The sequence below is a fragment of the Mustelus asterias genome, chromosome 27, assembly GCF_964213995.1.
Source record: "Mustelus asterias chromosome 27, sMusAst1.hap1.1, whole genome shotgun sequence".
Lineage (NCBI taxonomy): Eukaryota > Metazoa > Chordata > Chondrichthyes > Carcharhiniformes > Triakidae > Mustelus > Mustelus asterias.
This window is the reverse complement of record NC_135827.1, coordinates 35083197-35227375: the sequence shown is the minus strand read 5'-3', so window position 1 is coordinate 35227375 and position 144179 is coordinate 35083197. Positions and strand designations below refer to the sequence as shown.

Genomic DNA, 144179 nt, shown 5'->3' with positions numbered 1-144179 from the left:
CGGTAGAAATTAGGGTTCTTTTATGAGTAAAATGGGTGCAAAACATATCAGTTGAGGAACGGGTTCCCTACCTGCACAAGTCATAGAAGAAATCATAGAAACCCTACAGTGCAGAAGGAGGCCATTCGGCCCATCGAGTCTGCACCGACCACAATTCCACCCAGGCCGTACCCCCACATATTTACCCGCTAATCCCTCTAACCTACACATCTCAGGGGCAATTTTAACCTGGCCAATCAACCTAACCTGCACATCTTTGGACTGTGGGAGGAAACCGGTGCACCCGGAGGAAACCCACGCAAACACAAGGAGAATGTGCAAACTCCACACAGACAGTGACCCGAGCCGGGAATCGAACCCAGGACCCTGGAGCTGTGAAGCAGCAGTGCTAACCACTGTGCTACCGTGCCGCCCTGTGGTCCGACTGAAACTCATGGGGTCCTTTTCTTTCAGGCATACAAGGCTGTCACCTAAAATAGTTGTTAGGGCCCTTAAATATGCAAGTTGGGCTTGTTGAATCAGGACAGGTTCTCGACCTGCATCTGCTCTGGATTCAGTAGCTATACAAAAAAAAAGCAATGTCATTTCTTAAAAGAATCCTCCACAGCAGTCACAGTCGTCACTCCACACTTGCAACCACCCCCTCCCCAACTCCCAGTTCATTCCCCCAAAGTCCAACTCAGCCCTCAGCCTGCTCAAATCCTTCCCTCTAATGTTGAGACTGACTTGAGGGCTCTAAGCAGCGAGGCAGGCTTGCTGAGCTCTCGTTGGAGGTGCACCCAGTTGCGGTGTCTCACAACTTACAAGACCCTGAGGTCAATTTTTAATCAATGCTCAGGTCTCTCAGTGAGGGCGACAGGAGCCTTAGGCCCAAAATAGGTCCAAAACCAAAATCTCCCTGTTACCTTGCCTTTTATCTTGAGCCTTTTTGTGGAGCATTGAAGTCCTCAAAATGGCTGCAATGTTTGCCTACATTTCAACAGTGATTACACAGTGATTGATTGTAAAGCGCCTTTAAGATACACTCCAATTGGTGACATATGGACTGGAATTTTCCCGCACCGCCTGGCACGGAAATCATAGTGGGCAGGACAGAAAATTTGGTGGACCATATAAAGGCCTGTTGAGCTTGGATGGGAATTTCTGATCTCAGGGTGTGCACAGCCGAAAAATTCTACCCTGATGCAGAGTTGCAGGCTCTATAACACTTAACTAGGATTGATAATATGGGATTTCAGAGTGCCACTTTGTTTGAGGGCTACACAGTAATGGGGCACAGGAGAAAAAACATGCAATGAAAAGCAACAAGTATAGCAGATGATGAACTGTTGCAGACTTTTGCTCCACTAGAGTAAACAGCATTAACCATATTACCATGAACTGCGTGGAAACTGTGTACCAAAAATAACACCTTGCTGTCAACATTTCCATTATTAGTAGGTAGGTCTTTGTCTGCATGTTCTGAAGTGCCAACACATGACAGTCTGAGAGTTGTACTATGGGACTATGTCCATGACCAAACAGGTAGTGAACATCCTCATATAAACTCCACTGCTTTGAAGTTGGAGACTTTGGACGGTTCCAAGTCTCTTTGCAGAATGGTTATCCAGGAAACGTTAGAGGGATTAAAACCAGTTCGAACTACACAGGGGCAATTCTCTGGCCTGTTCGCAAAGGTTATGGCCAGAGACTTTCGTGAGAATGCCATAATGGGATTTGAGACAGCAAGATGCAGGTTTGAGATTCTCCCTGTCTCTGGCCAACGACATAGTTAACATAGTGGTCAGCATGGTGGCATAGTGGTTAGCACTGCTGCCTCATAGCGCCAGGGACCCAGGTTCAATTCCGGCCTCGGGTCACTGTCTGAATGGAGTCTGCACATTGTCTGCATGGGTTTCCTCTGGGTGCTCTGGTTTCCTCCCACAGTCCAAAGAAGTGCGGGTTAGGTTGACTGGCCATGCTAAATTACCCCTTAGTGTTAGCAGAGTAAATAGATGGGGTTAAGGGGTTAGGGCCTGGGTGGAATTGTGGTTGGTGCAGACATGATGGGCCAAATGGCCTCCTTCTGCACTGTAGGGATTCTATACATTAATAATGATTTAAATTTTCAAAATCATTTTTAAGCTGAATCCTCCCGAACATTAAGTGCTCACCCACCCGTCAGCGAGCCATGAAGCCAGGGGGGAAATCACTGCTGGTCTCCAAAAAGGGGACCAGGCGTGATGACAATGCTGGGGAGCGCAAAGGCCATTGTAGCCCATGGGTTACCTGGGGTTACGTGGATCAGGCCTGGGTGGGCTTGTTGTCGGTCCAGGCTCGATCAGCTTCCTTCTGCACTGTAGGGATTCTATGATTGTATGAAATTGTGTCTCCGAGGGGGTCGGTGTTTCAAATCGGGCACTGGGAAGAATGTTTCATCCAGTCTCATTTCAGCTTGGATTAAAGCTTTCCTCATATTTGGATTTATTCCCTGGTGCACCAGAGCCCACTCTATAATGAGTATGGCAGTGTAGGAGCTAGGTTACAGAATTAATAATGCAGAAAACATAAGTTCAAATCCCACTTTGGCAGATTGAGAATTTGAGTTCAGTTTATTATAGAATCCTACAGTGCAGAAGGAGGCCATTTGGCCCATCGAGTCTGCACCAACTCCAATCCCACCCAAGCTCTATTCCCATAACTCCATGCATTTACCCTAGCCAGTCCCCCTGACATTAAGGGGCAATTTAGCATGGCCAATCCACCTAACCCACACATCTTTGGACTGTGGGAGGAAACCGGAGCACCCGGAGGAAACCCACGCAGACACCGGGAGAACGTGCAAACTCCACACAGACAGTGACCCGAGGCCGGAATTGAACTCGAGTCCCTGGCGCTGTGAGGCAGCAGTAATAACAACTGTGTCACTGTGCCACTTTCCTTAAAGAAAGGAAATAAAAAATTGGTAGCAGTAAAATAATGAAGCTCCATAAAATCCTGCTTTGACCAATTTTAGCACCGCACTTCTTGAATAACGTGAAGGTTTTAGAGAGGGTGCAGAAAAGATTTTGAATGTTAGAGGGATAAAAGACTTCAATTATGTGGATAATATGGAAAAGCTGGACAGTGTTCACCTTGGGGAAGAGGATTAAGAGGAGATTTGTTAGAGTTGTTTAAATTCATGAGGGATCTGGACAGAGTAGATAGAGAGAATTGTTCCCATTGGTGGAAGGGTTGAGAGCCAGAGGACACTGATTTAAAATGATTGGCAAAATAACCAAAAGCGAATGAGGAACAACTTTGCACTCAGTGAGTTGCTAGGATCTGGAATGCACTGCCTGAGATTATGGTAGAAATTCAATTGCGGTTTTTAATGGGTTTTGGATAAGCACCTAAACAGAAATTGATTGCTGGGAAACTTGGAAGGAATTGGGGTTTGTGACTGGCTAAACTGCTCTTTCACTAGGAGTCGACAGTCCAAATGTCTTCCTTTTGCCCTGTAATTATTCTAAAATTCGATAAAATATGACTGTGGTTTGTTCTAAAAACCTAACTAATATCCTTCAGCGAAGGAAGCCAATTGTTCTGACACATCCTGGAATATGTGTGACTCCAGTCCCACACCAATGTGATTGACTCTAAACTGCCCCTAAAGTGGTCCAGTGAGACACACAGGCGGCACAGCTCTGAGCAGACCTCCTCTATACTGGAGATTCCCTCTATACTGGAGATTCCCTCTATACTGGGGATTCCCCTTCCACTGGGGACTTCCCTCTACACTGGGGACTTCCCTCTACACTGGAGATTCCCTCTCCACTGGAGATTCCCCGTCCACTGAGGATTTCCCTCTTCTGCGGGGATTCCCCTCTCCACTGGGGACTTCCCTCTACACTGGGGACTTCCCTCTACACTGGAGATTCCCTCTCCGCTGGAGATTCCCCGTCCACTGAGGATTTCCCTCGCTGCTAGAAAACCCTCTTCCAGCGATGGCTTGAACATTTGCAACAATTGAGTTGGGATGGCTGCAGGGGTCAAGAGATCTCTCGAGGGGAGCAATACCATTGCAATGTGAAAAACCAGTTAAATGTCGTCATCTAAAATGATGAAGGAGCAGCGCTCCGAAAGCTCGTGATTCCAAATAAACCTGTTGGACTTTAACCTGGTGTTGTGAGACTTCTCACTGTGCCCACCCCAGTCCAACGCCGGCATCTCCACCTCATAAAATTGTTATGGCAACAAAGGCAAGAAAAATGGCATCTAATATTATCCTCTCATTACTTCTCAACTTGGACATGGGAGCACCATAGTGGCACAGTGGTTAGCACTGCTGCCTTACAACATCAGAGACCCAGGTTCAATTCCAGCCTTGGGTGATTGTGTGTGTTTCCTCCGGGTGCTCCGGTTTCCTCCCACAGTCCAAAGATGTGTAGATTAAATGGATTGTCCATGGTAAATGTGCGAGTTTACAATAGGAGGAGCGAGTGTCTGGATAAAATGTTCTTTCAAAGAGTCAGTGCAGACTCAATGTGCTGAATTTATAGATTCTATCCTATGGACACAACTGCCGAGAATTTGAAGCTGTAGGGCTCATGAAGTTGAAGTGTTAACTGACCTGGGTATATAAACACGTTTTAAGTATTTTAAACCTCAATGTCTTATTTGACCCTCAGCTGAGCTGTTGACTCCATAATGCCTCTGTCACTGAGAGTAGATAAAAGTTGCTTTTTGAAGATTATTTATTAGAACATAGAACATAGAACATAGAACATTACAGCGCAGAACAGGCCCTTCGGCCCACGATGTTGCACCGACCAAAAAAAAAAGGCTTGCATTCACACAGCAATGAAGTTACTGCACAATTCCCCTAGTTGCCACACTCTGGCGCCTGTTCAGGTACACTGAGGGAGAACTTAGCATGGCTAATTCACCTAACCTGCGCATCTTTGGATTGTGGGAGGAAACCAGAGCACCCGGAGAAAACCCACACAGACACGGGGGAGAACGTGCAAACTCCACACAGACAGTCACCCAAGCCGGGAATTGAACCCCGGTCCCTGGCATTTTGAGGCAACAGTGCTAACCACTGTGTCACCGTGCCGCCCCATATTTTCACTTCCTGAACATTTTCCCATCTCCACCCTGCCTCAACCAGTCTGCCGCTCAGACGCTCATCCTTGCTTTTGTTAACTCCAGACCCAATGAAGCCAATGTTCTCCTCACTGATCTCCTACCCCGTCCTCTATTTGAGCTTGTCCAAATAAAAGCATGTTTGGTCACTTGTCGTAATGTCTTCTATGTAGCTTGGTACCAGCTTTTGTCTGTCAGCGCTCCTGCGAAGCACCTCGGGACAATTCACGATATTACAGGCGCTGTAGAAATGTACATCGTTAATGTTCCAAATGGAATACTTGTACAAATGTTTAAGAACTCGTCATTTCAAAGATTATTCCTAACTACAACAAAATTACTACCTCTGAATGTCAACACAGAGCAGTTTGATGATGCTTTTCCTCCAAGAACAAGGTATAAATTCAGTTTGATCGTGTATTCTGCAAATAATTTACTTTCAGCAGAATTGTGTTCATAGGAAGGATTTGTCGTAACCTTCAGCGACAATTGCCTCCGAGACATTTTGGATCCATTAATTATTGGTGGGTGACATTAAGTAGGGTTGCAATTCGCCGGAGATTCAAGTAGATGGATTGAAAGAAGTCAACAGCTAAAGAGACAATTCTTTGATTCAGTCAAGGCTTTGAAAATACCCAACAATTTACTTTCATTCGAAGTTATCTTAACCTGAAGCATTTCTTCTCTACCAATTTACAGCAATTGTTTACTCAGGGTGGGATCGAATCATCCTCTGAGCCTTCTCGCATTCCTTAAATTTATTGCCTTCCGCTGATGATTAATCCAGAGGAGTGCACCAGTTAGAATTCTAGCTCTTTTAAATTGATTTCGGCTCCTTAAGTTGATTGGCAATGCAATATCAATGCTGGGCCTCTGGGGTGCTTTAATTGATAAACGTCGGTATGTGTGTGAGGGAGAGATAATTGAAAATAAATGACAAACAAACTGGGAGTGATGGGGAGAATTATTTACACGGTGAGTTGTTGTGATCTAGAATCCACTGCTTGCAGGTCACTGGATGCAGATTCAGTAGTTACTTTCAAAAATGAATTAGATACAGGGGTAAATTTTCCAGTCCCACCTGCCACGGCAATCGTAGTGGGCAGGACAGAAAATTTGGCAGACCATTTAAAGATCCGTTGACTTCGGGTGGGGATTTTCAGTCTTGGGGCGTGTGCAGATGAAAAATTCCCACCCATATTCTTGAAAGGTGGGAGGAAATGATGGTAAGACCATAAGACGTAGAAGCAGAATTAGGCTATTTGACCCATTGAGTCTGCTCCATTAACCAATCATGGCCGATGTGTTTCTCAACCCCATTCTCCCGCCTTTTCCTGTAACCTTTGATCCCTTTACCAATCAAGAACCTATCTATTTCAGTCTAGTGTTGGGCAAGTTAATGGGGCTAAAGGTAGACAAGTCTCCTGGTCCTGATGGAATGCATCCCAGGGTACTAAAAGAGATGGCGGGAGAAATAGCAAATGCACTAGTGGTAATTTATCAAAATTTGCTGGACTCTGGGGTGGTTCCCGCAGATTAGAAAACAGCAAATGTGACGCCACTGTTTAAAAAAGGAGGTAGACAAAAGGCGGGTAACTATAGGCCGGTTAGCTTAACTTTTGTAGTAGGGAAAATGCTTGAATCTATCATCAAGGAAGAAATAGCGAGATATCTGGATATAAATTGTCCCATTGGTAAGACACAGCATGGGTTCATGAAGGTCAGGTCATGTTTGACTGATTTGGTGGAATTCTTTGAGTGCATTACATGTGCAGTGGACAATGGGGAACTTGTGGATGTGGTGCATCTGGATTTCCAGAAGGCATTTGACAAGGTGCCGCACCAAAGACTTTATCATAAGATAAAGGTGCACAGTGTTACGGGTAATGTATTTGCATGGATAGAGGATTGGTTAACTAACAGGAAGCAAAGAGTGGGGGTAAATGGGTGTTTTTCTGGTTGGCGATCAGTGACTAGTGGTGTGCCTCAGGGATCAGTGTTGGGACCGCAATTGTTTACGATTTACATAGATGATTTGGAGTTGGGGACCAAGTGTAGTGTGTCAAAATTCGCAGATGACACTAAAATGGGTGGAAGAGCAAACTGTGCAGAGGACGCTGAAAGTCTGCAAAGGGATATAGATAATCTAAGTGAGTGGGCGAGGGTCTGGCAGATGGAGTACAATGTTGGTAAATGTGAGGTCATCCATTTTGGTAGGAATAACAGCAACATCGACTATTATTTAAATGGTAAAAAATTGCTGCATGCTGCTGTGCAGAGGGGCCTGGGTGTCCTTGTGCAGGAATCTCAAGGAGTTGGTTTGCAGGTGCAGCAGGTAATTAAGAAGGCAAATGGAATTTTGTCCTTCATTGCTAGAGGGATGGAATTTAAAAACAGCGAGATTATGTTGCAGCTGTATAAGGTTTTGGTGAGGCCACACCTGGAGTACTGTGTACAGTTTTGGTCTCCACACTTGAGAAGGGATATACTGGCACTGGAGGGGGTGCAGAGAAGATTCACTAGGTTGATTCCAGAATTGAGAGGGTTGGCTTATGAGGAGAGACTGAGTAGATTGGGGTTATACTCATTGGAATTCAGAAGAATGAGGGGAGATCTTATAGAAACATATAAGATTATGAAGGGAATAGATAAGATAGAAGCAGGGAAGTTGTTTCCACTGGCGGGTGAAATTAGAACGAGGGGGCATGGCCTCAAAATAAGGGGGAGCAGATTTAGGACTGAGTTGAGGAGGAACTTCTTCACACAAAGGATTGTGAATCTGTGGAAATTCCCTGCCCAGTGAAGCAGTTGAGGCATTGAATGTTTTTAAGGCAAGGATAGATAAATTTTTGAACAGTAAAGGAATTAAGGATTATGGTGAGCAGGCGGGTAAGTGGAGCTGAGTCCACAAAAAGATCAGCCATGATCTTATTGAATGGCGGAGCAGGTTCGAGGGGCCAGATGGCCTACTCCTGCTCCTAGTTCTTATGTTCTTATTAAATACACTCAATGACCTGGTCTCCACAGCCTTCTGTGGCAATGAATTGCATAGATTCACCACCCTCTGGCTGAAGAAATTCGTCCTCATCTCAATTCTAAAGGGTTTTCCCTTCATTCTGAGGCTGTGCCCTCAGATCCTAGTCTTTCCTACTAATGGAAACACCTCCCCCACGTCCACTCTATTCAGACCTTTCAGTATTTTGTAAGTTTCAATGAGATTCCCCCCCCCCCCCCCCCGCACCCCCCGCCCCCCCCCCTCATGGTGATGTAATGGTAATGTCCCTGGCCGAGGCTGATCCTCTGTGGATATGGGTCCAAATGCCAGCTGGTGGAATTTGAATCCATCAAATAAATCTTGAATGTAAAACTCGTCTTGGTAACAGTGACTATTTCAGGGAAAGAAATTTGTCATCCCTGCCCAATCTGGCTGGCATATGACTCCAGGCCCACAGCATTATGGGTCTTTGTGACATGTGTGACTGCTCCCCATCTACTTGAACCTCCTGTGAACTGTAGTCCTACTTAATGTCGCTCGCTAATAATTAATGGATCCAAAATGTCTCTGAGGCAATTGTCACTGAAGGTTATGGCAAATCCTTCCTGCCAACACAATCCTGTTAAAATGAAATTATTTGCAGCATTGCAGCATACTTGGGAAAAGTGAATTTATACCTCAGTCTTGAAGATATAAAAACGTCACTTAACTGGAAATGGTCTGGCAAGCCACTCAAGGGTGATTAAAGATGGGCAGTAAGTGTTGGCCTTGCCAGCAATGCTCACATCCCATGAGGAAATAAAGAACTTAAAACAGAAAAAATATGTGGCTATAGAAAAAATGTAAAGGAATTGGACATGAGGAAAAATCTTTCTATTCAATGAGTGGCTGGGATTCAAAATGCATTTCCTGATAGGGTGGCAGCACAGATTCAACAGTAGCCATCGAAAGGGAATTGGATGAATACATGGGGGGAGTGGTTTTTGAAGGAATCTCGGAAAGAGTAGGGGATTATATGGATCGTTTATCATAAGTGTGCAAATTCAGTGGGCGCGACCTTACCGGCCGTTCATGTCACGCTCACGCTACACGAGGTCGGAGCATTTGGCGACCAGCTAAATCTCCATTGACTGCAGTGGGCTGGGAAAATCCTTTCGGCATGAATGGTGGTAAGATTGCGGTCAATGGGCTGAATGGCCTCCTTAGTGCTGAGTGATTCTAAAAAGACACCAGGATGCTCATTTTCCCCCACTCCATAGAGTCATCAAACAAATTCTTGGAGCTGATGAAGGAGCATTAGGTGATTCTAATTACCTCCATGGCGGTCTCTCATTTGTAGGCAGATTATTGGCGTGTTTCAGCCATGATTCAGTGGAAGCACCCTTACCTTTCTGAGGCTTTTAATTTGCACTCCAGCTGCTCGAATATAAAATCTAGGCTGGTTCAGTACCGAGGAAGTGCTGCACTGTCACAGGACCGGCTTTCAGATGAAGTAAAATGAAGACCCATTTTTCCTCTCAGGTCAGTGTGGATGATCCCATGGCATGACTTCAAAGCAGAGCAGGGGATTTCTTCACTGTGTCCTGGCCAATAATTATCCTTCATCCAATATCATTAACACAAATTACCTTGCGTCTTTTTTTATTCGTTCACAGCATGTGGGCATCGCTGGCTAGGCCAGCATTTATTGCCCAAACCTAATTGCCCTTGAGAAGGTGGTGCTGATCTGCCTTCTTGAACTTCTGCACTGCCAGTTGTCTAGGTAAACCCACAGTGCTGTTAGGCAGGGCATTCCAGGATTTTGACCCCGCAACAGATGAAGGGACGGCGATATATTTCCAAGTCAAGATGGGTGTGTGGCTTAGAGGGCAACTTGTCGGTCATGGCGTTCCATGCATCTGCTTCCCTGCCCTTCTAGGTGGCAGAGGTCACAGATTAGAAGGTGCTGTCAAAGGGGTCTTGGAGAATTGCTGCAGTGTACTTTGTAGATGGTACTCACTGCTGTCGTGCATCGGGGTGGTGGGAACAAATGTTTAAGGTGGTGGATGAGGTGCCAATCAAGTGGTGTTGAGCTTCTTGAGTGTTGTTGGAGCTGCACTCATCCAGGCATGTGGGGAGTATTCCATCACAGTCCTGACTTGTGCCTTGTAGATGGTGGACAGGTTCTGGGAAGCCAGGAGGTGAGTTACTTGCTGCAGAATTTCCAACCTCTGACCTGCTCTTGGAGCCACAGTATTTATACAGCTGATTCAGTTTAAATGTTGGTCAATGGTAACCCCCAGGATGTTGATATTAGAAGATTCAGTGATAGTAATGTCATTTAATGTCAAAGAGAGATGGTTTAATTCTCTCTTGTTGGAGGCAGTCATTGACTGGCACGTGTGTGGAATGTTATTTTCCACATTTAGCCCAAGCCTGAATATTGTCACAGTCTTGCGACAGGGACACAGACTGCTATTATCGCATTATTGTTTGTGGAATATTGCTATGTGAAAATTGGCTATAACAGTTCTTGTTACAACAGTGACTACACTTCAAAAAGTACTTAATTGGCTGCCAAGGACATGGGTACTGATACCTTGAAAGGCACAACATAAATGCAAGTCTTTGTCGCACAGCGGCTCGGTGGCACAGTGGTTAGCACTTCTGCCTCACAGCACCAGGGACCCAGGTTTGATTCCCAGCTTGGGTCACTGTCTGTGCAGAGTCTGCACATTTTCTCTGTGTCTGTGTGGGTATCCTCCAGGTGCTCCTGTTTCCTCCCACAGTCCGAAAGACGTGCTGGCTAGGTGCATTGGCCATGTTAAATTCTCCCTCAGTTTACCCGAACAGGCGCCGGAGTGTGGCGACTAGGGGATTTTCACAGTAACTTCATTGCAGTGTTAATGTAAGCCTTACTTGTGACTAACAAATAAACTTTAACTTTCAACTTTTTAATTATTGAGTGGGTTCAGAGATGATGATTTCTAACTGGGCTCTGTTTATCTATGAATTACCACCAAAGACTCATGTTTGGTGATAAGCCAGTCATACGCATGTCGAGATGCAGATCAATGCAATTAGAGCGTTGCTGGAGACACAAGCCATTCATTTGATGCATTTATCTGTTGAGAACGCTCAGTGCAAGCCAAGTTTCTGCTTGAGTTATTATAGTATCATCATTTGTAAATCAAATTTACAATACCACTGTTCATCTATATGTTTATGCCCAGTGTGGAAATGAGCCTCAGAGTGGGAAGGGTCCAGTTGTGAAACGCAGGTAGATGTTAATCATAGAATCCCTACAGTGCAGATGGAGGCCATTCAGCCCATTGAGCCTGCACCAACAACAATCCCACCCAGACCCTATCCCCATAGCTCCATGTATTTACCCTAGCTAGTTCCCCTGACACTAAGGGACAATTTAGCATGGCCAATCAACCTAACCTGTACATTTTTGGACTGTGGGAGGAAACCAGAGCACCTGGAGGAAACCCATGCAGACACAAGGAGAACGTGCAAACTCTGCACAGACAGTGACCTGAGGCTGGAATTGACCCCAGGTCCCTGGTACCTGTGAGGCAGCAGTGCTAACCACTGTGCCACCGTGCCGCCATTAGTTAATGCTCACTGAGGCTAGGCTTAATGCTACTACACTTCTTCAACTCATGAAATCAGGCAGGATTCATTCTCCTATTCAAATCCTCTGAAATCAAGAAAGTACAAATGGGAGGATTGGGTTTGACTCACCTGCGCTATCCTCTTATGGTCAAAGAACAGCATGGTGGCACAGTGGTTAGCACTGCTGCTTCACAGCTCCAGGGACCTGGGTTCGATTCCCGGCTTGGGTCACTGTCTGTGTGGAGTTTGCACATTCTCCTCGTGTCTGCGTGGGTTTCCTCCGGTTTCCTCCCACAATCCAAAAATGTGCGGATTAGGTTGATTGGCCACGCTAAAAATTGCCCCTTAGTGTCCTGAGATGCGTAGGTTAGAGGGATTAGCAGGTAAATATGTAGGGATATGGGGGTAGGGCCTGGGTGGGATTATGGTCGGTGTAGACTCGATGGGCCGAATGGCCTCCTTCTGCACTGTAGGGTTTCTATGATTTCTGTGATTCTCACAGCACCTTGGACCCGGTTCAATTCCGACCTTGGGTCACTGTCTGTGTGGAGTCTGCACGTTCTGCATGGGTTTCCTCCAGGTGCTCCGGTTTCCTCCCACAGTCCAAAGATGTGCGGGTTAGGTTGATTGGCCATGCTAAATTGCCCCTCAGGGGGATTAGCGGGGCAAATACCCAAAGTTATGCGGATAAGGCCTGGTTGGGATTGGTGTCAGTGCAGGCTCGAGGGGCCAAATGGCCTCCTCCTACACTGTAGGGATTCTATGATTCTGAATTAAACTGAGCCCCCACCCGCTCTCTCAGGTGGAAACCATGCACTATGTTGAAGAAACTCAGAGGAATACTCCCCAGTGTCCTGGTCAACGCTCAAATCCCCCTCAACCAATATCACAAAAAAAACAGGTAGTTTGGTCTTTATTGCATTGCTGTGTGAGGGATTTCCTATATTACAACAGTGACTACACTTCAAATGTGTTTCACTGAGTCCTGAGCTCTTTATGACAGCCTGAGCTCCTGAAGGGTACTGCCTCAATGTGAGGTTTCCTCTTTTTGATCCTCGTTGTCCAGGCCACTGAAGAAAGATTGACTCTTTTGCTGAAGTTGCAGGCAGCACCAGCCTGTGTTCCTGCTGTGACTGTAACCCAGCATCAATCAACAGCTTCAGCCGAGATAAAGAGAAAACGGGGAGTGGAGGTTGCTATTTCACACTTGGACAAATCTTCAGGTGCTGCCCGGCTGACAGTTTGGTTAAAGTTTATTTTATTAGTCACAAGTAAGGCTTACTGCAATGAAGTTAGTGTGAAATTCCCCTAGTCGCCACACTCCGGCGCCTGTTCGGATCAATGCGCCTAACCAGCACGTCTTTCAGAATATGCGGGGAAACTGGAGCACCTGGAGGAAACCCACGCAGACATGGGGAGAACGTGCAAACTCCACACAAACAGTGACCCAAGCTGGGAATCGAACCCGGGTCCCCGGCACCGTGAAGCAGCAGTGCTAAACACTGTACCACCGTGCCGCCCCTGCATCTGATATTCTGATGCATCTGGTGCCTCTGACATTCTCGGCTCTGTTCAGGGTATGGGCTTTTCTACATAACTGACTGCCACACACTGCACAGTGATCTGTTTTCAATTGGAAAATCTTTGGCGTATCTGACACGGGTCTCTTGTGGGAATCCGTCAGCACCAATAATTCGAAAATGTCAGAAGCGTACAGTATTGAGCCTTGAGGCAATAGGAGAGCGTTCAAGCTCATTGTACGCTTTCACACACAAACCAAGTCATTTTCACCTCTCTGCATCTCAGTTGCTTATCAGTCAGGGGTCCACTGCAAGCAGATCGAATGAGAACATCAGGATACTTCAGATTACTAAAGCATCCAAAATTGTTTTTGCTGTTCGGATTGTGTGAACATTGCTTGGAAATGACATGTGTAAAGGCTGGAACAGTGCCTGATATGACCCAAGTAATCATCGAGCGAGAGAGACTTGAACTGCGCGTTAATTTCCGTGGGAATTTTACCCGCTTCTCGTTCTAGCAAGTGCTATGCAACAGGACAGAACTGAAATCCCACAGGATAAAGAAAACAAATTAATTTCCTCTGCAAGGGACCAAGTATGGCTTCCAAACTACTCCCAGATGGTCCCAAGCATCTTAATTATTTGTAGTATAATTAAATTGATGCCAGGGAATTTTTCTTGTTTATGTTTTGTTTTCTGGTTGAGAGACCCGAGGTGAAAGACCAGGGGTCATAGGACAAGGTTTAAAAGAGGAAGCAAGAAATGGGGAGTAACACATTGATAAGAAAATTATTGGCCATGCGAAATTGCTCCTTAGTGTCAGGGAGATTAGCTGGGGTAAATGCACGGGGTTACGGAGATGGAGTCTGGGTGGGATTGTGGTTGGTGCAGACTCGATGGGCTGAATGGCCTCCTTCTGTCCTGTAGGATTCTATGACTCTAACCCTGGGACCTGGGTTTGTATTAAGTTTATTTATTAGTGTCACAAGTAGGCTTGCATTAACACTGCAATGAAGTTACTGTGAAAATCTCTTAGTCACCACACTCAGGCGCCTGTTTGGGTACACTGAGGGAGAATTTAGCATGGCCAATGCACCTAACCAACATGTCTTTCTGACTGTGGGGGGAAACCGGAGCACCCGGAGGAAACCCACGCAAACAGGGGGAGAATGTGCAGACTCGGCACAGACAGTGACCCAAGCCGGGAATTGAACCCGGATCCCTGGTGCTGAAAGGCATCAGTGCTAACCACTGTGCCACTGTGCTGCCGGATTCAATTAAGAGCTGTCTATTAAATTACCCCACCAACTCCAATTTATACAGTTATCACACTCTCATGACTGCCCTTTAGGAGGAATTCATCAGAGGGTTGTGAATTCTTGGAATTTCCTACCCCAGAGAGCTGTGGATGCTCATTCATTGAATATTTTCAAGCCACTGATTGATAGATGTTTGGTTTTAAGGGGATACGGGGACAGTGTGCGAAGGTGTAGTTGAGATTGGCCATGGTCTTCCTGAATGGAATCGAACCTGGATCCCTGGCACTGTGAGACAGCAGTGCTAACCACTGTGCCACCGTGCCGCCCATAAATATGGTGAGAAAGGTGGGACCTGGGTTTGTATATAACTGAGAAAAGTGGGGTGACTGTCTTCTCTCCTCCATGACTGATTGTTCTTTAGAATCTATGTGCTGTCAGCCCAATTCCTATTCCAATAATTGCACTAAACTTCCACTATCTTGGCACTAGTTAGCACTAATCATACTGAGACAAACCTCTCCTATGGAGGCTGGAAGAAATTGATAATGCTGCTTTGGTGTGGGAGAGGGGATTTGGCCTGGTGGGCAGGCACGTTCCTGGCAGAGTGCCGAGGCTTCAGGCACAGGGGAGTACTTACTGCTGACATTGAGAGAGCTAGGGAAAGAGGCTGCATTACATCAGTGCCACAATATGCTTGAGTTTTAGAGTTTTGTGCCAGGCAGCGCAGGTACATGTGGACAAGGGTTAACTCAAGCCCACAGCCCAGAAGTCACATGGCTGCACGATGCAGAGTCTAACTGATCCAACTGCACTAAACACAGAGAGATTAACAGCACAGATCCTTACCTTGACTAAACACAGAAAGATTTACGGTACAGATCCCATCTATACTGAACTCAGATTTATAGTGCACACATCATCTATGCTGAGTGCAGAAACTAACAGAGAAGCCCTCGCCTATATTGAACACAGAGATTAATAGCATACAGCCCCCCCTCTAATGAGCACAGAGAGACTGATATACAGCAACCCACTCCGATAGAACAAATCCAATGCCATCCCTGTCTAATGGGTTATTGTTAGAGAAAACCACAGTAAAATGGTAACAGATATCTTATGCCCCACACCCACTCTGCAGCAGGTGATGACCACTTCATCTCAGTGTTATTCATTTTGGCCACACTCTATTTTTTCCCTGAATCATACACTCGGTAAAATCGATAGATTTTGTGGTGCTAATGCCAGCATCTGAAACGAAAAATTCTGAAAATTGAAAGTCACAGTTCACAGGCTTTAATCTAAACTGTTTGCTATGTGGAAATAGCTGTTCTGCTGATGTTGGTGCCATAGGTACTGGTTCCAAATCCTTTGCTTTTCTGCTTTGCAATGTTTTTCTTTACAAATGATTTCTATGAGTAATGAGTAGAGCTGAAACTTAAACGAAGAGCACCACCAGGATTGGAGCCTGCGGCTTAATTTGACTCAAAACGGGAAACCTCACCCGGCCCGGACACGGAAAGGATTGACAGATTGATAGCTTTTTCTCGATTCTGTGGGTGGTGGTGCACGGCCGTCTTTATTTGGTGGAGCGTTTTGTCTGGTTAATTCCGATAACGAACAAGACTTCTCCGTACTAAATAATTACGCGACCCCCGGGCGATCCGCATCCAACTTCTCAGAGGGACAAGTGGCGTACAGCCACACGAGATTGAGCAATAACAGGTCTGTGATGCCCTTAGATGTCCGGGGCTGCACGCACGCTACACTGAATGGATCAACACTTTATTTCACGGTGGGGTCTACAAGGCTGAGTTCACTTGAATTCAAAGACTGGCATCACTTGGAGGACCCGGACAGATGTGTTGTGTTTGACTTTGCAAAGTCTTTGTGTACGCTATATTGCCTTGGAGAACAAGCCAGCGGTTGGTGAATTCTGATGTCAATCGATACAACAAGATAGAATTCAGCCTGAATCTATTCACCTCGACAACAGAGTGTTGACTGAATGCCAGCTAAAGGCACATTACTGCAACTGTTCCCTGTTTTGGTATGTTTCTGCTCTGAGTCAATCAAGCTTCAAGTTTCTAGGTGTCCAGATCAGCAACAAACTATCCTGGTCCCTCCACGCCGACACTACAGTTAAAAAAGCCACCAATGTCTCTATTTTCTCAGGAGGCTAAGGAAATTCAGCATGCCTGCTATGACTCTCACCAATTTTTACAGATGCACCATAGAAAGCATCCTTTCCAGATGTATCACAGTTTGGTATGGGCTCCTGCTCTGCCCAAGACTGCAAGAAACTCCAACAGAGTTGTGAATGAAGCACAGTCCACCACGCAAAACAGCCTCCCACCCATTGACTCCATCTATACTTCCCGCTGCCTTGGGAAAGCAGCTAGCATAATCAAGGACGCCATGCACCCCGGACATACTCTCTTCCACCTTCTTCCATCGGGAAAAAGTTACAAAAGTCTGAGCTCACTTAGCAACTGACTCAAAAACAGCTTCTTCCCTGCTGCCATCAGACTTTGTATTGGACCGACCATATATTAAGCTGATCTTTCTCTACACCCTAGCTATGACTGTAACACTACATTCTGCACCCTTGCCATTCCTTCTCCCCTATGTACTCTATGAATGGTATGTTTTGTCTGTGTAGCGTGCTAGAAACAGTACTTTTCAGTGTATCCCAATACATGTGACAACAGTAAATTTAAAAAAATCAAATCCCAACATGTAAATCTTGCTTTGATTTGATTTGATTTATTATTGTCACACGTATTAGCATACAGTGAAAAATATTGTTTCTTGCGTTCTATACAGACAAAGCATACCATTCATAGAGAGGGAAATGAGAGAGTGCAGAATGTAGTGTTACAGTCATAGCTAGAGTGTAGAGAAAGATCAACTTAATGCGAGGTAGGTCCATTCAAAAGTCTGATGGCAGCAGGGAAGAAGCTGTTCTTGAATCAGTTGGTACATGACCTCAGACTTTTGTATCTTTTTCCCGATGGAAGAAGGTGGAAGAGAGTATGTCTGGGGTGCGTGGGGTCCTTAATTATGCTGGCTGCTTTGCCAAGGCAGCGGGAAATGTAGACAGAGTCAATGGATGGGAGGCTGGTTTGCATGATGGATTGGGCTACATTCACGAGCTTTTGTAGTTTCTTGTGATCTTGGGCAAAGCCGGAGCCATACCAAGCTGTGATACAACCAGAAAGAATGCTTCTTGACCTTCAATGAGAAAGGTTTACACCAAATCTACATGCACAAGGTCGAGAGTAAGCAGCTTGGAATTGGTGACATTATGAGGTGTGTTATGGAAGACCTGCCTTTTGCAAGCAAATTCCAAACGAACCAAGGCAGTTCTGTGAAGAATAAGGAACTGAGTCTCTTGAGGAATGACTGTCAGAGCTGAATGCATTGTGGCATTAATTTTCGAAGAGTAAATGATGTAAAGACAGCAGACAGCCACAATGGAAGATCTGAATGTCTTCAATTTCTATATTATCAAAGTTTTTGCAGACAGAAGATGAACAATGTGGCCACGTTTTGCAATAGCACATGATAGAAAAGCTATTCTTCGTAGAAAAGTTTCAGACTGAGTGAAAGACTGAACATGATCTTGAAGAAACACTTTCAATGAAGTACATAATCCTTGGTCTTATGTGACTACAGCTGGCAGAAAACCAGGAAGATGTGAACAAAGAGCTACTTTCAGAATTAAAGAAATATTACTGATGTAGTCAAGATCTTTAGAAAATTGCATATAATTACAGAGAATATGCAGTACGAAAGTAGGCCATTGAACTCAACCAGTCAATGTCGGCATTTATTCTCCACCCAAGCATCCACCCACCCTTCACCAAAGATCAACAAAGAACAAAGAACAGTACAGCACAGGAATAGACCCTTCGGCCCTTCAAACCTGCGCTGATCACATTTACCTATCTAAACCAACCGCTTATATCCCTCTATTCCCCGTTTGTTCATATGCCTGTCAAGATAAGTCTTAAATGTGGCTAATGCAACTGTCTCAACCACCTCACTTGGCAGTGCATTCCAGGTCCCCACCACACTCTGTATAAAAAACTTCCCCCGCACATCTCCACTGAACCTTTCCCCCCTTTTCTTGAACTTGTGCCCCCTTGTAATTGTCATTTCTGCCCTGGGAAAAAACTTCCAACCGTTCACCCTATCTATATCCCTCATAATTTTATAAACTTCTATCAGGTTACCCCTCAGCCTCTGTCTTTCCAGGAGAACAATCCCAGTTTATCTAACCTCCCCTCATAGCTAATACCCTCCACACCAGGCAACATCCTGGTAAACATCCCACACTATTAGCATAACCTTATATTCCTATCTCCCTCATGTGCTTATCACGTCTCCCATAAACACATCACCACAACAACTCCCTCTGATAGTGAGTTTCACATCCTCAACACTTTCTGGGTAAGGTAGCTTCTTCTGAATTCTGTATTTAATTTCTTTATGGTTGTTTTGTATTGGTTGTTCTGTCTTTCCCCACCAGCGGAAACACATTCTCTACATCTACCCTGTCAAAATCTTTCATAGTTTTGAAAACTGATATAAATTCACCCTTCAGCTCAAGAGAAAAGAATCCCTGTCGATTCATCCTTTCATGACAGATATATAATTTTGAACTTCTGATATAATTTTTGTAGATCTTTTTTGAACCCTCCCCAGTGACTCTACATTCTTTTTATAATATGGTGACCAGAACAGCACACTGTACTCTAAGTGTGGTTTAATATTAGTGTGGAAAATTCCGCTTTGAGTTATATGGAGAAACTCAAGTAGGAAACAACAGTAGGAAGGCTCCTAGTTTGGGCTGTACTTGTACATAGGTGTGACACAATGGTTAGTACTGCTGCCTCACAGCACCAGGGACCTGGGTTCAATTCCCAGCTTGAGTTACTGTCTATGTGGAGTCTGCACGTTCTCCCTGTGTCTGTATGGGTTCCCCCCAAGTGCTCCGGTTTCCTCCCACAATCTAAAAGATGTGCTGGTTAGGCGCATTGGCCATGCTAAAATTCTCTCTCAGTGTACCCGAACAGGCACCGGAGTGTGGCGACTTGGGGATTTTCACAATAACTTCATTGCAGTGTTAATGTCAGCCTACTTGTGACACTAATAAATAAACATCTAACTAAATTTCAATTGCAGGTTGTATAATTTCTTTATTTTTCAATTCTATTTCGCTACAAATATACCCCAGTGCTTGTAGTATAATGGTGTTCAGCACAGCAAGGGTTAATGTGGAACTGGAGAACAGTACCGCCCACAGCATGATGTAAAGAGACATATGGAAGTAGGCAAAAGACAGAGGGCGGGATTTTCCAGCCGCACTCAGCCCAAGACCTTTGCATGGTCCTGTCCCGTCCGCTACACCGCATGGGAGGGACCAGGACAGGTTGTTGGTGATCTGGACACCTAAAAACTTGAAGCTCTTGACCCTTTCTACTTCATCCCCATTGATGTAGACAGGGGCATGTTCTCCTTTACGCTTCCTGAAGTCGATGACAATCTCCTTCAACTTGTTGACGTTGAGGGAGAGATTATTGTTGCTGCACCAGTTCACCAGATTCTCTAGCTCATTCCTGTTCTCTGTCTCGTCATTGTTTGAGATCCGACCCACTATGATGGTGTCGTCAGCAATCTTGAAAATCGAATTGGAGAGGAATTTGGTCGTACAGTCGTAGGTGTATAAGGAGTATAGTAGGAGGCTGAGAACACAGCCTTGTGGGGCACCGGTGTTGAGGCTGATCGTGGAGGAGTAGGAAAAATAGAAATGCAGAGTATTTCTTAAATGGTGAGTGCTTGGGAAATGTTGAAATTCAAAGGGACTTGGGTGTCCTTGTTCATGTGTCACTGAAAGATAACACGCAGGCACAATAAGTGTGACGCTATTGTGCCTTTAAGGAATGTATATTAATCATGTTACTCTGCAGCTTTTTAAGAGGGCCTGGCCTTTTGTGTTTCTTGCTGTACTGTCTGTAGTGGTATCTTTCATGGTTGCTGTAACAGGATAATTTCAACAATGTTTATTTTTAATCCTGGACTAATGCAATGTCCTGGATTTACAACCCTTTTGAATTATCTGGTTTGCAACTGATTGACAGGTCAGGTGGTTCCTTTATTATAGGGAAATCCAAAGCTACTCCCAATTTGGCTAGTTAGGAACTGTTTGGGATCTAGACTGAGGGGAGCCCTAATGGAGAAGCGTGTGGGGGTCCCCTTATGTGTGGCAGGGTTAGGGGGAGGGGCCGGGAGAGAGGATGGGCAGAACCCCAATGCCTGTGTGGGGGTTGGTGTGGTGAACCATCGTTGGTTCACCACTGGGGTTTGTTACCATGTTACTGTTGGGCTAGGGTGTTATTACTGTGGGGGTTGTACTATGTTGTTGGGTTAGGGTGTTTACCTGTTATGAGAGTTATCGTGGCACATTCCAGTGGGGTCCCGCCTCCGGTGGCAGGGTATAAGACCCCCTGCTCCGGCAGGACCCCTTCAGTCTGAACTGGTGTATTCGTGTTAGTAGTTCCCTTGTTACTTTATTAAAGCCTTCAATACCGAAGCCTTGATTCCATGTGCTTATTGACGCGCATCAATTTAATAAAGTAAACAGAAAACTCACAACTGTGCAACAAGAAGAAAAAAAAACAGAGAGTATGGAACAGATCCTAAAACGGATCGTCTGACACTGGACCCACGTGCGGTCGGTGCAGCTAACACATTCGACCATTGGTGGAAGTGCTTTGAGGACTACCTGGCAGCCTCGGTAGCTATCACTACGGACAGTGATAGACTCCAGGTCCTCCACGCGAGGGTAAGCGACACGATTTACCTAGCCATTCGTGCAGCTCCCACTTACCAGGGTGCCGTCGAGCTCCTAAAGAATAGGTACATTATGCCACCCAACGAGATACATGCTCGTTACCTCCTCGCTACACGACGTCGGCAGTCGGGCGAAACCATAGAGGATTATGCCAATGAGCTCCTGCAGCTTGCCAGGGGTTGCGACTGTAAGGACGTCTCCGCCGAGCAGTATATGTACGACCTCGCCCGAGACGCGTTCGTAGCAGGGGTAGGGTCCTCGTACATCAGGCTTAAATTGCTAGAAAAGGGGAAACTCAACTTGACCCAGGCAATGGGGATGGCCGTGAGGTTGGAGGCGGCGTCGAAGAGCTTGGCGCTGTACCCCGAGGACCACGTGCAGTCAACGTGGTTGGAGCAAGCTCTGCTCCCTCCTCGCCCCGCGAACCCGCGCTCCCAGACCGATTCGACGACGGCGGCAGCTCCAGGTGGCCAGCGATGCTATTTTTGTGGAGGGGCCAAGCATCCACGGCAACAGTGTCCGGCAAGAACGGCAATCTGCAGCCAGTGCGGTAAAAAAGGCCACTACGGCAAAGTCTGCAGGTCCAAACCTAAAAACGACAGTGCAGCTTGTAACCCTCCAGAACGGAGACCATCTCTTTCGGCGTCGCAGTACCCACGAGGTCCGACTACGTGCGATCTCAGGACGGCGCCATCGTGGCAGACAGAGGAGGAGGAAGACCACCAGGAGTCGCTGCGCTTGGCGCCCTCGCCCACGTGCGATCCATGGGGGCGGCCATCATGGTCCACGACGACTAGGAGCGACCAGCAGGGGTCCTCAGCATCCACATCGGCAGCATGCAGCAGCGACCAGCAGGGGTCCTCAGCATCCACATCGGCAGCATGCAGTGACGCCCAGGGGCCAACGGTGGCGTCGATCTCTCTGGATCAGACCAGGCATTACAGACTGGAACATTCTATGATGGAGGTAAAGGTTAGTGGCAGAACTGTGAATTGTCTGTTTGACAGTGGGAGCACCGAAAGTTTCATACACCCTGAAACTGCTAAAAGGTGTGGACTCCGGGTTCTCCCTGCCAAACAGACAATTTCCATGGCATCACAGTCCCGGTCTGTACCGATCCAAGGACGATGTATGGTAACTCTTGAGGTACAGGGCACAGTTTACGAGCAATACAGGCTCCTTGTGCTACCTCACCTTTGCGCGCCAATTCTCCTCGGACTAAACTTTATGGTCCACATGAAGAGTGTGATCCTACAGTACGGTGGGCCACTCCCTTCACTGGCAGTAGGGAATCAGCCGCAGCCTCCAAATTGCCCAAAGCGCCCCGCGTGCAATTTATCCACCCTGAAGATCACGACACCATCCCTTTTTAAGAATCTGGTACCAGGCTGCAAGCCCATCGCTACTAAAAGTAGGCGTTACAGCGCTGAGGACCGGATCTTTATTAGATCTGAGGTTCAGCGGCTCCTCAAGGAAGGGATCATACAGGCCAGTGCTAGTCCGTGGAGAGCGCAGGTCGTGGTAGTCAAAAGCGGGAACAAACCTCGGATGGTCATCGACTATAGTCAGACCATTAATAGATACACGCAGCTGGATGCGTATCCTCTCCCGCGCATTTCTGATATGGTCAATCAGATTGCGCAGTACCGAGTGTTTTCTACCATAGACCTTAAGTCCGCCTACCATCAACTCCCCATCCGCCCAGAGGACCGACAATATACGGCTTTTGAGGCGGATGGTCGTCTATACCAATTCCTCAGGGTTCCATTTGGTGTCACCAATGGGGTCTCGGTCTTCCAGCGTGCTATGGACCGAATGGTGGACCAGAACGGGTTGCGGGCTACCTTCCCGTACCTGGATAACGTCACCATCTGCGGCCATGACCAGCAGGACCACGACACGAATCTCCAACACTTTCTGCGCACTGCATCTCGCCTGAATCTGACCTATAACAGGGAAAAGTGCGTATTCCGTACGGGTAGGTTAGCCATCCTCGGATACGTGGTGGAAAACGGGGTCATTGGCCCTGATCCAGACCGTATGCGCCCACTCACTGAACTTCCCTTGCCCGCTAGCACGAAGGCACTGAGGAGATGCCTCGGGTTCTTTTCATATTATGCACAGTGGGTCCCCAACTACGCGGACAAAGCTCGTCCGCTCATTAAGTCCACGACCTTCCCACTTATGCCGGAGGCCCAATTGGCCTTCAAGGTTTTGAAGAGCGACATCTCGAAAGCCACGATGCACGCGGTGGATGAATCCATCCCTTTCCAGGTGGAGAGTGATGCATCTGACTTCGCCCTAGCCGCCACACTAAACCAGGCAGGCAGGCCCGTCGCGTTCTTTTCCCGCACCCTTCAAGGCCCAGAAATTCGGCACTCAGCGGTGGAAAAGGAGGCTCAGGCCATTGTGGAGGCAGTCAGACACTGGCGCCATTACCTGGCAGGTAAGCGGTTCACCCTGATCACGGATCAACGATCCGTGGCGTTTATGTTCAGTAACACGCAGAGGGGCAAGATCAAGAACGATAAGATCTTGCGGTGGAGAATTGAGCTCTCCACCTATAATTACGATATTATGTATCGTCCAGGGAAGCTCAATGAGCCCTCGGATGCCCTCTCGCGCGGAACATGCGCCATCATGCAGGAGGACCGCTTGAAGGCTCTCCACAATGATCTGTGTCATCCTGGAGTCACCAGACTCTACCACTTCATCAAAGCCCGCAACCTGCCCTACTCGGTGGAGGATGTCAGGTCAGTAACTAGAAGCTGTCGGATTTGCGCAGAATGCAAACCACACTTTTATCGACCAGACCGGGCACAATTGGTCAAGGCCACTCGCCCTTTTGAGAGGCTGAGTGTGGATTTTAAGGGCCCCCTTCCCTCAACGGATCGGAATGTCTATTTTCTCAATATAATAGACGAGTATTCCCGGTTTCCGTTTGTTTTCCCCTGTGCGGACACGTCAACTGCCACCGTCATCAAGGTTTTCAGTGAACTTTTTACCCTGCTCGGGTCCCCCTGCTACATTCATAGCGACAGGGGCTCGTCGTTCATGAGCAACGTCTTGAGGCAATTCCTGCTCTCACTCGGGATTGCCTCTAGTAGAACCACGAGCTACAACCATAGGGGTAACGGACAGGTGGAAAGGGAGAATGCTACAGTCTGGAAGGCTGTCCTACTGGCACTGAAATCCAGGGGCCTTCCAGTCTCCCGTTGGCAGGAGGTCCTTCCAAATGCGCTCCATGCTATCCGCTCCCTCCTGTGTACGGCAACCAATGCTACTCCCCACGAGAGGATGTTCTCATTCCCTCGGAAGTCGTCCTCGGGGACCTCATTGCCAGCCTGGTTGACGTACCCAGGACCCGTCCTTCTGCGGCGCCATGTGAGGGCTCGCAAGTCCGACCCCTTGGTCGAACCAGTCCAACTCCTCCACGCCAACCCTCAGTATGCCTATGTGGCATATCCTGACGGGCGAGAGGACACTGTCTCCATTAGAGACCTGGCGCCCGCAGGGGACGTAGCAACCCCTGTCGCTCCTATTCCCCCAGTCACAAATCCACTACTCCTCATTACTTCCCCAGACGTGGCGCGGTCAGCACCGGGACCAGTGCATAACACTTTTACTCCCATGTACAGCTTGCCTGAGACTGGGAGATCGGCGCCACCATCATCATCACCACCACCACTACCACCAAACGTTCCAGGACCCCTGCACCATCGCCTCACCAGGGCCGGCCGGCCCGGGAGTCCTTGAGGGGACAGCCAGACGTTACTTTAAGAGCACCACCACAAGCACCTGCTCCGTTTTCGCAACCGGTGTTGAAGAGATCGGCACCTGCTCCGGTTTCGCAACCGGTGTTGAGGAGATCGCAGCGTCGGTGCGGTCCTCCAGACCGTCTGGACTTGTGAATCCTGTGACTTTTCTGTTATTGTCTGTTATATGACCTGTTTTTCGTCCACCCCGCCACCTTTTGTTCTTAAAGGAGGGGTGAATGTGGTGAACCATCGTTGGTTCACCACTGGGGTTTGTTACCATGTTACTGTTGGGCTCGGGTGTTATTACTGTGGGGGTTGTACTATGTTGTTGGGTTAGGGTGTTTACCTGTTATGAGAGTTATCGTGGCACATTCCAGTGGGGTCCCGCCTCCGGTGGCAGGGTATAAGACCCCCTGCTCCAGCAGGACCCCTTCAGTCTGAACTGGTGTATTCGTGTTAGTAGTTCCCTTGTTACTTTATTAAAGCCTTCAATACCGAAGCCTTGATTCCATGTGCTTATTGACGCGCATCAGTTGGGTGCAGAGGAGAGGGAGCCCCAATGCCTGCAAAAGAAGGGGTGGGGGGGTGGGGTGGAGATGTTGGCATTGTGGTGGAGGATAGATGCCCCGAAGTTGACATTGTAGTGGGGGCGGTGGGGAATGCCCCAATGTTTGGAGTGGGGGTGGGCCCTATTTCCTGTGGGGGTGCAGGGGGGGCAAGGGTTTTTATTTAACTCGGAGATCAGGGCGGCATTTAAAAACGGTGCCCCAATCTCATAAGTATTCCTTAAATATCAGCTATCTACCAGTCCTCTGGCATTACCATATTTTCTGATGAATTACTAAGTCTCTGTTAACTCCTCCATAGATTATTTTAGAATGTGCAGATGCAAATTGACTGGGCTAGATGTTTTATCCTCTTTGAGGTTTATTCATGTATTTAATATTGCTTCTCTTTTTTATTTTCAATGCAGTTGTATCATTTCTAATCTAATTTTCCGGTCTTAGTTGCGGGATGTGTGCACCACCAGCAAGACCAACATTTATTTCCCCCCCTGAGTTGCCCCTGCGAAAGTGATGATCCGCCTTTCTGATCCTCTGCCGTTCATGTGGCGACAATGCTCGCACAGTGCTGTTGGGGAGAGAGTTCCAGCAACAATGAAGGCATATATATAGAGTCATAGAGCTTTACAGCATGGAAACAGGCCCTTCGGCCCGACCAGTTTTTACTACTAAGCTATCCCCAATTGCCTGCATTTGGCCCATATCCCTCTTTACCCATCTTACCCATGTAACTGTCTAAATGATTTTCCAAAGGCAAAATTGTACCCGCCTCTATTACTACCTCTGGCAGCTTGTTCCAGACACTCACCACCCTATGAGTGAACAAATTGCCCCCTGGACCCTTTTGTATCTTTCCCCTCTCACCTTGAACCTATGCCTTCTGGTTTTAGACTCCCCTACATTTGGGAAAAGATGTTGACTATCTAGCTTATCTATGCCCCTCATTATTTTATAGACCTCTATAAAATCACCCCGAAGCCTCCTACGCTCCAGAGAAAAAAGTCCCAGTCTATCCAGCCCCTCCTTATAACTCAAACCATCAAGTCCCGGTAACGTCCTAGTAAATCTCTTCTGCACTCTTTCTAGCTTAATAATATCTGAGTCAGTGTGGTGTGTGAGTTGGAGGGGAACTTGCAGGTGGTGTTCCCATGCGCATAATTCCTATATCCTTCTAATTGATGGATGTCACATGCTTGGAAAGTGCTGCTCCTGAAACCTCCGAGTTGCTTCAATCCATCTTGTAGGTGTTACACACTGCAGTCACATTTGATCAGTGGTGGAGTAATTGAATGTTTAAAGTGTACTGGGTGCCAATAAAATGGACTGCTTTGTCCCGAATGGCGTTGAGCGTTTTGAGTGTTGTTGGAGCTGCAATCAGCCAAGCAAGTGGAGAGTATTCCATCACACTCTCGACTTGTGCCTTGCTAACGCTGAACAGGCTTTGAGAAGTAAGGCAGTGGGTTATTGGCCTCAGTATGCCTAGCTTCTATGCCTAGCTTCTATTATGCTCTTGAAGGCGTCATGGCCAGAATTCGCTGACCTCGCCCGTGGTTGGGATTATCCAGTCCCACTGCTGTGAGTGGAGTTTTGGCTGAGCGCCACATTCTCTGTTCTCACTGGCAGTGAGAGCAGGGAGAACAAGATCGGAGAATCCCGGCCCATATTTATGTGGCTGGTCCAGTTAAGTTTCTGGTCAATGGTGGTGAATCCTAGGATGTTGATGGTGGAGTATTTAGCAGTGGTAATACCACTAAACATCAACAAGAGGTGCTTTGACTCTCTTACTTCAGCTGGTCACAAGCTAGTACTTGTGTAATGCAAGTCTTACTTGTCACTTGTCAGCCTAAGCCTGAATGCCAGCCTGGTCTTGCTGTATGTGAGCATGGACTGTCTGATTATCTGAGAACTCACAGATTCCTAGAATGGTTACAGCACAGGAGACCATTCAGGCCATCACTGGCCCTCTGAAGGAGCAATTCTCCCAGTACTACTCCCCTGCCTTTTCCCGGAGTCCTGCAAAATATTCCTTTCCAGGTAATGATCCAATTCACTTTTGAATACCATGACTGAAACTGCCTCCACCATACTGTCCTTACGACTCACTCCGTAAAAAAAACCCTTTCCTCATGTTGCCTTTACATCTTTTGCAAATTACCTTAAATTGTGCCCTCTGGCTCTTGAACTTTCCACCAATGGGAACAGTTTCTCCATATCTATGAGGCGTGGACAGATTGGATAGTCAGAAGTTTTTTCCCACAGTGGAAGAGTCAATTACTGGGGGGGGCATAGGGTTAAGGTGCAAGCGGCAAGGTTTAAAGGAGATGTATGAGGCAAGTTTTTTACACAGAGGGTGGTGGGTGCCTGGAACCCGTTGCCGGGGGAGGTAGTGGAAGCAGATATGATAGTGACTTTTAAGGGGCGTCTTGACAAATACATGAATAGGATGGGAATAGTGGGATATGGTCCCCAGAAGGGAAGGGGGTTTTAGTTCAGAAGGGCAGCATGGTCGGTGCAGGCTTGGAGGGCCGAAGGGCCTGTCCCTGTGCTGTAATTTTCTTTGCTCTTTGTTCTTTGTTCTATCTACTCTGATTTTTGATTTGATTTGATTTATTATTGTCACATGTATTAACATACAGTGAAAAGTATTGTTTCTTGTGCGCTATACAGACAAAGCATACCGTTCATACAGAAGGAAGCGAAAGAGTGCAGAATGTAGTGTTACAGTCACAGCTAGGGTGTAGAGAAAGGTCAACTTAATGCAAGGTAAGTCCATTCAAACGTTTGACAGCAGCAGGGAAGAAGCTGTTCTTGAGTCGGTTGATACCTGACCTCAGACTTTTGTATCTTTTTCCCGAAGGAAGAAGGTGGAAGAGAGAATGTCCGGGGTGCGTGGGGTCCTTAATTATGCTGGCTGCTTTGCCAAGACAGCAGGAAGTTTAGACAGAGTCAATGGAAGGGAGGCTGGTTTGCGTGCTGGATTGCTGATTTGCCATTCAGACACTTTATGATTTTGAATACTTCTGTCAATCTCCCTTTAACCTCCTCTTCTCCAAGGAGAACAGTTCCAGCTTCTCCATTCGATCTGAATTCTCCATCTCCGGAATCAATCTGCACTCTCTCCAGTGTCCTCATGTCCTTCCTAATGCGTGGTACCCAGAACTCAACGCCAAACCAGTTGAGCTGAACCAGTGTTTTATACAGGTTTATCATAACATCCTTCAAGTTTGTACTCTATGCCCCTATTTACAAAGCCCAGGATCCAGTTTGATTTATTAACTGCTCTGTTGTGAATGGAAGTGAATCGGTCTTGTAGGCAATGGTACAGAACCACCTGCAGAAGTAGGGTAGATGGAACCAGGTGTCCAACCTGAGCAAGAGCTCCTTTGGTGTGGGGCCAGCAGATTGAACTATTCAGCCCAGCAAGGCAACATTACTTACAACATTACGTCAGAGTCCCATGTCACATGACTCCCACCTTGCCACTATCTTTGACAAAAAATGTATATGCATCATCTGGATTCCAAGGAGTCTTAGCCATTGGGAACTGAAAGGAAGGTTGAGGGGTCTTTTTCTCAGTGGATGATCCATCTGACCAGCCTGGATTTTTAAATGCAGATGGCCATTGTATAATTCCCTTTGAAATTGGGCTGTACATTCCACAGATGATTTGCTAGTGGATCCTCAGAGATAACGAGATGTGTGTTTTCCTGAAACTGCTAAGTAGCTTCTTTTGTTCAAGGGTCACGGTCAGCCATTTTGTTCAGTTTTATATATTTTAGAAATATGGATGTGCATATATATATATATATAATTTTATAAAATATATAGTGTGAGGACTTAGTCCCTCACAATTACAACAAACATTCAACCCTGTATCACTGACACACAGTGGCAGCAATATGTGCCATCTACCAGGTGCACTGCACAACTCACCAAGGCTCCTTCAACAGCACCTTCCAAACCTGTATCTTCTACTATCTAGAAGGACAAGGGCACCAGATGCATGGGAAACTGCAAATTATCCCCCCCCCTCCCCCCCACGCCCCTCAAAGTCATACATCATCCTGACATAGAACTGTTTTTTGTTTCTTCATTCATGGGACATCGGCGTCACTGGCTGGCCAGCATTTATTGCCCATCCCAAGTTGCCCCTGGAAGGCAGTAGAGAATCAACCACATTGTTGTGGCTCTGGAGTCACATGTAGGCCAGACCAGGTAAGGATGGCAGATTTCCTTCCCTAAAGGACATTGGTGAACCAGATGGGTTTTTCCGACGATCGGCAATGGTTTCACGGTCATCAGTAGATTCTTAATTCCAGATATTTTGTATTGAATTCGAATTACACCATCTGTTGTGGCGGGATTCGAATCTGGGTCCCCAGAACATTACATGAGTTTCTGGATTAATAGTCTAATGATAATATCACTAGGCCTTTGCTGTTCCTTCACTGTCACTGGGTCAAAATCCTAGAACTCCCTTCCTTACAGCACTGGAGGTGTACCCCAGCAGTTCAAAAATGTGGTTCGCCATCACTTCCTCAAAGGCAACTAGGGATGGCCTAGTTAGCGACACCCACAGCCCATGGTTGAATAAAAGAAAACTATTACGTCATAGAATAGAATAGAACAGAATCCCTACAGTGCAGAAGGAGGCCATTCGGCCATCGAGTCCACACCGACCATAATCCCACCCAGGCTCTATTCACGTAACCCCACATATTTCCTCTGCTAGCCCCCCTGACACTAGGGGCAATTTAGCATGGCCAATCAACCTAACCCTCACATCTTTGGACTGTGAGAGGAAACCGGAGCACCCGGAGCAAGCCCATGCAGACACATGGAGAACATGCAAACTCCACACAGACAGTGACCTAAGGCTGGAATTGAACCCAGGTCCCTGGTGCTGTGAGGCAGCAGCGCTAACTACTGTGCCACCGTGCCACCCATAAACAGAAACAGCATGGAGAGATGGCAGAGCAGGAAATGTTGCCGCAGTTTCCCCTCTCTGAAGGACATCAATGTAGCGGCAACTTGTTTGCTACTAACCTCACCCAAAATCCAGCTTTGGTGAGACTCAAACCCACAACCTTTGAATGGCTGACTTGCCATTATTTAGAAGTCCAACACAATATCCATTGCGCCACCGGACCGCGCAATCATCTATAGACTACCCTTGCTACTACCCTTAGTACGGTAGAGGACCAGAAGGACCTGGGGGTCTGGGTCTATAGGACTCTGAAATCAGCCCCGTAGGTGGAGGAGGTGGTTAAGAAGGCGTATGGTGTGCTGGCCTTTATCCAGCTGTATAAGACCCGCGTCAGACCCCACTTGGAGTACTGTGCTCAGTTCAGGTCGCCTCATTACAGGAAGGATGTGGAAAAGATTGAAAGGGTGCAGAGGAGATTTACAAGGATGTTGCCTGGATTGAGTGGCATGCCTTATGAGGATAGGCTGAGGGAGCTCGGTCTTTTCTCCTTGGAGAGACGTAGGATGAGAGGAGACCTAATAGAGGTATATAAGATGTTGAGAGGCATAGATCGGGTGGACTCTCAGAGGCTTTTTCCCAGGGTGGAAACGAGAGGACACAGGTTTAAGGTGCTGGGGGGTAGGTACAGGGGAAATGTTAGGGGGAAGTTTTTCACACAGAGGGTGGTGGGCGAGTGGAATCGGCTGCCGTCAGTGGTGGTGGAGGCAAACTCAATAGGGTCTTTTAAGAGACTCCTGGATGAGTACATGGGACTTAATAGGATGGAGGGTTATAGGTAGGCCTAAAAGGTAGGGATATGTTCGGCACAACTTGTGGGGCCGAAGGGCCTGTTTTGTGCTGTAGTTTTCTATGTTTCTATGTTTCTACTAGTGTGATGATGCTTTATTTTTAATCTCTTAACTCTTTCCATATGGATTCTATTTCTGTCTACATATGTGTGCATTACTTTTTTATTGCTGTTATGTTATGCTACCTCCCTTTTCCCACTCTATCATTACCCAAAATGTGAAACCCAGCAATGTTTAATTCATTCTGTAACAATATCTCAGTAACACAGATTCTTCCTGACATATTATTACCTCGAGTTTCTCTGCTTTATTACAGTCATTGTGTGCATTGCTGAACAGACATTAACTCATTCTCAATGGTATTTCTTCTCATTTAATTTTTAAGAATTCTGTTCTATATAATTCTATAAATAAGACAGACAGTGCTACCCCAAACTGCAACTTGGTTCAATCTTCATTTCCATTCCCTGGTTAACTGCGTGCTGTGCTTCAGAAACTTTGCTTCAACTTTGGCGTGTATCTCAACTCTCCAATTCCAATCCCCTCACCACCATCTCCGATGGTTGCTCTGCACATTTCCCCCCATTGTCTTGCTGCCTTCCCTTGTTCTTGCAATATGGGAAATACGCCTGACTTATATGCCTTGGGGCAGCACGATGGCACAGTGGTTAGCACTGCTGCCTCACGGCACCAGGGACCCGGGTTCGATTCCCGGCTTGGGTGACTGTCTGTGTGGAGTTTGCACATTCTCCCCATATCTGCGTGGGTTTCCTCCAGATGCTCCGGTTTTCTCCCACAGTCCGAAAGATGTGCTGGTTAGATGCATTAGCCATGCTAAATTCTCCCTCAGTATATCTGAACAGATGCGGAGTGTGGCAACCAGGGGATTTTCACAGTAACTTCATTGCAGTGTTAATGTCAGCCTACTTGTGAGAATAAGAAATAAACTTTAACGAACTCAGCTCATGTATTTCTCAAACCTTCCCAAATATCTCCGCCTCCCTGCCACTCTCCCCTCCTCTGAAACATTACTCAAAATCTGCCTTCTCGATCAAGCATTTAGTCACCTGTCTTAACATCTCCTCGTTTGGTTTGTGTCAATTTTGATCTGGACATTCTCCTGTGAAGTGCCTTGGAATGCTTTAACAACTTAAAGACACTGTATCGAAGTGAATAGAATACTGCACAAGAGCCTTGAACACAATTCAACACTTACAATCTTCATTCTTTAACTTTCAAAGTTTGGTATCAGTTCGACAGTGTCGGCACGGTGGCACAGTGGTTAGCACTGCTGCCTCACAGCGCCAGAAACGAGTGTTCGATTCCCGGCTTTGGCCACTGTCTGTGTGGAGTTTGCACATTCTCCTCGTGTCTGTGTGGGTTTCCTCCGGGTGCTCCGGTTTCCTCCCACAGTCCAAAGATGTGCGGGTTAGGTGGATTGGCCATGCTAAGTTGCCCCTTAGTGTCAGGGGGACTAGCTAGGGTAAATGCATGGGGTTATGGGGATGGGATTGTGGTGGGTGCAGACTCGATGGGCTGAATGGCCTCCTTCTGCACTGTAGAATTCTATGATTCTATGGATTCTATGACACTGTGCAAATCTCCCGGCCCGCGTGCTCTCATGCGCAACTCGCGCTTGTGCTGGCGAATCGCAGTGGAGGGGCCGTAGCAGGGTTAGCGCCAGCAGAAGCCCGCTTTGGGATTCTCCAAGCCCCTCTCGGTGAGGGCATGGACCAGATTGGCATATTCGAATGCTCATTTGAACATCCACTCTCGGTTTGAAGCTGAGTCATTCCGGCTGCTGGCAATTCCCTCAGCCACAGTGGGAACCCGATGCGAATCTCTGGTGGTCACAGATTGTGACGGCCACACTGGGGGAGGGTGCTCGGAGGCCACTGATGCCCCTGGGTGGTCCGGGGAATGGCTGGATAGTACCAAGATTGGCAGGATATCTGTGCCAAAAGTTGAGCCTGAAGGGGGGCATGGGGTTTGGTGCCTGGGTGGGGCTTGGAGCGGGATTTGTGGGGGGAGGGGGGGCGTTGGCAACCCCACACTTGTGAGGAGGTGGTGATACCAGGCAGTGGGAGAAGGGGTGGGAGAGTGTCTTAGCGAGCGGATATGAGGGAGGGGGGAGGGTGTCTGGTGTTGTCTGGAGATGGAGGCACCCTTTATAAAGGGCACCCCGATTGCTGAGGAGCCAGCCTGCCGGGGTCTTCAGGACCCCACTCCAATTTATGAGTGAGTTCAGTGACAATCTCCCCAGGCACTAAAACATTTCTAAAGCATCGAATCATAGAATCCCTACCGTGCAGAAGAAGGCTATTCGGTCCATCGAGTCTGCACCAACTCTCTGGCAGAGCATCCCATTCATGCCCTTTCCCATAACCCCACGTATTTACCCGCTAACCTACAAATCCCAGGACATTAAGGGGCATCTTTGCATGGCCAATCCACCTAATCCGCTCATCTTTGGACTGTGGGAGGAAACCGGAGCACCCGGAAGAAACTCACGCAGTCACAGGGAGAACGTGCAAACTCCACACAGTCAGTGACCCGAGCCCGGAATCGAACCCAGGTCCCTGATGCTGTGTGAGGTAGCAATGCTAATGTGGGAGAGTTGCAAACTGAATCGCACCCAACCACCCAGCGGGAATCTCACTGGATTTTATGCTACTGACCACACTTCAAAATCTTTTGGGAGAATTCCACACTGCTTCTCTTTTCCTGTTATCTTCTCTCCGACTCTTTTTTTGACCTTGATATCTTTCACTGTTGGCCTAACTTAAGTGATTCAGTTTGCAACTCTCCCACCTTAGCGCTGCTGCCCCCCACAGCACCAGGGACCCAGGTTCGATTCCGGGCTTGGGTGACTGTCTGTGTGGAGTTTGCATGTTCTCCCCATCTCTGCGTTGGTTTCTTCCAGGTCCTCTGGTTTCCTCCCAAATCCAAAGATAAAGTAAAGTTTATTTCTTAGTGTCACAAGTAAGGCTTACATTAACACTGCAATGAAGTTACTGTAAAATTCCCCTAGTCGCTACACTCCGGCCCCTGTTCAGGTCAATGCACCTAACCCGCACATCTTTCAGATTGTGGGAAGAAACCGGAGCACCCGGAGGAAACCCACACAGAAACAGGGAGAATGTGCAAAATCCACACAGACAGTGATCCAAGCCAAGAATCGAACCCAGTTCTCTGGTGCTGTGAGACAACAGTGCTAACCACTGTGCCCCCGTGCCGCCCTGAGCGGGTGAGGTGGATTGACCATGCTAATTTTCCCCTTAGTGTCCCAAGATTTGTAGGCTAGGGGGATTAGTGGGGTAAATACGTGGGGTTATAGGAAAGCACATGAGTGGGATGCTCTGCTCGAGAGTTGGTGCAGACTCGATGGGCCAAATAGCCTCACAGAATCACAGAATCAGAGATTACTATAGTGCAAAAGAGGCCCTTCAGCCCATCGATTCTGCATCAACACATGAAATGCCCTGACAAACCCACCCAATCCCACTTGCCAGCACTTGGCCCACAGCCTTGAATGTTATGGCGTGCCAAGTACTCAACCCAAGCGCCTCCTTCTGGGCTTCCCCAATTTTACTTCTTACAAGTCAGCACAGCAAGCTCTGCGTCTTATTTGGATGGTAAATAACGCATCTGCCATTGACAGTTCTTTCATTATGCATAGCAACCTCTTGAAAGACGATCAAAGCAATCAGAGAAAAAACAATGTAAGCATTAAAATGTAATAATGTATGCTGATTAGGCAACTAACTGAGTTTGTAAATGTGATTAATGAAGTTATTGTTTGCCTGTTTAATAAATGTTCAAGCTAATCATTGTTTTTTGTAACGGAATCAGATCTTTAGTTAGCTCCCAAAGCCTGTTTAATTGATAGCGTGTGGTTCATAGCATAGGTTTTCTTCATCAGAAATGCATTCAGAGGAGATAGAGATATTGCACCTGTGTTACTATGCATTCGCTCTCCACCCCTCCTTCCAATTAAGTTGAAGTTAAGATTATTTATCAGTGTCACAAGTAGGCTTACATTAAGACTGCAATGAAGTCACTGTGAAAATCCCCTGGTCGCCACACTCCGGTACCTGTTCGGGTACACTGAGGGAGAATTCAGCATGGCCAATGCACCCTAACCAGCATGTCTTTCAGACTGTGGGAGGAAACTGGAGAACCCGGAGGAAACCCACGCAGACACGGGGAGAACGTGCAGACTCCACGCAGACAGTGACCCAAGCCAGGAATCGAACCCGGGGTCCCCGGGCGAGGCGGCAGTGCTAACCACTGTGCCAATTAGCCGTAGAGGAGCACGGATGAGATACGTTTGACTCTGTATTCAGTGCTCAGCATTCCCTTGAGTTAAGAGGTGGTGTGAGACCTCCCAGAAGTAACCTTCAAATATATTGCTCTCAACATTAATCTCAACTAAATATCAGTATGACACTTACAGATGTTAGTTTTGTCTCTGCAGAAGGGAAAACGTATCATTTTGGGCTCTCGGAGTGAGATTGGCCAATTATGTACAATTGCAGTTGGTCTTGTTACCACTTGAAGTAAGAGTGAGATCTTTTAAACTCTTTGCAATCAAGTAGATGGAAGGCGGCGTGGAGAATATCAAAAGAGCAATTGCTAATGCTGTCCTCACACAATGAATTCCCAAGTACAGGTTTCTTGAATGTTTGGCCACATCAGTCCAGTCCTTACTGTGTTTGCTCTGGCCCTTCAACTCAACTTTTGGCTTGTGGAACAAGTGGGTTGGGGAAATGATTTGATTTTGATTTGATTTGATCTATTATTGTCACATGTATTGGGATACAGTGAAAAATAGTGTTTCTTGCGTGCTATACAGACAAGACATACTGTTCATAGAGTACATAGAGGAGACGGAAAGGAGAGGGTGCAGAATGTAGTGTTACAGTCATAGCTAGGGTGTAGAGAAAGATCAACTTAATGTGTGGCAATTCGACGATCTTCTCAGTAACTTTATTGCAGTGTTAATGTAAACCCACTTGATTTGATTTGATTTATTATTTTCACATGTATTAGTACACAGTGAAAAGTATTATTTCTTGCACGCTAGACAGACAAAGCATACTTTTCATAGAGAAGGAAAGGAGAGGGTGCAGAATGTAATGTTACAGTCATAAGAACATAAGGACATAAGAAATATGAGCAGGAGTAGGCCATCTAGCCCCTCGAGCCTGCCCCGCCATTCAATAAGATCATAGCTGATCTGAAGTGAATCAGTTCCACTTACCCGCCTACTCCCCATAACCCTTAATTCCCTTACCGATCAGAAATCCATCTATCCGTGACTTAAACATATTCAACGAGGTAGCCTCCACCACTTCAGTGGGCAGAGAATTCCAGAGATTCACCACCCTCAGAGAGAAGAAGTTCCTCCTCAACTCTGTCCTAAACTGACCCCCCTTTATTTTGAGGCTGTGCCCTCTAGTTCTGGTTTCCTTTCTAAGTGGAAAGAATCTCTCCAATTCTACCCTATCCAGCCCCTTCATTATCTTATATGCCTCTATAAGATCACCCCTCAGCCTTCTAAACTCCAACGAGTACAAACCTAATCTGCTCAATCTCTCCTCATAATCTACACCCCTCATCTCCAGTATCAACCTGGTGAACCTTCTCTGCACTCCCTCCAAAGCCAATATATCCTTTCGCAAGTAAGGGGACCAAAACTGCACACAGTATTCCAGCTGCAGCCTCACCAATGCCTTGTACAGATGCAGCAAGACTTCTCTGCTTTTATATTCTATCCCCCTTGCGATATAGGCCAACATCCCATTTGCCCTCTTGATCACCTGTTGTACTTGCAGACTGAGTTTTTGCGACTCATGCACAAGGACCCCCAGGTCCCTTTGCACAGTAGCATGTTGTAATTTTTTTCCATTTAAATAATAATCCAATTTGCTATTATTTCTTCCAAAGTGAATAACCTCGCATTTGCCAACGTTATACTCCATCTGCCAGATCCTCGCCCACTCACTCAGCCTATTCAAATCTCTCTGCAGACCTTCCGCTTCTTAGAAACTTAGAAACCCTACAGCACAGAAAGAGGCCATTCGGCCCATCGAGTCTGCACCGACCACAATCCCACCCAGGCCCTACCCCCATATCCCTACATATTTACCCACTAATCCCTCTAACCTACGCATCCCAGAACACTAAGGGCAATTTTAGCATAGCCAATCAACCTAACCCGCACATCTTTGGACTGTGGGAGGAAACCGGAGCACCCGGAGGAAACCCACGCAGACACGAGGAGAATGTGCAAACTCCACACAGACAGTGACCCAAGCCGGGAATCGAACCCAGGTCCCTGGAGCTGTAAAGCAGCAGTGCTAACCACTGTGCTACCGTGCCGCTTCCTCCAAGCAATTCACTTTCCCACTTATCTTCGTGTCGTCAGCAAACTTTGTTACCCTACACTCAGTCCCCTCCTCCAGATCATCTATGTAAATAGTAAACAGTTGAGGCCCCAGCACCGATCCCTGCGGCACACCACTAGTCACCATCTGCCAACCAGAAAAGCACCCATTTATTCCAACTCTCTGCTTCCTGTTGGATAGCCAATCCCCAATCCACGCTAACACCCTACCCCCAACTCCGTGTGCCCCAATCTTCTGCAGCAACCTTTTGTGAGGCACCTTATCGAATGCCTTTTGGAAATCCAAAAACACCACATCTACCGGTTCCCCTCCGTCAACCACACTAGTCACATCTTCATAAAAATCCAGTAAGTTCGTCAAACACGACTTTCCTCTCATGAATCCATAGCTGGGGTGTAGAGAAAGATCAACTTAATGTATGGTTGGTCTATTCAAAAGTCTGATGGCAGCAGGGAAGAAGCTGTTCTTGAATCTCAGAAACAATGCTCAGTTAGTGATGCTGCATTTTTCTTCAATTAATCATTTCATTTTTCCATTTATGCATCCAATTAATGTCACGGCAATCCCTTGCAGTCTGTAAAATGGCAAACCAGAAACGTTGTGTCTCCCTGCATAAAAATCTCTCCAAAACCTCTTTAACCTGTGATTATCCCTCTCTCCACTCGCATTGTCTGTACCTGTAAAAACTTGATTACCTGTAAAGACTCTCATTCCAACCATTAACTTGCAATTGAGTCTCTGGGCTCTATTTTACCATTTTGATTCTAGGTGCTGGGCAGACCTGAAACTGGGAGTGTTTCAGATCCGACTTTTAGACCTGTTCTCAGGCGCCCCCATACACACTCATACCCACTGATCCCAAACAGAGAGCCGTCGGACGCTCGGCCCTTACCCCCTCACTAACTGGAGCGCCCAAATCGGACTTTTGTTGAGCACATCTGTTTCGCGCCGATTCTGAGTGGGCGAACGCCGTGGTAGAGGGGGAGGTACCAGTAAGGTTGGGCGTGCAGTCCATTAACTCAATTTAAATGCATGCAAATGCATTTAGATGGCCGTCGCGCCCATTTTTGGGCCTTGGTAAAGGGGGAACCGGCATGGAGGCAGGCGCGGATCGCGCTATTTGCCTCACACCCGACCTTATCAAGCTTTTGTGCCCGAAAACGGGCGCAATTTGATGGTAAACTTGGGCCCTCTGTCTATATGTGCCGTGTTTGTGAACCCACCTCGCCTCTCACCTGATGAAAGAGCAGCGCTCCGAAGGCTCGTGATTCCAAGTAGACCTGTTGGACTTTAACCTGGTGTTGTGAGACTCCTTACTGTGCCCACCCCAGTCCAACACCAGCATCTCCACATCATCTCCAAATTATGTTTACGATTCATTTTTTTACACAGAGAGTGGTGGGTGTCTGGAACCCGTTGCCGGGGGAGGTAGTGGAAGCGGATACAGTAGTGATTTTTAAGGGGCGTCTTGACAAATACATGAATAGGATGGGAATAGAGGGATATGGTCCCCGGAAAGGGAGGGGGTCTTAGTGCAGTCAGGCACCGTGGTCAGTGCAGGCTTGGAGGGCCAAAGGGCCTGTTCCTGTGCTGCAATTTTCTTTGCTCTTTGTTCTTTGTATATAAACGCACTTGTGCAGAAATGGTGAGGAGGAAAAATGATCTTGCATGTTAGAATTTGAAACTTGAAAGTAACAGAGAAACATAGAAATTAGACGCAGGACTAGGCCATACAGCCCTTCGAGCCTTCTCCACCATTCATTATGATCATGGCTGATCATCCAACTCCTGCCTTCTCCCCATATCCCTTGATCTCTTTCGCCCCAAGAGCTATATCTAACTCCTTCTTCAAAACATACAGGGCCCGATTTTACCATTTTGATTCTAAGTGCTGGGTGGACATGAATCTGGGAGTGTTTCAGATCTGACTTTTAGACCTGTTCCCAGGCGCCTTCATACACACTCTGCCTGAAAAAATAGCAGCGATTCTGAATCGCGCTGCAGAAGCCCTGTGGGCGGGGCTTATCACACCCGAAATCCTGCCGCTCCGACCGGCGCCTTCAACTGCGCATGCGCAATAAAAAAAATTGAAAAACGTTCCTCTGCCACTTCACTCCCAGGCCGGATAATGCCTTCCCCCTGGCCCCCACAGACATTGCCCCACCCCCACAACATAACTGACCCCCTTGTCCCCCCACCCTCCACTACCCAGACCGATTGTGGCCCCCTGCTCCCTTCCCCCCCACCAATCGCATGCAGAGTAGCAGCGGGCTCCCCCTGCTGCCCGTATCCCCCCGGAAACCCCCCCCCCCACCAGAGAGCCATCTGACCCGCCTCCCTCCCCCCTCCACCGATCTGAGTCAGAGAGCCGCCCAAAGCTCTGAACTTACCTCCTCAGAAGCTGGAGCGCCTGAATTGGACCTTTGCGGACCATGTCTGTTTTGCACCGAATCTGTACGGGCGAATGGAGTGGTAAAGGGGGGAAATGCCGGTACGGTTGGGCATCCAGCCCATTAAATCAATTTAAATGCATCCAAAAGCATTTAAATTGATGTTGTGGCCGTTTCGGGTGCGGTGCCGACAATGGCCATTTTCAGTCATTGGTAAAGGGGGAACCGGTGTGGAGGTGGGCATGGATCGCGCTGCTCGCCTCACGCCCGACTTTACCAAGTTTTTGTGTCCAAAAATGGGTGCAACATGATCTAATTCTGAGCTCGGGTCACTGTCTGTGTGGAGTCTGCGCATTCTCCTTGTGTCTGCGTGGGTTTCCTCCGGGTGCTCCGGTTTCCTCCTACAGTCCAAAGATGTGGCTCGATGGTAAAATCAGGCCCACAGTGTTTTGGCCTCAACTGCATTTCTGTGGTAACGAATCCCACACATTCATCACTCTCTGGGTGAAGACATTTCTCCTCATTTCAATCCTAAGTGGTTTACCCCGTATCCTTAAACTATAACCCCTGGTTCCAGCTACTCCCACCATTGGGAACATCCTTCCTGCATCTACCCTATCTAGTCTTGTTTGAATGTTATAAATTTCTATGAGATCCCCCCCGCATTCTTTTGAACTCTAGAGACTCAATATCTCCTCATACATCAGTCCTGCCATCCCAATACTCAGTTGGGTAGACCTTTGCTGCACTCCCTCAATACCAAGAACATCCTTCCTCAGATAAGGACATCAAAACTGCACTCAATATTCCAAGTGTGGCCTCACTAAGGCCATGTAAGTAGAAATGGTGGAGAGCTTCACGTTTTTAGGTGTCCAGATCACTAGAATCATAGAAACCCTACAGCACAGAAAGAGGCCATTCGGCCCATTGAGACTGCACCGACCACAATCCCACCCAGGCCCTACCCCCATATCTCTACATATTTACCCACTAATCCCTCTAACCTACGCATCTCAGGACACTAAGGGCAATTTTACTTTGGCCAATCAACCTAACCCGCACATCTTTGGACTGTGGGAGGAAACCGGAGCACCCGGAGGGGACCCTCGCAGACACGAGGAGAACGTGCAAACTCCACACAGACAGTGACTCAAGCCAGGAATCAAACCCAGGTCCCTGGAGCTGTGAAGCAGCAGTGCTAACCACTGTGCTACCGTGCCACCCTCAACCATCAACCTGTCCTGGTCCCTCCATGCCAACGCTATAATTTTAAAAAACCACCAATGCCTCTACTTTCTGAGAAGATTAAGGAAATTTAGCATCAACTTTTACAGATGCACAATAGAAAGCATTCTTTCTGGTTGTATCACAGCTTCGTATGGCTCCTGCTCTGTCCAAGACTGCAAGGAACTACAAAGCGTCTTGAACAAAGCCCAGACCATCACTCAAACTAGCCTCCCATCCATTGACACTGTCTACACTTCTCGCTGCCTCGGAAAAGCAGACAGCATAATTTGATCTTTGGGCAGTACGGTGGCACAGCAGTTAGCGCTGCTGCCTCATAGCGCCGGGGACCTGGATCTAATTCTGGCCTCGGGTCACTGTCTGTGTGGAGTCTGCGCATTCACCTTGTGTCTGCGTGGGTTTCCTCCGGGTGCTCAGGTTTCCGCCTACAGTCCAAAGACGTGCAGCTTAGGATTGGCCGTGCTGAATTGTCCCTTCGTGTCAGGGGAATTAACGTGGTAAATAGGTGGGGTTACGGGGATAGGGCCTGGGTGGGATTGTTGTTGATGCAAGCTCGATGGGCATTCGGCCATCGAGCCTGCACTGTAGAGATTCTATGATTCGATCAATCTGTGTGTGTCAGAATGTGGCAGAGCCCATGGCTGTCTTTCCAGAGTACATAGTTAAATTTAAAATTGCGAGTGAATCTTGTTAAGTTATTATTCTGGTTCCTGGGGACTGTAGCACTTGTTCAGTAAGATCACAATGGCATTGTGTTCTGTCACAATTAATATTTCTCTCACAGCACTTAGGAGAGTATGCAGTTATTCTGTTCTTTCCCCCCACAGTAGCTATCCCTCATGCTGAGACACAATCGACGGAGCAAGCAATTCTTTGATAGTTTTCCGTTAGATATTAAATGTCAAGAAGTAATTGTGAGGAGGATCACCGCTGGGACTAGTGTTCTCCTTATCCAATGTTAATGCGTGCTGGCTTTTGACTAGGTAAAATTCAAGAGTGAGAATTCTAATCTCGTAGTAATGACAATCAATATCACTGCCTCCGTCACCACCGTGACTGAAACCAGTGCCCAGCTGACCATTTTGAAATGTTATCCTCCCTCACCTTTCTCACTTTCGCCAAACCATTCTGGAAGGAAATTTGGCACCCACAATCCAAAGATGTGTCGGTTTAGGTGGATTGGCTAAATTGCCCTTTAGTGTCCCAAGATGTTTAGGTTAGGTGGATTAGCCAAGGAAAATGGCCTCCTTCTGCACTGTCAAGATTCTATGGTTTTTTAAGATCTAAAGGTGCTCACTCAGGTTGCAAGATATGCAGTTCCCTCTTCAATTGCTCTCTATCTTTATAAGAAAGTACCTTACCTTTGCTTAGCAGCTTACCACATTAAGGCCTTTCATGCATCGGTGCAGACTCAAAGGGCCAAAGGGCCTCTTCTGCGCTTTAGCATTCCATGATTCTGTGATCAGCTAAATGAAGATCAGACACTGTAGCACTGTGACCACACAAGCGGGCGGCACGGTAGCACAGTGGTTAGCACTGCTGCTTCACAGCTCCAGCGACCTGGGTTCGATTCCCGGCTTGAGTCACTGTCTGTGTGGAGTTTGCACATTCTCCCCGTGTCTGCGTGGGTTTCCTCCGGGTGCTCCGGTTTCCTCCCACAATCCAAAGATGTGCGGGTTAGGTTAATTGGCCATGCTAAATTGCCCCTTAGTGTCCTGGTATGCGTAGGTTATAGGGATTAGCGGGTAAAATATATGGGGATAGGGCCTGGGTGGGGTTGTGGTCGGTGCAGACTCGATGGGCCGAATGGCCTCTTTCTGCACTGTAGGGTTTCTATGATTCTTTCTATGATTCTATGACACTCATTATATCGAGGATTTTCGGTGCTGAATATTATAGAGGAATAAACAGATCATTCTCAGAGTGCATTAAGTGTTGGGGTGGAGTGGGGAGTTGTGTGAGGGGGAGATTCGTAAAACAGGACTCTACCCATCGGCCACAATAGTGGGTTTCCGTGCCACATTGCCCGCTACATTAATGATGCACACACGGGAAACACCCCAGCTGGTGCCCTCTGGTTCACCTCTGCCATGAACTTGCCACTTCCTCACCCCACTTGCCATATTTGTACACAACCCTTGAGCAGATTTTTCAATGTCTGCAGCCCAGGATTGCCACAGGTAAGAGACATGGTCCCAAACAAGAAGACAACTGCACCCAAATCTAGTGTTGTCTCCCTGAATTGCCTGCTGGGCACAGTGAAGGCCTGCTTTGATGTGCTCTACCCCGTGATGGCCGGAGGAGATTCATCAACCTCACCACTCCGGCCTGGAAGGCAGTGGCAGTCAGTACCAACGTGGCACAGAAGAGTTCAGCTACCCAGTGCAAAAAGAGGATGAATGACCTCATCCATGCTGCCTGGGTAAGTCACAGAATCACAGAACCACAGATTACTACAATGCAGAAGAGGCCCTTTGGCCCATCGAGTCTGCACCAAAGCATGAAATGCCCTGACCCACCCACCTAATCCACTTGCCAGCACTTGGCGCGTAGCCTTGAATGTTATGATGCGCCAAGTACTCATCCAGGTACTTTTTAAAAGGATGTGAGGCACCCCGCCTCCACCACCCTCCCAAGCAGCGCATTCCAGACCGTCACCACCCTCTGAGTAAAAACGTTTTTCCTCAAATCCTCCCTAAACCTTCCACCCCTCACTTTTAACTTGTGTTCTCTCGTAACTGGCCATTTTGATCAAGTCAACTGACCAAGTCAATCAACTCATCACTCTGAACTCGCACACTCACCAGCCCATCACATATTCATCTCACCCCAGGAGCCATATTTGTACTCATCCCTTGACAGATCTTTCAATGTCTGCAGCTCAGGACTGCCACTGTTAAGAGAGATGGTCCCAACAAAGAAGACAACTGCACCCATATTCAGTGACGCCTCCCTGATTTGCCTCCCAGATGCAGTTGAGACAAGTCGAGGAACCCACTCAAGAACAGCTCCTTCCCTGCTGCTGTCAGACTTTTGAATGGACCTGCCTCGCACTAAGTTGATCTTTCTCTACACCCTAGCTATGACTGTGACACTACATTCCACACCCTCTCCTTTCCTTCTCTATAAACAGTATGCTTTGTCTGTATAGCGCGCAAGAAACAATACTTTTCACTGTATACGAATACATGTGACAATAATAAATCAAATCAAACATTCTGCCAGGTAAATGGACATCACTCTCTCACGTACTCTCACACCTCTGGCTGGGTTCATTTCCTCTACAACTCATCCCATCCATGGTTGCACTCATCACTCACACACAGCAGGCATCTTTATCGTCAGCATGGTCATGCTTCCTGCTCACACACCCGTCTGACTTTACACAGGACAAGCTCACACACACGTGGAGGGAGAGGTCCCAGACAAGGGGTAGACTGGACGGGATCAACTTCCTTGCTCTCTACAGGGACTGAGCCATCAAGCTAGCCGGAGAGGATGTGGACTAATTCCTGTGGTGATGGTGAGGTGGGCAGCGCACCCGCGAGACAGGGTCCTGAACCAGCTCATCCCCTAGCCAGCCGCAGTGTGAGTGCAATCCCCTGACATCCTGGGCATGGCTGAGATTGGGCCAACATGCTCATCCCCCATTCCTGGTGTGGGACAAGGACAGTCTTCGCGAGCTCAACAATGTCAACTGGGCCCCAAGTGGCTTGAGTCAATCTGTAACATACACACCGGAATTTTTACCATCCCGCCGCCACGGGAATCGTAGCAGGTGGGACACAAACCATGCAAAGCTCCGTTGACCTCAGGAGGGATTTTCTGGCTTTCCGCGGCCGGAAAATCCCAACCACTGTCACCCCATTCTGTCACGGAGGGCACGAGCACACCCCACCCTTCTGCAACCTTCCGCACTCTTACCCCCCAGTTCAGCCCTTGCCCTGCAGCCCCTTCCCATGTTTCAGGCCAGTTTTCTCCCCTCCCCAGTTCTCCAGTTCAGCCCTAAATGTGATGTGGTGTATATGGATTTCAGCAAAGCGTTTGATAAGGTTCCCCATGATAAGCTTTTGCAGAAAATACGGACACATGGGATTGAGGGTGATTTAGTGGTTTGGATCAGGAATTGGCTAGCTGTAAGAAAACAGAGGGTGGTGGTTGATGGGAAATATTCATCCTGGAGTTCAGTTACTAGTGGTGTACCGCAAGGATCTGTTTTGGGGCCACTGCTGTTTGTCATTTTTATTAATGACCTGGATGAGGGCGTAGAAGGATGGATGAGTAAATTTGCAGTTGACACTAAAGTTGGTGGAGTTGTGGACAGTGCGGAGGGAAGTGGCAGGTTACAGAAGGACATAGATAAGCTGCAGAGCTGGGCTGAGAGGTGGCAAATGGACTTTAATGCTGAAAAGTGTGAGGTGGATTCACTTTGGAAGGAGTAACAGGAATACAGAGTACTGGGCTAATGGTAAGATACTTGGTAGTGTGGATGAACAGAGGGATCTGGGTGTCCAAGTGCATAGATCCCTGAAAGTTGGCACCCAGGTTGATAGGGTTGTTAAGATGGCATACGGTGTGTTAGCTTTTATTGGTAGAGGGATTGAGTTTCGGAGCCAGGAGGTCATGCTGCAACTGTACAAAACTCTGGTGCGGCCGCACCAGTTCTGGTCGCCGCATTATAGGAAAGATGTGGAAGTGTTGGAAAGGGTGCAGAGGAGATTTACCAGGACATTGCCTGGTATGGTGGGAAAATCATATGAGGAAAGGCTGAGGAACTTGAGGTTGTTTTCGTCAGAGAGAAGAAGGTTAAGAGGTAACTTAATAGAGGCATACAAGATGATCAGAAGATTAGATAGGGTGGACAGTGAGAGCCTTTTTCCTCGGATGGTGATGGCTAACACGAGGGGACATAGCTTTAAATTGAGGGGTGAGAGATATAGGACAGATGTTAGAGGTAGGTTCTTTACTCAGAGAGTAGTAAGGGCGTGGAATGCCCTGCCTGCAGCAGTAGTGGACTCGTCAACATTAAGAGCATTCAAATGGTTATTGGATGATATTGGATAAGTGTAGATTAGAGGGGCTTTAGATTGGTTTCACTGGCCGGCGCAACATCGAGGGCTGAAGGGCCTGTACTGCGCTGTAATGTTCTATGTTCCATGTTCTGACCCTGCCGCCCATTAAAAGACAGCCCCCCAAAACCCCCCCACTGCACCGCACTCCCCCTCCCCCCTCCTCACTCCACCTTACCAAGTCATGAGCCAAGTGCAGGTTGCCAGGTGAATGTTGCTTATATACCATTGTGAAAGGCATTGTTGTAATTGCATGCTGATGTGCTCTGGTAGCCCAGTGTGGGCAGGGTGATTCTGGTGAGGAGTCCTTGTAATGAGATTCTGACATGACAGAATGGCAGGACAGGTTTTAGGGAATCATATGGCCTCCATCTGCACTTTAGGGATTCTACCAAAACTCCATCTTCATTTCTGTGCGATATCATAGAATCCCTACAGTACAGAAGGAGGCCATTTGGCCCGTTGAGCCTGCACCGACAACAAACCCACCCAGACCCTATCCCCGTAACCCCATGTATTTACCCTAGCTAATCCGCCCGACACTGAGGGGCAATTTATCATGGCCAATCATAGACTCATAGAATCCCTACAGTACAGAAGGAGGCCATTGGGCCTATCGAGACTGTACCGACCATATCCCACCCAGGCCCCATTTCCCGTAACCCCACATACTTACCCTGCTAATCCCCCTCACTAGGGGCAATTTAACATGGCCAATCCACCTAACCAGCACATCTTTGGACTGTGGGAGTAAACCGGAGCACCCGGAGGAAACCCACGCAGACACGGGAAGAATGTGCAAACTCCACACAGACTGTGACCCGAGGCCGGAATTGAACCCGGGTCCGTGGTGCTGTGAGGCAGTAGTGCTAACCACTGTGCCACCGTGCTGCCCACTGCCACCGTGCTGCCATCAACCTAACCCGCACATCTTTGGATTCCCTGGCATAATAAACCTCATAGAATGTATTGTAAGATTAAACTTTAGCATCAACTGCTTTGTCTTTTGACTAGACCTTTTTAATACTATTTGTGGCTCATAGTACAGTGATGGTGAAGTATTGTTGACATTTCGCAGTCAGAAGCCATTCACATTGTTATCAATCTATTTTCAGCTGAAGCAAATTGACAGAATTTTATGATCATGAAAACTTATATTAAATTATCTCGGAACTGCTACTGAGGTTCATAAAACTGGTCTGTGAGCTGCGGGTGTAACTCTACATTGCTGTTTGACCCAATGATGCTTTGTTGGTCTCTTGCTCTCTTCAAGTGATGTTCAAACAGTAATTTATCCTCTCCCAATTTATCTGAGATTCTGGGTTCTGTTTCTCCAGCTAGATTCTCCTTTAAGATGCAAAATTAGAAAACAAAAAACACATGAAAAAGACAAGGGGCAAAATTCTCTCATTCTTTGGCAGAGTGACGCAGTGGGCGGGAAGCTGCCAGCCCCAAGAGATGATGTGGAGATGCCAGCGTTGGGACTGGGGTGGGCACTGTAAGAGGTCTCACAACACCAGGTTAAAGTCCAACAGGTTTATTTGGAATCACGGGCTTTCGGAGCGCTGCTCCTTCATCAGATTGAGTGGAGGTGGGTTCACAAACACGGCAAATATAGACAGAGACACAATTGCAAGATGATGGTTGCAATGCAAGTTTTTACAGGTAATCAAGTCTTTACAGGTACAGACGGTGCGAGTGGGGAGAGGGATAATCACAGGTTGATGAGGTGAGAAGTCTCTCAAGCCAGGACAGTTAGTAGGATTTTTTAAGCCCGGGCCAAATGGGCCCCCAGGCCCAAGGGTTACATGTATCATAGAATCCCTACAGTATAGAAGGAGGTCATTCGGCCCATCGAGTCTGCGCCAACAACAATCCCACCCCACCCCCATAACCCCACATATTTACCCTGCTAATCTCTTGATACTAGGGTCAATTTAGCTAATCCACCTAATCCACACTGTAGGAGAAAACCGGAGCACCCGGAGGAAACCCATGCAAACATGGGGAGAATGTGCAAACTCCACACAGAGAGTGACCCAAGCCAGGAATTGAACCCGGGTCCCTGGCACTGTGAGGCAGCAATGCTAACCACTGTGCTACCATGCCTAAGCCCCAAAAGAGGCTTCCTCCACCGTCCTGGGGGCCCCTCGATAACAAAACGGGGTTGGGTACCGCAACGAAACTGCCCCACCAACTTAGGTTTTTAAAAGATTGGGGTGCCCGTTAAAAACACCTCCTGCCCCAACCCTCACTCCTCTCGTTCATCACGCAACCCCCACCTCCACCTGAACTCCCCTACCCCCAACCACGGACACCCCACCCTACAAGGGAACACCCCCGTCCCACACCGACACAACACCCCACCCGCAGAAACCTTCTGGCGCTGTCCCCGGCAGTGCCCAGGAATAATCACCTTCCTCCCTGGAGGCTGCACTCACCTGTGTGCTTCTGGCAGGTTCTTCCCGCCAAGTGCTAGTTGTGGAGGATCTGTCGTGATTCACGTCAGCATGAATGGACAGTGGAGGGACCATCGGGGTAAAGGCTTGATAGCGACATTTAAGTGTATTCAAATGGGGATTCCGGCGTTCAACATTGGGATCCCTGTTATGTCTTTGGTGGTAGATGGAGACAATCGACTCGGGGACGTTCTGCTCGTGTAAAAGCTGTTCTGGCACTCCCACAGGATTTTCCATCCCGTCGCCATTCCTGACCCCCAAAAACAGGAGTGGGGAATCCCCCCCAAGCACTTAAAATCAATGAGAAGGCACTGGCTTTAAAGTCAGGGCATGGGGACCTCAGTCTGCGATTCAATGTTGTGTGAAATCATGGTTCTAAGCAGGGGTGGCACGGTGGCACAATGGTTAGCACTGCTGCCTCATAGCACCAGGAACCCAGGTTTGATTCCCGACTTGGGCCACTGTGTGGAACTTGCATGTTGTCTGCGTGGGTTTCCACTGGGTGCTCCGGTTTCCTCCCGCAGTCCAAAGGACGTGCTGGTTAGGGTGCATTGGCCATGCTAAATTCTCCCTCAGTGTACCCGAACAGGCACCGGAGTGTGGCGACTGGGGGATTTTCACAGTAACTTCATCGCAATGTTAATGTAAGTCTACTTGTGACACTAATAAATAAACATTTGGGTTGTGAAGTGTGTGCTGCACAACAAATGGAGAAAGACAAAGAAAAATCAGCCCTAACAACGATCCTGTGACCCTTTCATAAATCTTCCAGGATCAAGTTATAGGATGAATGAGAATGGGGTGGGAGAGTGCTTTGCTGGAAGTGATAAATAAAAGAGTTGTCACTGTGAAAGCCTAATAAGGAAATGATTAGACTTGCTGCATTAATGTTCTGGGACACACAACTGCCAGTGCAGAGTGTTACTCGATGGGGATTAGGCATTAGAGATTCAGGCACAGGTGCCAGGGTGCCAGAATGCGTCATTTCCAATTTACCGGCCATTAAAATTAACAACTGGCAATTCAGTGGGCTGACCGAGGCAGCCAATCAATCCACCTCCCCATCAAGTGAGGTTCTGAGCTGTAGCAGATAATTTGCCCTGCAGTTCTGCAGAATATTGCACACCAAAGGAACTCAGATACAGATAGATTTCCCAAGGACACAAACGCAGGCACATCGCTTTCCTCCTGGCGCTCTGGTCTCCTCCCACAGTCTGAAAGACGTGCTGGTTAGATGCATTGGCCAGGCTAAATTCTCCCTCAGTGTGCCCAAACAGGCGCCGGAGTGTGGCGACTAGAGGATTTTCACAGTAACTTCATTGCAGTGTTAATGTAAGCCTACTAGTGACACTAATAAATAAACTTAAACTTAAGTTTCCATTTAGTGATATCGTGCCATCAGGAAGAAAGACTTACATTCATGCATGACCTCAGCTGGCATTCCAAAGCACTTTACACCCAACTAAGTGCTTTTAAAGTGATGTAGGGAAAGGCAGCAACCACACTGCACACAAGGTCCCACAGACAACAATGTGATAATGATCAGACCATCTATTTTAGTGATGTCTAGTGAGGGCTATGTGGGATAGATACTGATCAGGGCGTCAGGTAGAAGGCCCTCCCCTTCCATCAGTAGTGTCAGAATCCAGCTGAAAGAGCCTCCATTTTACATTTCATCCAAAAAACAGCGCTTCAAAGGTGCAGCACCCCCTAAAAGTGTCTGACTAATTATCTCTTCACTATGGTGTGTAAAAATGGTTTCTTTGGATCGATGCACACTCTCATTGTGGTGATTGTCCCTTTGGGGGCAATGCAGCAGAAAAGTGTCCCCTGACCTGGGGACCAACTCGGACTCAGAGTGGGTAATTATCCCAGAGGGTGGAGTATCCTCAGGGAAAAAGACATGATAGGAGGTCGCTGCAGGCTGTTGAACAAATCTTAATTAATAAATCCTTTTGGTGTTCACTAATGAAGTCCGTGAAAGTGCATCTCTACATCTGGCGATGAGGATAAATTATCCTGATGCTGCCTCTGGCCCGTCACCTGTGAGTATCCTGTTTCAATGGAAGTCTAAAAACAATACTCACCAGAATGCCCATCTTTGGGTGAGTAGACCCATCTGAGATATCGAGATATTGCCAGACACTGAGGGACAGATGCGGAACAAACTTGGATTAGTCAGCAGAGTCAAAAGTTCAGAAAGAAGCATATAAAAAAAAGAGAGAAAATAACCGTGTGAAGCTAGAGCTGTGGCTTTAATTCTAAAAAAGTAATTTAAGTAGAAAAGAAACAGCAGGGTTGCTGCAAAGATTTTTTAAAAAGAGAACACACTGTAAGTTTTAAATTTTTAAAGTTTATTTTATTAGTGTCACAAATAGGCTTACATTAACACTGCAATGAAATTACTGTGAAAATCTCCTAGTCGTCACACTCCGGCACCTGTTCAGGTATACTGAGGTGGAATTTAACATGGCCAATGCACCTAACCAGCATGTCCTTTGGGCTGTGGGAGGAAACCAGAGCACCCGAAGGAAACCCACGCAGACATGGGGAGAACATGCAGATTCCGCGCAGACGTTGATCCAAGCCGGGAATCGAACTGGTTCCCTGACGCTGTGAGGCAGCAGTGCTAACCACTGTGCCATCATGCTTTCACTGTGCACAATAATTTAAGTTAAAGAATTGCCCCAAGTGAACTGCAGCGAGCTGTTCTGAAGCGCAGGAAAGATCAAGAAGCTGAATCCAACTGAAAACCCCCCCCGCTGTACAGAATCAGAGCAGAGCCTGTGGGCGTTCCGTAGCAGCAACCACTGCACCAATGGACTTCAGAGTGGGTAATCACCCCAGAGGGTGAAGCATCCTCAGGCAAAGAGACATGACAGGATCTTGTATCAGAGAGGCAGAGAAATTCTCAACCTTTTCAAAACCAAAGAAGACAAGTTAACAAGTTTTCGAAACGATGGCCCCATTGGACCTCGAGTGCGAGTGAAACAGACAAAAACCGGAATATCAAGCAAAAATGAGAAAAAACAGAGGAAGAAAAGTTTCAGAGAATGATGAAAGAGCAGCCAAGTTTGCACCAAAACTCCTGAAGCATGGGAAAAGCAGAGAGAGCAGGCTGGCAGAGAGTTGAGTAAAAAAAAATGACAGTCTTAAAGAGGCAATACGTTTCAAATGGCAATGTGTTTAAAGAGGCAACGCCCAGAACACGACCTTGTGATAACCAACACCTTATTCCGCCAGAGAGACAAGTGCAAGACCTCAAGGCAACATCCTCACACCAAGCATTAGCACCTGCTCAACTGCTCCATTGCCCTAACGAGGGACCACAGGGACGTACGTTTCACCCGCGCCATGTCAGGAGTCAACAACCGCCGCACAGGCCATCGCCTAATCCATTCTGAGATCAACATGAACGTTGCCCCAAAGCACAATGCTGCAGGAAAATCAACGCTGAGGCACTCAAAGAGTCAGCGCCACACTGCCAACCTGATGACTCCCAATGACCCAGAGACGCAGAATGTTCACAGCTCCTGGTCTGCCCTCAATGCCTCAGTAGTTAGCACTTGTGGGGAGACGCTTGGGCACTCGACCAGGAAACACCAAGACTGGTTCGATGAGACCGACCGGCGATCCAGGTTCCGATAAACCGCAAGTGCAATGCTTTTCAGAACCTGAAACAGCAACACAACTCCAAGTAGCTCTACAGACCGCTGGAAGCTGAGGCTCAGCAAAAAACCTGTGACCTAAAGAACAGACAACGGGTGGAGAAAGAATAGGAGATTTAGCAGTTGGCCAATAACCATGACGTGCAAGGTTCATTTCGTGCAGTCAAGGCCAACCACGGCCTGTGCACCCAAGGCTCCACCCCACTGCTGGCCAGGGACAGAGAGAGGCACTCAGCGCCCACTGGAAGGAGCGCATCGAAAACCTGAACTGAAACTTTGTCTTCTGTGCAAGTGGTTCTCGACTCCAGCCTGCAGCATGCTACCCGCCATCTCAGCACAACCTCAGTCCAGCACGAGGTGGAACAGGCCATCCAACAGCTAAAGAACAAGAAGGCATCAGGAACAGGTGGAATAGCTGCCGAAGCACTAAAACATGGCGGAGAAGCAGCATTGGTGCAAATGCATTACCTCATTTCTCTTATCTGGAAGGAGAACATGCCAGGAGATAGAGTCATAGTCATAGAATCATAGAGGTTTACAGCATGGAAACAGGCTCTTCGGCCCAACCTGTCCATGCCGCCCTTTTTTTAGCACAAAGCTGGTCCCAATTGCCCGCATTTGGCCCATATCCCTCTATACCCATCTTACCCATGTAACTGTCTAAATGCTTTTTAAAAGTCAAAATTGTATCCGCCTCTACTACTACCTCTGGCAGCTCGTTGCAGGCACTCACCACCCTCTGTGTGAAAAAACTGCCCTCTGGACCCTTTTGTATCTCTTCCCTCTCACCATAAACCTATGCCCTCTAGTTCTAGACTCCCCCACCTTTGGGAAAAGATGTTGACTATCTAGCTGATCTATGCCCCTCATTATTTTATAGATGTCAGAGGTGTTATGATCGTGACCACCTTCAAGAAAAATGAAGCAAGTCATCCTCAGCTCCGAGGGATTGTCTAAAGAAGAAGAAGATGAGGGTTACTAGTGCAAGCTTTTGACTTGTTTCAGCTGAGATGAGGGGGACTTTGTTCAGTGTCTACTATATGGGACTGTCCCAATGCATTGATCCCCCAGTTCAGTTTGTCCTCTATGGATGAGCATTGCTCCATCAGCTTTACCTTTGATATGGCTTTGTTTTCAGGTGATTTACCTGGAGAAATTTCACACAGGCCTGAGAAGCTCATGCTGCTGGACACTCCACCAATTCCTGACACTTCATGTTAATTTGACGCTCCCTTTTTGCAGTCATCGTTCAAATAGTCCCAAACAATTTTTACTTTGAGACTTGATGCTAACGTCTCCCAAAATGTACAGTGATTTGTCAGAATCATCAGAATGGAACTTCTGGCCTCCTTTCCCCAACACTGATAACAGATTTGTAACTCTTATTCATTCAGGTTTCTTGCTTAACTCTGTGGTACTCTCATGGTTCTGCCGTTGAAACCGGAAGAATATCGAATTCATTTTCAAATCTCCCTTCAGCCCCATTGGAGCAGCTGCTGGCTCACTCAAAACTTGGAGATGCCGGCGTTGGACTGGGGTGGGCACAGTAAGAAGTCTCACATCACCAGGTTAAGGTCCAACAGGTTTATCTGGAATCACGAGCTTTCGGAGTGCTGCACCTTCATCAGGTGAGCGCTCCGAAAGCTTGTGATTCCAAATTGACCTGTTGGACTTTAAGCTGGTGTTGTAAGGCTTCTTACGGAGAACTCAAAGCCATGATGACTCATCCAGCAGTCAATGCCCTGAACCAAGTTGCGGACTGAAGTTTTAATTATTTTCTGCTATTTTTTACGGCCATCAAAATCCACACTAAGTCAACTGCACACTCCTGACACTATGCTCTACGTGTTTTTGTGTAAAAATTGCTTCTTTGGATCGACCACATCATGTGCTCATATCTCTGGACTTGCAATTTGAATACACAATCTTATAACTCAGAGGTTCTACCCCTGAACTACAGTTGTCACCGAATGAAGTTGTTTGATTTTTGATTTGATTTGATTCAATCTGATTTATTATTTTCACATGTATTGGTATACAGTACAGTGAAAACTATTGGTTCTTGTGCGCTTCACAGACAAAACATTCCATCCATAGAGTACATTGGGGAGAAGGAAAGGAGAGGGTGCAGAATGTAGTGTTACAGTCATAGCTAGGGTGTAGAGAAAGATCAGCTTAATATATGGAGGGTCCATTCAAAGGTCTGATGGTAGCGGGGAAGAAATTGTTCTTGAGTCAGTTGGTAAGTGATCTCAGACTTTTGTATCTTTTCCAGAAGCACTAAAACATGGTGGAAAAGCAGTATTGAAGCAAATGCATGACCTCATTTCTCTTATCTGGAAGGAGAATGTGCCAGGAGATGTCAGAGGTGTCATAATCTTGACCACCTTCAAGCAAAATGAAGCAAGCCATTCTCGACTCTGAGGGACTGTCTAAGAAGAAGAAGATGAGGATTACTAGTGCAAACGTTTGGCTTGTTTCAATTGAGATGAGGGGAATCTTCCAGTGGAAGAGAGTATGTCCGGAGTGTGTGGGGTCCTTGATTATGCTGGCTCCTTTTCTGAGGCTGCGGGATGTTATGTGGATAACGTCTCACTGAATATCTTTCTGCAAAAGTGATTGGGATAGATCTGAGGCCAAGTATTACTTTGGTAGAAATGCAGTATTGCATGGGGCACCTAATGAAAAGAAATTCTAAATGCCCCCAGTTCTATATGTAAATCAGGCTCTGATACACTAATTAATGCACATCACTCTCTGTTATACTTCATAGAGCTCAGGAACAGACATTGTGAGTAGACCTTCACATGATGTGACCTTCAGACATTTTAGTCCAATGGCGTCGCAAACTGATCTGTCCAAATGGCACAGGAGCAGAGCTGATTGTGATCCCACATGAAGAAAGATTTGACACCAATGCCCTTCCATGTTCCTAACCAACAATTAATAACTGAAACAGACCAACAGGCAGTGATGACAAAACATTGGTAAATGAGTTTTCTCCTCACGACGTTTCGGGTGCTCCGGTTTCCTCCCACAGTCCAAAGATGTGTGGGTTAGGTGGATTGGCAATGCTAAAGTTGCCCCTTAGTTCAGGGAGGCTAGCTAAAGTAAATACATGGGGTTATGGGGATAGGGTCTGGGTGGGATTGTGGTTGGTGCAGACTCGATGGGCCGAATGGCCTCCTTCTGCACTGTAGGATTCTTTGATTCTATGAGTTATGTGGCAACGCGGCTGATGAAACCTTCTCTTTCGGCATAATACATTTGAAGAGTCAGTGTTCTGTCACGCACATTTATCATTGGGATTTGTTTTCTGGGGACATATGGTACCTAGAAATGAAAATCATTGCTTGGCAGTCTGAATAATTTGTTATCCAAATTACTGTTGAACCTATGAATTTCTCAATACTATCCCTTCAATATGAATTTAGTTGGGTAGGGCTTTGCCAACTGGATTTGTAGCTTTGCTATACAGGTTGTTACAAAATAACTGGATTCAACTGAAGGAATTATACCTCACAGCGCCAGGGACCCGGGTTTGATTCCCGGCTTGGGTCGCTGCCTGTGTGGAGTTTGCATGTTCTCCTCGTGTCTGCATGGACAGTGGGAGGAAACCGGAGCCCCCGGAGGAAACCCACACAGACACGGGGAGAACGTGCAAACTCCACACAGACAGTGACCCCAAGCTGGGAATCGAACCCGGATCCCTGGCACTATGAGGCAGCAGTGCTAACCACTGTGCCACCGTGCTGTACAGGAAATGTTTCTAATTTCTTTGGTGTCCTGTTGAATGCTTAAAATAATAGATGGCATGGAGCTGCTGTAACCTCAACAGTTATATGACTCTAAAGGACAGGTGGACATTATCAGGATGGGGCAGTTAAAGATAGATCATTGGAGGGGGGTGGGAAATTTTACATAAGGAATTGTTGAGAGCACATTTGGAGATCGGTGTACAGCTTTGGTCTCCTTATTTGACAAACAATATAATGTTGTTAGAAGCAGTTCAGAAAAGATTCACTCAATTCGTTGGGATGGAGGGTTTTTCCGATAAAGAAAGGCTGAACCAGTTGGGCCTGTAAACTTTGGGTTTTAGGAGAGTGAAAGTTGATCTTATTGAAATATATAAGATTCTGAGGGGACTTGATGAGGTGGATACCAGGAGGATTCCACCTGTGGGAGAGACTAGAACTAAGGGACAGAGTTTAGGAATAGGAGGTCTGCCAGTTAAGACTAAGGTGAGGAGAAATATTTCTCTCAGAAGGAATTCCCTCCCACACAGAGCTGGGTATTTGGCTTCATAGAATCGCTACAATACAAAAGGAGACCATTCAGCCCATCGAGTCTGTACCAAGTCTGTACCAGGCTCTATTCCCATAATCCCACAAATTTACCCTGCTAATCCCCCTGACACTGGGTCAATTTAGCGCGGCCAATCAACCTAACCCGCACATCTTTGGATTGTGGGAGGAAACCGGAGCCCCCGGAGGAAACCCACGCAGACACAGGGAGGACAGGCAGACTCCACACAGACAGCGGCCCGAAGCCGGAATTGAACCCGGGTCCCTGGTGCTGTGAGGCAGTGGTGCTAACCACTGTGCCACCGTGCCATGTCAGCCAAAATTTGCATTTTTCAAGTGCTTCTGCAGGACAGCTTATGGGTTGAATGCCAGGAGAGAGGGTGATCAAACTGGCCTCCACTCTCAATCCGCTCACGTTTCTTATCGGGATTTGCACGTGAAGAATGATTGCCGAGGCGAGGTATCAAAAGGTTGATAATTAACATCTTCAGGGGGGAGATTAGAAAATATGGAAGAAAATTATAAAACTAGGCTACACTCTGTAAGCAGATACCGATCGGTTGTTAATTGCATGGCTAGGCAGAACGGCTTCACACTGAAATCAGTTTTAATTTTGCTAAGCACTTTGTCCCTATTGAAATGTGAAAATAGAAATCTATTTAGACTCCAATGGCTCTCTTCAGGATGCACCGAACATGTCTGCAATTATTGAATGTGCAACAACACAGATGGCGGTACGGAGTTTAGAAATTTGAGCATCTTGGTCTTTCTGTAAGAAGGATCATAGCCTGCAGGGAGAAGAAATAATTCAAGATTGAGCTTTTTTTTAAAGCTTTCAGTATGTTTCCTAGTTCATGAATTCCATGCATTGTGGATAAGCAAAGGCAGTTCCTCCATGCAGACAGCCCTGCTCACCATCAAGCCCACCCAACGCCTCTACTTTCTCAAAAGACTAAGGAAATTTGACATTTCAGCTACGACTCTCACCAACCTTTACAGATGCACCATAGAAAGCATTCTTTCTGGTTGTATCACAGCTTGGTATGGCTCCTGCTCTGCCCAAGACTGCAAGAAACTACAAAAGGTCGTGAATGTAGCCCAATCCGTCATGCAAACCAGCCACCCATCCATTGACTCTGTCTACAATTCCCACTGCCTCGGCAAAGCAGCCAACATAATTAAGGACTCCACGCATCCCGGAAATACTCTGTTCCACCTTCTTCCGTTGGGAAAGAGATACAAAAGTCTGAGGTCATGTACCAAGCGACTCAACAGTCGCTTGGTAGATCTTCTTGGTACAGCTTCTTCCCTGCTGCCATCAGAATGAATGAACCTGCCTCGCACTAAGTTGATCTTTCTCTAAACACTAGCTATGACTGTAACATTACATTCTGCACTCTCTTGTTCCCTTCTCAATGAACGAGATGCTTTGTCTGTATAGTGTACAAGAAACAATACTTTTCACTGTATACTAATACATGTGACAATAATAAATCAAATCAAATCAAAATACTTCATCTGGAGAGATAGCTTGGGCCCCACATCACCTATAAGAAGAGGCATGAGAGTACCTGGTAACAAGTGGATGGTGTCAATCTGGATAAAATGGAATCAGAACAAAAGAGTACGCTTGAATTCATTTAACTTGAGTTTATTTCTATTTTACAATATCTTAGCAGGAGTTAATGGGGAGGAATCGCCAATCGCGATGCTGATGTTTCTTTTCATCTATTCATGGCAAGGTCAGCATTTATTGGCTATTTCTAATTTCACTTTTTAAAAATATTTTTACTCCACTCTTAAAGTTACATTGAACCAGGCAAGCCCTGATTCAATGATTTAGGGCGGCACAGTGGTCAGCACTGCTGCCTCACAGCGCCAGGGACACAAGTTCGATTCCTGACTGTCTATGTGGAGTTTGCATGTTCTTCCCATGTCTGCGTGGGTTTCCTCCGGGTGCTCAGGTTTTGTCCGACCGTCCAAAGATGCGCAGGTTAGGTTGATGGGCCATGATAAATTGATCCTTTGTGTCAGGAGGATTAGCAGGGTAAATACACTGGGTTACGGGGATAGGGCCTGGGTGGGATTGTGGTTGGTGCAGACTCGATGGGCCAAATGGATTCCTTCTGCACTGTAGGGATTCAATTCTAAGCCTGAATCCATCTCCTTGCTTGCTCCAGACACCAAATTCAAATTGAATCCAATTCATGGTCCCCTCAAGAGAGACAAACAAGACCCAAGCTGACCAGATGGCCCTGCTAAATTGCCCCTTCGAGTCAGGGCGACTAGCTGGGGTAAATGCATGGGGTTATAGGGATAGAGCCTGGGTGGGATTGTGGTCGGTGCAGACTCGATGGGCTGAATGGCCTCCTTCTGCGCTGTAGGATTCTATGATCCTATGATTCTAAGATAAGGCATTGCACCCTATCTTGGGCTTGATTCAATGCTTGATCTTAGCCAAAAGGATTTGAGAAAGTGGCAATGAACCAGCTTCTTGAATATAACTGAGTGTTTTGCTTAGCCTTTCAGAGAGCAGTTACGAGTCTATGGGACTGGAGTTACATCAGGTTAAGGACAAGAATCTTTTATGCAAAGGGTATAATCTGGTGGTTTCATAGTCAACATTACTGATTTGATATCAGCATTTTAATCACTATTTAAATCACTGAATTTGAATTCTCTCCCTATCATGTTGATATTTGACCTCATGGCCAGAATTTTCCAGCTGTTCACGTCCGTCGCCACTGCAAGCGAGGATGGAGAATTTGGCACTCAGCCAAATCTCCATTTGCTGCAGCAGGACTGGAGAATCCCACTGGCGTGAATGGCCGGAGAATTCCACCCCATGTCTCCAAGTCATTAATCTGGATTCCTGGTCCAGTAAGGTGACCACTATGCTACCATAGTCCCGAAAGCCGTATTGATGTGACCTTGATCCTGTGGTTTGGGTAGGTTTGGATTAATGCCTTCATACAAATTTGTAGGTTTTGCAGGAAGAGGAGACTGAAAGAAAGTACAATATGTATTTATATATTTAAATACGTGTCCTGGATATCTTTCCACCCACATTTCCACTTTCCTCCAACAGATGAATCACCTACCGCAGTGATGTTACCTAAGGCTAGTTTTTGAAAAATATGGAACAGGGAATATTGTGCAGTACATGCTAAGCTAAATTTCAAATTTTATGCTTCATGTGCAATAATTGAGATCAACACATCATTATGTGTCTACTGTGGCTCAGTTGATAGCGGAGAGCTGTGGGTCCAAGCCTCTATCCAGGGAATCAAGGCCGAGAGATCAGTGCTGAGGAGTGCTGCACTGTCAGAGACGCCGACTATAATTTAGCAGCCCTACTATCCATGGACGCAAATCTCATAATGGCCACTAAATCTCGCGAGATGCCAAAAACGGGATTTGTGCCAGCGAGATATCAAGATGTTCCCCACCTCCATCCCCACCCTCTGATGATGCAATTAGGTTCATGCTCAGAAAGTGTGTGAGTCTGATTAGCATATATTGGCACATATTATAATGTCATTAGCAGGCTTGACGCTGCCACATCTGCCCTCAACGTATCTTCCCACCCACCTAGCGTGACATAGATCATAGAATCCCTACAGTGCAGAAAGAGGCCATTCGGCCCATCGAGTCTGCACCGACCACAATCCCACCCAGGCCCTACCCCCACATATTTACCCACTAATCCCTCTAACCTACGCATCGCAGGACTCTAAGGGGCAATTTTTAACCTGGCCAATCAACCTAACCCGCACATCTTTGTACTGTGGGAGGAAACCGGAGCACCCGGAGTAAACCCACGCAGACACGAGGAGAATGTGCAAACTCCACACAGACAGTGACCCGAGCCGGGAATCGAACCCGGGACCCTGGAGCTGTGAAGCAGCAGTGCTAACCACTGTGCTACCGTGCCGCCCTTCATACCAATGCGAATCACTGCTGGTCTTTAGAACCAAATAGCAATTATTTTGATTTTGATTTGATTTATTATTGTCACATGTATTAACATTCAGTGAAAAGTATTGTTTCTTGTGCGCGATACAGACAAAGCATACCATTCATAGAGCACATAGGGGAGAAGGATTTGATTTGATTTATTATTGTCACATGTATTAGCATACAGTGAAAAGTATTGTTTCTTGTGCGCTATACAGACAAAGCATACCATTCATAGAGCACATAGGGGAGAAGGATTTGATTTGATTTATTATTGTCACATGTATTAGAATTGCCCCTTAGTGTCCTGAGATGTGTAGGTTAGAGGGATTAATGGGTAAACATGTAGGGATATGGGGGTAGGGCCTGGGTGGGATTGTGGTCGGTGCAGACTCGATGGCCTCTTTCTGCACTGTAGGGTTTCTATGATTCTATGATGTATTGGTATACAGTGAAAAGTGTTGTTTCTTGAGCACTATACAGACAAAGCAGACCATTCATAGAGAAAGAAATGAGAGAGTGCAGAATGTAGTGTTACAGTCATAGCTAGGGTATAGAGAAAGATCAACTTAATGCAAGGTAGGCCCATTCAAAAGTCTGATGGCAGCAGGGAAGAAGCTGTTCTTGAGTCGGTTGGTACATGACCTCAGACTTTTGTATCTTTTTCCCGATGGAAGAAGATGGAAGAGAGAATGTCCGGGGTGCATGGGGTCCTTAATTCTGCTGGCTGCTTTTCCGAGACAGCAGGAAGTGTAGACAGAGTCAATAGATGGGAGGTTGGTTTGCATGATGGACTGGGCTACATTCACAACCTTTTGTAGTTTCTTGCGGTCTTGGGCAGAGCAGGAGTGATACAATCAGAAAGCATGATTTCAATGATGCATCTGTAAAGGTTGGTGAGAGTCGTAGCTGACATGCCAAATTTGCTGGGGGAACACAGTTAGATATAACCACCAGATGGTAGGCGACATGCCCCCTGGCAGTGCCAACTTTATTTTTTGCACAGATCGGGATACCCTTTAAAGATGGTGCTCCGATGGTGCTGTGGAGCTGGCCTTGATGGCTCTATCAGAACCCACCCTACCTGAGTGATGATGCAAATCCCACCCCCAAGATTCATTGAGCACTGAGTGCCAGAGAAGCTGGAGTGAAAACGAGCGGGATTTTCCGGTCATGTGCCCCCCAAGACTGGAAATTCCTGCCCAAGCTCAACGGATCTTTAAATGGTCCGCTGAATATCCTGTCTCGCTCGCTACCATTCCTGCGGCATGTGGGACAGGAGAATTTCAGTCAGCATGTCTGTGCAGCTGAAGGTCTGGCTGGATGTCGGCATGGTGGCACAATGGTTAGCACTGCTGCCTCACAGCGCCAGGGACCCGGGTTCAATTCCGGCCTCGGGTGACTGTCTATGTGGAGTTTGCACATTTTCCCCATGTCTGTGTGGGTTTCCTCCGGCTGTCCCAGTTTCTTCCCACACTCCAAATATGTGCAGGTTAGTTTGATTGGCCATGCTAAATTGCCCCTTGGTGTCAGGGGGATTAGCAGGGTAAATATGTGGGGTTATGGCAATAGGACAGGACCTGGGTGGGATTGTGGTTGGTGCAGGCTCGATGGGCCAAATGGCCTCTTTCTGCACTGTACGTTCGATGATTCTATGTCAATTTTAATTCTGAAACTGACTAACAAATTCTGGGGCGATTCCATCCACCGTCATTCAAATGAAATGTTGAACTGAGGACTCGTCCGCCCCATCTGCTGGATGTTGATCCCATGGCTCTATCTTGGCAATTGGCTCCATAGCTCAGTGGTTAAAGCACTGGTCTTGTAAACCAGTGGTCATGAGTTCAATTTCTGCTGAGTCTGTGGGTAAAATTAGGGCGGCATGGTGGCACAGTGGTTAGCACTGCTGTCTGAGAGCACCAGGGACCAGGTTCAATTCCGGCCTTGCGTCACTATCTGTGTGGAGTTTGCACGTTCTCCCCATGTCTGCGTGGGTTTCCTCCGGGTGCTCCGATTTCCTCCCACAGTCCAAAGATGTGCAGGTTAGGTGGATTGGCCATGCTAAATTGCCACTTGGTGTCAGGGGATTTAGCAGGGTGAATACGTGGAGTTACAGCGATAGGGCCTGGGTGGGACTGTTGTCGGTGCAGGCTCGATGGACTGAATGGCCTCCTTCTGCACTGTAGGGATTCAATGATTCTCTGAAGAGCAGGGGAGTTCTTCCTGGTGTTCTGTCCAATGTTTATCTGGATGGGCGGCGCAGTGGCACAGTGGTTAGCACTGCTGCCTCACAGCTCCAGGGACCTGGGTTCGATCCCCAGCTAGGGTCACTGTCTGTGTGGAATTTGCACATTTTCCCCGTGTCTGCGTGGGCTTCCACCGGGTGCTCTGGTTTCCTCCCACAGTCCAAAGATATGCGGGTTATGTGCTTTGGCCATGTTAAATTGCCCCTTAGGTTCCCGGGATGTGTAGGTTAGAGGGATTAGCTGGGTAAATATGTGGTGTTACGGGGATAGAGCCTTGGTGGGATTGTTGTCAGTGCAGACTTGATGGACCGAATGGCCTCTTTCTGCACTGTAGGGTTTCTGTGATCTCTCCATTAACATCACAAATAAAGATGACTTGGTCATCATCACATTGCTGTTCATGGGAGTTTACTGATAACAAACTGCCATAGATCAATTATAGCACTCATACTTCTGGATCAGAAGTTTGTAGTTCAAGTCTTGTGTCAAAGACCGAAGCACAAAGGTAAATGCTGACACTCCAGTGCAGTACTGAGAGAGTGCTGCACTGTCAACAGTGCCACTTTTCAGGTGCAATATTAAATTAAGCCCTCAGGTGGATGTAAAAAACCCCATGACATTATACTCACATCTGGAAGACGTGCTAGTTAGGTGAATTGGCCATGCTAAATTTCCCCTAAGTGTACTCGAGGGCGCCGGAATGTGGAGACGAGGGGATTTTCACAGTAACTTCATTGCAGTGTTAATGTAAGTCTACTTGTGACACTAGTAAATAAACTTTAAACTTTTTTTCGAAGAGGGGCAGGGGATTGTGTTGGTTAGATGGATTACCATGTGGTTAGCACTGCTACCTCACAGCGCCAGGGACCCGGGTTCGATACCCAGCTTAGGTCACTGTCTGTGCGGCATCTGCACGTTCTCTCTGTGTCTGCGTGGATTTCCTCTGGGTGCTCCAATTTCCTCCCACAGTCCGAAAGACGTGCTGGTTAGGTGCATTGGCCGTGCTAAATTCTCCCTCAGTGTAGCCGAACAGGCGCTGGAGAGTGGTGACTCGGGGATTTTCACTGTAACTTCATTGCAGTGTTAATGTAAGCCTACTTGCGACTAGTGGAGATGCCGGCGTTGGACTGGGGTGGGCACAGTAAGAAGTCTCACAACACCAGGTTAAAGTCCAACAGGTTTATTTGGTAGCACAAGCCACAAGCTTTCAGAGCGCTGCTCCTTCACCAGGTGAGTGGGACACTCACCTGATGAAGGGGCAGCGCTCCGAAAGCTTGTGGCTTGTGCTACCAAATAAACCGGTTGGACTTTAACCCGGTGTTGTGAGACTTCTTAGATGGATTAGCCATGGGAAATATGTGGAGTTACTCGAATAGGGTGGGGGGAGGACCTAGGTAATACACTCTGTAAGAGAGTCGGGGCAGACTCAATGGGCTGAATGGCCCCTTCTGCACTGTTGGGATTCTATGATCCGATGATTCTATGATTTATCCTTGGTGTGCTGGTGTCACAGAAACAGGTTATCTGGGGTTATCATCACATATTGTTTGTGGGAGCTTGCTATGTTCAAATTGTCTCCTGCATATCAACGGTGTTTACATTTTAAAAGTATTGAATTGGTTGAGAACACTTTGGGACATCCCATAATTATATAAGAGTCTATACCAATACAGGCTTTTCCTCTCTTCATTTTGGAATAAAAGAGACAGTCGCAACATGGATACAAAACTGGCTGAGTAATAGCACAGTAAGAAGTCTCACAACACCAGGTTAAAGTCCAACAGGTTTATTTGGTAGCAAATACCATAAGCTTTCGGAGCAATGCTCCTTCGTCAGATGGAGTGGTCTCTGTTCTCAAACAGGGCACAGACACAGAAATCAAATTACAGAATACTGATTAGAATGCAAATCTCTACAGCCAGCCAGGTCTTAAATGCACAGACAATGTGGGTGGAGGGAGCATTCAACACAGGTTAAAGAGATGTGTATTGTCTCCAGACAGTACAGCTTGTGAAATTGTGCAAGTCCAGGAGTCAAGCTGTGGGGGTTACTGATAATGTGACATAAATCCAACATCCCGGTTTAGACCGTCCTCATGTGTGCGAAACTTGGCTATCAGTTTCTGCTCAGTGACTCTGCGCTGTCGTGTGTCGTGAAGGCCGCCTTGGAGAACGCTTACCTGAAGATCCGAGGCTGAATGCCCGTGACTGCTGAAGTGCTCCCCCACAGGAAGAGAACAGTCTTGCCTGGTGATTGTCGAGCGGTGTTCATTCATCCGTTGTCGTAGCGTCTGCATGGTTTCCCCAATGTACCATGCTTCGGGACATCCTTTCTTGCAGCGTATCAGGTAGACAACGTTGGCCGAGTTGCAAGAGTAGGTACCATGTACCTGGTAGATGGTGTTCTCACGTGAGAACACCATCTACCAGGTACATGGTACCTACTCTTGCAACTCGGCCAACGTTGTCTACCTGATACGCTGCAAGAAAGGATGTCCCGAAGCATGGTACATTGGGGAAACCATGCAGACGCTACGACAACGGATGAATGAACACCGCTCGACAATCACCAGGCAAGACTGTTCTCTTCCTGTGGGGGAGCACTTCAGCAGTCACGGGCATTCAGCCTCGGATCTTCAGGTAAGCGTTCTCCAAGGCGGCCTTCACGACACACGACAGCGCAGAGTCACTGAGCAGAAACTGATAGCCAAGTTTCGCACACATGAGGACGGTCTAAACCGGGATGTTGGATTTATGTCACATTATCAGTAACCCCCACAGCTTGACTCCTGGACTTGCACAATTTCACAAGCTGTACTGTCTGGAGACAATACACATCTCTTTAACCTGTGTTGAATGCTCCCTCCACCCACATTGTCTGTGCATTTAAGACCTGGCTGGCTGTAGAGATTTGCATTCTAATCAGTATTCTGTAATTTGATTTCTGTGTCTGTGCCCTGTTTGAGAACAGAGACCACTCCATCTGACGAAGGAGCATTGCTCCGAAAGCTTATGGTATTTGCTACCAAATAAACCTGTTGGACTTTAACCTGGTGTTGTGAGACTTCTTACTGTGCTTACCCCAGTCCAACGCCGGCATCTCCACATCATGAGTAATAGCAAGCAGAGAGTAAGGTTAATGGATATTTTTCTGGCTGGAGGAAGATTTGCAGTGGTGTTCCCCAGAGGTCAGTATTGAGACCCTTGTTTTTCCTGATGTATATTAATGATCTAGATCTTGGTGCGCAGGGAACAATTTCAATGATTGTGAATGATACCAAACGTGGAAGTATTGTAAACTGTGAGGAGCACAGTGCACAACTTCCTGGGCGGCACGGTGGCACAGTGGTTAGCACTGCTACCTCACAGCGCCAGGGACCCGGGTTCGATACCCAGCTTAGGTCACTGTCTGTGCGGCATCTGCACGTTCTCTCTGTGTCTGCGTGGATTTCCTCTGGGTGCTCCAATTTCCTCCCACAGTCCGAAAGACGTGCTGGTTAGGTGCATTGGCCGTGCTAAATTCTCCCTCAGTGTAGCCGAATAGGCGCTGGAGAGTGGTGACTCGGGGATTTTCACTGTAACTTCATTGCAGTGTTAATGTAAGCCTACTTGCGACTAATAAATAAACCTTTCACTTTTAAAACCTTTAAGTTGCAGTTCAATGTGAAGAAGTGTCGGTGATGCATTTTGGTAAGAATAACATGGAGGGACAATATGAAATTAGGGATACAATTCTTCAGGGGGTGCAGGAGCTGAGGACCTGGAATGTATATGTGCATAGATCGTGGAAGGTAGCAGGACAGGTGGAGAGAGCAACTAATGGAGCAAACAGTATCCACATCTTTATTAATAAGGACATAGAGTACAAGGAATTAATGCTGAAATTATACAAGACACTAGTAACACCTCAGCTGGAGTATGTGTACAGTTCTGGGCGCCACATTATAGGAAAGATGTGAACACATTGGAGAGCGTGCAGAAGAAATTTACAAGAATGGTTCCAGGGATGAGAAACTTCAGCTATGAGGATAGATTGGGGAGGTTGGGACTGTTCTCCTTGGAGAGAAGAAGGTTAAAAGGAAACTTGATAGAGATGTTCGAAATCATGAGAGGGCTGGACAGAGTAGATAGAGAGAAACTGTTCTCACTCGTAAAAGGATTGAGAACAAGAGGGCACAGATTTAAAGAGATTTGCAAAAGAGCAAATGCGATCTGAGTGAAACTTTTTCACACAGAGAGTGGCTTGAGTCTGAAATGCTCTGTCTGGAAGTGTGGTGGAGGCAGGTTCAATCGAGGCATTCAAGAGGACATTAGATGATTCCTTTGATCGAAATAATGTGCAGGGGTACGGGGAAAAGACAGGGGAATGGCACAAGGTCATGACGCTCGTTTGAGAGCCGGTGTAGACACAATGGGGCAAATGGTCTCCTTCTGCACTGTAATGATTCTGTGATTCTGTGATTTTATCTGTGAACTATGTGCATAACCGTAAAGACGAAAAATGCCATTGTTGGAGAATGTTACCAGGGCCACTACAAATTATTCTCAGGCCAAGTTCAGACCTGAAGCAGAATAAAAGCTTATCTATTCTGCTCCATTATAGGCCTTTATATTCTTAACCCAGCCCCTTCTACTACTGCTGTGTGACAGGTATGGCCTCTGTGAGAAAGATTGATTAGTTGGAACCAGATTTGTTTCTAAGAAAGACCTTGTTAATGAACTATTATGCTGCATTGCTCACTCTTTGTGACTATATTTTGGCAATGAGCTGGTGTCATTAACAGACACTGTTGGACTGGTCAATAATAATAATAATGTCTCCCGACCGTGCAGAGAGAAATCCGTGTCCGCTGCACATAACTAATTATCATTCACTGCAGGTCCCAATAACAGCTCCATTGTGGTTTTATCATTTCAATAGCATCGAAGGAAGAGAGGGAAAAAAAATCAATTGTCTTCAAGAGAGAACCAGCCATTTTTCAGCCGCTGTGATTAAATATAATCGCAGCACATTTTGAAAATGGGCCCATTCTCTTCAGAAAGTAAAATCACAACGCTGGAATTCTAATGCTTCTGACTTTGGTTCACCTTTAGCTGGTTGCATTGCATTTTCTGGTGCACGTTTCTACTGAACTGACTCTCCCATTTCCCTTCCAGGCCACAAGGTGAATCTACTCGTCATCCATGGATCCTTTTAGCATGATTGTGTTCAATGAGACCTACGAAGGGAACTGGACTGGACTGTTCAATGGCACCGGGGCAGAGCAGGAATATCATTACAACTATTACGCCATGCTCCTGACCCTCCTGATCTTTGTCATTGTGTTTGGCAATGTGCTGGTGTGCATAGCTGTGTCCAGAGAAAAAGCCCTCCAGACCACCACCAACTATCTCATTGTCAGCTTAGCAGTGGCTGACCTGCTTGTGGCCACCTTGGTAATGCCATGGGTTGTTTATGTGGAGGTAAGCTTCTTGCTTTTGTCCAAAATTGTTTCTCTTTATGTAAAGGTGCGAAAGACAGGTTTCTTCCTGAAGTCCAACTGGAGGGTAGATCAGTCATGGTGCCAGTGGGCAGGCTTGCCCCCTACCAAACTTCGGAAGTGTTGACCATACTGTTCCATCCATTAGCATTTAAGGAATTAAGGGGCACAGATCAGCTAGATAGTCAATATCCTTTCCCAAAGGTAGGGGAGTCTAAAACTAGAGGGCATAGGTTTAAGGTGAGAGGGGAGAGATACAAAAGTGTCCAGAGGGGCAATGTTTTCACACAGAGGGTGGTGAGTGTCTGGAACAAGCTGCCAGAGGTAGTAGTAGAGGCGGGTACAATTTTGTCTATTAAAAAGCATTTAGACAGTTACATGGGTACGATGGGTATAGAGGGATATGGGCCAAATGCGGGCCATTGGGATTAGTTTAGGGTTTACAAAAAAAAGGCGGCATGGACAAGTTGGGCTGAAGGGCCTGTTTCCATGCTGTAAACCTCTATGACTCTAAATCATGACAGCGGGCACGGTTTCGCAAATTCCCAATTTACCAATGGGTGTGGTTTTTCACCAGCTGATGAGACCTCAATGTTTTGGATTTCCAATGTTCAAGTGATTAAAAGCTAAGACGCTGGATAGGCTTTGCTATGGAACTCTGCACTGGTTGGACCTTAATGTGGAATCTTGCCTCACGGAATCATCTTAGCTCAACGTCAGAAATAAGAGTTGTCCTTTCAGCCTCTCAAGCCTGCTCCACTATTCGATAAAGTTAATGCATTAGTCACAAGTAGGCTTACATTAACACTGCATTAACACTAATAAGTGACGTTACCGTGAAAATCCCCGAGTCGCCACACTCCATCGCCTGTTCGGGTACACTGAGAGAGAATTTAGCATGGCCAATGCACCTAACCAGCACGTCTTTCGGACTGGGGGGGGGGGGGGGGGGCGTAAACCAGAACACCCGGAGGAAACCCACGCAGACACGGGGACAATGTGCAAACTCCACACAGACAGTGACCCAAGCTGGGAATTGAATCCGGGTCTCTGGTGCTGTGAGGCAGCAGTGCTAACCGCTGTGCCACCATGCCCCCTAATAAGATCCTTAAGGACACTTTCCTGCTGACCAACGCTCACCCCCTCCGCCAAGTCCCCTCCCACCCCACCCAACACCCCCCTCCCAATTTTGTTGATCAGAAATCTATCCAACTCAGCCTTGAGTATATTCAATAATCCAGCTTCCACTGTTCATTGGGGAAGGGGCTACCTACATTCCAGTGTAGAAAGTTTCTACATTTACAGTGCAGCATCTTTGAATTTACTCTGCTGATACAGGTACACCAATTCCACCAAAGCTGCAGCAGAAGGAATGGGACGGCACAGTGGTACAGTAGTTAGCACTGCTCCCTCACAGCGTCAGGGGCTCAGGTTCAATTCCGACTTTGGGTGACTCTCTGTGTAGAGTTTGCATGTTCTCCCCGTGACTGCGTGGGGATGCTCTGGTTTCCTCCCACATTCCAAGGATGAGCAGGTTAGGTTGATTGGCCATGCTAAATTGCCCCATTGTACCAGGGGGATTAGAAGGGTAAATATGTGGGGTTGCGTAGATAGGGCTTGGGTGGGATTGTTATCAGTGCAGACTCTATGGGCCAAATGGCCTCCTGCACTGTAAGGATTCTATGATTCTACGAAGAAGCCATGGCATCTCACCCCATGAGCAAGGGGCAGCATTCCCGTGGACAAGAAATATCTGAGAAGCAATCGTAAGTGAAGAAAAGGAAGAATAGTATTTGGAAACAAATGATTTCACTATTTAAATATTTTCAATTTAAATATGTACTGCTTCGGGTGTTAATATTGGGGATCACTACCATAATATGGCATTTTTTTTCTGGCACTCATTTGTCCTCATGGAACTCTGACCACCAAAATTCCCATGGTCGTTAGACTAACTAGTAAAATCTGTACAGGGATGCTATCGTCTCTGCTTGAAGCCTGTTAAGAGCGTAACACTTTCTACATATTGCATTGACTTGGGTTTCCTTATTGGTATTCTAAAACATCTGAAGAAATAACGATAATTCAGGTCAGATCTCTAAGGGATGTTACTACAAGACTTGCGCCTGTACTCCTTACATTAAATAATGCGAGTTGACGTATGTTCATTTTATGCGTCTTAGGCACAAAAGCATTTGTAGAAGCTGACTGCCAATAAATAAAAGTTTGCAAAGTGATGCAGTTGCGTATGGATTTCCTGTCAAAGCCAAAATTGTCTAGCTTGAATGTACAAGAAATAGAAGCAGGAGTCGGCCGCCTGGCCCTTCCAGCCTGCCCCGCCATTCAATACAATCTTGGCTGATCTATGTCGGTCTCAACTCCTTTTCTGTACCATTTCCCCGTAACCCTCTTTTCCTCGATCTATCAAATATTTATCCACCTCCACAATAAATGCTTCTAATGATCCAGCCTCCACCACCCTTTTTGGGGCAGAGGATTCCACAGATTCACCATCCTCTATTTCCACACACCTCAGCTCCAAGTTAGAGGGCCGGTGATTTAAAACTATGTCCCCTTGTTTGAGACTCACCCACTTGTGAAAACATATCACCATCTACCCTGTCAAGTCCCCTCGGGATCGTATATGTTTGAATAAAGTCACCTCTCACCTTCCTCAACTCCAAGAGATACAGACCTACAAGATTTAGTCTCTCTTGATAGGACAACTCTATCATCCCAGGAATTAGCCTGGTGAATCTCCTTTGGATGGCCTCCAATGTTACTATAACCTGGTTAAGGTAAGGGGACCAAAGTTGTACATAGTATTCCAGAGAAGGCCTCACCAACACCCTGTAAAATTGCAACAAAACTTCCCTATTTTTAAACTCTAACCTTTTTGCAATAAATTCCGCTTGCCTTCTTAACTGCTTGTTGGACTTGCCTGCTAGCGTTTTGTGATTCATGCACTAGAACACCTAGGTCCCTCTGTACTTTTCTCACCTGCAGTCTCGCTCCATTTAGGTAATAATCTGCCTTTTGATTCCTCCCACCAAAGTGCATGACCTGCACGTATCATTAAAAGGGGCGGCACGGTGGCACAGTGGTTAGCACTGCTGCCTCACGGTATCCAGGGACCTGGGTTCAATTCCGGCCGCGGGTCACTGCCTGTGTGGAGTTTGCACATTCTCCCTGTGTCTGCGTGGGTTTCCTCCGGGTGCTCCGGTTTCCTCCCACAGTCCAAAGATGTGCAGGTTAGGTTGATTGACCATGCTTAATTAATGTTAGTGTCAGGAGGATTAGAAGGGTAAATATGAGGGGCTATTGGAATAGGGCCTGGGTGGGATTGTGGTCAGTGCAGATTCGATGGGCCGAATGATTTCCTTCTGCACCGTAGGGATTCTAAAAGTGCCTTTGTGCCAAGTGAAACTCAACTTGGCTTCTTGAAACTACAATTGATCTTTCAATACACACACTAGTCATGGGATACCCATTTATAGAATCTTACAGCACAGGAGGCCATGCGGCCCATGGTGCCTGTGCTGACTCTTTTAAAAGAGATATCTAATTAGTCCCACTCTCCTGCTCCTTCACATGCTCCTGCAAACACTTCCTTTCAAAGTATAAAACTTGTTGAAAGTTGTTGAATCATTGCAGAAAATAAATTATCCTCCTCTACCACCTGGGATGTTTTGTCAATTGTCTTAAATTTGTTCCAGCTTTGTGAAAACCAGTTTCCATTCCCTCCGATGTAAATCAATGTTCAAAGGTGAAACCTTAAAGAAGGATATGTTGATAAAATGGGAGGAGGAGGAGTGGTTGGAGGTTCGTGTGAAGCATTCCCAGGGCCTGGAAGTTCCTGTGCAGCGTGGACTGATCAGGCTGAATGGCCTGTGTCTGTGCTATACCATCTGACTGTAACACATTTTCGGGTACAACTGATTATGACCATTAAAGGCAACACATGCAATTGAAAGAGCTGGAAAGACGTCTTTTGGTCCTCACGTATTTTCACTCAAATTTATCTGGACAACAGTTGGAAAGGAAGATTTGCATTTACATAGTGCCTTTCACGGCTCAGCAGCTAATGAAGTACCTTTGAAACATTATAGAATCATAGAATCCTACAGTGCAGAAGGAGGCCATTCAGCCCATCGAGTCTGCACTGATCACAATCCCACCCAGGCCCTCTCCCCACAATCTCAGACATCCACTCTAGCTAGCCCCCCCGACACTAGGGGACAATTTAGCATGGCCAATCCACCTAACCCACACATTTTTGGACTGCAGGAGGAAACTGGAGCACCCGAATGAAACCCACGCAGACATGGGGAGAATGTGCAAACTCCACACAGACCCAAGCCCCGGGAATCGAACCCGGCTCATTGGCGGTGTGAGGCAGCAGTGCTAACCACTGTGCCGCCATGCCGTCCCATTGTCATGTAGGAAAAGCAGTTTATTGAAACATTTGGAAACTCAGAGCTTTACTAATTCACAGCAGCTGGGTCTTTCATATGGAGAGAGAATGCAATTTACTTTTACAGTTTAAGAAGCATTTGAAGTAGGATCCAACCGGCAATATTTGTAAAAGATGTCGCGAGAAAGAGATTATATTTGTCGCAATGATTTGGGTTGACATCAAGACATCAATGGGTGATAAATCTCCATATACTGCTTTCAGTATACATGGGTGGCTGGCTTGATGCATCCCTCAAGTTCAAGAATGATATTGAACACTAAAGATTACAGCCATTGTTTACTTACCCAACAGTAAATGAGGCATAACTCCAGCCAGGACATAGCTGTAATCGTCTCTGGATTACAAATGACAAAAACACCAGGTGATTTCACTTCCCTCACAGCACAGAATAGGGCGACAAATCCTCATGTTGAAAATAATTGGAAATCATCAATATTGATGTGGTAGCGTGCATGCATTGTTATTCCAGGTGTATCCAGGATATCCACCGAGCGGCACGCTGGCACAGTGGTTAGCATTGCTGCCTCACAGCTCCAGGGAACCGGGTTCAATTCCAGCCTCGGGCAATTGTCTATGTGGAATTTGCGTGTTGTCTGCGTGGGTTTCCTCCGGGTGCTCCAGTTTCCTCCCGCAGTCCAAAGATGTGCGGGTTAGATTGATTGGCTGACCTAAATCGGCCTTTAGATAGGGCCTGGGTGGGATTGTTGTCGGTGCAGTTTTGATGGGCCGATTGGCCTCCTTCTGCACTGTAGGGGTTCTATTTTATGAATCCCTTTGTTAATGCCTTCACAAAAGCACTACTACTAACAACAACTTGCATTTACATAGCACCTTCAAAAAAAAACCGGCACTTCACAGGAGCGACTATCGAAGCAAATTTGACACCAAGGCACGGGAGATGATATTAGGACGGGTGCAATAGGTTTTATAAGAAATGGGTGAAAGCGGCAGAGGATGAAGTTTGGAGAAGGAATTCTAGAACTTAAGACCTCATTAGTTGAAAGCCACCATCAATGATGGGGTGCTAGAAATTAGGGATGAGAAAAGAGGCTGGAATTGGGGGAGTCAAAAGATCCCGGACAGTTGGAAGGCTGGAGGAGATAGGGAGGGATTTCAATACAACTTAAAAATCTAATTAAAAGCTCTAACAAAGAGAGATTTTTTAAAATTCATTCGTGGGACAGGGGGGGTCATTGGATGGCCACCATTTATTGCCCATCCCTAGTTGCCCTTGGTGAGCACTTAAGAATCAACCACAGCATAGCATAGAGTAAGGGGAGGTGATGGCCTAGTGGTATTATCGCTAGACTATTAATCCAGAAAAGCAACTGGTGTTCTGGAGATCCCAGGTTTGAATCCCACCACAGCAGATGATGGAATTTGAATTCAATAAAAAAAATCTTGAATTAAGAATCTTCTGATGACCATGAAACCATTGTCGATTGTCGGAAAAACCTATCTGGTTCACTAATGTCCTTTAGGGAAGGAAATCTGCAGTCCTTACCTGGTCTGGCCTACATGTGACTCCAGAGCCACAGCAATGTGGTTGACTCTCAAATGCCCTCCAAGGGCAACTAGGGATGGGCAATAAATGCTGGCCAGACAGCGACACCCATGTCATTGCTGTGGCTCTGGAGTCACATATAGGCCAGACCAGGTAAAGACGGCAGATTTCCTTCCCTGAAGGACACGAGTGACCCACATGGGGTTTTTCGACAATGGTTTCATGGTCATCAGTAGAATCTTAATTCCAGATATTTTTAAAAGTTAATTCAAATTCCACCATCTGTCATGGCGGGATTCGAAGCCAGGTCGAATTATAAAGTCTTGCACTATTGGGGGGAATAAAGGGAATGAGGGTGATGGAAATTCACCTTGAAAGGCAATATAAAATGGAGGAGAATTCCTCAGCTGCCTCGTTACAGTTGCCTGATTTTATTCTTGATTAAATTTCTGACAAAATGGGATTTCAATTTATGTTCTCTTGAAGATTAGTTATGAATCCAGATTCCTGGTCCAGAAACAAAACCACCAGACCATCATATTGTACCTAGAAAGGTGGTATTGTTCTGATGTGTCTTCTGGTGACTGGCTGAAAGTTTACTTATTAGTATCACAAGTAGGCTTACATTAACACTGCAATGAAGTCACAGTGAAAATCCCCGAGTCGCCACACTCCGGCGCCTGAGGGAGAATTTAGCACGGCCAACGCACTTAACCAGCACATCTTTTGGACAGTGGGAGGAAACCGGAGCAACCGGAGGGAACTCTCGCAGACACGAGGAGAACGTGCAGACTCTGCACAGACAGTGACCCAATCGAACCCGGGTCCCTGGTGCTGTGAGGCACCAGTGCTAACCACTGTGTCACCGTGCCGCCCAATGTATCCCAGAACTTCAAAAAATAAAACGATTAAGGTCTCTCACAGACCAAATTCACCCATTAGTTTAATGGCCAGTTTTCATGATTTATTATTGCCTCTTAGATGTAACCAGCCGTTTCATGTCAGTCTACCTAATTTATTGAGCATTATGCTTAGACTGTTGACAGGTTCAGGGAAAGCCCTGCTCGCTGGGTTAAATGGGTTCATAAACTTACAGCTCACGCACTTTGATGCCGTTTTTCAACATCGGATAGGTTCAAGTCACCCAGCAAACACATCACCCAGAGAGAGGGGCAGAACTGGATGAGGGAACCCATTGTTTGGGCATTAAGTGTAATTAGGCTGATGTTGGAGCTTGTCCTGAGCGCCTACCTGACCCCTCAGAAGTGAATAAACACCCAATTCACCAACTGACCTCTGAAGAGATGAGGTGAAAGATAGAATCCATAGAATCCCTACAGTGCAGAAGGAGGCCTTTCAGCCCATCGGGTCTACATTGACTCTCCGTACTCAGACCCATCCCCCCTACCCTATCCCTGTAACCCCACACCTTTACTATGGCCAACCCACCCCACCTGCACATCCCTGGACACTAAGGGGCAATCTAGCATGGCCAATCCACCTAACCTACACATCTTTGGGCTGTGGGAGGAAACCGGAGCACCCGGAGGAAACCCACGCAGACACGGGGAGAACATGCAAACTCCACAAAGACAGTTACCCAAGGCTGGAATCGAGCCCGGGTCCTTGGCGCTGTGAGGCAGCAGTGCTAACCACTGTGCCATCCTTATGTAAACATGTTCACTTTTACTTGAATCTCCCGCTCATCATAGAACCCCTGCGATTTTCATCCCACCACGAGATAAGAATTAGGTCGGATCGATTACAACAACAACTTGCATCTGTACACCGCATGCCTTTCTGTTTCAAGGCGGTGCAACGAATGAAAGAATTGAAATGGAACCCAAAAGGAATCTTCTAAAGCTGAAGCAGATCACGCTGTTGTGTGCGTCTGTCAAACGCTCTACATCCTGTGGTGTCCACATGGGTTGCGGAAGGCCTCAAGCCTCCCCAGAGTGGCATAGGCACAGACAAGATCACTGGAGAGGTGATGTTCTCATCCTATGAATTGGCATCTCGTCGAGGCCTTGAAAAAGAGGCATAAGAAGGTTCTCCAACTTGCCCAACACTATCCGCACTGACTGGTCTTTAAAGGGCACACATGCATTGACAGTATTAATGAATATTTGTTACACGCTGGTACATTCAACACTTGGAGCAGAAAGCCGGATAAACAGGCTGAGGTTAAACCCAACAGTAATTGTGAAAGTGTCTTTTTTCTATTCCAAATGATTTCAGCGAGGCAATTTATCTTTAGTGCTGCTCATTTGAATTGCTGTAATAGTGTGTTTCTGAAGAGGACCTGGCATCTTCAAGATAACCAACCCAGTTGCTTCTGAGTTGATAAAATGGGTGAATATATTATCCAGGAGAATAAGTGGCTAAGTGGCAGAAAGAAAAAAACGTCTGTTACAATAATCACATATCAGGGCCTCTGAATTATTACTCAGCACTAGACGTGTAGAAAACATTTGACAAAAGAAAAGGGCTCAGAATCTACACTTGAATCACGTTTTTCACAGCAGGATGTGGGTAGTGAGCTTGCTGTTTCCTGAGTGATGGATCTTTGATCTTTCTGTGCTCTCACTGGGAAAAATGAGCAGATTTAAATCTGACAGCTTCATCAACCACTAATGGATTCAACTGCATTTGAAAAGACAAGAGTTTTAGACAAGGTTACCTTGGTTTTAACAAATTATGGTGCTTCATCTTGCAGCTTGAACACTTCCTGTCATAAAAATGTTATCCCAATTAACAGATGCAGAGATTGTGGATAAAATTGTTTGATTATTGACTTTACAAATAGATTCTCTCTCTCCCTTTCACTCCAACATTTGCTTATAATCCTCTCTGAACATTTTCAAGTAATAGTTTATTCATGAGTGGCACAAATAGGTTTACATTAACACTGCAATGAAGTTACAGTGAAAATCCCCTAGTCACCACACTCCAGCGTCTGTTCGGGTACACTGAGAGAGAATTTAGCATGGCCAATGCACCTAACCAGCACGTCTTTCAGACAACATTTATTTCCCATCATATAGCACAGGAACGGAATGATCCAGATGGTACCTCATTCTTAGTATTAATCCTTTGATTTTAAGATTTTATTGTCACAAGTAGGCTTACATTAACGCTGTAATGAAATTGCTGCAAAAATTCCCTAGTCGCCACACAATGTTCGGGTACATTGAGGGAGAATTTAGCATGGCCAATGCACCTAACCAGCACGCCTTTTGGACTGTGAGAGGAAACCGGAGCACCCAGAGGAAACCCACTCAGACACGGGGTGAATGTGCAGACTCTGCACAGACAGTGAGCCAAGCTGGGAATCGAACCCAGGTCCCTGGCGCAGCGAGGCAGCAGAGCTAACCCTTGTGCCACCGTGCCGCCCACCATGCAGAGTTGGAAATAGACCTTTTTGAGTTTGTTATTCCTTCAGGGCTAACCATAGAAAGCACTTTGAAGGCCATCTCACTCAGAACAGACCACGCACTGAACGTCTGATCTCCGGACTACTCTGCTATATATCTCCGTCCTGGGTCCCTAGTGCTGTGAGGCAGCAGTATTAACCACTGTGCCACTGTGCCGCCCCAACTGGCAGCTGGTAAGAGAGTTCCTTCTTTTGTACCTTTCCATTGATGATTAAAATATGGATGGAAAACAAATGAGATGTCAAATCTGAAGCAGTCTGAAAGCAAACAAATCGCACAGGGTTAGCCCAGTTCAGCGCCAATGGGTTTTAATGTGAAAGTGGCATTATAAAATGCTGGGCATGTTACAGTACACTCCTGTACTCAGAGTTGCTGTGACAACATGCACTTTTACATTGATGTCGTAATCTGGGGTATGATAGAGGCTCCAACTTTCTTTCCGTCACAAGTCTGACTAGGAACCTCTTCCAACTCTTACCAGCGTGTGTGTAGGAAGGATTTGCAGAGTTGATACTCAAAACCTATTTGGCAATGTTATGAACGCATCTTCCTTGCCTCCCAACTCCTTGGGTGGGATTCGAACCCAGAGCTTCCGGCTCAGAGGCAGGGATGTTAACGACTGCGCCATCAGACCTCCTTCATCGATGGTTAGTAAACTGACTCTCATGCGCATCCTGCAAAATGTTCCCCACCGTCACGATCCACAGCAGTCACAAATTGAAGCAGGATTGATGTTAACTAAATTTTAAGCAGGCATATATGAGAAAGTTCATCCAATTGGGTAAGGATAGGACGGAGAGATAGCAGAGTAGTCCGGAGATTAAATGTTCAATGTGTGGTCTTTTCTGAGTGAGATGGCCTTCAAAGGGCATTCTATGATAAGCCCTGAAGGACCAACAAACTCAAAAAGGTCGATTTCCAACTCTGCATGGTGGCACAATGGTTAGCACTGCTGCCTCGCTGTGCCAGGGACCCGGGTTCGATTCCCAGCTTGGGTCACTGTCTGTGCGGAGTCTGCACATTCTGCCCGTGTCTGCATGGGCTTCCTCCGGGTGCTCTGGTTTCCTCCCTCAGTCAGAAAGACGTGCTGGTTAGGGTGCATTGGCCATACGGAATTCTCCCTCAGTGCAACCGAACAGGCGCTGGAGTGTGGCGACGAGGGGATTTTCACAGTAACTTCATTGCAGTGTTAATGTAAGCCTACTTGTCACGCTGATAACTAAATATTTTTTTTTAAATCACCCAACTCCACCCCTGCTCATTTGCCGCCGTAACCCTCATCTGAACTTACCTCTAGATGTAACTATTCCAATGCACTCCTGTCTGGTATCCCGTACTCTTTGGAAACCTGAGATCATCCAAACCTCTTCTCCCGCATGTCCTAACCCTCACTTGACCCAGTCATGAATCTGCTCCGTGCTCTTTGACCACTACTGACTCCAAGTTAAGCAACGTCTTGATCTGAAAAATATAATGGCTGGTTTTTAAATCCCTCCATGGCCACATGCCTCCCGATCTCTGTAATCTCTTCCAGCTACACAACTCTCTGAGATAGCTGCACTCCTCTAATTCTGGCCTCTTGAGCATTCTCAATTTTAACCACATCACCATTGGTGGCAGTGCCTTCAATTGTCAAGGCACTGATCTCTGGAATTCCTTCCCGAAACCTCTCCATCCTTTCTTCCTGCGACAGGATGTACCTTAAAAATCTACCTCTTTAACCAAGCTTATCCTAATATTTTGTAATATTACCTTAAGTGGCTCATGCCAAATTTTGTTCATGTGATGCGTCATAAGATGTTTTCTTATGTTGAAAGGCATTATATAAATTCAAGTTATTGTCGTTGCGATAAGTTGAGAACAGGTTTGGTGCAAATAAACTTAACTTTTGTGGGGAATGCACATTGCATTCCTTACAGGCATATCACTATCTTACTACCCGTGGGCACAACAGCCATCGGAACCATCCCAGTTGATTGGCAGGAAGGGGGGTTAGCTACTCCCATCACTACATTCCGTCTCCCGTTAAATCCCTTATACATTTACTACAACAACAGCCGGAATACTCCGGTGTCGTACACCCCGCTTCCGCTGCCAGTGAGAATGGATTTGGCGCTCAGCCAAATCTCCGTTCACAGCAGCGGGATCGGAAAATCCCAGCTGCAGGCGAGGTCGGAGAATTCCGGCCAACATGCCTGAACCCTAACTAAACATTTGCAAACTCTCTTGTCTTTAACTTCCCCTCTAAACAAGGAATGGAACACTGTGTCCTCCTTCACAAATTAAATCTCTGAGATGCTCTGCGGGATTGGTCAGAGCAATGTAGCTCTACAGAGGGAGGTTCCCGAACAGGAACAATGGGGTCTCGAGCCGCACAATAAGGTGCGTCACTGGATCTTGGGTAGGTCGATGCCTGACAGCTGATTGGATGTGTCAGGGTCAACAGCTGCAGGGTTACCGCACACTTCAGCGTTTGACATTGAAACGTCAATCACAGGTTGATCTTGCATTTGTTCAGATGTTTCACTCCCTTGAAGGTGATCCACGTGACTGCATATTACTTTGTCCTCAACTTGAACTTGAAATGACAATGGACCAGTTTCTGAAATAATGGTTCTTGGAATCCAGTATACTCCGCTTCCACAGTGACCCACGCACACAGCCTCATCTACTTTGATCACCATTGTGTTTTTGAGTTAAAAGTTTAAAGTTTTATTTATTAGTCACAAGTAGGCTTACATTAACACTGCAATGAAGTTGCTATGAAAATCCCCTAGTCACCACACTCTGGTACCTGTTCGGGTACACTGGAGGATAATTTAGCATGGCCAATGCACCCTTAAGAAGTCTAACAACACCAGGTTAAAGTCCAACAGATTTATTTGGTAGCAAAAGCCACTAGCCTTCGGACATTTCCAGCTTTCCGAAAGCTAGTGGCTTTTGCTACCAAATAAACCTGTTGGACTTTAACCTGGTGTTATAAGACGTCTTACTGTGTTTACCCCAGTCCAACGCCGGCATCTCCACATCAATGCACCATTACCTGCACATCTTTCAGACTGTGGGAGAAAACTGGAGCATCCGGAGGAAACCCACGCAGACACAGGGAGAATGTGCAAACTCCACACAGACAGTGACCCAAGCCGGGAATCGAACCCTGGTCTCGGTGCTTTGTTTCTGTCCCACCTCAAACTGGGAAATGCCAGATCCAGATATGCATGCAAGCGATGTTTCCTCAACCGCTCTGATGGTGAAAATAAACTTAACCTTTAATGGGAATACACGTGGTGATGCTTACACACTCGTCGCCATCTTACTACACGTAGGCACAGCCCCAGCCCCACCCCCAATTGATTGAGAGGAAGAACCATTTTAGGAAGGTGGTAAGACTGACAGGGAGGCTATCAAGGAATAGATTTGAAAAGTGGAAAAAATAGATTTGAAAAGTAGATTAAATTTATTTACAATGTTGATTGGACCAGACTTGGAGTAGAATCATAGAATCATACAGTGCAGAAGGAGGCCATTTGGCCCATCGAGTCTGCACCGACCACAATCCCACCCAGACTCTATCCCAGTAACCCCATGCATTTACCTTAGCTGGTCCCCCTGACACTAAGGAGCAATTTAGCATGGTCAATCCACCTGACCCGCACATCTTTGGAGTAGTGTGCACAGTTCATAGAATAGAACATAGAAACACTACAGTGCAGAAGGAGGCCATTCGGCCCATCGAGTCTGCACCGACCACAATCCCACCCCCCACATATTTTACCCGCTAATCCCTCTAACCTACGCATCCCAGAACTCTAAGGGACAATTTTTAACCTGGCCAATCAACCTAACCCGCACATCTTTGGACTGTGGGAGGAAACCGGAGCACCCGGAGGAAACCCACGCAGACACGAGGAGAATGTGCAAACTCCACACAGACAGTGACCCGAGCCGGGAATCGAACCCGGGATCCTGGAGCTGTGAAGCAGCAGTGCTAACCACTGTGCTACCGTGCCGCCACGGTAGCACAGTGGTTAGCACTACTCCAAAGATGTGCGGGTCAGGTGGATTGACCATGCTAAATTGCTCCTTAGTGTCAGGGGGACCAGCTAAGGTAAATGCATGGGGTTACTGGGATAGAGTCTGGGTGGGATTGTGGTCGGTGCAGACTCGATGGGCCAAATGGCCTCCTTCTGCACTGTATGATTCTATGATTCTACTCCAAGTCTGGTCCAATCAACATTGTAAATAAATTTAATCTACTTTTCAAATCTATTTTTTCCACTTTTCAAATCTATTCCTTGATAGCCTCCCTGTTAGTCTCCCTGCCCTCCATGTTAGGAAAAAGGATATTGAGGCACTGGAAAAGATGCAAAAGGGAATTACAAAGATGATTCCAGACCTATGATGATATCCATAAGGAAGAATTGAACAAACTGGGGATCTTTTTGTAAGGAAAGGGAAGGTCGAGGGCTGATGTGATACATTAGAGCTTTGAAAGGGTTTAATAGGGTAGGTGTCGAGAAGATATTTTAATTCTTTCATGGGATGTGAAGAATCACTGACAAGGCCGGCATTTGATGTCCATCCCTAATTGGGCACGTTGGCACAGTGCTTAGCAGTGCTGCCTCACAGTGCCAGGGACTCGGGTTTGATTCCCAGCTTGGGTCACTGTCTGTGTGGAATCTGCTTGTTCTCCCTGTGTCTGCGAGGGTTTCCTCCGGGTGCTCCGGTTTCCTCCCACAGTCTGAAAGACGTGCTGGTTAGGTGCATTGGCCATGTTAGATTCTCCCTCGGTGAACCCGAACAGGCGCCGGAGTATGACAACTAGGGGACTTTCACAGTAACTTCATTGCAGTGTTAATGTAAGCCTACCTGTGACACAAATAAATAAATTGCCCTTGAACTGAGTGGCTTGTTAGACCATTTCAGAGAGTAGTTAAGAGTCAGCCATATTGCACTGGGTCTGGAGTCAAATGTAAGTACGACAGATTTTCTTCCCTGAGGGGGAAGCATTCGTGAACCAGATGGGTTGTTGCCACAATACCTGATAGTTATCATGGTCACCATTACTGAGAATAGATTTATAACCCAGATTTATTAAGGGAATTTAAATTCCACTGGCTGGCATAGTGGATGAACTTGTCCAAAACTAAATATAAGATAATCACTAATAAATCTATTAAGAAAATCAGAAATAATGTTGCTAGCAAAGTGGTGTGAATGTGGCACTTGTTACCACAAGGGCGGCACAGTGGCACAATGGTTAGCACTGCTGCCTCACAGCGGAGGGCACCTGGGTTCAATTCTGGCCTCGGGTCGCTGTCTGTGCAGAGTCCGCACATTCACCCTGTGTCTGCGTGGGTTTCCTCCGGGGGCTCCAGTTTCCTCCCACGCTCCAAAGGTGTGCTGGTTAGGTGCATTGGCCATGCTAAATTGCCCCTTAGTGTCAGGGGGATTAAGAGGTTGAGTACATGAGGTAACGGGGATAGAGCCTGGGTGGGATTGTTATCGGTGCAGACTCGAAGGGCCGAATGGCCTCCTTTTGTACTGTACAGATTCTATGATTCTAAGGAGTTGTTGAGTTGAATAACAAAAGGGAAACATATATAAACACGTGAGAGAAAAAGGAATAGAAGGCTATTCTGATTGGGTGAAATTATATAGAACAAAGAACAAACAAAGAACAAAGAACAATACAGCACAGGAACAGGCCCTTCGGCCCTCCAAGCCCGCGCCGCTCCCCGGTCCAGGATTGAATCCTGAATCCAGGATCCCCGCCCAATTTTCCAGCCTATCTACATCCTAATATCCTATCCACCGAGCTGTCCCTCACAGCTACGATGCTTTGTTCATCACAACCTATTAACTCACCCCCACCCCCCCATTCCAGACCATGTGATCTCCAGGGAGAGGCGAAAACCCAGAGTGAAAACCCCAGGGCCAATATGGGGAAAACAAAATCTGGGAAATTCCTCTCCGACCCCCTGTGGCGATCGAAACGAGTCCAGGAGATCACTCTGGCCCTGATCAGAAAATGCTTCCCAACCCTATTCATTTCCACTTCTGCTTTACAAACACCATCTGAATTCCCTGCCCCCGAGACAGGTTCCCAACTATCCGCAGTCTCGCTCTGTACTGGCACCAGCAAGATGATCATAGAATGAAGCCTTGAAACGAGAAACAAAGAACAATTAGCCCGCGCCGCTCCCTGGTCCAAACTAGACCACTCTTTTGTATCCCTCCATTCCCACTCCGTTCATATAGCTGTCTAGATAAGTCTTAAACGTTCCCAGTGTGTCCGCCTCCACCACCTTGCCCGGCAACACATTCCAGGCCCCCACCACCCTCTGTGTAAAATATGTCCTTCTGATATCTGTGTTAAACCTCCCCCCCTTCACCTTGAACCTATGACCCCTCGTGAACGTCACCACCGACCCGGGGAAAAGCTTCCCACCGTTCACCCTATCTATGCCTTTCATAATTTTATACACCTCTATTAAGTCTCCCCTCATCCTCCGTCTTTCCAAGGAGAACAACCCCAGTTTCCCCAATCTCTCCTCATAACCAAGCCCCTCCATACCAGGCAACATCCTGGTAAACCTCCTCTGTACTCTCTCCAAAGCCTCCACGTCCTTCTGGTAGTGTGGCGACCAGAACTGGACGCAGTATTCCAAATGCGGCCGAACCAACGTTCTATACATCTGCAACATCAGACCCCAACTTTTATACTCTATGCCCCGTCCTATAAAGGCAAGCATGCCATATGCCTTCTTCACCACCTTCTCCACCTGTGACGTCACCTTCAAAGATCTGTGGACTTGCACACCCAGATCCCTCTGCGTCTCTACACCCTTTATGGTTCTTCCATTTATCGTGTAGCTCCTCCCTACATTATTCCCACCAAAATGCATCACTTCGCATTTATCAGGATTGAACTCCATCTGCCATTTCTTTGCCCAAATTTCCAGCCTATCTATATCCTTCTGTAGCCTCTGACAATGTTCCTCACTATCTGCAAGTCCTGCCAGTTTTGTGTCGTCCGCAAACTTACTGATCACCCCAGTTACTCCTTCTTCCAGATCATTTATATAAATCACAAATAGCAGAGGTCCCAATACAGAGCCCTGCGGTACACCACTAGTCACAGGCCTCCAGCCGGAAAAAGACCCTTCCACTACCACCCTCTGTCTTCTATGACCAAGCCAGTTCTCCACCCATCTAGCCACCTCCCCCTTTATCCCATGAGATCCAACCTTTTTCACTAGCCTACCATGAGGGACTTTGTCCCTTTGTATAGGGTGGGAGAAGGCCCATGTGGAATATTAACATGACATCGACCATTTGGCCCAAGTGGCATGGTTCTGAATTGAATTGTGCAATGGGGCTAAGATCTCATCCTCTGGGTGGGATTCTCTGGCCTTCCTGTGGATTTCCCATTGCCTCCATCGGGAAACCTGTGGCAGGGATGTACCATCAACGGGATCAGAAGATCCCGCCGGGGTGAATAGCTGGAAAGTTCCAGTCTCCATATTTTTCACTGAATATATATATATCCTCATGGCTCATTTCTAAAATTTTGAAACTGGACAATGACCGAATCAAATGGTTAAAGTTTATTTCTTATTGTCACAGGGAATAGTGTCTGAGGTCACGTACCAATCGACTGTTTCCTGCTTTTGAGCTTCTTCCCTGCTGCCATCAGACAGTTAAATGGACCTGTCTCGCACTAAGCTGATCTTTCTCTACACCCTAGCTATGACTGTAACACTACATTCTGCACTCTCTCCTTTCCTTCTCTATGAACGGTATGCTTTGTCTGTATAGCACGCAAAAAAACAATACTTTTCACTGTAAACTAATACATGTGACAATAATAAATCGAAACAAATAGGCTTACATTAACACTGCAATGGAGTTACTGAGAAAATCCCTAGTTGCCACATTCCGGCGCCTGTTCGTGGACGCTGAGGGAGAATTTAGTATGGCCAATGCACCTAACCAGATCATCTTTGGACTGTGAGAGGAAACTGGAGCACCCAGAGGAAACCCACGCAGACACGGGGAAAGTGTGCAGACTCCACACAGACAGTGACCCAAGTCGGGAATTGAACTTGTGTTCCTGGCGCTGTGAGACAGCAGTGCTAACCACTGTGCCACCGTGTCTGGCTGTTAGCTTCACATAACAGGAGCTAATTTGACATGTCAGGGAAATTCGCACCCTGATATCTCTGAAGAGGCCCTAACAACACCTGCGGGCTGCAGAGACCAAATTCGAAGGGAACTATTCCAAGGCCATCTGCATTTCAGATCCCAGGCTGGCAAACCCGAGTCTATCAGTCTGCCAGGACAAAGAGCCCAGCAAACTTCCCTTCAACGTCTTAATGGTTGCAACATTAACAATCTCAGGAACCCAGAGAGAGGGATATACACCCTTTGTGAAAGATCAAGTGGAGAGGTGGGAGCCATGTGACATGACCCCTTTCACTGATGGAACCTGTAATGTTGCCTTATGGAGCTGTAAAACTCAAATCTGCAATCTTTCTGTCCATCAAGTAGCAGCACTGAGGAGGGGCTGTGTCCAGGTCTAAATACCTGGTCCTATCTACATTGTTTCCACCGGAACTTCTGTAACATCAACTGCAAGACCGATTCCTCTCTGCATGCTTATCTCATTGTGGAAATCAACCCTGGGGAAAAAGGGAATTATCCAGCGTCAGTTCAGCTTGCCAAGCTCGATGACTGAACATGCCACTGGACTTTGATTCAGGACCCTGGCCACAGGTGAAACAATAATTCTTTACTCTGTGGTCTTTGCACAATAAATCTTGCTTTCCCTAGTGCTGTTTTATTGTATCAGTGAAAAGGAACCAACATTGCGACCTCCTGCATTTGAGTGTGCAAATAAACTAACCCTCTGAGTTTACCCTATCTCAAGTTTGCAGTGGGACTATTAGTAGAAATTGGATCACCCCAAAACTGAGAGTTTGGGATAATACATTACACCAAAGGGGAGAAGTCAAAATCAAGTCACCTTTCTGTTTACAGACAGGTGGTAAAAGGACAAATCAGGATTGTTTAAATTAAGCCCTCCCCTGTCCATAACAGTTGCAAATTCGACCAGCAGAATTCTCCCATGGCCCCGTTGGTGGATTTAATGGCAGGTGGGGAGAGTTTGACGCGAGTCCAAAAGTCAGTTTTACGCTGGCGTGAATTTCCCATGGGATCTTGCGTTGCTGCTCACCTTGGCGGATTGGGAAACCCGCTGGAGGCCAGAGTGAAACTGACCCTGCAATGAGATGTAGATAAAGGCCTCACCGGAATTTACCACCCGTGCCTGATCCTCCACGACGCCAGTGGGAAAACACCAGCCCAGAACAACATGGCATGCAGAAGTTGGGCCTCACCTCAGCAAAGCCTGGTGCTGCCTTCAGATTACGGGATGGAGGCCACCCGTAACCCTGGACCCCAGAACACCACAGCAGTGAGAGGGGGCTGCATCTAAAGGTGGATTGTCCAGATTTGCTTTAATTGAGGAGGTCCATCTTCCAGCCTCAGAGTGTTCCTGGAGATCCACTGGCTGGGATTTTACCACCCCGCCCGCCACGGGAATCGGAGCGGGCGAGGGGCGGACAATGGAAAGGTCCATTGACCTCAGGCGAGAGTCTATGGTTTCGGACGAATGAGGCTGTAAAATCCTGCCCACATTCTTTTTCAAGAGGTCCATCTTCGTTCTTCAGCAGTGGGTCAGTGATGTTGGGCGCCTTATCAATATGGCACCCAAATCTGATGGCAGGACCAGGGCAATCATGCCCGCTCCACAACGGAATATGGCGCTAAACCCCCGGGTGCATTATTAATGAGGTCAGGGCTGAAAGATATAGCGTGGTTTCCCACCTGCCTCTGCAGCGGGAAGCACTCCAGGCGGGATTTTCCGGCCATGCTCCAATGCCAGACAATCCTGCCCAAGTTCAACGGCCCTTTGCATGATCTGTTCCCACCTGCTACAATTCCCATTGTGGGTGGGATGGGAAAATTCCGCCCTCCATGTCCTCACCCCCACCTTATTCCCAGATGGAAGAATTCCGCCCTAATTCATTCTGTGCCATTGTACCACTCTGTGCCATTGTGGGGCGCAGTTCCCAGCTTGGGTCACTTTCTGTGTGGAGTTTGCACGTTCTCCCCGTGTCTGTGTGGGTCTCCTCTGGGTGCTCCGGTTTCTTCCCACAGTCCGAAAGACGTGCTGGTTAGGTGCATTGACACAAACAGGCGCTGGTCTGTGGCGACTAGGAGAATTTCACAGTAACTTCATTGCAGTGTTAATGTGAGCCTTACTTGTGACTAATAAATAAATTTTAACTTTTTGTGATCATGAGAGAAAACAATATGTAACCAGCTGGCACGTACTGAGGCAAAGTCGGGAAATGATTCCAAAGGGTTAAAATCCAAGTATTATCTATGAGGTCTCCTGTTTTTCTCTCGACCCATCTTAGCTCTGGGACACACATTATGTGTACGCCCTGGCCTTTCCTCCCTCATCGTCTTCCTTGATAAATCCATATTAAAGTGAAGTCTCATGGAAAATGACACGGTGTAATTAAAGTCCAGAGTTGCAGCCCCAAATGCTCGGAGGCCCGAAGCTCCTGTCACACAGTGCCTGTAATTGCAGAAGGCGTGTTGTGATGCCGAGTGAGGCCGCAGATTAGTTAGTGAAACAGGGTCAGCCGCAATTTGTAACAACAGTTTAACAAAGAACGGTGTCGGAGGTAAAATTAGAATCCGGAGCATGATGCAACGGATTTCATTTGCTCTTTAAGAGTTGAGCTCTGAAGAGCAACTTGTAATTTCCGACATTTTTCCAGCCTCGCTGTTCAGTGAAGTGTGGAGAGAATAAGAAAGTCATTGAATGTCTTTGAGTCCCAGATAATTACCACTGTCCTTGACATGACCTCTTGGATGCCTGTGTGCTGAAGGTCATATCAAGAAGCTACTCGGTTAATAGCTCTGTTGAAGAAAAAAAATGTCCTTGGAAGATGTGAAAAACGATTCACTGAGTCGGTAACAGTTAGGAGAAAATGCAGTGGCAGAGTTGGTGATGCTGGCGGTGTTGACAGTTGAGTTGCTAGCTTGGTTTTCTCCAACTGCTCACACACGCTGGAGATGCAGTTTCAATATTTCTGGCTTGCATAGGTTTTCCTTCAATATCGGGATACAAATGTTGGGGGAGGGGGGTCATAGAATCACTAAAGTGCAGAAGGAGGCCATTCGGCCCATCAAGTCTGCACCAACCACAATCCCACCCAGGCCCTATTCCCATAAACCTTTATATTTACCCTGCTAATCCCCTTGACACTTGGGTTAATTTAGCATGGCCAATCAACCTAACCAGCACGTCTTTTGGAGTGTGGGAGGAAACCGGAGCACCGGAGGAAACCCACGCAGACATGGGGAGAATGGACAAATTCCACACATACAGTGACCCAAGGCTGGAATTGAACCTGGACCCCTGGCGCTGTGAGGCAGCAGTGCTAACCACTATGCCACCGTGCCGCCCAAGCGGCAGGAGGGCTGGGGTTGGGGGGGTGGGTTGCACAGTTAGGGAAATGCATTGTACAATTCTAAAAAGAAAGGTGCAATTCTTAAACAGTGCTTGCATTAGAAGGTACGTTTCCCAGGTGATGGTCTAGTGGTATCATAGCTAGACTACTAATCCAGAAACTCAGCTAAAGTTCTGAGGACCCGGATTCGAATCCTGCCACGGCAGATGGTGGAATTGAATTCAATTTTAAAAATCTGAAATTAAGAATCTACTGATGACCATGAAACCATTCTTGGAAATAGTCATCCGGTTCACTAATGTCCTTTAGGGAAGGAAATCTGCCATCCTTTCCAGGTCTGGCCTACAGGTTTACTCCAGAGCCACAGCAATGTGGTTGACTCTCAACTGCCCTCGGGCAACTAGGGATGGGCAATAAATGCTGGCCAGCCAGCGACGCCCCATGTCCCATGAATTAATAAAAATAGAAGTTGTCACTGAATAAATGCAGTGAAGTCTGCAGTGCCAGGAGTCTCAGTCTATTACAGAACTGCTTTGTGGAGAGGTAGTTCTGCAATTTAAAGGGGGCCACAATATTACACAGCAAACACACAGAACCATCTGCATAAGGGAACTACCAGAACCTGAAAATACTGCAATATAATCAGTGGAAATGATTCAATCAGAGCAAATTAATTTTGTTAATTCCAGGCTTCCTGTAACATACAGTTTCAATCAGTGCATCACAAGTCACTCTTTCTCTATCCAATCCACCAAAACGCCGTGAAAATTGTTCATTTCAATTAAACTAATTCAACATCAGATAATCCAACCCATGTCAAAACACTCACTGAGAACCTCTCATGCATTACCACATTTCCCAAACAAATATTTTCCTTTAGTTTCACACTCAATTGTTCCAAAAATAAGAAGCGTTATATTTGGAAGCAGGTGAAACCTGATCATCCTGAACCTTTGCAAATTGAGATCTGCAAGGTTCAATAAAAGGTGAGGAAGAGAACTGTTATTTTTTATTCCAAGCACATCTTCAATGCCCATCACAGGAACAAAATGCTTGTATAACTGTGATATAATGGGCCGGATTTTCACAGACTCCAGGCTTTTAAAAATGGCAGGTGGGATCCAATTCCCAGATTCCCATCGCCCACTTTCGGGTTTGCGAAAATCCGGTCCATTATATCACAGTTATACAAGTATTTTTTTCCTGTAATGGACATTGAAGATTTGATTTGATTTGATTTGATTTGATTTATTATTGTCACATGTATTAACACACAGTGAAAAGTATTGTTTCTTGTGCGCTATACAGACAAAGCATACCGTTCATAGAGAAGAAAACGAGAGAGTGCAGAATGTAGTGTTACAGTCATTACTGAGGTGTAGAGAAAGATCAACTTAATGCAAGGTATGATGTGGAGTTGCCAGCGTTGGACTGGGGTAGGCACAGTTAGTAGTCTCACAGCAACAGGTTAAAGTCCAACAGGTTTATTTGATAGCACGAGCTTTTGGAGCACTGCCCCTTCATCAGGTGAATGCCACTCCTGGCACTCACCTGATGAAGGGGCAATGCTCCGAAACGTCGTGCTACCAAATAAACCTGTTGGACTTTAACCTAGTGTTGTGAGACTACTTTCTAATGCAAGGTAAGTCCATTCAAAAGTCTGACAGCAGCAGGGAAGAAGCTGTTCTTGAGTCGGTTGGTACGTGACCTCAGATTTTTGTATCGTTTTCCCGACAGAAGAAGGTGGAAGAGAGAATGTCCGGGGTGCATGGGGTCCTTAATTATGCTGGCTGCTTTGCTGAGGCAGTGGGAAGTGTAGACAGAGTCAATGGATGGGAGGCTGGTTTGCGTAATGTACTGCGCTACATTCATGACCTTTTGTAGTTCCTTGCGTACTTGGGCAGAGCAGGAGTCCACACCAAGCTGTGATATAACCAGAAAGAATGTTTTCTATGGTACATATGTAAATGTTGGTGAGAGTCGTAGCTGAAATGCCAAAATGTGCTTGGAACAAAAAAAACAATTCTCTTCCTCATCCTTTATTGAACCTTGCAGATCTCAATTTGCTAAAGTTCAGGATGATCAGATTTTGCCTGCTTTCAAATATAACGCTTCTTATTTCTGGAACAATTGAGTGTGAAACTAAAGGAAAATATTTTTTTGGGAAATGTGGTTATGCATGAGAGGTTCTCAGTGAGTATTTTGAGATGGGTTGGATTATCTGATGTTGAATTAGTTTAATTGAAATGAACAATTTTCACAGCGTTTTGGTGGATTGGATAGAGAAAGGGTGACTTTTTTTGTAATCACTACCAGCCCCTGCAATTTTCTTGAAGTCAGGCCAGGTACTCGATATCACTCAGTCCAAAGCCCCTCATAGGCATCGTGAACCATAGCCTGGAGTTGGGAACCTTTTGTAAGGCATGTTTAAAAGGCCTTACCAAATCTCTCTCCATGCCCTTGCCATATTATGTTTCTGTTGTTCACAGATGGCCTCATTATGAATGATTAGCTGAGTTCCCGGACTCACTAATGGATTATCTCAGAAGGTGCAAGTGGAGTGTTTGCTTTGATTTACATCTTTATGAGGTTATAATAAGTTGTTCTTTCTTTGAATTGTTCTTTCCAATGTCTGTACGTTTATAGGGTTGTAAAAGAAGCAGTTTCAAAGCAAATAATTGCATGGGTGGCTTGCCATTGTTATTATGTGGCTCATTGGTTCTATAGTGCGTACTACGTGAGTGGCAATGGAGGATGCAGGGGATTGTGGAATGGGGATGGTGGCATGGAGGGGGCATGAGGTTAAGTGGGGAGGTGGGGGAGGATGAGGGGGTTTAGAACAACAGAGATAAATCATTCAAAGTCCTAGAGATCTTAGGAGGGCCTTTTCACAAGCCTGCCTCAGCACTCACCCAACTTCATGACCACATCCAAACTTCTTCCAGGGCCGATGGACTAAACTGGATCTCAATTCCACCTCAAAGGACTGTAAATAGTGCGTGCAAGGACATTCATATGGAGTCAAGTCTGCCGAGGCAAGCGCCTCATTGTGACGGTGAAATTTGCATTTGCTTAGTCATGTCCCCTCAATCTGTGATGTTAAGGATGGAGCAACATCCAGTCTGGACACCCTGGCTCTACATCAGCTCTGAATTCATCACAATCTGATTTGCCTCCTTGTCATTGATATCGCTATGCTACAAGCATCAAAGAAAGGAATATCTGCATTTGGGGAGGTGGTGGTATAGTGGCATTGTTACTGGATGAGTAATTCAGAGACCCTGGGTAATGTTCTGAGGACTAGAGTTCAAATCCCACCATGGCAGATGGTGAAATTTGGATTCAATAAAAGTCTGGAATTCAGGGTCAGCACAAAACCATTGTCAATTGGTGTAAAAACACATCTGGTTCACTAGAATCATAGAATCCCTACAGTGCAGAAGGAGGCCATTCAGCCCATTGAGCCTGCACCAACAACAATCCCACCCAGACCCTATCCCCGTAACCCCACATATTTATCCTGCCAATCTTCCTGACACTAAGGGTCAATTTATCATGGCCAATCAACCTAACCTGCGCATCTTTGGACTGTGGGAGGAAACCGGAGCACCCGGGGGAAACCCACGCAGACACAGGGAGAACGAGCAAACTCCACACGGACAGTGACCCGAAGCCGGAATTGAACCCGGGTCCCTGGCTGCCCAATTACTGTACCACCGTGCCACCCACTCATGTCCTTTAGGGAAGAAAATCTGCCTTCCTTACCTGGTCTGGCCTACATGTGACTCCAGATCCACAGCAATTTGAAATGACCTAACAAGCCACACCATTCACGGATAATTAGGGATGGGCAATAAATGCTGGCCCAGCCAGCAACACCCACAACCCATCTCTGATGAAGATACTTGGCCCTTCGCTCTGTCTCTCAGCAACTGGGGCAATATCCCAAACCTGCCACATGCACAAACACAGGACACTACTCGGATAGTTCCTAGCCCAGTCTCTGTTACTCCAAGGTGAATTCTACCTCTTTAAGAAAACCATTTTTTTTGGCTTTGCGACTTGCTTTCATATTGTTTGAGAAGGTTTGAGAATGTTTCGACAATCCTTCATATATACATACTGCACATGGGAAATGAACAGACTTTCTCTGTGCCGTTGGAATGAGTTCAGGTTTTGCCCAGATTCCTTCGAAGCTAGCTGGTTTTATATTTCTGAAATCTGGTGAATTAAGTGATTCTCACAACCTCCCTGATCTTACCCAGTATTGCGAATAACTTACATTTTATTGGAGAAAGCGATTTAAATGTCTTTGAATTCCCACAAATGGAGAAATATCCACATTATCATGTGAGTAAGTGAGCTGTGTGGCATTACGATGATTTGCCGCTTGCGTGTGAGGCAGCATTTGACTTTATTGTGCCTCATTTTGGTTGGTGTGAACTTTGGGCTCACAGGAATGGTAGTTTTGGCTATTAGAGCAGTTCCCACTTAAGCATCTGGCATCGCCATTGAGCCCTTGCAGACCAAAATAGTCAATGAGGAGGAAGTAGATACTTGAGAAATGAAACAGAGACGAGGGATGGAATTTTCCTGACTCACCCACCATGGGAATCAGGCAGGACATGGACCATGCAAAGGTCCATTGACCTCAGGTGGGATATTCCGGCCTTGGGGCGAGCTTGACTGGAAAATCCCGCCCTGTGGACTAACAAATGCTCTGAGCTGAGTGACCAATATTCTTGAGAAATGAAGGGGACTAGGGGAGAAATCATGAAGGTTTTGGATGCAGCAATGGCTCAATCAGGAGACCAGCTATAAGGCTATCATATAATGTAAAACAAAGTTGCATCTGCATTCACTTCCTGTCACAGTCACACTGCCGTTCCCTAACTTTGACTCCCGAGGTGGGCTTCCCAATGCCATGGGCAGCCCACCATAGGCCGGCAGTGGGATCTTCCAGACCTGCCGAGGTCCACACCATCTTGTGTGGCTCGCCCATCCCTGTTCTGGGGAACTCGCCACCTGGGGCCACCTTTGGCGGGACAGGAAGATCCCGTTGGTGGGAAGGGCTGGAAGATTATTTAAAATACTTTATCACCGGCTTGTTCCCATCATCTCTTCGCAACCTGCACCACCACCCCCACCCCACACCATTCCCCCCCGCCTCCCCACCCACCCCCCCCCCCCCCACCCCACACCATCCCCTCCCCCACCCCCACCGCCCTCAACCCCATGCCATTTTCTGACCATTTTCAGATCTCCCCTTCTGGGCATGCAGGCTCATTCCCTGATGGAGCCTCCATCTCCCAGACCTTGGCCAATTGTCCGCTTCCCCTTGCTGCTTCCCACCTCAATCCCTGTCAGAGAATTGGAGAGGGAAAGGGGGAGAGAGGAGAGAACAAAAATCAAAGCCCAGGCAACAGTGCCAGGTAAGAGAGATAAAGCATTAACTTACTTAGTGATCCTACACAGTGTAGTGTGTCTTAACACACGATAAAGCAACTACACAGCAACCTGGTCCACAGCGGTTCCTTCATTACGTGGAGGGAGGGACTGAGTTAAATGACGTTGTTACATTTACAACTGACAGTGTGACTCGGAGGAAAGAAATCTGCGAGAATTTATGGGACATCCTAAGACCCCACACTGCCAGCAGAGACCCGAGCTCACTGGGAAAATGGATGGGACAAAGGAGGTTTATCCACTGGGATTGTCAGATTGTACAACTGACCCTATAATTGTAAGTTGCCCACAGTCATTTTCTTCGCACGGTTGATTGAATTCACCTCTCCTGAAAACCTTGAATCGGGGCGATATTATACAGTAAGTGATATTGGGTCAGTTGCTTATTTTACATCTCAGCAACAGCGATGAAAATGAGCATCAGAAGAGATATCGAATGACGCACTTACCGTTTCAGAAGCCAAAATGACTCCCTGGTGTGTAAACTGAAGACTCATCTTGCCACTGTCTTCTCCGTAAACCTGGTGCAAATGACATCCACTGGCGCGAACGGTATAAAACAAGCAAGGGGGAATCATTTATATATCAGATTTGATGGTGGCTCACTCAGCCAGCACAAAGCCTGACAGCTGAACAAAGAACAAAGAACAGTACAGCACAGGAAACAGGCCCTTCGGCCCTCCAAGCCTGTGCCGCTCCTTGGTCCAACTAGACCAATCGTTTGTATCCCTCCATTCCCAGGCTGCTCATGTGACTATCCAGGTAAGTCTTAAACGATGTCAGCGTGCCTGAAAGGACCACATTCAAATGCAATTTGTCACCCAGCCCTTGACACTTGAGTGTTTCAGCTGAGTGATGAGGATCCGAGTCCTGCACCTTTCCTTCGACTCAAAGAGTTTTCAGTTTATTGATGGCTTTGCTCAATCACCTCGTGCCAATTTGTGTCTGCCCTGGATTAGCAAACTGCAGGCTGAAAGTCACCTCTACCTAATACCCAGGGTTTGACTTCATAATCTGATTTGGTTTATTATTGCCACATGAATTGTTTGCAGTGAAAAGTATTGTTTCTTGCACGCTATACGGACAAAATATACCGTTCATAGAGAAGGAAAGGAGAGAGTGCAGAATGTAGTGTTACAGTCACAGCTAAGGTGTAGAGAAAGATCAACTTAATGCAAGATAAGTCCATTCAAAAGTCTGACAGCAGCAGGGGAGAAGCTGTTCTTGAGTCGGCTGGTACATGACCTCATACTTTTGTATCTTTTTCCCGAAGGAAGAAGGTGGAAGAGAGAATGTCCGGGGTGCGTGGGGTCCTTCATTATGCTGGCTGCTTTGCCGAGGCAGCGGGAAGTGTAGACAGAGTCAATGGATGGGAGGTTGGTTTGAGTGATGGATTGGGCTACATTCACGACCTTTTTAGTTCCTTGCATTCTTGGGCAGAGCAGAAGCCATACCAAGCTGTGATACAACCAGAAAAAGTGCTTTCTATGTTGCATTTCTAAAGGTTGGTGAGAGTTGAAGCTGAAATGCCAAATTTCCTTAGTCTTCTAAGAAAGTAGAGGCGTTGGTTTCTTGTATGCTATACAGACAAAGCATACCATTCATAGAGATGGAAAGGAGTGAGTGCAGAATGTAGCGTTACAGTCATCAGTCATAGCTAGGGTGTAGAGAAAGGTCAGCTTAATGCGATGTAGGCTAATTCAAAAGTCTGATGGCAGCTGGGAAGAAGATGTTCTTGCTACGTGTCCTCAGGCTTTTGTATCTTTTTCTCGCTGGATGAAGGTGGAAGAATATATGTCCGGGGTGCGTGGGATCCTTGATTATGCTGGCTGCTTTTCCGAGGCAGCAGGAAGTGTAGACGGATTCAATGGATGGAAGGCTGGTTTGCGTGATGGACTGGTCTATGTTCACAACCCTCTGGGCAGACACTCCAGTGTCATTGTGTCATTGCACTGTCAGCTGTAGGTCAGTGATAATGCTCCCACCTCTGAGTCAGAATGTTGTGGGTTCACATTGTCCCATTGCAAAAACCTAAGCATCAAATCCAGGCTGAGTCTCCAATGCAGTACCCCAAAGGAGTGCTGCTCTGTCAGAGGCACTGTTTCTCAGATTAGGCACTAAACCGAGGTTCCGTCTGCCCTCTGGGCTCCAAGTGAAAGCTCCCGTTGCACTATTGTGAATTAGAGGAGGAGCATTCACCCCAGCATCCTGGCCATAATTTATCCCTTAAACAACACCATAGAAATGAAGTGTCTGACCAATATTGCATTCACTTTGTGGGATCTTACTGTACCTTGTTTCCTACATTACAACAGTGATGGCTCGACAAAGCCACCCCAATGGTGGCAAAGTGATCGGGACATCCTGAAGTCAAAAAAGAAGCTGTAAAAATGCATTTTTCATGGAGAGGGTTCTTCATTGATGGAGAATGTGTCTTTCTCACGAGGCACTAAATTGAGAGGCAGAACGGTGGCACAGTGGTTAGCACTGCTACCTCATCAGCTCCAGGGACCTGTGTTCAATTCTGGCCACGGGTCACTGTCTGTGTGGAGTTTGCACATTCTCACCGTGTCTGCGTGGGTTTCCTCCGGATGCTCCGGTTTCCTCCCACAGTCCAAAGATGTGCGGGTTTGGTGTATTGGCCATGCTAAATTGTCCCTTAGTGTTCAAAGATGTGTAGGTTGGATGGATTAAGCATGGTAAATGTGTGGGGTTATGGAAATAGGGCGGGGGAGAGGGCCTGGGTAAGCTGCTGCGTCAGAGAGTTGGTGCAGACTTGATGGGCTGAATGGCCTCTTCTGAATTTTAGGGATTCTATCCATCTGCTAATTCAAGTAGTTAAAATATTATGTGGTGTGATTTGAAGAACCACCAAAGCAGGTTTGACCCATGGTTATGCGAAGGACATTGTTGAGATAGAGCTATCGCTGTGTTTGGCAATATAACAAGAATTATACTTTTATCATGCAAAGCACCTTAATGTTATGAGATGTAATATAAATTGAGATACCTTTAATTCCCTTTACACTGAGATGTGACTTTATTTTTTATGTTCCAAGGTGGTGGGAGAGTGGAGATTCAGCAGGATCCATTGTGATATTTTCGTGACTCTCGATGTCATGATGTGCACAGCAAGTATCCTTAACCTCTGTGCCATTAGCATTGACAGGTAATGTACACACTTACAATACAACTCTGCAATTGTAGATTTACGATTACAGCTTCCAGCCTTACACATCCAGCCTAATCTAATGGGCGATGTGTGCAGCTGCAGGTATAACTATGCGGGTGACTTGCAACTAGGGGTCCATATCTTTCAGTCATTCTCAAGGCGCTGGTGTCAAAGGCAAAGCCACAACTTAGGGGGAGATGATGGTATTATCACTAGACTATTAATGCAGAAACTCAGCTAATGCTCTGGGGACCCGGGTTCAAATCCCGCCACGGCAGATGGTGGAATTTGAATTCAATAAAACTTATCTGGGAATTAAGAATCTACTGATGACCATGAAACCATTGTTGATTGTCGGAAAAATCCATCTGGTTCATTAATGTCCTTTAGGGAAGGAAATCGGCCATCCTTATCTGGTCTGGCCTCCATGTGAATCCAAACCCATAGCAATATGGTTGACTGTCCTCTGAAATGCCAAGCAAGCCATTCAGTTCAAGGGCAACTAGGGATGGGCAATAAATGCTGGCCAGCCAGTGACGCCCATGTCCCATGAATGAATTTTTAAAAATTCTTACCTAGCCCCAGTTGCCCTGAGAAGGTGGTATTCTTAAACCACTGGTAATGATTTGATACAACTGGGAGGTTTGGTAGGCCACCTCGTAGGGCACTTTGTGGGAGATGGTGGCATAGTGGTATTGTCACTAAACTGGTAATCTATACACCCAAGCTCTGAGGACATGGGTTCAAATCCCACTAAGGCAGTTGGTGGAATTTAAATTCAATTAATAAATAGAAAGGTGACAACCATTAGCTTTGATTGTTGTAAAAACCCTGTGTGGCTCACTAATGTGACTCTGCGTGATGCAGTGGCTGTCATTGAACTAGCAATGCAGAAAGCTGGGTTTGAATCCCACCACAGCAGATCATGAAATTTGAATTCAATAAAACAAATCTAAAGGTCTAACGATGGCCATGAAACCATTGTTCACCATTGAACCACATCCATCTGGTTCACTGGTGTCCTTTGGAGAAGGAAATCTGCCATCCTTATCTAGTCTGGCCTACATGTGACTCCAGACCCATGACAATAACTGTCCTCTGAAATGGCCAAGCGAGACACTCAGTTCAATGCCAATTAGGGATGGGCAATAAATGCTGGTCCAGCCAGTGACTTAGAAGATTGAAGAGCCAAAGTCACCTTTGAGTTGGCCAAGTACAGATCATAGCATCATAGAACCCTTATAGTGGAAAGGAGGCAATTCGGCCCATCAGACCCAATTCAGCCCATCTCCCCACCGCAGACAGGTGGAGAACATACAAACTCCACACAGACTGTGACCCAAGGCCGGAATTGAACCCGGGTCCCTAGCGCTGTGAGGCAGCAGTGCTAACCACTGTGCCACCCTTACGTTTACCTGCTTTTCTCACTGTAGTGTTTAAGCTAATAGAGTTGGGGAGATAGTGGAGACAGAGGGGAACTGCTTCCTCTGGTGGGGGAGTCCGCAGTCTTAAAATTGGAACTAAACCCTTCAGGGAAGGTGTAAGGGAGCAGTTCTTCACATCAGGGGGATTGGAAGTCTGGAATTTACTGTCCCATTCAGTTGAAGAGGCTGACAGCCAATTGGAAATGTCAAAACTGAGATAGAGTCATAGCGATTTACAGCATGGAAACAGGCCCCTTCGGCCCAACTTGTCCATGCCGGCAAAAGAGAAAATGCTGGAAAATCTCAGCAGGTCTGGCAGCATCTGTAAGGAGAGAAAAGAACTGATGTTTTGAGTCCAGATGACCCTTTGACAAAAGGGATTAGCAGGGTAAATATGTGAGGTTACCCGAATAGGGCCTCAGTGCAATTGTGGTCGGTGCAGACTCGATGGGCCAAATGGCCTCCTTCTGCACTGTAGGGATTCTACGATTCTAAAAGATAAAATTGTACCTGCCACTACTACTGCCTCTGGTAGCTCATTTCAGACACCCACCACCCTCTGTGTGAAAGAATTGCCACTCTGGACTCTTTTGTATATCTCTCCTCTCATCTTAAACCTATGCCCTTTAGTTTTAGACTCCCCTACCTTTAGGAAAAGATGTTGCCTATCTAGCTGATCTATGCTCCTCATTGTTTTATAGACCTCTATAAGATCACCCCTCAGCCTCCTATGCTCCAGGGAAAAAAGTTCCAATCTATCCAGCCTCTCCTTTTAACTCAAGCCATCAAGATTTATTTTTAAGGAGGAGTAAGTAAGGTTATGAGCCCAAGGCTGGTAAATGGAGCTGAGGCGTACACCAGCCATGATCCATTTGATTGGTGGGCCAAGCTTGAAAGATGGATTGGTCTCCTTCTGTTCTGAATAAATCTGGCAATTTCTTCAACAAATGGGTGACCTGTTCAAACGGATTACTGCCCGGGAGGTGGAAGTGAAAATCAATCCGTTTTTGTCAAGATGTGCATGTTTCGATGAGTCGCGCTGCTTATTTCTTGAGCTGCATGTATCTGTCTGTGACTCCCTGCCTGTCTCAGATAGTTCTGTTGTTCAATCCTTCATTAACTGTGGTGATTCATGGAGGCCTCCTTCCTTGCCTTGCCCCTCGCTTGACGTGGAGTGTTGCCCCTTGAGGTTTATGTAACCAATTTTCTCTCTCTCTCTAATGGAGAGAGATGGCTACGGTCTTTAATGGATTAGGGCAACTTACCTCAGCCTGTGTGCTTCTCATTTCTGTGCCTCAACCTCTCTCAGCGTGTCTGTCTATACTTTTCTTTCTTTCTCTTTCTCTCTTCACAAGTGGAAAATAGCTTTGCTTGTATTTGATTATTACGTTAGAATTGGAAGATCAGATAAACATTAAATTCCAAGTTGTCAAATATTTAAAAGTTAACAAGTTTTTGATATAAAAGTGCACAAACAAATGGAGTCTGACACAAAGATTTATTGTACATGATGCTTTAGCCATTTCCTTAATAAACTGTCTCGTGTGCAGGTATACTGCTGTTGCCATGCCGATGCTTTACAATACCCGGTACAGCTCCAAGCGCAGAGTCACCGTAATGATCTCCATTGTCTGGGCCTTGTCCTTTGCCATATCCTGCCCATTATTATTTGGACTGAATGATTCAGGTAGCATTATGCTTCTAATTGAAAAGCATATGTCTTTATTTTCATATTTTGACATGTTGGTGTACTGTTTCTGCTCAGAGCACTGTTAGATTGTTCATCTTCAAAAGGTGCAGCTAGGGTTAATTTGAAAGGTCTTTTAAAGTGTTTGAAAAGAAGGATATAGGGCAAGATTTTCCGGCCTCGCCCTGAAACCGGAAAATCCCGCCCAAGGTTAACGGACCTTACCCATGGTCCGCCCCTCGCCCGCTCCGGTTCCCATGGTAGGCGGTATGGGATAATTCACCCCCTAGAGTATAAAACAGCAGGAAGAGAAATGAGTTTGGAGTATAGAACACTAGTTGAAGAGCTAGTGCAGGCATTTGTACTTATAGATGGCCTCCTTCTATACTATGATTTCTCCGAGGCTATGAAATCCCCACACACACATAACATATGTCCACACACACACACAGACACGCAACCTTCCATGTATGCTCACACACCATGACTAAATTGTGTACAATCTATAAGATTCACGGCAGCAACTCACCAAGGCTTCTTCAACAGCACCCTTCAAAATCCACAACCTCCACCACTTCAAGTTCCCCTCCAAGTCTTACCCAATTCCAATTTGAAAATTACTCACCCTCACCCTTTCAAAGGCCATTAGGGCAACAAAAAAAATGCTGCCTTGTTAGTGATGCCCATATACAAAGAATGAATAACTTTTGATGCAGTCACTGGGGGCAGTTGCTAAATGGGAGGTTAAATGCTTCTTGGAAGGAAGCAAAAAAAATCTATAGTTCCAAGAAAGGATTGATTTTAGTCAAATAATTTCACTTTCTCAATTTATGATGAGGTTGAAGCATTACGTGCTATTTAAGGCCCCCTCAGTTACACTTCTTATTTTTTTGAGAGTTTCCATCTCCCTGATAGCAAACTGACCAATACATTAAATGCATTAAAGCCCTTACTAGGATATTTTAACACAGCTATTAGCCCACATGAAATCAGAAAAACTACGAGTATTCTGCAAAATAATTTTCAATGAATGAAAATTAAACCCTTAAGTGCAGTCCAGTGACAAAGGATACCGATGTATCAGTTCACCATTCTGGAAGATAGCATGATGTCCATTCCAATTCTCCAGTGACTACTATAGCGTCAGCCATGGCTCCCTCAGTCAGAATGTTGTGGATTCAAGTCTTACTTCAGAAATCTGAACACAAAATCCAAATGAACATCCAAGTCAGGGAGTGCCACATTGTCAGAGGTGCCGACTTTCAGATGAGACTTTAAACCAGCTGCCCTAAATCAACCTCCCACCCATTGACTGTCTATACCTCCCGCTGCCTCGGCAAAGCAGCCAGCTTAATTAAGGACCCCACGCACCCCGGACATTCTCTCTTCCACCTTCTTCCGTCGGGAAAAAGCTACAAAGTCTGAAGTCACGTACCAACCGACTCAAGAACAGCTTCTTCCCTGCTGCTGTCTGACTTTTGAATGGACTTACCTAGCATTAAGTTGATCTTTCTCTACACTCTAGCTATGACTGTAACACTACATTCTGCACTCTCTCGTTTCCTTCTCTATGAACGGCATATTTTGTCTGTATAGCGCGCAAGAAACAATACTTTTCACTGTATGTTAATACATGTGACAATAATAAATCAAATCAAATCAGCAGCCCTTATAAATGCCCCGTGGCAACATTCAAAGGAGAGTGGAGTTCTCCCCATGTCCTGGCCTGCCTACCCTTCAACCAACACCAAAACAAGTCAATTACCTGATCATTATCACATTTCCTGCCACGTACCATACACGATAGGAGGAATTTCCCCGTCCCACCTGCCACGGGAATCGTAGCAGGCGGGACACGGACCATGCAAAGGCCTGTTGACCGCGGGAGGGATTTTCCAGCCTTGCGGCGAGTGCGGCTGGAAAATCCCTCCCTGGAAGTGTCTGTAAAACCGATAAAGTTCTGTGTCATGTGGAGGTTGCGAATGTCAATCTTACATGAGGGGAATGGAACCCCCTTGTTGATGATTTTAGTGCTAAAGATAGAGATTTATCTAACAGCCAACTTTGCTTCTGAAATTATTGAAGGGAGGACATGCAAGTTAAATCCAAGCGATAATATAATGGGAACCTAGCAACAGTGGTCTCTGCTGTTAGGTTTTTCACGAATGAGCCGAAATTAGAGAGCTATATTATGCAACAGTACTGTTCAGTGACAGTGGGAATAATCCGTCAATCATTTCTAATTACAGACACCAGGGATGATGCCATCTGCACCATTATCAATCCTGATTTTGTTGTCTACTCCTCCATCTTCTCCTTTTACATTCCCTTCATCGTCACTCTGCTGGTGTACGTCCAAATTTACGTAGTGCTGCGGAAACGGAGAAAGCGAGTGAACACGAAGAGGAGTAGCAGGTTTGACTCAGAGATCCGGGCGCCGTTAAAGGTAAATCTGTTGCGGCAAGGTAACCATTGCAAAATGTTCAGCTCCATTTGCGACTCCTCAGATACATGTCCAAATGCAGCGACACCTGGACAATGTCCAGGCTTGGGCTGACAAGTGGCAAGTGACATTTGCACCACACAAGTGCCAGGCAATGACCATCTCCAAAAAGAGAGAATCTAATCATTGCCTCGGCATTCATAGAATCTCTACAGTGTAGAAGGAGGCCATTCAGCCCATCGAGTCTGGCGGTACGGTGGCACAGTGGTTAGCACTGCTGCCTCACAGCACCAGAGACCCAGGTTCAATTCCCGGCTTGGGTCACTGCCTGTGTGGAGTTCTCCCCGTGTCTGTTTCCTTCGGGTGCTCTGGTTTCGTCCCACAGTCCAAAGATGCACGGGTTAGGTTGATTGGCCATGCTAAATTGACTCTAGTGTCAGGGGTACTAGCAGGGTAAATGTGTGGGGTTACGGGAACAGAGCCTGAGTGGGATTGTGGTCATTACAGACTTGATGGGCCAAATGGCCTCCTTCTGTATGGTAGGGATTCTATGATTCTGCACCGACTGTCTGACAGAGTATCTTACCCAGGCCCTCTCTCCCAACCAATCCCCATAATCCCACACATTTGCCCATAGTTAATCCCCCTAACCTATACATCTTGAGGCTCTAAGGGCCAATGTAGCCTGACGAATTCACCTAACCGTCACATCTTTGGAGTGTGGGAGGAAACCAGAGCACACAGAGGAAACCACATGGGGAGAATGTGCAAATTCCACACAGTCACCCAAGACCAGAATTGAACCCGGGTCCCTGGCATAGTGCTAGCCACTGTGCCAGCGTATCGTCCATTGTGCCACCATGTCACCCGTTTCAAAAGCATTACCATTACTGAGTACCCCATTACCAACATCGTGGTAATCAACCATTGACCAGAAACTGAACTGGACTAGCCATATAAATACTGTGGCTATAAGAGCAGGTCAGAGGTGAGTAACTCACCTCCTGACTCCCCGAAGCCTGTCCGCCATCTACAAGGCACAAGTCAGGAGTGTGATGGAATAGTCTCCACTAGCCTGGATGGGTGCAGCTCCAACAACACTGAAGAAGCTTGACACCATCCAGGACAAAGCAGCCTGCCTCATGGACACCCCATCCCCAAACATTCACCCCCTCCACCACTGACACCCATTATAATCCAGTTCAGAAACTCCAAGGTATGTTATGAATCTAGACTATAAGTTTTGTACTTTGAATTTGGAACAGGGTAAGCACAAGATGTTTCAATTCAGGTATGATTCAAATGATCCACTAGGGAGTTTTCAATCAAACAAAGTTTAATTAAGAAAACAGTTAACATGTATAAAGAAAATTAGCAATACCTTTTCCCAATTACAGACAAGAAGAAAAAAAAACCAACCATGATACTGTATAAACCTTAACATCTAAATGCACTGTTCCAACCAAACAACCCTCCTTATAAACATACACCTACCACAGGTTTAACACAGAAAAAAAGAATGCTCATCTGGTTTTGCAGCTCAGCAACACTGGCTGTGACTTAGTCCTTTGGACAGAGAATTGAAAATCTGACTCCCCAGTTCTGTAGTTCCCAACCCACCTCGAGGTAGAGATTGAGCCACTGCTGGCCCCTAGCTAGCAAGCCACCAATAGCAAAGCTTTCACTCCAGCAACATAAGAAAGACTGCTTCCAAATCAGCCTGCAGAATTTCTAATACCAGGGAGACACACAGAAACACTGCTGTCAGTCTGGATTCCACACACCTTCTAACTAGCCAGCAACCAAATCTGAAAGTAAGAACTCTTGAGAGGAAACAAAATCCTAACCTGTCAGTCAATCTTCCCACAACATTTCAACAAGGTCGTAACCTCCCAGACAGTGCATTAGGCCCAAATTAAAAATAAAAATAATCCCATTTAAATAATTTAAGCAGCAATAAAAGAATATTTAAACCAACAGGACGCAACAATAAAATAATCAAAGCTGCTTACAAACTGCAGAGAGCATGATTTTAAAAATACATTTCTTAAAGGCACAGTAGCATCACACACAGTGGCCAGTGTGTACCATTTACAAGATGCACTGGCTCCTTAGCCAGCACCTTCCAAATCCATGACCATTGCCATCCAGAAGGACAAATGCAATGGCTACATGGGAGCACCACCACCTGGAAGTTTCCCTCCAAGCCACTCACCATTCTGACTTGGAAATATATCGCTGTTCCTTCACTGCCACTGGGTCAAAATCCTGGAACTCCCTCCTGAATAGTCCTGTGTGTGTACCTACAGTGGTTCAGGAAGGTAGCTCACCACCACCTTCTCAAGGAAAATTAGGGATAGTATATTTTTCCTGTACTTCAAATGGACATTTCTTGGTTTAAGCTCCTGCCAAGGATTTAGGCACATTGCCAAGGTTAATACTCCATTGTGTTAGAGAGGGAGTGTTATGATGCTGGATGCAACATGATTTTGACAGGATATTGAGCCAATGTGCTTGCTGCATTTTCCAGGCATCTATTGTATGTTAAAAGCGTTATATATGGATCGAAGAATAGAAACGCGGATTTTAGGTGTAACAACAGAACAGGTTTATTAGGTAGTTGTTTACTCCAACTTCGGTGGTGATGTTCACGAGGGGTCATAGGTTCAAGGTGAGGGGGAGGGAGCTTTAACACGGATGTCAGAAGGACTTATTTTACACAGAGGGTGGTGGGGGCCTGGAATGCGCTGCCGGGCAAGGTGGTGGAGGCGGACACACTGAGAACGTTTAAGACTTATCTAGATAGCCACATGAACGGAGTGGGAATGGAGGAATACAAAAGAATGGTCTAGTTTGGGCCAGGGAGCGGTGCGGGCTTGGAGGGCCAAAGGGCCTGTTCCTGTGCTGTATTGTTCTTTGTTCTTTGTTCCACAGTGTCTGCTTCTAGGCTGAATAAAGCCTGTGAAGTAGCCAATGACATCATGGACTGACCATACGACCAAACCCTTAAAGCGATCATGCAACACACAATAACCCAAATATCTAACATCCCTCCCCCTTTACCTCTAAGATTTTGTGACAATGAATAACTATGATATCTTCACATAATAATCAGAAAACACACATATACATTGGCAGGCAAGTTATCATTACACAGTAATTATAACACAGTTAATAGAAAAGATGATCTGTAGGGCATTTATTCCGCACTGGATGCCTGCATACTTCAGGAACCTGATTGTCCTTGGCCTCAGATGTACTCACAATAAGAAGTCTCACAACACCAGGTTAAAGTCCAACAGCTTTATTTGCCAAATAAACCTGTTGGACTTTAACCTGGTGTTGTGAGACTTCTTACTGTGCTTACCCTAGTCCAACGCCGGCATCTCCACCTCAGAGGTACTCTCAGGGTTTGTCGTAGGTGTTTCCACTCTGGAAGGTGCAGCATAAAGTAGACTGGTAGCAATCGATTCATCGGTGATCTCCGAGTCAGCCGATTGATCCAAAATCACCGTTACAATCTCTGGTGGTACAGCCTGAGGTAGTTCTGGCACTGATGGTGATAACACATTGGTAAGTGTAGCCAGTAACTAATCTGGGTGTCATCTCCAAACTAACTCATCTCCTGTTTGGACGGCATACATGATTGGTACCCATTTACCCATTTACATCAATGGGATAGAGGTGGAAAGATTCTGCAGCTTCAAATTCCTGGCATCCACATCACAGAGAACCTCTCATGGTCCCTCAACTCCTCCTCCCTAGTGAAGAAGGCTCGGCAGCGCCTATACTTCCTGAGGTGGCTAAAGAGAGCCAACCTGTCCCCCCCAGCTTCTCTCAAACATCTACTGGTACACAATAGACAGCATCTTGTCGAACTGCATTACGGTGCGGTAAGGCAGTTGCTCCATTTCTGACCAGAAAGCTCTGCAGCGGGACGTCAAAACTGCCCAATACATCATCGACACCCAGCTACCAGCCAACCAGGACATTGATCACAAACGTTGTCTGCGGCGATCTCTCAGCATTACTAGAGATCCCACCGATCCCAGCCATAGACTGTTTGCCTCCTGCCATCTGAGAGGCGCTACAGATGCATTCAAGCTGGTACGGCCAGGCTCAAGAACAGCTTCTTCCCCAGAGCTGTTACCCAGCTGAACTCCGTCTTTTAACATAATCCCAGGCAATGGGTATTGTGCAACATGCATTTATACACTTAATGACTCTTGGAACTATTTTATAATGACTACTTGCATTTGCTTTTTTCTTTGTATCTTGGGAGCCTGCAAGCTCTTGTTTCATTGTAATTGTATTTGTGCATTATACAATAGCAATAAAGTTGAATTGAATTGAACTGGTGGACCAATTTGAGCCAAGATAGTTGCAGGAATCCACTTCTCATTAGTGGTATATCTACGTGCCAAAACTTGTTCCCCTTGCTGAACCAGACATTCTTTTGAATGACCTTCCCATCATCTCCTGCGCCAAGAGTAGATCAAAAGTGGTTCATAGAATCATAGAAACCCTACAGTGCAGAAAGAGGCCATTTGGCCCATCGAGTCTGCACTGACCACAATCCCACCCAGGCCCTACGCCCATATCCCTGGTTCTCAGCTTTGGTAGAGCTGGAGAATTTTGTGTTGTCACATGTGTGGAGTTGCGATATATTATCAAGAAATTGGATAGACAGTGATTTAATCAACCTTGGTCCTTGGAGGCTTTCAGTGAATACTTGAAGAACTGGACAAATCTTTCGGCTGAACCATTCATCGGAGGGTGGATACCACTCTTCTTTAGATAATCTTGGAATTCTTGAGCCGTGAGCCATGGTCCATTACCACTTACAATTTGTTCTGATTTCCTAAATCTGGCGAAAATCTAATTGAGCTTTTAGATGGTTTGTTCCACAGTGGTGGATTTCATCATGACCGTTTCTGGCCACTTTGAGTGGGCATCAATGCCAACCATGAAGATGTGCCCTATGAATGAGCCCGCAAAGTCTATGTGTAAATGCTGCCAAGGCATTTTAGGCCATTGCCATGGATGTAATGGGGACAATGGCAGCATGTTTCTGACCCACGCACATGACAGACACAGTTGACCTTTTCCTCGATTTGGGCACCAAGTCCAGGCCACCAGACGTAACTTCTCACCAATTCTTTCATTCTGACCATACCTGGGAGTCCTTCTTGCAATTATTCCAAAACTCTTTGTCACCAATTTGGAGGAATTAAACTCTCTTCCTCACAATAGGAATTCGCCCAGTAATGTCAACTCAAATTTCCTGGAAACATAAATCGGGAGGCGTTCTTGCTATCCTCCCCTCCAATACCATTTCCAGCACCTTCCCCATCACGAGATCATTTCTAGCATCTCACTGGACTTCAGCAGCAGTCACTGGGATGTTGTGTGTCTGTGAAAAGTAAAAGATATCGGAAACAATACTTGCTGGTCCGCGTCCAGCAGGTATCGGTAAACATGGCAATGCATCTGCATTGGCATCGCTTTCAGATTGATGATACTTGATTTTGTACAAATGTGCTGACAGTATTAACGAGCATCGCTGAAGTGTGCTTTCAGCTACCAATGGAATACCTACGTATGGCTCGAAGATGATTGTTAAAGGATCGGTGATCCATCAGCAATGTGAAGTGACGACCATAAAGGTGTTGATGGAACTTTCTTAGTCTTTAATCCAAAAGCAAATCTCAGTTCTTCTTTTTGTAACTGTGCATGGTTTGATTCAACACTTGTTGGAGTACGCAACGCAAAAGCTACTGGTCTTTCTTCCCCAGAAAGTAATTGCCGGAATTTTACCGACCCGCCTGCCATGGGAGTAGGAGCGGGCAAGCGGCAGACCGTGGAAAGGTCCGTTGACCTTGGGCAGGATTTTACAGTTTCGGGACAAGCGTGGCCGTAAAATCCCGCTGAGTATGTGTGACACGGCCGCTCCAACTCCGTAAGGAGCTGCATCGCAGTCAAGTTGTCGTGGCAACTTTAGGTTTGAAATGTACCAACACTCCTGACTTTTTCAACACTTCTTTAGTTGCATTGTAAACTTTTTCACAATCTGGTGTCTATTGCCATGCTTATTTGGTACATAACAAGTGGTTAAAGTAGTGTTACAAAGTTTGAGACTAACTTCCCATAATATCATGGAATCCCTACAGTACAGAAGGAGGCCATTCGGCCCATTGAGTTTATACCAACCACAATCATACCCAGGCCCAATCCCCTTAACCCCATGTGTTTACCCTGCTAATCCCCCTGACACTATGGGCAATTTGCCATGGCCAATTAACCTAACCCGCACATCTTTGGACTGTGGGAGGAAACCGGAGCACCCAGAGGAAACCCACGCAGACACGGGGAGAATGTGCTAACTCCATATAGGGAGTGACCCAAGTTGGGAATTGAACCCAGATCTCTGGCGCTATGAGACAGCAGTGTTAACCACTGTGCCACCATGCCGCCCGGGAACCCCAGAAATGACCTCAGTTTTGTTACGTTTGTTGGCCGTGGAGCTCCCTTGATAGCTTCCATCTTCTCAGGTGCTTTGTGCAAACCTTTGCTGTCAACGATATGGCCTAGATATTGGATAGATGTCTGGAAGAAATCACATCTATCTTTCCTGATGAGAAGACCATGCATCTGAAGACATTGTAAGGTTGTTTCAAGATTACTTAAATATTCTTGTTCATTTGAGCCCGTAATTAAGATGTCATCAAGATAATGTTGTACCCCCTGTAGACTGTTTAAGGTCGGATCCATTGACTGTTGAAATAAAGTGGGGCTGATGTAATTCCAAAAGACAATCGTTCGTAATGGAAAAGGCCTTTATGAGTGATGATGATAAGCAGGTGGTGAGATTCAGCTGCAATATACATTTGCAGATAGGCCTGCGACAAGTCGATTTACTGAACGTCTGTCCTCCTGCCAGACCAGAAAACAAGTCCCCAATCAATGGTAATGCATATTGATCCACACAGACAGCGAGATTTATTGTCGTCTTGAAATTTCTGCAAATATGCACAGTGCCATCCTGTTACATTACAGGCACTATAGGGGTTGCCCAGTCACTGATAGTGATGGGCTCTAAGACTCCTGTGTCTACAAATCTCTTCAATTCCGATTCTACCTTTGGACAGAGAGCATAAGGTACTGTTCTGACCTTGAGACTCTTAGGTTAACTGTTTGGTTTGATTTTGAGAGATACTTGAACTCCTTTCATTGATCCCAGTGTATCTTCTAATACACTGCTCTGTTTGTAAGTTTGTCTTAGAATCCTCAAATATCTTCGCAGCATTCCAATTCAACTTTATCTTCTCTAGCTAAGAATGGCCAAAAAGATCTGGGAAGTTTCCTTGGATAACATGGAGTGGCAGCTCCGCAATTTCCCCCCTGTACTCTGCTTTGATAGTGATGAATCCTCTGAAAGGCACTATTTCTTCTGTCAGGATAACATCTGCTGGCTTTAAGGCTAGATGCTTCAGATGTTGTTTGTAGGTGGTCTCAGGACTTAGAGAGGCAACAGCTCCTGTGTCGACCTCCATTCTGATTGACTTCCCATTCAATTTTGGAATTACCCAAAATCGGTGTGATTCGCCTTGTTTCGATAATACATTTGGCTTTAATTCTTCATCAGACTGGTGTGTAGGGTCTTCATTTATCTTGTTGTTTTTTTCTTCTATGTTATAAATTCTGTTGGTGAAATTTGTTTTGTTTTGCTGCTTTTGTACATCCAGGTTGTTTTTCGAGACTGGGCGGAATTCTCCGGTCCCGCTGGCAATGCACCCCCACCCGGTTTCCTGCCGGCATGTGGTGATGTCAATGGGAATTCCCATTGGCAGTGACAGGATCAGAGTATCCCGCCGCTAACAAACAATGCACCACCTCCCGCCAGCAGGAAACACACGGCTGGGAGGCTGGAAAATCTCGGCCACACCTTTTTCTGCAGAAACTGTCTTCTTACAACAAGCTCTGATTATGTGACCGATCTTGTCACAATTTTGGCATTGGCTGTCCTTGCTCCAGCCCTCAGCCTGTGAATGGCCTGTTTTTGCACAGCGATGGCACGCCTGTTGCTAGGTAGGCTTGCTCTGTGAGAGGTGCCCATGTTATGGATCCTCGTGGCCTGCTGCTGGCTGAGAAGCCTCTTTTGCAGCAAATTCCAGTGAAGCAGCTATCTCCAAAGCTGCTCTAAACTCTAAATTCCATTTGTTAATAATCTTCTCTGTATAGCTTCATTCCTGAGGCCACAAACAAGCCTGTCTCGGATAGTGTCGTCCAAAGAGTCCCCAAATTTACAATGATCGCTTCAGGGTCACAATGACCTGTGCAACATTTTCTCCATCTCACTAATTCCTGTTATGAAAATGAAAACACTCCGCTATGGCCAATGGTTTTGGTGCATAATGATCTTCTAAAATTTTGGTTAGTTCTTCATGAGTTTTACTGCCAGTGGGGCTTAGGAAAAAGGGACTCAATATCCTCAGGTATTTTGTTGGCTTGGATATAATAGTGAAATGTTTCGATATAAAATCTCCAATTCTCAGATTCTTCCTTGAATGACCCAATGGCACTAAAATTTCCCACCATTTTTCACTAGCGCTGTAAACTGCGCAACAATACCTTTGATGGAAAATGGTCTAGATCCGATGGCAGTGTGAACCAACTATCTTTCATCTGCAGTATAAAGAATCATTTCTCTCCCACTCTACCTCTGTTCTTATTCTAATGGTACACATAGTGAGCTCTGCAGCCTAAACTCCTCGGGGTGCCGGTTTCATTAACTAGGGACCTTTTTTTCTACCCACAAACTTACCGGTCAGATGCCAGGCACCGTTGCCTAAACTGTCGTTGAATTTGTCCAATGTCAGAATTTCCCGTTATCTTTCAAGGATAAGTGCTATTTTCAATTTTCTTGTCTTTTCTTTCAGTTAGAAAATTAAAACCCGCTCCTCGTTGCCAGTTTTCTTTTGTCTGTTATATTTGTAGTACGTGTTGCAGGATCAAAGAATAGAAAGTGATAGCACCTGGGTTTTGAGTGTAACAACAGAACGGGTTTATTAGATAGCTGTTTACTCCACATGACTGGCTCAAGACTGAATAAAGCCCGCAAAGTAGCTGATGATGTCATGGGCTGATCACCTGACCAAACGCTCAAAGGGACCACGCAACACACAATAACTCTAACATACAACAAAAAGGATTTGAAGATCAGAGATTTGTCCTGGTTATTCTAAGTTCCTCCCCCAACCAACTTTACAAAAAACAAATAACCTGATCATTTATCTAACTTCTCTTTCTGGGCTATTACATTTTTTAAAAAATCATTGTTGAATATACTCTCAAGTAATTCATTGTACATCAACCACTTTGAGGACCTGTTACCCATTTTGGTAAATCTATCTAATTTCCCATTACTTTCAGGAGGATTTTGTATTGTATTATTTTTATGATTTACGAAATAGTTGGTGGACTGTGCAGGAAGTAGTGTAAAGTGGCAAAAAAAATACACGGAATTCTTTAATTGTTGGAATAAACAGTCTGTTTGTACATTTAGGATAAATGTACCCATCCGGAGGATGTGAAGCTGTGCACAGTAATCGTGAAATCAAACGGGAGCTTTCCCATCAATAAGAAGAAAGTGGTGAGTATCAATGATTCTATTGCCTCGTTGACTTGTTGCAGTTATTCCCCAGCTACCAATAGCAGGCCTGTTGGAAAGCCCCAGTTGCACTGTGCAGTGTGCATGGCTGTAGGTTGCCTAAGTATCACCCAAATATCATAAAGGAGCTCAGGGTGTACCTGTTTGGACCCAGGTTTTAAGGTTATTTGGTAAAACACAGGCTGGATGCTCTCATTATCAAACAAAAATCAATTCGGGACTCCCAGACTTCCCCGTGACTGAGGTATCATTGTGCTTGTGGAATCATTGTAAAAATGGCATTGGGTCTGAACTCTTTGTTGAACAAAAGGCTCTAAAAGTAGATGATAGAATCATACCGCACAGAAAGAGGCCATTCAGCCCATCACGACTGTGCCAGCTCACGGAAATAACTATTCGGTTAGTTCCACTCCCCTGCGTTTTCCCTATAGCCTTGTGAATGTTTTCCCTTTCAAGTACATTTCCAATTTGTTTTTGAGAATTACTTCTGTATCTACTGTCACTCTTCGTTCAGGCAGCACATCCCTATCACAACCACAACTCGCCACAGGAGCACATTTCCCTTCTGGTTCTTTTCCTAATTATCTTAAAATCTATGTCCTCTGATTGCCCGACCCTTCCTCCCGATGGGAACGGTTTCACCCTATCGACGCTATCAAAAGTACTTGTGGCGTTTGGACATTTCTATTGAATCGCTCCTTAACCATCTCTGCTCAAAGGAGAACATAGTAAGAGTTTTAACAACACCAGGTTAAAGTCCAACAGGTTTATTTGGTAGCAAATGCCATTAGCTTTCGGAGCGCTGCTCCTTCGTCAGATGGAGTGGAAATCTGCTCTCAAACAGGGCACACAGACACAAAATCAAGTTACAGAATAATTGCCAGGTTTTTCGGTCTTTCTAGATTACTGAAACCCCTCATTCCTGAGAAAGTATTTTTTTTCCAGATCCTGAACACAAGTATTTTATGCAAAACTCACTCTGGGATAGATTGCTTTGTGTCCTTGTTTATGAATAGCAAATCTGAAACATGTCCTAGGAGAATTAAATTCAAGAATGGCTCAAAGATTTTTTTTAATACTGCTCAATGTTAATACATTAAAATATGAGTGGCACAGTGGCAAAATGGTTAGCACTTCTGTCTCACAGCACCAGGGACCCTGGTTCGATTCCCGGCTTGGGGCACTGTCTGTGTGGAGTCTGCACATTCTCCCCGTGTCTACGTGGGTTTCCTCTGGGTGCTCTGATTTCCTCCCACAGTCCGAAAGACGTGCTGGTTAGGTGCATTGGCCATGCTAAATTCTCCCTCAGTGTACCCGAACAGGCGCCGAAGTGTGGCGACTAGGGGATTTTCACAGTCAGTTCATTGCAGTGTTAATGTAAGCCTACTTGTGACACTAATAAATAAACTGGGTTTGTACTCATTGGAGTTTAGAAGGATGAGGGGGGATCTTATGGAGACTTATAAGATAATGCGAGGGCTGGATAGGGTGGAGGCGGAGGCGGAGAGATTCTTTCCACTTAGTAAGGAAGTTAAAACTAGAGGACACAGCCTCAAAATAAAGGGGGGTTGGTTTAAGACAGAGTTGAGGAGGAACTTCTTCTCCCAGAGGGTGGTGAATCTCTGGAATTCTCTGCCCACTGAGGTGGTGGAGGCTACCTCGCTGAATATGTTTAAAGCGCGGATGGATGGATTCCTGATCGGTAAGGGAATTAAGGGTTATGGGGATCAGGCGGGTAAGTGGTACTGATCCACGTCAGATCAGCCATGATCTTATTGAATGGCGGGGCAGGCTCGAGGGGCTAGATGGCCTACTCCTGCTCCTATTTCTTATGTTCTTATGTTTTAGCTGCAAACTGCCTTGTTCAGTGTGGCATTTCCCTTCAGTTCTGCTGTTTGTGTATTCCCCGCAGTGACATGACCTGGCTAGTTAGATCTTGAGGTCAATTATGGGGGGAGTTTTTGTAGGCTGGCAGCTGCTTGGAAATCCCTGCCCATAGAATCCCTACACTGCAGAAGGAGGCCGTTCAGCCCATCAATTCTGCACCAACTCTCTGAATGAGCATCTTACCCAGGCCCACCACCTCTCAGCCCCCCCCCACTCTCTCCTTGTAACCTCACACATTTACCATGGCTCATCCACTTAACCTACACATCTTTGGACACTGAGGGGCAATTTAGCATGGCCAATCTGCCTAACCTACACATCTTTGGACTGTGGGAGGAAACCGGAGCACCTGGAGGAAACCCACGCAAACATGGGGAGAACGTGCAAACTCCACACGGACTGTCACCCAAGATCAGAATCGAACCCGGGTCCCTGGCGCCGTGAGGTAGCAGTGCTACCCACTGTGCCACCGTGCTGCCTGGTATATCCTTGAAGGGCTTCACGCCCTACTCATGTCACTAATTTAAAAATGACTGATGTGGTGTCTTGCTCTAAATTCACTATTCAATGTCCTCACAGGGTCCATTCTTGCTGGCATTGATTTTCAGTGGCCTAACATGCACATTGCATATTTATCTGGTTTTGTTTTGGGATATTTGATCCTGGTTCAGGAAGCAGTTAACCACCAAGAAGATCTGGAGATGGAGATGATGTCCTCTGCCAGCCCCCCGTTGGAGAAGCCCAAGCACAAAATGGTAGGCATCACCCGCCAGCTGACGGTGCCAACTCCCTCCAACCAGGGCGCCAGCTCTAGCATGCCGTCACCTGGGGGCAGCCCGGTGAAAGGTGAGAAGAACGGACACCCCAAAGACATAACCAAAGCACCCAAAGCTTTCGAAATCCAGTCCTTGCCAAATGGCAAAACAAGAACTTCACTCAAGAGCTTGAGCAAAAGGAAGCTGTCTCAGCAGAAGGAGAAAAAGGCGACTCAGATGTTGGCCATTGTCCTCGGTTAGTATTGCCCTTATTTCACTCATTTCTGTAACTGGGCACTGCCGCAAGTGTGTTCTCTCATTTTCCTTACTGACCATTTGCCACACTGGTATCTTCTTATTCTTCTAAATTGGAATGGCAAGATGCTACACTTCTGACTAATGCTATTTCTTAGCTGACGATGGAGGGGAAAGAATCCATGACATTTACTAAAGGGGCAGAACGGTAGCACAGTGGTTAGCACTGCTGCTTCACAGCTCCAGGGACCTGGGTTCGAATGCCACAGTCGCTGTCTGTGTGGAGTTTGCACATTCTCCCTGTGTCTGCATGGGTTTCCTCCGTCCGGGTGCTCCGGTTTCCTCCCACAGTCCAAAGATGTGCGGGCTAAGTTGATTGGTCATTCTAAATTGCCCCTTAGTGTCCCGGGATGCATAGGTTAGAGGGGTGAGTGGGTAAATATGTAGGGATATGTGGATAGGGCCCGGGTGGGATTGTGGTTGGTGCAGACTCGATGGGCCGAATGGCCTCTTTCTGCACTGTAGGATTCTATGACATATTCTTCCCATCAATATCCAGGTCGCAGTGACCTCTCCCAATCCGCTTCAAGGGTCTGGTGCAGAATCTTAGAATTCCTACAAGGCAGAAGGACATTAAGCCTACCCCGACAACAATCCTACCCAGGCCCTACCCCCACAACCCCACATATTTACCCTGCTAGTCCACACTCTATGTGGAGTTTGCATGTTCTCTTAGTGACACACACTAAGGGGTAATTTTTCATGGCCAATCTACATAGCCTGCACATCTTTGGAGCATGGGAGGAAATCGGAACACCCAGAGGAAACCCACGCAGACACGAGGAGAATGTGCAAACTCCACACCGACAATGATCCAAGGCCAGAATAGAACCTGGGTCCCTGGCGCTCTGCCTGAGGTAACAAAATGTGTTTGGAAAGTCTAAACCAAACACCTATATTTTGGAAGGTGCTCATAATTTGGGAATAAGTTGCCAATCTCAATCAGAATTATCAGACTCTGGTAAACGTGTAAAATCGAGTTAATGGATGGAGGGTTTGCTTGTCAGAGTTTGATCCAAAGAACATGCTGAAGTAGCGTTGAGTTAACTAATGATGCAAATTATTTGGATGAGTTTAAAACTAACCATTTTTTGACTAAAGACATCCTGTTACATTGTGACCAAATTATCTTATTACAAAATGTAGCATAGATCCAGCAATGTTGCTTCAATGATGGACCGCAGCTCTGAGCACTTACTCGTGATAAGGGGGTGGGATTTTCCATCCGCGTTCACCCCAAGACCAGAAAATCCTGCCTGAGGTCAACGGACCTTTGCATGGTTCACCTCCCACCCGCTACGATTCCCGTGGTGGATGGGATGGGAAAATTCCCGCCCCCCCCAGGCGGTCAAAGGATCATTTGATTGTGGTGTTAAGATAGTGAAGAAAGTTGACAGGGAAATTACTTTTACAACTCGTGGAGGAATCTAAAATAAGAAATCATAGTTTAAAAGTTCAGGCTCAGCCAGTAATAGAGAGAATATGTATTTGCATCGAATTGCATAGAAATGTCAGTATAGAAATAGGCCATTCAACCCAAGTAGTCTGTGTTGGTGTTAATGTTCCTTACTATACAAACCTCCTTCCAATCTACTTCATTTAACCCAATCAGAATATTCTTCCTTTTTTTTAAACCCTCAGGTGCTTATCTAGAATTCCCTTAAATGCATCCAAGCTATTTGCCTTAATATTTCTTGTGGTGGCAAGATACACGTACCAATCACTGTCTCAGCAAAAACAAAATATCCTGAATTCCTTATTGGGTTTATTAGTGACTATTTTGTAATGACCACAGCAGATGTCATTTGTTGAGCAAGCCAAATCTCAGAGGGAAACTTGTACTAATCATAACCTTTTTTTGTATTCTTAAAGCAGGGATAAAAAACTATAGATTCCAGGAGTGCAAAATTCCAGCAACACTTTTGGGATTAAAAAAAAAAAGAATTATTGACAAGAATAAAAGAAACTTAAGCACATAACATCACAGTTACACAGTTAAAACAGCCCAACAAAATATCTCCCCAGTAAAAATTGGAACACACAAGTAAACACCTTCAAGGCAGCACTCCCTTATAGATTTTTAACGATAAAAAACAGTGATATTACCAAGGCAAAAATTGTCATCACTTTAGTAAAGGTATACCACGTAACTTATGACTCACCTCTGCTGTGGAAATCTAAGAAACAAGACTACTTTCTGAAATAAATGCTTTTCTGGTTCTGGATAGCTCCTTCAGATTTTGCACTTTCACTCAACACAGAGCTGTTCCTAGGATGTCTTCCGCACACAGCCAACAGAAACTCAGCTCAACCTTTCCCCTTAAATATCTATCCATTTTGATCCCAATTCTTCAACACCTCTTTGAACTCAAGGATGCTACCGGGACTTGATGGATTGAGTTATAAGGCGAGGCTGGATAGACTGGGACTTTTTTCTCTGGAGCATAGGAGGCTGAGGGATGATCTTATAGAGGTCTATCAAATAATGAGGGGTATAGATCAGCTAGATAGCCAATATCTTTTCCCAAAGGTAGGGGAGTCTAAAACTAGAGGGCATAGGTTTAAGGTGAGAGGGGAGAGATACAAAAGGGTCCAGAGGGGCAGTTTTTTCACACAGAGGGTGGTGAGAGTCTGGAACGAGCTGCCAGAGATAGCAGTGGAGGCGAGTACAAATTTTTCTTTTAAAATGCGTTTAGATAGTTACATGGGTACGATGGCTTTAGAGGGATATGGGCCAAACACGGGCAACTGGAACTAGCTTAATGGTTAAAACCAAAGGGGTGGCATGGACAAGTTGGGCCGAAGGACCTGTTTCCATGCTGTAAACCTCTATGACTCTATGACTCAACTTTCCCAAAATATTAATATTTTTCATGTTTTCTACTTTCAGGTCAAATAAAATTTAATGACCTTCCCTTGTTTATTTATGAAACCTTTGTAAGCTATAAAGGTCATTTACTCCCGTATGAAATGTCACACCTGGCAAGCCAAGTCCCTAGCTATCTCCGAATGCAAATTTCTAAACCTAACCTATTCATTTATAAATCCACTTCACCATGACCTCTTATTACAAATGTCTATATTTAGCACCTCTATCCCTTTTATATCTCAACTCTCCCAGACAGGATGTCACTATTAACTTTTCCCCAAGTTAATTCAATCATTTACACACACAAACACACAATTCCCCCAAAATTAAAAAAAAATCCATTCTCACTATATTAAATTTATGACCCTTACTTCTGCCCACCCCAACAAATGCAAAATATGTCTACCGTGCCAAACCTCTTCATAATATTAAAGACCTTTATTAGGCCACCCCTGAGCCCTTTGTCAACTGAGATATATAGAGATATACATCATAGGAATTCTCCATGTTGTCCTGGTCAATATTTATTTCCTAACCACTGTCACTAAAACATATTAACCAGTTATATTCCTCACTGGTGGTACCTTCCCGTGAGTAAAATGGGTCGCTGTCTCTTTCTACAGTGACTACACCTCAAAAATACTCCAACGGTCAAGAAGTATTTTGTATCATGTACAAGTCTCTATCTGGGCAGCACGATGGCACAGCGGTTAGCGCTGCCGCCTCACAGCACCAGGGACTCAGGTTCAATTCTGGCCTCAGGTCACTGTCTGTGTGGAGTTTGCACGTTCTCCCCCTGTCTGCGTGGGTTTCCCCCGGGTGCTCCGGTTTCCTCCCACAGTCCAAAGATGTGCGGATTGGGTTGATTGGTCTTGCTAAATTGACCCTAGTGTGAGGGGGATTTGCAAGGTAAATATATAGAGTTACGGGAATAGGGCCTGGGTGGGATTGTGGTCGGTGCAGACTTGATGGGCCAGATGGCCTCCTTCTGCACTGTTGGGATTCTATGATTCTATGATATCAGAGGTCTTTCTTTAAGAAGCTATGGCTAAAAAATGGATTCAATAGGTTAACTGTCACACAGGAGATTTTGGCACTGTAACATTCCATTACGTGCCAATGGTTCTGATGTGTATAGCGCACTGTGCTTATGGCCTGACTTTCTCTGCAGTCTCCCTAGTTCAATTAGTCTCAGGTGCCAGCCAGATGTGATCAAATACAGATGACACTTATTCATGACTATAAAGAGATTCCATTCATTCAGCCACAGAATAAAAATTGAATGAGCAGTTTCACATTGTCTCACCAAGAAAAAGCCACCGATATGAAATAATCTGCATTGCAATTTATTCCATGCTTCTGACATCTTTGCAAGTACAAAGTCAATACAATTATAATATTCGTCGGAGAGAGAAAATTCTAAGCCTCGTCTGCGAAATGATCGAGTAAGCAGGCTGATTGACTGAGCCAAAAAAGAGTATTTTATGCTGAAAATCAGAAATCTGAATTGAAGAAAGCTTTTAGCTTTTAATCCGAACCTAGAATCCTCCCAAAAGTCACCACAACTCTCCTGCTAATAGATCATGGCTAAATTCCGGTCTTGCTACATAAGACCTCCCTGTCTATTTGTGTGACAGATGCTGTTGTCATGGTAGTCACTGGATTTGTAGTCCAGAGGCCCAGGCTAATGCTCTGGGGCCATGGGTTCAAATCCCACCAAGGCAGCTGGTGGAATTTGAATTCAATTTTTAAAAAAAATATTTGTTTTTGGGATGTGGGCGTCGCTGGATGTGCCAGCATTTATTGCCCATCCCTGGAGGCATTTAAGTGTCAACCACATTGCTGTGAGTCTGGAGTCACATGTCGGCCAGACTGGGTAAGGATGACAAATTTCCTTCCCTGAAAGATATTATGGGTGGCACAGTAGCACAGTGGTTAGCACTGCTGCTTCACAGCTCCACGGACCTGGGTTCGATTCCCGGCTTGGGTCACTGTCTGTGTGGAGTTTGCACATTCTCCTCATGCCTGCGTGGGTTTCCTCCGGGTGCTCCGGTTTCCTCCCACAGTCCAAAGATGTGCGGGTTAGGTTGATTGGCCATGCTAAAAATTGCCCCTTAGTGTCCTGAGATGTGTAGGTTAGAGGGATTAGCGGGTGGATATGGGGGTAGGGCCTGGGTGGGATTGTGGTCAGTGCAGATTCAATGGGCCAAATGGCCTCTTTCTGCACTGTAGGGTTTCTATGATTCTATGATAGTGAACCAAATGGGTTCATACGACAATCGACAATGGTTTCATGGCCATCAATAGACTTTTAATTCCAGATTTGAATTTAGGTCGCCAGAGTATTTCCTGGGTTTCTGGATTATTTATCCACCAACAATACCACTACTCCACTATGCCCCCTTCTTCCCCCCACTTAATTAGTTAATAAATTTGGAATTGTAAAATAGCCTCAGCAACGGTGACTGTGAAACTATCACCGATTGTCATAAAGGCCTATTTAGTTCACTCAGATCCTCCAGACTCTTAGTTCCTCTTTGAAATTGCACCAGCAAGCCACTCAAGTTGTGCCAAACTGCGACAAAATAGACAATCAGAGGTGGGCAACAAATGCCAGCGACACTCATGTCCCCTGAGAGGATGTTAAAAAATTGAATGAGAGCTGCACACTGAGGGTATATGAAGGCACATAGACGATACTATTTACCTTTCAAGTTATTATGTAACTGCATGTATTCTGAGTATCATCAGTGAGTGAGGGTCGAACCTCTCTTCTCCAACTCTTTCTGATGTGTACTTCTCTTTTTAATTGTCCACATGATCTCTGATTTTTTGGCTGATCCATCGGGATCCTTCTTTTCCTCCCTCTTGATCTTTTTCCTTCAATCCATCCTTCTATCAACTCTTTCAATAACCTGTCCCCATATCATAGAATCCCTACAGTGCAGAAGGAGGCCATTCGGCCCATCGAGTCTGCACCGATCACAATCCCACCCAGGCCCTATTCCAGTAACTCTACATCTTTACCATGCTAATCCCCCTGACGCTAAGGGGCAATTTGACATGGCAAATCAACCTAACCCGCACATCTTTGGACAGTGGGAGGAAACCGGAGCACCCAGAGGAAACCCACGCAGACACGGGGAGAATGTGCAAACTCCACACAGACAGTGAGCCGAGGCCGGAATTGAATTGGGCCCCTGGCGCTGGGAGGCAGCAGTGCTAACCACTGTGTGGTCAATCTGATTCATTTAAACATATAACATTATACAGGGTGTTTATAAAATCCTTGCGCATTTTTAAAATTTAATAACTTTGGGCATAAGTAGCATTATACCAAAGAAAAGTGCCATTAGGAGAAGGGAGAGGTGGTGAGGTTTAAAGATAAAATTTCAGAACTTAAAGATGCTAAAGGCATTGCTGCCAGTGATTGGACGAAGGAACCTGGGGATGCAACAAAGAATTCTCAGCAGATTGTAGAGCTGAAGTTGGTCACAGAGAGAGGGAGGGTGAAGCAATGGATGAATTTGAACACAGGAATGAAAACCATAGCGAAGCTATTCCAATCTTGCACGCAGCGGGACTGGAAATTCTTGCTCAAAAATCAATGGACTTTTGGCTGCCTCTCCAGATTTTCCATCTCGCCTGCGGCATGATCCCTGCCCATTAGGGAGTGGCAGGGTGGCACAGGGGTTAGCACTGCTGCCTCACAGCGCCAGGGACTCGGGTTCAATTCCCAGCTTGGGTCACTGTCTGTGTGGAATATGCACATTCTCCCCGTGTCTGCATGGGTTTCCTCCGGGCGCTCCAGTTTCCTCTCACACTCCAAAGATGCACGGGCTAGGTTGAGTGGCTATGCTAAATTGCCCCTTAGTGTCAGGGGGTTAGTAGGATAAATGGGTGGGGTAGTGGGAATAGGGCCTGGGTGGGATTGTGGTTAGGGCAGACTCAATGGGCCGAATGACCTCCTTCTGCACTGTAGGGATTCTATGGATTCTACATCTGAGGCATCAGTCGGCCAGGAAGTTATGCAAGTCAGGGAAACATGGTGGTGATGGTTAAACCAAACTTGGTGCATGTCCGAAAATGGACATTAGTGTTTTGGCTGAGTGTGAATGAAAGATGGATGGCTAACAAGAAGAGCGTCGAGTCTGGAAAGTTGCACCAGATTTAAAATGTATTTTGCCATCAATGTTGAACACTAATCTCTGCTTCTCTTGTTTCTAGGTGTCTTTGTTATATGCTGGTTGCCATTCTTCATCACCCATATCCTCAATATGCACTGCACAAAATGCTTGATCTCTCCAGCAATGTACAGCGCTGTCACCTGGCTGGGATACGTCAACAGTGCTGTGAACCCAATCATTTACACCACCTTCAATGTGGAGTTCAGAAAAGCTTTCATCAAAATCCTCCACTGCTGAAGAGTTTACCCAAAGGATGTAATTGTGCCACATTTCGAAGCTCCACCCTGACAGTGTACAGAGAAAGCTTCTCTCGTCAATGACACACTTTGTATGCTCTCCTTTATAAAAGACCTGCGTCTAACTCATGTGTCATTATGGATCGGAAAAAGAATGGAGAAAAATGAGATTCAATCTCTGAGGACGCTCAGGGGGCTTTGTGCCTCTTCACTGCTGATGCCACCTGTCCTTCCAGCACTGAGAGTCAATAGCGTGATGTAAAATAAATCCATCCACATGGCTAGAAATCTCCATGTAATTACTACTCCATGACTGCCAAAAACTGGTTTAGGGTCCGTGAGTTTGGGTATCTGGTGGATGAATGGACTGGTGAGCTTTGGATTGGTAACTGGAAAGCAACTCTCACCAGTGAACACCAGACTCGGCCACCTTTCTCTCATTTATGAACATTGATGTGGAGAACAAAGAACCTCCACCCAGCAACATGCCAACAAGAGACAGCTTCCCGATAGAAGAGGATGTAAAGAGCTTACTTTATACTTTGAATGTAATTACTGAAACTAGTATTGGACCAAGACAATTTTGTTATTCGAATTATTACGGACTGGTTGCCTGGGGCAGTTTTTTTCAAGTGACAGATTCAAAACCCTGAATTACTGTTCACTTGGACCAACCCCAACTAAGACTGTCCAGTGTTTGTTAATATCTCGATTAGAGATGCTGTATTGAAGATAGAAATGGCTCTCAACCAAACTAAATTACTATCAAGTTCCAGCTAAGTGAAGAATGTAAATGTCAACATACCCCTTTCCACATGTGTAGAATAAAGAGAAGTCAGGGATGTGATAAACTGTGATAGTTTGATATCAGCAATTGGCCCGTATGTTTCAATGTTCCTCCTCTCGTGAGGACAACCATCATCTAGGATTCCTATTGCTTGTCCAAGGATCTTGCTTGAAGACAGGAGTGGTGTGACTGTCAGGTGAGATTATCATAGACAGTGCAGAAAGAGGCCAGTTGGCCCATCGAGACTGCACTGACAACAATCCCACCCAGGCCCTATCCTTGTATCCCCACGCATTTACCCTGCTAATCCCCCTGACACTAAAGGGCAATTTAGCATGGCAAATCAACCTAACTTGCTCATCTTTGGGAGGAAACTGGAGCTCCCAGTGGAAACAGACAGGGGGAAAACGTGCAAACTCCACACAGTCACCCATGGCCGGAATTGAACCTGGGTCCCTGGGGCTGTGAGGTAGCAGTGCTAACCACTGTGCCAGCGTGCTGCCATCCAAGGGTGGAAGACCTGATCACCCTTCATTTCCAATTGCTCATTTCAATAATGGTTTGGAAACTTTCAGTGCAGACTGCACCAGTTCAAGAAGATGGCTCTCAGCACCCACCCAACAAGGGAACAGGTAATAAATGCCAGTCTTGCATCCCAAGAATTAATCTCTTTTAAAACATTTGAGTAGGGTAGGAAAGGGCCTGTAACACCCTCAGCGCAAAGATTCAACAGAACGGAGAGAAAAATATTCAGAAAAAACCCCAGAAAATCCCAACAGCGCAGTTCACGCAGGGGCAACATTGACAGATTAAGACAATATGATGCTATGAATTAATTCTCTGGGATCATACTTCAATTAATCTGTACCATTTCATTGGGTTGGGGTACCTCAGACATTTCTGTGACAGTGTGTGGTTCTGCCTCAATGTTTAGTGCAAGTTCAGAAAAGGGCAATGGCACTTTGTGATTTCAGTAAAAGGGCACTAACAAAATTAATGGCAGTGTGTAAGGATTTTGTAGCCATTTCATGTCATCAGAGCTATCAGCTGGAACTATATCAGCTGCACCATCTTAGGTCCATAACACCGCTTCTTGCCATATATGTTAGAAAATAATATTGATGATTTTTAATGTTCACATCAGGATTCTGCCTGATGGCCAAGAACAGCATTGAGATAAGATACTTTAGACCAGAAGTCTAAACTGTAGACTTCGACATCTGACCCTCAAAGCCTAGGAAATTTAGTCTTTGTGCCCTTACTTCTTACTTTCTGTAATACTGTCTTTGGAGGCATAAGTCCATTCACCAAAATCCCCTTATTTACAATTCCAACAGCAGTGCACAGAGTGCTATCAGTCAGCCGTCTACCTTCGGGAGTGCCAGAGGAACTGACACTCTCAGTTAAATACAAGGAAAACACTCCCTGATTGGCCCATCAATTGACTCTTTAATCGGGTATATCTTTTCCTGTTGAACCAAATAAACAAAATCAAACTAACTTAGGGACAACTCAAAAGGGGCAGTTCCCTAAAAGGAGGGGAACCGCCCGAAACAGAAGACAAAGCCGAAAGGAAACTTAAAACATCAAATTAAAATGTTAAGATTCAATAATACACCCCAGTCCCTGCGGTGCCCAGCGCGCACGGAACGCATCAACTGTGCCCTCGGACACCGCAAGCTCCCTTTCCAGGGACAACCGGCCGCGAATATAACCACGGCAGAGGGGCAGACAGTCGGGTTGGATGACTCCCTCGATCGCCCGCTGCCTGGACCTATAGATGGAACGCCTTGCTAGGTCTAGGAGCAGGTTAACTCCTTAATCAGGGAGTTCATATTCCAATAGGCCAACCTCAATGGTTAGATTGAAATCAGGACACACTTTCCAGTTAATCTGTTTGATTTTTTTTTGGAGCCTGCATTCTTTCTCCTGCTGTTTGCTTCAGACCACCGAGAGCAGTATGGTATTCACAACTCAAGATATATGGAAGTTAATGGGAACGTTAATTTAAACATTATTGTGGTGAAACTGGTCTGCATGAGGAGTGCATGAGGAGGCTCAAGGTGAAGTGGCAGTTGATTTTCTAACCTGCTAGCTTTTATTTCCTGCTGACTTGGAAAGTACTGTGAAAATTTTTAATCTCAGGTCCAGTGAAGCTTGGAATTAAGCCGCCAAAAGGTGAACTCTTATCCTGTGAACTTCATGGAAAGAAGCTCGCATATGATAAAAAAAATCAGCTATCAATTCACTACTGGCCTATTTCTGATGCAGCCCATTTGTACTCCCCTCTATGTGGCCCAGAAATCTTCATAAATCACACCTATTCTGACAACAAAGACAAACGAAACTTTGATACAATAGACGGTGGCACAGTGGTTAGCACTGCTACCTCGCAGCGCCAGGACCCAGGTTTGATTCCCAGCCTGGGTCACTGTCTGTGTGGAGTCTGCATGCTCTCCCCGTGTCTGTGTGGGTTTCCTTCAGGTGCTCCGGTTTCCTCCCACAGTCCGAAAGACGTGCTGGTTAGGTGCATTAACCATGCTAAATTCTCCCTCAGTGTACCCAAATAGGCGTCGGAGTGTGGCGACCAGGGGATTTTCACAGTAACTTCATTGCAGTGTTAATAAGAACATAAGAAATATGAGCAGGAGTAGGCCATCTAACCCCTCGAGCCTGCCCCGCCATTCAATAAGTTCATGGCTGATCTGAAGTGGATCAGTTCCACTTACCCGCCTGATCCCTATAACCCCTAATTCCCTTACCGATCAGGAATCCATCTATCCGTGATTTAAACATATTCAACGAGGTAGCCTCCACCACTTCAGTGGGCAGAGAATTCCAGAGATTCACCACCCTATGAGAGAAGAAGTTCCTCCTCAACTCTGTCCTAAACTGACCCCCCTTTATTTTGAGGCTGTGCCCTCTAGTTCCAGTTCCCTTTGTTAGTGGAAAGAATCTCTCCAGCTCTACCCTATCCAGCCCCTTCATTATCTTATAGGTCTCTATAAGATCCCCCCTCAGCCTTCTAAATTCCAACGAATACAAACCCAATCTGCTCAGTCTCTCCTCATAATCAACACCCCTCATCTCTGGTATCAACCTGGTGAACCTTCTCTGCACTCCCTCCAAGGCCAATATATCCTTCCACAAATAAGGGGACCAATACTGCACACAGTATTCCAGCTGCGGCCTCACCAATGCCCTGTACAGATGCAGCAAGACATCTCTGCTTTTATATTCTATCCCCCTTGCGATATAGGCCAACATCCCATTTGTCTTCTTGATCACCTGTTGCACCTGCAGACTGGGTTTTTGCGTCTCATGCACAAGGACCCCAGGTCCCTCGGCACAGCAGCATGTTGTAATTTCTTTCCATTTAGATAATAATGTAAGCCTACTTGTGACACTAACAAATAAACTTAAAAACTTAAACTTAAAAGTGCACTCCCCTCAATGTGGCCCACAGATCTTCATAAATTACATCTATTTTGCGAACAAAGACAAACAAAACTTTGATAGACTAGCATTCCACAGAACGCAATCAAAAATTATGCCAATTCCAAATTCTAATATCTTGGTTTATGGACAATTAATATTATCCAAATTAGCCCCCTCAACAAGTGAAAGCAAATTAATTGAGTGATATCAAGGTGGGAGATCGGGAGTAAAGTCAGATTGTAAAGATTGACTACAATTTTTCAAAAGTCAGGTGTTTGCCCTGATCAAACAATTTCTCAAAGGATTTCTCTCGATTCAGAATGTGTCCTCCCATCCCTGACCACAGGAAGGAGAAGGCTTGGCTCGTGAAGCCTTACCAAGTCAACTAAGCTTTGAAGATTCCATGGAGTGCCTGGGATCGATCTGAACATATCAAACACCTCCCAAGATTGGCATGGAGGAAATTCAATTACAACACTGAATCGCAAAAGGTGCAAAAGAAAGGAAACTGGAAATTTACTGGCCAAGCTACACTGTAACCAAACATTTCAAACTATTCGATAAGAAATACAGTATTTTCCACAGAATGCTAATTGCTGAGCAAATCTTATGAGGTGATTCCAGTACTTACCTATAAAGTAAACATTGTTGAGTTGTGCACAATGTTAAGTTTTTGCAAAGTCATGAAGGCACGTGGAAATATTCTGCTCAACTTGAACTTGGTAAATTCTTTGTCGCTGGCATTTGCATCAGTCCTTTTCTATGCAACTGTCATCCAAAGGAACTAATTAACCATTGTACTTGTCCTTTATAGAGAAGCCATTTTGTCTAGATCAGCTCAAACCGACTTTAAGGCAATTTCAGATTTGGACGTCTGTTGCATTTAATGCAACGTGCAGTATTTGTATATGATGCTTCTTCATGCAATGGTGAATTCTGCGCATCATTAAAAAAAAGACTTGAATTACGACAATTTTAGTTTATTGGCCTTCTGATGGGTTGGATCAAGCATGGTCCCGTGACAATACACCATGCAGCACGATTAATGCTAATTCAATCTTCCACCATAGAATTGGTATATTTAGTGCTTCCCCCATTGCATCACTATTTTATGCATAGCTACATTGTTAGAAATGTGGGCGGCACAGGCGGCACAGTGGTTAGCACTGCTGCCTCACAGCGCCAGGGACCTGGGTTCGATTCCTGGCTTGGGTCACTGCCTGTGTGGAGTCTGCATGGGTTTCCCCCGGGTGCTCAGTTTCCTACCATAGTCCAAAGACGTTCTGGTTGGGTGGATTGGCCATGCTAAATTCTCCCTCAGTGTACCCGAACAGGCGCTGGAGTGTGGCGACGAAGGGATTTTCACAGTAACTTCATTGCAGTGTTAATGTGAGCCTACTTGTGACTAATAAATAAACTTTAACGTTGGAAAATATTTACTGACAATCCTAACACTAACCCGTACACTATTTATCAAATTAAATCTGTTGGGGAAGCTGTGATTTAGCATTAATTACTCCTGACAACGTCTCAATGACTGTACCGTTATTTTATGCATGGCCACAGCAATAGAAAAATATTTACTGACAATCGCAATCCAAATGCATACGCATTAATTTCTCTTTAAAAACCCGAGGCCATAAGGCTGTATTGTCACTGGATTTCTCTGTGCTTTTCTCATAAAAGGGGGAAAAGTGGTGCTCACATTTTGGAACTCTGCACAACCCAACAAGGTGGGCACGGAGATGGTGACCCAGGCTAATGCTGTGGGGACACAGGTTCAAATACCACCACGGTATCTGGTGAAATTGGAATTCGATTCTGAAAGCATCCGGAATTGAAAGCTATTCTCGGTAATGGTGACCCTGAAACTACGACTGATTGTTGTCAGAGACCCATCTGGTTCACTAACGCCCTCCAAGAAAGGAAATCTGATGTCCTTACCCGGTCTGGCCTACACGTGACTCCTGACCCACAGCGATGTGGTTAACTCTTAACTGCCCCTCTGAAATGGCCTAGCGGGACACTCAATTCAGGGGCAATTAGGGATGGGCAATAAATGCTGGCCTAGCCAGTGATGCCCACATTCCACAAAATACTTCCTAAAAAACAGTTGGGAGTCAGACAGAGCTAAGAATAAATAATCAGCTAATTGTGTTACGTTCAAATCGTGAAGGACAGTCCAGGTGATCTGATAGCCTAATTGACAGAAAATGAGTGGTAGTGTGATTGTCTGTAAATATTGGTGAAATTTGGTGTGGTAACTAGCCTATCTGAAATGAAAGATATCTCAGTTACAAGATCCAAGATCAAAGTCTACTCTCTCACTTGAAATTCACACGGGGTTCCCCGATAATGTCTTTCCAGATTTGTCCAGAATTTTGGATGCCACAGGGGAAACATTGGTCCTTAGCTGTGTTCCTGCACTAAGTCACGGATTTAGGCAGTGCCAGTTTTCCAAGCAAGGTCATTTAGGAAAGTGAGGGCTCAGTTAGTTAGGAAAGGATGAGCTCCCTACAGAATTAAATATTCTCTGAGCATATCTCCGAAATGAGTACATTTAAAAATACTAGACAGAATCCAATTTGCAAACGTAATGCTGACATCAGAAGGCCAGTTCTAATTCCTGCTGGCAGTGAATACAAATTTAAAAAGCAGCTCTTGTTTGACCAGCTACCCGCTCACTTTAGGTTAGCAGAGGCAGTTTGTCAGGGAGGGGAGTTGGGAGAAGGCTGCCAACAGCAAGATAAGTTCTGGACTTTAATTTTCTGCAGAAAATTGCCGCGAGAATAACACAATATCAACAGTTGCGAAGCATATGTGGAGTGGACTCGATGGGCCGAATGGCCTTACTTCCGCTCCTATGTCTTATATCTTTCGCAAGAGCATCCATGTTGAGCACTGGAGCGAGGCGACTTCTTGCAAGCTATCCCCAGCGTACCCTCTAATTCCACCTTTTACACTCATTCTGCGCTCTTAAAACTGAACTCTCTTTCCCTATCATATCTTAAACTAATCTTTCTCTTTACCCTATCTGTAACTGCAACATTATATCTTGCACCCTCTCCTTTCCTTCTCCCCATGTACTCTATGAACAGTATGCTTTTGCCTGTATGGTGCGCAAGAAACAATAATTTCCACTGTATCCCAATACATGTGAGAATAATAATTTTTCTATTTAAATTGGGGGCGGCACGGTGGCACAGTGGTTAGCACTGCTGCCTCACAGCGCCAGGGACCCGGGTTCGATTCCCAGTTTGTGTCACTGTCTGTGTGGAGTCTGCACGTTCTCCCCGTGTCCTCCGGGTGCTCTGGTTTCCCCCCACAGTCCAAAGATGTGCGGGTTAGCTGGATTGGCTATGCTGAATTGCCTCTTAGTGTCAGGGGGACTAAATGCATGGGGTTATGGGAATAGTGCCAGGATGGGATTATGGTTGTTGCAGACTCAATGGGCTGAATGGCCTCCTTCTGCATTGTAGGATTCTATGATTCTATGTACAGAAATACAAGACAAGTGAAGGGACAATGGTTGGGATTTACGACTTCGTCCGCGACTGGGATTCTCCGATCCCCCTACAATGAACGGAGGTTTGACTGAGCGCCAAATTCTTCATTCTTGCTGGCAGTGATGGCAGAGTATGGAGAATTCTGGCCAATACATGAGTCTGACTAAAGAGCCTAAAATGCTGACACACCAATATTAACTGCTATTTGTACTCCTGATTTCAGGGGCTCCAACGCACAATGATTTTACCAAAGTCTACCCGTCAATCCCATCAATTCAGTCCATGAAGCTTACTCACTGGATTATCCTATTTCTATTTGCATATCATTGGCCTTAAAGATTTGCCAAAGTTTATCTTCAGTACTGTTGCCTTACTGGGAGACAACTCCAAAATTGGACACTGAGGCAAAAACAGCAACTTGTTATTTTAAGTACTTTGAAGATAGTAAAACTGCCCAAGGTGTTTCACAACATGTGCCACCGGGCCACATATAAGGAGATACAGGGTCGCATTCTCCAGCCTCACCCACAGCTGGGATTCTCCAGTCCCGCTGCTGTGAATGGAGATTTGTCTAAAGCAAAATTCTCTGTTCTCACTGGCAACAGCAGAGGGACTATGGCCGGAGAGTCTGGCCCACAGTGTTCAGACAGCTGACCAATTGATGGAGCGACTTAAAGGAGGAGAGAAAGGTGGAGACATTTAGAGAGGGAATTCTAGAACCTCAGACCTAAACAGCTGCAGGCATGGTGGTGCGAAGGAAACTGACCTTGACCTTGACAAGGAACCAGAATCAGAGAAACACAAGGGTCTTGGAGAATTCTAGGGCTGAAGGAGGTTCAAGAGAGCTGTCTGCATTAGATATGTGCAGCTCAGTAGGCATTGGTTTTAGACTTTCCATGGGCTCTCTGAAGGTTCTTGGTGTTATGCAAGCAGCTCATGAAATCAAAACGCTTGGACCGTCTAGCTCAGGGGTAAGATTTGCAAGCCTCAGTTCAGGGAAGCATGCATCAAACCTAACTGGAAAAGGTGTCTTCTCCTACTTGACAATATACACTTCCTGTTGGTCAACCAAGGAACAAGATTCATGATGTTGATAGGAAAGCCCCGGGAGTTGAATTATGGGGTCTCAATTATGGAGGCACCAACGTAGATTGCTAATGAGACCAAATTAACCCAGGATGAAGAGAAGAGGAAAACAGCTCTGAGCACATTTCCTGAAATGCCATTCTTCTGCTAATATCAGCCTGTAGTCCTCGTCATGCAAATTATAGAATCCTTACAGTGCAGAAGGCGGCCATTCAGCCCATCAAGCCTGCACCGACAACAATCCCACCCAGGTCCTATCCCCGTAACCCCACATATTTACCCTAGCTAATCCCCCTGACACTGAGGGGCAATGTAGCATGGCCAATCAACCTAACCCGCACATCTTTGGACTGTGCAAGGAAACGGGAGCACCCGGAGGAAACCCACGCAGACATGGAGAGAACGTGCAAACTCCACACAGACAGTGACCCGAGGCTGGAATTGAACCCGGGTCCCTGGCGCTGTGAGGCAGCAGCGCTAACCACCATGCTCTCACTTTCACACTCAAAGGGGCACTTTCTAAAGTCCTTTCAAATTCAAACTTGTTTTGGTAATACGTACGGTTGAATAAATACAATTTAAAAATATTCAAAGGGAAAGAGACCTCCATTTATACATTTTACTGCCAAGGGTCATTCATTATCTTTTGAGCCAATTAAGTTGCTTTGAAATGTAGTCACCATTTCAAAGTAGCAACCACAGCTGCCAACTTGCAGAAAGTAAGCTCACATAAACAGGAATGTGACAATGACTAGATCATTCATTTTTGTGATGTTCATTGAGGAATTAACATTGGCCAGAACACCAAGGATAACTCCCCTGGCTATTCTTTGAAGCATTGCCATGGGATCATTTGCTTTAGAGGACAGTAAGGGCCTCAGTTTAACATCTAATCAAAGGAAAGCATCTCTGACAGTGCAGCACTCCCTCAGCATTGTATTGGGAATATCAGCCTTGATTGTTGTGCTCACATCTTGGATTGGATCTTGAACCCACAGACTGGAATGTAATGCCCATTCACGACGGCGGGATTTTCCCATCCCAGTGCAGCGAACGGAGATTTGGCTGGACTTCACTGCAGTGGGAGCGAGGCGTAACGGTCAATAAGATCGTGCTCACAAACTTTGGCCTCAGTGGCTTCCAACCATGACCTCTACCACCTCGAAGGACAAGGGCAGCAGAAGCCTGGAAACACCGCCACCTGCAAGTTCCCCTTGAACCATCCTGACTTGTAACTATATTGCTGTTCCATCATTGTTGCTGGGTCAAAACCCTGGAACAGCCTCCCTGACAGCACTGTGAGTGTACCTATGCCACATGGACTGCAGCTGTTCAAGAAGGGGGCTCACTACCACTTTTGCAAGGGCACTTAGAGATGGGCAATAAATGCTGACCTAGCCAATGATGCCCACATCCTATGAATGAGTATAATAAAAGGTTACCCTTGAGTTATGGTTAGGGTGGCTGATTAGAGGAGCCACACTTTGTGTACAGCAGGGATGGGCTTTCCATTCGCAGATACATCATGTTTTCACCTGTTTGGTCACGCTCAGTTCCCAGCCTAACTGCAATACTCCATTAGGCTCATAGGGCAGGATTTTACGACATCGTTCGGGCGAGGCTCGTAAAGTCCTACCCAAGGCCAATGGGGAATTCCGTTCTGCGAGCCTCGCCGGCCCCGATTCCAGGGCGGATGTAACGGTAAAATTCCGGCCATAGACTGAACCACCCATGTAAAGATTAGTGGTGTCCAATGTAGGCAGACATGTTATGGAACAGAATGCAGGAATTAAAAAGTGGGGAAAAAATGTTGCTCATGCATCCATTTTAAAGTGTTTGTCCTCACGAAAAAAATATTGAATTTTGTAGCACAGTATTGAACTTTCCTCTGAAACTTCAACACAAATATAAATAGCTGTATAATTCATACACCCAGCTGCTCTTTTTAATGTGGATTTCATTTCTGATCCTCTAGCTGAGCAGACATCCATCAGATTCTCCAGTGTGCAATGTAATTAAAATGTATTTAGCTCACTGTATATATTTTGTAATAATATTCAAATTAATAAATGAGTTGGAAGAGCCACAGAAATCTTGACTTGAAATATAACTCAAATGGTAAAGGAAAAGGTTTTGGTGGTGTTATTCCTACCAAGACTGAAAGGAGTTAAAAAAAAAATGTTTTGCCTGAATTAAAGTCAGATCTTTGCTGCTGTTTATTTCTACTGAAATAACTGTGTGCAGAAAATATCCTGACACAAAATAATATCTCTCCTAAATTGCAGGAGTGGTTCTACGGTAGGAGGAGGCCATACAGGCCCTTGAGTCTTCCCCACATTCAACAATGTGATGGCTGATCTACATCTGAACTCCATTCACCTGCCGTATCCCTTAAGAGCTTTACTCAATGAAAAATACTCAATGAGCTTTACTCAATGAAAATTTATCAATCTCAGTTTTGCATTATTTAATTGACTTAACAGTTTCTTAGGGACCTGGGTTTCAGATTCCCACTGCTCTTTGTCATAGAATCATAAAAACTCTACAGTGCAGAAGGAGGCCATTCAGCCCATCGAGTCTGCACCAACAACCATCCCACCCAGGCCCTATCCCCATTACCCCAAATATTTACCCTGCTAATCCCTCTAACCTACGCATCCCGAGGCACTAAGGGACAATTTAGCATGGCCAATGCACCTAACCCGCACAGCTTTGGACTGTGAGAGGAAACCGGAGCACCCGGAGGAAACCCATGCAGACATGGGGAGAATGTGCAAACTCCACACAGACAGTGACCCAAGCCAGGAATCGAACCCAGGTCCCTAGAACTGTGAAGCAGCAGTGCTAACCACTGTGCCACTATGCCGCCCCAATAAAAATGTGTTTGGAAATGCTTCCTGATGGCACCCCTGAAGGACCTAACTCTAATTTTAAGGATAGGGTGCCTGATCTCCCTCCCCCCCATCCCCTCCTCTCCCCCACCCCTCTCCCCCACTCCCCCCGCCCTCCACTCCCCCGTTCCCCCACTCCCCCTCTCCCCTCTACACAGCCCCTCTCCTTTCCCCATCCCTTCTCCCCCACTCTTCCCTCACTCCTCCCCCACTACCTCTCCCCCCTCTCCTCTCACTCCCACCCCTCTCTCCCCATCCCATCTCCATTCCCTCCCATCACCTCCTCCTCCCCCACCCCTCTCCTCTCACCCCCACCCCTCTCTCCCCACTCGCCCCTCTCCCCCTCCCCCTTCTACTGAGCCCCTCTCCTCTTCCCCATCCCTTCACCCCTCTCCCCCCTCCCCCACCCCTCTCCTGTAACCCCACCCCTCTCCCTAGTAATCCAGAGACCAGGATAATACTCTGGGGGCCAGGGTTCGAATTTGATGACCATGAAACCATTGATGATTGTCATAAAAACCCAGATGGTTCCCTAATGTCCTTTAGGGAAGAAAATCTGTTGTCCTTAGCTGGCCTACAGGTGACTCCAGAGCCACAGCAATGTGGTTGACTTCACAATGCCCTCAGGAATGGGCAATAAATTCTGGCCCAGCCAACGAAGCCCATAATAAAAAATGGTGGGACATTAGCTAACCGCCATGATTTCACTGCTTCCTGATCGCAAGTCCCTCTTTGGGAAGGGGGAAATGTTTATAAGGCAAGATTTGCAAGCCATTACACTGCCCCCTCCAGTGAGCACGGAAGCAGGAGAATTATTTGGGATCTTCTTGTCCTCAAGAAGTGCCCGAGACTAAGACATTGTGACACCTTTAAAAGAACAAATTGTTTGTGTATCAAATCTGGACAAACAGCCGCATTTAGCAAATACTTAAAATAGATTAGATGCAGAAAGATCACAGTCACTCAGCTATTCTGAGAAAAAAAAACTTTTCTAGGTTTGTAATGGAATAGAATCCCTACAGTGCAGAAGGAGGCCATTCGGCCCATCGAGTCTGCACCATCCACAATCCCACCCAGGCCCTATCCCCATAACCCCATGCTAATCCCCCTGAAAACTAAGAGGCAATTTAGCATGGCCAATCCACCTAATCCACACATCTTTGAAGTGTGGGAGGAAACTGGAGCACTCAGAGGAAACCAACACAGACACGGGGGGAACGTGCAAACTCCACACAGACAGTGACCCAAGCTGGGAATCAAACCCGGGTCCCTAGCACTGTGAGGCAGTAGTGCCAACCACTGTGGCGCCCCTGCTCAAAATGTGTGAGAATAGAAATTAGTAAGACTTTAAAGGAATACTGTTTATGTTTTAAAGCATTTATTAAACATACTTGCTGCTAAAAACTCTCATCACATTTACCAAATCACATCAAATATATTGCAATGTCGCTTATCTACACTGCAACAGCGTACCACTTTGTGGTACCTCCCTATCCCATAGTTTGTTAGAAGTATTTCCCTGAATGCAAGCCTGCTTTAACCATCCCTGAGTAACAAGCTGTAAAATGAGGAACTGAGCTGAATTATTAAGCTGCCTCCTTCTCTGCTGAGAAGTATTTTTGTTTAATGGCGACCCTGATGCAATGAGAACTCACATACTATCGCAAGTCACTCGAATTGCACTGGGTAGATTTTGACTGTGTGTGAAGTAGCTTCAGTAAAAAGGAGGTGGGAGTTGGCAGCCCTTGTTTTACATATTTCCTGATCATTCATTCCCATTTGGATGAATGGAAAACAGACTCTCCATCATCACCCACCGCTACACCGTGGCTCAAAGCCAAAATCTACCTTGCTGCTCTGATTGTACAGAACATCATTAAGGCAGTTTATGTGACAGTCTGTAAATGTTAATATTTGTAATGCTGAAAATGGGAACCTTTATTCAAACCTAGATGCATAGTTTCAGAAACAAAGAGCGTGAAACTTTAGTTGGTGATTCCTGCTTCCCTTCTCTCACCAGATCCCATTTCTGCATTAACCCATCTTTCAATATGTTCAAAATAAACAAGCTGAGGCCTGAACTAAATTAACAGCAGGGTCTAATGGAACGGCATGGGTGAGTGGACCAAAATTATCATGCACAGGATAATCTCTGTCCCCTCTTTTAATGATGTGGAGTTGCCGGCATTGGACTGGGGTAGGCATAGTAAGTAGTTTCGCAACACCAGGTTAAAGTCCAACAGGTTTATTTGGTAGCACAAGCTTTCGGAGCGTTTAACTACTTACTGTGCCCCCTTTTAATGCTACCCTCTATTCACAATCAAGAAAGCTTCCTCGAGGTCTAAATCAAAGGGGTTTTGTCACCAAGCATCTTAAGCTTGGAGTGGATCAGTCAACTTGCTCTTTTCTATTCCAAAGGGATTAAGGAACGCAGGTGGGTTTGCCATTTTTCTAGAAAACTGCCAGCAGCCAAATGGTGAAAAGCAAGGGTTAACTTGGATTGCAATGACAACGCTATTTAACAACACAAGTATCAACTGAATTCATTACTCAATAGGCACCCTCTTCAGACAGCAGAGTACAAAATTCTCGCGGATTCAATAAACTGAGGCCAGGACATGGAGGTTTTCCAACATGGTACTTGGACGGACACCAACAGAGTGTGAAAGTTTAGTTGGTGATTCCTGCTGTGGGGTATTCATTACGTTGGTAGATTTGATGAAGTCTTTGTAGTCTTTAGCAGGTTATCTGTAAACCTTTATTAACTACAAGAACCATTTGCAAAGATATTGGCTGGGATTCTCCATGTCCCCTCCTCCCCCACTCCCCCTCCCCAGTTTTCTCATGGTCGATGTGGCAAACCATTGGCTATCATCAGGATCTTCTGGTCCGTCGAAGACTATGGGCTTTTGCATGGCTCACCTGCCCTATCGCTGGGGAACCTGCTGCAAGGAGTTGACTTCAGCGGGACTGGAAGATCCCGCCTGGGGGAGGAGCCGGATAAACCCATCCATAGTAAACGGGACAAACTCAGAGCTGTCTCCATGCCTGGTCCACACGTGACTCCGCCCAACACCACACTGAATAGATGGGGGGTCATGTGCTTTCCTACATCACCGTGTGGGTGTTACTGTACTCGGTCCCACATTAACCATACATGTGTCAGACCCTTATACTACAGTGCCAACCCCAGGTTCCCACACATTCAATCTTCTCAATATCTGTGCTATTTTAGAACATAGAACATAGAACAGTACAGCACAGAACAGGCCCTTCGGCCCACGATGTTGTGCCGAGCTTTATCTGAAACCAAGATCAAACTATCCCACTCCCTATCATCCTGGTGTGCTCCATGTGCCTATCCAATAACCGCTTAAATGTTCCTAAAGTGTCTGACTCCACTATCACTGCAGGCAGTCCATTCCACACCCCAACCACTCTCTGTGTAAAGAACCTACCTCTGATATCCTTCCTATATCTCCCACCATGAACCCTATAGTTATGCCCCCTTGTAATAGCTCCATCCACCCGAGGAAATAGTCTTTCAACGTTCACTCTATCTATCCCCTTCATCATTTTATAAACCTCTATTAAGTCTCCCCTCAGCCTCGTCCCCTCCAGAGAGAACAGCCCTAGCTCCCTCAACCTTTCCTCATAAGACCTACCCTCCAAACCAGGCAGCATCCTGGTAAATCTCCTCTGCACTCTTTCCAGCGCTTCCACATCCTTCTTATAGTGAGGTGACCAGAACTGCACACAATATTCCAAATGTGGTCTCACCAAGGTCCTGTACAGTTGCAGCATAGCCCCACGGCTCTTAAACTCCAACCCCCTGTTAATAAAAGCTAACACACTATAGGCCTTCTTCACAGCTCTATCCACTTGACTGGCAACCTTTAGAGATCTGTGGATATGGACCCCAAGATCTCTCTGTTCCTCCACAGTCTTCAGAACCCTACCTTTGACCCTGTAATCCACATTTAAATGAGTCCTACCAAAATGAATCACCTCACATTTATCAGGGTTAAACTCCATTTGCCATTTTTCAGTCCAGCTTTGCATCCTATCTATGTCTCTTTGCAGCCTACAACAGCCCTCCACTTCATCCACTACTCCACCAATCTTGGTGTCATCAGCAAATTTACTGATCCACCCTTCAGCCCCCTCCTCTAAGTCATTAATAAAAATCACAAAGAGCAGAGAACCAAGCACTGATCCCTGTGGCACTCCGCTAGCAACCTGCCTCCAGTCCGAAAATTTTCCATCCACCACCACCCTCTGTTTTGATCAGATAGCCAGTTACCTATCCAATCGGCCAACTTCCCCTCTATCCTACACCTCCTTACTTTCATCATAAGCCGACCATGGGGGACCTTATCAAACACCTTACTAAAATCCATGTATATGACATCAACTGCCCTACCTTCATCAACACACTTAGTTACCTCCTCAAAAAATTCAATCAAATTTGTGAGGCACGACTTGCCCTTCACGAATCTGTGCTGACTATCCCGGATTAATCCGTATCTTTCTAAATGGTCGTAAATCCCATCCCTAAGGACCTTTTCCATCAATTTACCAACCACCGAAGTAAGACTAACCAGTCTATAATTACCAGGGTCATTTCTATTCCCTTTCTTATACAGAGGAACAACATTCGCCACTCTCCAGTCCTCTGGCACCATCCCCGTGGACAGTGAGGACCCAAAGATCAAAGCCAAAGGCTCTGCAATCTCATCCCTTGCCTCCCAAAGAATCCTAGGATACATTTCATCAGGCCCAGGGGACTTATCGACCTTCAGTTTATTCAAAACTGCCAGTACATCCTCCCTCCGAACATCCATTTCCTCCAGCCTATTAGCCTGTAACACCTTCTCTTCCTCAAAAACATGGCCCCTCTCCTTGGTGAACACTGAAAAAGTATTCATTCATCACCTCGCCTATCTCTACTGACTCCATACACAAGTTCCCACTACTGTCCTTGACCGGCCCTAACCTCACCCTGGTCATTCTTTTATTCCTCACATAAGAGTAAAAAGCCTTGGGGTTTTCCTTGATCTGACCCGCCAAGGACTTCTCATGTCCCCTCCTAGCTCTCCTAAGCCCCTTTTTCAGCTCATTCCTTGCTAACTTGTAACCCTCAATCGAGCCTTTAGTTATCTGGATAGATTGGTGAAGTTGGGACTGTTCTCATTGGAGAAGAGAGGGTTGGGCAAAGATTCGATAGAGGTTTTTAAAATCATGAGGGATTTGGACAGAGTAGATAGCGAGAAACAGTTCCCATTATGGGAGGATTGAGAATCAGAGAACAGATTTAAAGTCATTGGCAAGAAACAATTGAGACATGAGGAGAAACCTTTTCTCACAGCAAGTGGTTAGGTTCTGGATGCACTGTCCAAGAGTGTGGTTACAGTAAGAAGCCTCACAACACCAGGTTAAAGTCCAACAGGTTACTTTGGAATTACGGACTTTCGGAATGCAACTCCTTCATCAGGTCAGCAGCGCTCCAAAAGCTCGTGATTCCAAATAAACCTGTTGGACTTTAACCTGGTGTTGTAAGACTTCTTCCTGTGCCCACCCCAGTCCAACGCCGGCATCTCCACATCAAGAGTGTGGTGGAGACGATGCCCAAGTGGTATTATCGCTAGACTACTAATCCAGAAACTCTGCTAATATTCTGGAAACCCGCTTCGAATCCCACTATGGCAGTTGGTGGATTTTGAATTCTATAAAAAAAATCTGGGATTAAGAATTTACTGATGACCATGAAACCATTGTTGATTGTCGGAAAAACCCATCTGGTTCACTAATGTCCTTTAGGGAAGGAAATCTGCCATCTTACCTGCTCTGGCCTACATGTGACTCCAGAGCCATAGCAATGTGGTTGAGAGACAGGGACAACGTGGATGAGGAGCAGCTGTTCCCTTTAGTTGAAGAGTCAGTCATGAGGGGACATAGGTTCAAGGTGAGGGGCAGGAGGCTCAGGAGGTACGTGAGGAAAAAACTTTTTTACCAGAGGATGGTGATAGTCTGGAATGCGCTGCCTGGGAGGGTGGTAGATTGCCTCACATCTTTTAAAAAGTATCTGGATGAGCACTTGACACATCATAACATTCAAAGCTATGGGCCAAGTGCTGACAAATGGGATTAGGTGGGAGGTCAAGTGTTCCTAATCTGTCGGTGCTGACTCGATGGGTCGAAGGGCCTTTCCTGCGCTATATGATTCCATGATTCTATGATTCTCAACTGCCCTCAGGCAACTAGGGATGGGCAATAAATGCTCGCCCAGCCAGCGATGCCTATGTCCCACGAATGAATAAAAAAAAGGCAGCCAACAGAATGAGAATTGGAATGTTATTTGAAAAGGAGGATTGTGCAGGGTTACATCAGAACATAAGAACTAGGAGCAGGAGTAGGCCTGGCCCCTCGAGCCTGCTCCGCCATTCAATAAAATAATGGCTGATCTTTTTGTAGACTCAGCTCCACTTACCCACCCGCTCACTATAACCCTTAATTCCTTTACTATTCAAAAATATATCTATCGTTGCCTTAAAAACATTCAATGAGGTAGCCTCAACTGCTTCACTGGGCAGGGAATTCCACAGATTCACAACCCTCTGTATGAAGAAGTTCCTCCTCAACTCAGTCCTAAATCTGCCATGGTTCTGGTTTCACCCACCAGTGGAAACAACTTCCCTACTTCTATCTTATCTATTCTCTTCATAATCTTATATGTTTCTATAAGATCTTCCCTCATTCTTCTGAATTCCAATGAGTATAACCCCAGTATGCTCAATCTCTCCTCATAAGCCAACCCTCTCAACTCTGGGTTGTGGGGCAATGGTGGAGGAATGGCACTGTGTGCATTGCTCATTCAGATAACCAGTACAGACACAATGGGTCAAATGGCCTCCTTCTGTACTATAACAATTCTGTGATTTATCTAATGTTCTTTCAACAATGCAATAAGACCATAAGACATCGGAGCAGGATTAGGCCACTCGGCCCATCGAGTCTGCTGCACCATCCAATCATGGCTGATATTTTTCTCATTTCCATTCTCCTGCCTAGACCTTGAGGCGCAACGCACCACGAGGCAGATTCAAATAAAGTTCTTATCCATTTGGTGTTCAACTTCATTCTCAAAAAACAATTCAAATGCTGGAGTGCCATAGTCGTTTCATATTATTGCCTTTGAGAAGACACAAATGGTCACAAGGATTAAGAAGTTATGAGCAAAAGTCAAATGAATGTCACCTCATTAATATTTTCAAGGTTATAAGGGAGCAGCAAACGCGATTCAGGGAAATGGCTTAATGATTTTCTCCAGTTAAGGGTTCAGCAGCAGGAGGCAAAAATTAAAAGTGAGGGGGTTAGGAATAAGAATGGAAGCTAAGCAGAACCTTCACAGCGCACCCAATTGTTATAAAGACAGACATCTGCAAGCTTCAAAACAGTGGTGACTGTGGATAATTTGTGGGTGTTCTTGGTAGAACAGTGTGACAAGCGCAAAGTCACTGAGAATGAAAAAGCAAGAGAATTAACAGACTCAGTGTTAATCACAGGATGTAAGAGAGAGTTTTATATTTAGTGGTGTGAACAATTAAATATATAGGAAGCACAAGTAGTTTGTAACTGTAATTTTAGATGAAAGGCTGGACCATTATTGGGCAATGTTTAGAATCATAGAATCCTACAGTGCAGAAGGAGGTCATTCGGCCCAACGAGTCTGCACCTATCACAATCCCACCCTATCCCCGTAACCCCATGCATTTACCCTAGTTAGTCCCCCTGACACTAAGGGGCAATCTCGCATGGCCAATCCGCCTAACCCGCACATCTTTAGACTGTGGGAGGCAACCGGAGCACCCGGAGGAAACCCACGCAAACACGGAGAGAATGTGCAAACTCCACTACGTTCACGAGGGGTCATAGGTTCAAGGTGAGGGGGGGGAGGTTTAACACGGATATCAGAAGGATGTATTTTACACAGAGGGGGCCTGGAATGCGCTGCCGGGCAAGGTGGTGGAAGCGGACACACTGGGAATGTTTAAGACTTACCTAGATAGCCACATGAACGGAGTGGGAATGGAGGGATACAAAAGAATGGTCTAGTTTGGACCAGGGAGCGGCGCAGGCTTGGAGGGCCGAAGGGCCTGTTCCTGTGCTGTATTGTTCTTTGTTCTTTGTTCCACACAGACCGTGACTCAAGCCGGGAATTGAACCCGGGTCTCTGGCGCTGTGAGGCAGCAGTGCTAACTACTGTGCCACCATGCCGCCCTGTGAAGTGGTAGCATTTTAAAAATCCCTCCCCAGCTCCGTACATGAGTTTAACACTTGTTGAAATGTTTATCTGTGGGTCAATTTACGAATAGGGATTTGACCTCACAGAGGAGGAGTGTTTTTAATAAATACCGCATGCCTGTTGGCCTTTGTATTTCTTCATATCTTTTCTCGGAAGATAAAGATGACATTTAGTCGTGTCTCAGAAGACATCTCAGTGTTGAACTATGCTGCTGTCTCTAGCTTCGAAAAGGTTCAAAAGATTTAACAGTGGCAATTGGAAGCAATGGAAAGAAGAAGGAATGGCACGGTGGCACAGTGGTTAGCACTGCTGCTTCACAATGCCAGGGACCCGGGTTGGATTCCCGGCTTGGGTCACTGTCTGCGTGGAGTTTGCACATTCTCCCCGTGTCTGCGTGGGTTTCCTCCGGGTGCTCTGGTTTCCTCCCAC

General features: G+C 46.1%; 1 protein-coding gene across 2 annotated transcripts; it reads left to right on the top strand.

Moving 5' to 3' along the window:
- The first annotated feature begins 68360 nt into the window (after nucleotides 1-68360).
- drd2a (dopamine receptor D2a) lies at nucleotides 68361-123738 on the top strand. Of its 2 annotated transcripts, XM_078199025.1 has the most exons (7): nucleotides 68361-68642; nucleotides 98152-98261; nucleotides 101239-101375; nucleotides 103625-103821; nucleotides 113384-113470; nucleotides 116047-116386; nucleotides 123542-123738. In XM_078199025.1, exons 1-7 carry the CDS (start codon nucleotides 68364-68366, stop codon nucleotides 123736-123738), a joined length of 1347 nt encoding a protein of 448 aa, XP_078055151.1. In that variant the 5' UTR covers nucleotides 68361-68363. The 2 variants fall into 2 exon arrangements, with proteins under 2 accessions (XP_078055151.1, XP_078055150.1); XM_078199024.1 differs by lacking the exon at nucleotides 113384-113470 and having other exon boundaries at nucleotides 68364-68642.
- The last annotated feature ends 20441 nt before the right edge of the window (nucleotides 123739-144179 follow it).

Coding starts and splice junctions, on each gene's coding strand:
- drd2a (XM_078199025.1), top strand. CDS start 68,364: ATGGATCCTTTTAGCATGATTGTGTTCAATGAGACCTACGAAGGGAAC. Junction 101,376..103,624: donor ATTTGGACTGAATGATTCAG/GTAGCATTATGC, acceptor TTCTAATTACAG/ACACCAGGGATGATGCCATC. Junction 113,471..116,046: donor CCATCAATAAGAAGAAAGTG/GTGAGTATCAAT, acceptor ATCCTGGTTCAG/GAAGCAGTTAACCACCAAGA.